The following is a 144,179-nucleotide window of genomic DNA, read 5'->3' on the forward strand; positions in this document are numbered from 1 at the left end:
ATGTGTGTGTGTGTACATATATACACATATATATACACACTGTGTGTGTGTGTGTGTGTGTGTGTGTGTGTGTGTGTGTGTATAGTTAGTTACTCGATCAAATAGAGCACATTTTAGGTGACAATGGTGGTGTTAAAACGACCATGAAGAATTAACTTCACATTAGAAATTCTGGCCCAGTTGGGAATTTGACTTCTTGACGGTAAATATAGATTGTTCATATTCATTGTTTCTTAAGAGTTGGAATATCACAAATGATCGAAAAGCTGGTGTTTCGACTTGTGCTGATGTAAATTAAATCACAGGTGTGGAATCTTGGGGCTTGCGATGAAAATCTGCTAACACAGTCAACTTCAGGCATGTTTTATTTTATAGAATTAATCTGTAAAAAATGAATCCTGGTGCAAAACTATGTGTTCTAATTAATAGTCCCAATTAAGAACCTATAGTCCATTAGTGGACTGAATGCTTAATGACTCTTGAGGTGATTTAAAAATATGGAAAATGTGTCTGCTTTGTGGTTACTCATATAAAATTACTTGGGTAAAGTGGCACCTGGGTGGCTCAGTTAAACGTCCGACTCTTGATTTCTGGTCAGGTCATGATATCACGGTTATGAGATTGAGCCCTGCGCATTCCATGCTAAGCGTGGAGCCTGCTTGGGATTCCCTCTCTCCCTCTCTCTATCCCTCCCTTACTGTCGGTCACGTTCATGCACACTCTCTCACTCTCAAAATAAACAAAATAGAATTACTTGGGTAAGGAATCCAGACATTTAGGTGTCATAAATAATGTAGGCTGATAATCACACATGCTTCTAGGAGGAGGCCTATCCCATCTCCCTACCCTACGTCACTCTGACCCCAAAGCATCATTGGAACTCAATAGAGGATTCCAGAGGGGTTTGCCCTGATTCTCAGTAGGCTGGCCTCGATCCCTACTCTTCACTTACCACATCTTTTCTGCTTTTGTGTCTTCCCTTTAGTTTTCACCCGCCAGCTGGCATGTCCTTTTTTACAGCCGCTTCCATTTTAATTTTCTGCCATTTACCATCAGTCTGAGTGCGCTGGTGGTCTGCAGACTCATTCTGCTCATCTGATAGGTGGGGGGGGGGGGGGTGGGGGGGGAGACTGAGGCTCAGACAGTAACATGCTCAAGATCCCAGAGCCTAGGAAATGACAGACCTAGGTTCAGTTCCCAAACTGAACTGTGATTTTCAAAGCTTCAGCTCTTTCCATAGAAATGAATTGGGAGACACACGGAATGTCTCTATGGAGTTAACAAGCACAGCACGGCAAACGCTTAAGGTCTTAAGCTGTACGGAAAAAGGCCTAAGAGCTTCCAGACTGATTTTGTTTTCAAAACAGTTTTATTGAGTTAGTTCATATACTATAACATCCACCCTTTCGTGGTGTGTAATTCAGTGTCTTTGAGTAAATCCACAGATTGTGCGTCTGTCACCAGTCCAATGTTAGGCCATTTTCATCACCCCAGAGAGAAATCATCAGCGTTTAAGACTGATTTTAAAGCTAAGATTGTTGCAGTAGAAGCCAAAGTCTGGCTCCCAATCATCCTGTACACTGGGTCAAGGGGGAAGCCGAGCTCCTGGACCAGTCCCCTAGTGGGCAACAGAGTTCTTGACTGTGTCCCAGAAACCTTCAGAACAGTCATTTCTGAACCTGGTGGGTTTTTTTTTTTTTTTAACTCATCCACTTTTGATAAACTGTCTGACATTCTTCTGCCCATTGTAATAAGAAAACGACAGGATTTAAGTTTTTTCCAAACACATTTATGTTTTTGATTTTTCTACAATATGTCTGCCACCCCCATTCTTTTGATTGGAGAATCATGTGCATCTCCAGACTTCTAGGTCATCTTCATTGCAGGTTTGCTTGAACATATTAAATGAATCCATACAGTCATGATTTGAAGTGACTCATGCATTAAGCAATTTCATGTGTAAACTTAAAGTGATCCTAGCCAGTGAGCACTACCAACAGCTAAGTGTTTTCCTTGGATCTTCCTTCTCTTTTCCTTAATATTCAGCGTTGGCCATTGCCTCCTTTCTGTTACCTACTTTATGCTTCTTGAATTAAGCTCAGTTACATTACATAGCAATTTATGCATTTGTTCTTTTTTTTCCTGCTATGTGGTATAGAAAGTTTTGGGCTGGGGAAATGGGTAGTGGGATGGGGAAGAACATTAAGAAGATAGCCTTGTCATGGTAAGAGCAATAGCCCCCCCTTTTGCCCACCTTGGCCCTCAGCACCTTTACTGAAGACATCTGGAAGGAGGCCAGGGAGTCAGAGCCTAGCCTTGAGAACCGCATGGGGGCCTGGCTCCAAGTGACCATCTTGGGAATAATTTTGTGGGAAAAAATTAATGTTTTTCTTATAAGATGAAGCATCTTCCTTCTTACATTTTACTGACAACATCTTTGTTTCCAGTAATATTACAGTGTTAGCATGGTATTTAAGTGTTGTTCTCAGGTTACTTTTCTGTATATATAATTTAGAAGAAGATTATGTTCTAAAGTGTTGGACTAGGAAATACTTCCCTGTTTTCATATGTAAGTCAGTCAGCGACTATGGTTTAGTGTATACATTTAGTTTACACATTGTCTTTTTTGTATGAAATAAACACTTTAGTTCTCAGTCTCTATAATTGAGGATTTGGGGATTTTTTTTTTTTTCTTTTTTGCCTTGAATTAAAAGCCATGACAGCACTAAAAGTGGATTCTGGTAGGCCTACCTCTTTTTTTCCATTAGCACAGTTCTCAGTTTTTATTGTTCATATTTCTTTTGGAGCATTCCTCTTATGCTTTGAGTCCATTATCAGGGTTCACCCATTCATTCATCCATCAGTGTTTATTAAGGACCTGTTATTTATAAGACTGCCCCTGGTGTTCCAGAGATGAAAAAATACTACTTATCTTTGAGGAGTCACAGACTCACTAAGCAGTGAAATTAAAAAAAAAAAAAAAAAAGAAAAGTGAAATGTACTTTTTAGGTGCCATGATAATTACGTTTGGGAACAACAGAGGAGGGTGCATGTACCTCAGACAGGGTGTAGGCATGGGGGCTTCAGGGAAGGCTTCCATCCGGAAGTGATTCTTGAACTGATCCTGAAGCATAGGGATTTGACAGGTGGAAAAAGACATTTGGGGGTGGGGGCAAGGGTAAAGGCATGAAGGAAAACAGAAATATGGCATCTTCATAGTGCTGTATGGTGCAGTCAGGGTCAGAGTACCTGAAGGGTGGTGACTGATGAGGGTGGAGAGGTCTCAGGCCAGGTCGTGGAAATTGGGACTCTGTTCATGATGCGGAGAGCCGCTGATGGTTAAGCAGAGGAGAGGCTGCTCAATGGTTAGTGACTGCACTGTTGGCAGGTCCCCAGAGGAGATCACCGAGGAGGCAGTTGGAAGTCTTGCTGGTGGGAGACAACAAGAGCTGGGACAAAGGCACTGGTGGGGTTTGTAAGATGAACCCCTAGTTTCCAACCTTGCCGTCGAGGTTCATTGGTGTGATGCCACTGTGTGAGATAAAACATAAAGGAAAACTGGCACATTTGGGGTGGTGGGTAATGTGGACGTGCTGACTTTAGTTTTATTCATCTAGATTCCTTGTCTTGGGAACTGGGCATATTCTCATGCCCCTACTGTTCTTGATAGACACCCCACTGTGCCACTTCTTTTTGTGTATTTTCTTAATTATCCTTCAGTTGGCAAACAAATTATTGGTAAGCAAATTAAAAGCAAACCTGTATGAGTTAAGAACGAAACTGCTAAATTAAATGAAAAATGTTATTTTTCCTTTTTTTTTTTTTTCCTAATGAGTGGGTTGTGTGCCATCTCAGTACAGGAGTAGATTGGAAAACCATCTTTAATGAAAAGACGTAGCCTTTCTTGTTAGCATAACTCTTGAGGCATCCTGCTAGTGATTGTAAAAGAACTATCTAAACAGAAAATTTGGAGCTGGAGGGAAACTCAGCAGCTTGGACACCCATTCTCAATTTATAATCAGGGAAAATGGATGTCAGAGACGATAAGTGATTTCCCATTGTCACACATGTGTGGTGCAGGGACCTGTCAAGCTCCTTGGCTCAGTGTTTTTTCCTCCATACCTTGAAGACAACCTACAATAATCCCATCAAGATGATGGAGCAGAGTGGAAGGCTATGTAATCTCTGGTAGACCCAGAGTCACCTGGATTCTTGACTTGAATCTTACTTTAATTAATCTCCCTGTTCATCAGTCAGCAAATATTTGCTGAGTCGTATGGAAGGGATGCTGCCCCAATTATTATAAAGCTTAAAGATAAATAAGAGGCTATTTTTCTCTTTAAGAAGTTGCAGGTTAGTTTTTCAGATAACTCATTATGGGGCTGGCAACTACTTATAAAATGCATAGCTTGTCTGACATAATTATGGGCATGTAGTATACACACATGCACAGAAACAGGTACAAGAAGACAAAGCCATATAGAATACTGTTCACTTTTAATTCTTTTAACCTTACTGTTTTTTGTTTTTGTTTTTTATTTTTGCTTGTTTGTTTTTGTTTTTTGTTACCTTGTTCTCTCTGCACAGGGGGCAGGTAGTTTTCTTGCGTCCCCTTGGAAATGCTTATATGCCTGTGAGGAAATACATTAAGCCAAACAATTAGAAAAAGAATGTCGATTGCCTTTTTTTTTTTTTCCAATTTATTCTCAGTGAGTCTCAATTACGGAGAACGATCTGGTAAAAATTTTATTTAGGTTGGTAATTGACATAAATATTTTCAAGAGGGCATTGGAAGAATGGTTTTTAAAAGCTTTAGTCCTCTCTTCATTTGTTTTGGTATTCCTGTTTTGCAGTGGCCCTTCAGTGTTTCTGGACATTTCTGTAGATAACAATTTTGAAAAACTTCACCTTAATTTGGAGTTGTTTAGTTAATGAGTGTACTAAGAAAACTTACTGCTATTCTAAAGTGAAGCCTGCTTTTATGAAATAGTTTTTTCCCACAATTTTTTATATGTTTCTTTGTGCTTTTTGTGTTAACCTGTTCCCCTCAAATAAGAGTATTTAGTATGTTTTGCACTGTTCTGAGTTTAAATGTAGGGTAGAAACTTAGCCACTTAGTGATAGAAAAGCTTCTTTTAACAAGTTTAAGAGCTCGCAGTTGATAATACTTTGGACTTTTCTGTAATTTTAAGCTCCATTTATTCCACAAATAACTTAAATGTCTGGTGATCATAGACCAGGTTTTGGAGATACAGCAGGATATTGTATACACAGAGTCCTCACTTCCAAGAAGCTTCCCTGTTGAAGCTTTGCTAATGTCTATCTAGTGAGGGCATATATACTCTGGAGTGTTTACACCAGAGTACAGCTTAGGAGAAACAGAATGCCAGACGCCCCATTAGAAAACCAGAAAATCTGGTTCTGGCCCACGTGGGAGGCATCCCTGCGAACTCTTGTAAAAGTGCTTTGAGATCATCATCTGATGAAAGTCTCCATAGTTTAATGTGTGAGGGTGATCATCAAGGATTGCCACATTACTTCCAGACAGCAGATAAAACACAGCAATGGAGATTGCTGAAATGCTGCGGGAATTGGATTTACATTTGTTAAAGCTGACCCAACAAACTGAGAAAGGCAAGCTAATTACCAGGGAAGTCTAATTCTGTTTTTTAAGTGTACGGGTTGGGAGGATGGAAGAAATGACATGTTCCTCCTTTTTTTACCTCTAACCTGTTATTCATCCGCTGTACACAAGGTATTTTGAGTCCTCACTTAGCACCTTTTTGAGATTTAGAGATAGCTGGAATAGAGCTACTTGGGTTTGGGCTGGTGAGGGGGCTTGAAATTCAGATCTCATCCAGGAACTGTCATAACGCCCATGGATCAACCACAGACCCATCAGCTGGGTGAGGTCTAGGAGGACTTGAAAAAATTAACACCTACGGTATGAATGGAAGACAGAAAAATAACAGGGAAAATGCAGCGGATCCATTGGATATCTTTATCGAGCTGCCAACTGCACTACGAAGCCTACCGAAAAGCTTGCTGTGCATTCAGTAACGTCAGCTGAGCAGAAGTGCTCTGTCCTTCTCCAGCTGGTTAACAGGACACCATTGGGCTTTGCCTAGGGAAAGAAATAATGAAGGGAAAGGACAGGGCAGCAGTGGAGAAGGAAGGAGAGAGGGAGCGAGGTACGTGGGCTACCTAGGAGTGAGGTGTATGTGTTTGTCTGTCCTTTGTTGAATCTTCTCCTCCCTAAAGTCACACCTCCTCTCTAGTGAGGAGTTGACTAAGGGGTATTCTATTTTAGTCTGCAGCCTTCCCATCTGGTGTCTGGATTCCTTCTAAGCTTCCCCCAGTGGGGGAATGAGGATGGGGTATTAGTCTTTCATGCTGTCTCCTTTCAGGCTTCCCCGCAGAGCCCTTTTATAGTATTTATTTAAAAACTGCTATTTTTGTGAGTCAAAATGGTCAAATGTCAGCATTTTCAAATGATTCAGTGTAATAAGTCAACCCTTTTGATTCTCAGTCTTTATCATGGTCTCCTCCTCTTATTCCTGCTCCTTAAATACTTTGTTTATAATAATAGCTGCCATTTATTAACACCCACCACGTGCTGTGGGCTTCACAAGGAAGTCATGATGTCCATTTTGCCTGCGAGAGACTGAGGCTCAGATGGTTGGCCAGTTGGCCCAAGATCACATGTCTAGTGATTGGCAGGGCTGGGACTCAACCCAGGACTCTTTGATTCAAGCCTAGAACCCTTTTGGTGCTGCTGTATCCCACTGCATTTGTTCCCTTGAGTTTTATCCTTGGTCCTCATGCTTTGTATTTCTGGCACAAATAAATGAAATCTTTGGCCGGACTGATGGATAAAGGGGATTTTGGTGGATCACCCAGCCACTTCAGAAGAGGGTGTTTGAGATTATAAAGTATGAGCAGGTTATTTTCAGAAATAGTGTGGTGTTTAATTACACTTAACTCCTGTCATAACTCACAGCGAATGCCTGTCATGGCAGCCAAATTAGAACTTAAGTTCGGATATTTGGGCCTTAAATCTGTCACTGGGGCCATCGCCTTAGGAAATGTCGTCTTCATCTGAACCTCCACTTAGGTGTCCCTTCTCTCTAGGCTTTGAGACAGACCTTAATCTTTTCCTTAAAACATCCCGGAGACTTTGTTTTTCCTCATCCTCCCTCCTCTCCTCAACGCTTTTTCTTCTATCCCTTAAAAGTCCAGTGAGTGTGATCTAGACTCAGTCTCGCTACACCTGAAGAGAATAGTTTATTTCCATGGCAGAATTCCTTCCAGGGATTTCTTGGGAAATTTATGTCTTTTCAGATCCCCGGAGCAATCAGGTGAACGGGAAAAAGCATGTTGCAATTCTCCTGTGAGAATTAAACAATTAGCAATAGAGACGGTGGTAGACTGAAGGAACCCACTGATGTTGAGTTGAACGTGAACCTGTGGAGCGAAGGATAAGACTGACATTGCCCAGAGCCAGGATAGGGTAGGAGCACAGAGGAAAGAACTGGTCGTGATTGCTTGTAACTGTTGCTATGTTATAAATATGTGTTTGTGGCCCTGTCTGCTGCTACCAGTGAGTCATCGTTGCAAATAAAATAAGTTTATATACATAGCATATTGTATACAAATCCTGTGAGCGGTATTCCAAGAAATATGTTTCTGAAGCAGAATAAGTCTTGGAAATGGCAACTGCAACATGGGATTCGGTGTAGTGTGGTTAACCTTCCTCATAGATCCAAATGCAGGTTATTTCAGAGGTCAACAAACTTTTTCTCCAAAGGGCCAGATAGTAAATATTTTAGGCCCTGCAAGGCATATGGACTCTGTCAGAACTATCAGCTCTGCTGTTTTAGTGTGAAAGCAGCCGTAGACTATACGTAAAATGAACAAGTGGGGCTGTGTTCCAATGAAACGTTTATTTACCAAAACAGACTGCAGGCTGGATTTGGCCAGCTATTGGAATACTACCCAATAATGTTCACTGGCATTTCCTAGCATTTGAATATTTGTTATAGGCTACAACCCTTTGTAAATAACACTATTTCTTACATACGTAACATTTAAAAAACAAAAATATATATACCCATAATAATGAGTAAAGAGTATTTGGAAGTATTTTAAGAAAAGCTATAATTTGGGGAATTCTGGAGAAATTCCTGGAAATTCCCATTTCTCATCCCTAAGTCCCAAAGATTAGTATCTGTTGAGAATTTGGATACGCCTGGAGAAGGGGATCTGCTATATCTCCATGCTCCTCTCTGCTTCTTGGTTCAGTCAGCTTTTATCTTTTCTCAGCTTTGTATGGCTTTCCTTGTGCCCCCCCCCCCCCCCGCTCCATGGTGTCCCCTGAGTTTATCAGTTGTCTAGGGCATGTGACCTAGATTTGTTCCACTGGGAAAGTGGTAATCTTGGAAACCGGCTGATATCTCCATTGCCTTTCTCCAGCATTACTAAGCAATCATACCTGTCTTTCTCATGTATTGAAGTGTCTGGAATAGATTATTCTTCAAGGATACTTGACATTGGTTGTAGTGAGACAAGAGGACATTTGTAGTGTGATTTTGTAGATAACTTGTGTTATTGTTTGGGATTGGTGTGCTTTCTGCTGTTCCTACCACAGTGCTTTAGCACTTTCTATTATTCTAAGGAGTAGAAAACAGGAAAGGGAACTAAGAATATTTACTATGAGCATTCAGCTCAGTTCTTATAAACAGTCACGATGCAATTTTACTTAATGGCAATTAACATAGATTTTGGAGTCTGAAAAACTTGAATTGATTCTTGGTTTTGCCACTTATTAAAAATTGTGATCTTGGGCAGTTTTACTTAACCTCTCTAACATTGTTTTCTTATCTTTCAAGGGGGAATAATAACACCTTCCTCAGTTTTTGTGCTGTTAGGATTAAATCAGATAATGCAAGTGTGCGGTTAGCACGGTTCTAGAACTAAGGGCACGCTAAACGATAGCTGGTGTATATTAGTAACTTTCAAAGGTGGAAGGTATTTACCCTGTGTCATGGGAAAGGAACCTGAAACCCATAGAAGTTAAATGATTTGGGTAAGATCACATTAAATAGGTTGGAAAACTGGGTTTGGCTCTTCCCTAAGTCCATGTTCTTACAACCATATGGTGCTTCTTAAAGTAATTTCAGTTAACGGTAATTTTACAGCAAGATCCACCATGGTTTATTTGGGTTATGGGGCTGGGTAGATAAACAGGGAAGGTATGGGTTGATGTCTTTTTTTTTAATTTTTTTTTTAATGTTTATTTATTTTTGAGACAGGGAGAGACAGAGCATGAACGGGGGAGGGTCAGAGAGAGAGGGAGACACAGAATCTGAAACAGGCTCCAGGCTCTGAGCTGTCAGCCCAGAGCCCGACACGGGGCTTGAACTCACGGACTGCGAGATCATGACCTGAGCCGAAGTCGGCCGCTTAACCGACTGAGCCACCCAGGCGCCCCTTTTTTAATTGAAGTATAATTGGCATAAAACAGTATCTTAGTTTCAGGTAGATAACACAATGATTCGAAATTTATGTATATTGCAAAGTGATCACTACAATGAGTTTCCTTAACATCCATCACCGTACAAGGGATGATGTCTTGAAAGGACAAGACTTTTCAGTATTTGGAAGCTACAATTTCTGGAGGCCAAGGATACAGTTATAATTAAATAGTTGAGGAAACTTGTCCTGAATTTTTTTTTCTTCCTGTTGCTTAGCTGCTATGTTGACTGCCAAGAACTTGTTTGATTTTAAGTGTCTTTTATGCTTGCCTGTTACTCGGGTCCCATCATATTACAATAACTTTTAAGAAACTATGCATGTTCTCTTAAATTGGATTAAAGAAAAATATACTGCTATGTTAAACCCGCATTTGGAGTAAGAACTTTTTTTTTTTTTTTATTTCTCTTTGTCCCCTTTCCTCACTCTCACCCTTCACCACTTCACAGGAATGTGCCTCTAGCTTCTATAAAGGGTCAGATTTTCATATGGCACGATTAGCCACCAATAATTAAACCTCAATAGCCAAACAAATGAGTTGGCTAAGATTTTAGGAAAAAACTCAGCTCAATGGAAGTTTTGGGACAAGATGCTGAAGTTTGCTACATAGATATTTTTATAACACTTCCCCCTCACCCCCTCTCTTCTCTCTCTTTCTTTTGGTTTGTTTTTATTTTTTAATCACTCTTGGGGTTTTGTGCATAACTGCTTTCCACTACCTTTCAGGCTCTGCCAAGCTTGCTTATTGGCATGAAGTATATTTGTGGGGAGATGGGTCCTGAGTAGAACGTTTGAAGACCTAAGTTTCTGGCATTTGCTCTCCACTTAGCTCCCTTTTTGCCAACCTGTTCTTCCTTGTGGTACACCACCGTTTTGACTTCAATCCATGGTTGAGAGCCTGATGAATTCTAAAGCAAATCTTAAATTACGTTTAATTTGAAGAGTTTTATCCGATAACTCCTGAGCACCAACTATGTGTTAGGTATTGGGAAGGAATGATATAGCAGAAGGATAATATGTGAATCTCTTCTAGTTTTAAATTGGCTGTGAGACAAACCCTGTTCAAGGCAGGGGATCAAGTGCCAGGTTGAGTCATATAGAGTAAAAATACTGGAGGAATCGGAATGGAAAGATCTGGACAAAAGAAGAATCCTTAGAGAAGGCTGAACAGAGACAGGAGAAGCTGAGCCTGCTCTTGAAGGAATTCCTTGCGGTGAAGGTAATAGGTAAGACTGGGGAGTTGGAAGGGAAATAGAAGCACCTTTGTAATTAAACAGTCAATCTCTGACCATTCTTCGGATGATTCTTGTTTTGAAAGAATCAGGAAAATATGCACCCGTGTTTCCTTATTTTCCTATTGTCTAAAGCCCCTTCCCAAACAGTACCTATGACTTAAAGACATGGTTAGCGCCAGGCAGGGTAGCTTAACAGCGGCCCTCTTCTAAAACACAGTTCTTTGCCCAAGGGGAAGGCAACGTCAATGTGAGACCCTGACCACCAAATTTCCCTGGCTCCAGCGGCTTGGAAAACACCGGGATTTTAGCAATTGGTTCTGAAACTGAAGGTTGTGGATGCTGCTTCACGAATGAGTCTGTTTTTACAGATGTCCACTCTAGAAATGGGTTTTTACTCTCTGACTTCACTAAATGATTGCTGAAAATGCAAAATTTCTGGTTGACTTTCCTATGGGGGAGATATTGTTGTCTTATTTTTTGTGTGCCTTTTACATAGCTAGGCTGTCTTTTCAAATTGGTTGTGAGCCTTCATTTAAACTGAAGCAAGGAAAGAGTTGGTATTAGTTGTAAAGCATTCCCCTTGAATTTCAAGGTTCATGTGGTTTTCCTTCCCAATAATTATTTAGGAATGCTGTATTTTGGGTTTGTTTTCTGCTTAGATTTATTTACATGAACGTTTTCTTGGCAAAATGTTCCCTGAGGTTAAAAACAAAAAAAAGGTGCTGTTTTTTTTGAAAGGAGTAAGTTCTTCAGTGTTTTGTGTGACTTATTTGGATGGAAAAATTTGGTTCTAATAAAAATTTCCTCTTCCTTTGGCAAATGTTGATGTTTTTAAAGTCTTCCCAAAGGAAAGGGGAACTTGGGTGGCTTTGTGTTTTTTTGTTAGTTATCTAGACCCCTTCCCTTCCGCTTGTTGTTCTTTCCCCACTATTGTTTTATGAGCCTTTGAACTCGTTCTGTCTATGACTGAGAATGGGTTGGAAGTGGACCTAAACCAGATTGCTTCTGGGTGGGATACACAAGGAACTGGTTACTCTGGTGCAATGGGCTATCTAGGAGCAGCTGGGGGTCTGGAGAGAGACTTTCATTCTATACCTGTGTACCGTTTGAGTGGTTTTGTTTTTAACCAAGTACAGATAATAATTAATATGTACAAAGCCTTTGTTGTTTTTTTTTTGTTTTTTTTTGTTTTTTGTTTTTTTTTGTTTTTTTTTTGCTGTTTTTGTAATGGACTGGAGTCCATGGTATATGGGCTTTGAAGGAACTTGATTTTGAAGTTTACCAACATCCTGCATGTCATTGTTTTTCAGCGCCTTCCATATTTGCCTCAGTTGTAAATTGGCCTTAGTTTTGGGGTCCCAACTGAAAGGCTTGTCAGGTGTGCACTTTGAGCCAGCACACTCACAACTGCGGAATTTTCTTCTCTTAGCTGGTGTTCTTTCTTTTTCCCCAACTGCAGCCCGGAGCCACTTGTGAGTGTCACATTGCTGGAGCAGAACTACTGGGAAGCTTTTTCCTCCAGGAGACTCCAGGAGCACCTCTCCCACTCCGCTGGTCTCCGGTGAATGGGGGACGAGAGAGCGGAGCTCTGAACCAGAGCGCCCTGCCCGAGGGACCGTGGCGCGACATGACGGGGCACCAGCCCTAAGGTAGCTGAGTCAGCTTACCCAGGAGCTCTCCGGAGCAGCGTTGCCAGAGCCAGCTCTAGAGCCATTTCAACAGATCACCTCGTTTAATGCTCTTTGGCAGAGATCAAATCTACACGGTAAATTCTTAGCCACAGTGATGATTTCGTTGGTTTGTATGAATCCAGTATAAAAAGGTTAGGACTCTAGCCTCATAGTGCTTAATTCTTGCGTTGCCTCGAAGGTGGGCTTCTCTCTCTCTGTCTCTGTGGCGGAGCTGCTCGGTTATTCTTTAACTTTGGCCAGTTTATTCTAATATTATCAATATTTCCCTACATACGAAATACTTCTCCTGTTCTTTCCCCCTTACGGGGCCACTTTTCTTTTTTTCTCTTTCAGATGGACTATGTTTCATGGCAGTTTTAGAATGACAGCAAGATTGAGCAGAAAGTACAGAGAGTTCTCCTGTACCCCCTGGCCCCATACACAACCTCTCCCACTGCAGCAGGACCCCCTTTTTCGCCCCTTTGCTTTCCATGGTTTGTTGCCCAGTCAGCCGTGGTCAGCAGATGAAGCAGATGATCCTCCTTCTGATATGTGGTCAGCAGGTCAATAGTAGCCTAATGCTAGGTCACAACGCCTACGTCATTCGCCTCACTTCATCCTATCATGTAGGCATTTTATTATCTCACATCACCACACGAAGGGTGAGGTATAGTGCATAGAAAATATTTTGAGAGAGAGAGAGAGAGAGAGAAAACGTTTACATAACTTTTATTATAGTCCTGTATGTTGTCATTGTTTTATTTCACTATTAGTTGTTGTTGATCTCCTCCTGTGCCTAACTTACACATTAAACATTATCTTAGGTATGTATGTGTAAGAAAAAAATGTGGCATATATAGGTTTCGGTACTATCCATGGTTTCAGGCATCCATTGGAGGTCTTGGAACGTATCTCTCGTGGATAAGGAGGGACTACTGTATCAGTGTAGTGGTACATTAATTACAGTTGTTGAGCCTGTGTTGACCCATCATTATCACCCAATGCCCATGGTTTTACATTAGGGTTCACTCTTGGTGTTGTTTGTTCTATAGGTTGGGGACAAATGTATAATGACCCTATCCACCATTTCCAGTATCAAACAGAAAAATTTCACTGCCCTGAAAATCCTCTGTGCTCCATCTATTAATAATTCTTCTCTCCTCCAGTCACTCCCTGGAAACTACTGATCTTTTTATTGTCTCCATACTTTTACCTTTTCCAGAACTACATTTTCATAATATGCTTCCTATGGAGTATTTTGAAATCTATATAAAGCAGTCTTGCTGTCATTGTGTTAAGCTATAGGGGAATACAAATATTTTTATTTTATTTTATTTTAAAGATTTTATTTTGAATAACCTCTACATCCAGTGTGGAACTTGAACTCACAACCCTGTGATCCAGAGTCACATGCTTGGGGTGCCTCAATGGCTCAGTTTGTTAAGTACCTGATTCTTGATTTCAGTTTAGTTCGTGATGTCACAGTTTGTGAGGTTGAGCCCTGCTTGGGATTCTCTCTCTTCCTCTCTCTCTGCCCCTCCCCTGCTCATGCTCGTTCTCTCTCTCTCTCTCTCTCTCTCTGTCTCTCTCTCTCTGTCTCTCAAAATAAATAAATAAACATTAAAAAAAAGAGAAAGAGGGGTGCCTGGGTACCTGGGTGGCTCAGGTGGTTGAGCGTCCGACTTCGGCTCAGGTCATGATCTCGCAGTTCTTGAGTTCGAGCCCCGCATCAGGCTCTGTGCTGACAGCTCAGAGCCTGGACCCTGCTTCAGATTCTGGGTATCCCTCTCTCTCTGCCCCTTCCCCGCTCATACTCTGTCTTTCTCTGTCTCTCAAAAATGAATAAACGTTAAAAAAAAAGTAAGAGTTGCATGCTCTACTGACAAAGCCAGCTGTGCACCCCACAAATACCTACTTTAGAATAGAGTCTATGAGATGTTTCTGTGAGGGAAGGCCTGAAGTGCTAAATATTGGTGGGTGTGTCTCTTGAGCTGAATGTTCAGGTTGCTCAGATATGGTTGGAAACTTGCACATAGACAAAGAAACACGTAACTCAGGATTCAGGCTTGTAGGGGTCGGTCTATGCAGCCTCCTTGGTTCAACACTTTTGGAAAGTCTCCAGTACCTGTCCGACGTTTTTTTTTTTTTTTTTTTTTTTTTTAAAGGAAAGTCTAATTTACTATTTTTAAAAACTTTATTCTTTATATAAATAGTTTATTTTTGATTATTTAATTGCAAGTATTACAAAACAGTATAAAATACAGACATAGGTACAGGTAAAATTTCCTCTCTGTCTTTGCTCTTTTGCCCATAGCTGATAATTTGAAACACATACTTACTCATACACAGATCTTATCGTATTACAAACAGTATGCATATTCATTATGTTGAAAGCTTGATGAACATGACTATACATTTTGTTTTACAAGTTGCTTTTTCCTTCCACTTGATAAGTTGTGGACATTTTCCCTTTCAAGAAGAATTTTTCCTTTTAAGCAGAATGTCAGTCTAAATAATGACTGCTTAGTGTTCCTTATAAGGCTGTAACGTAATAACCGGTCCTCAAGTGAGGGGTTAGCCTATAATTTAAAGGGGGATGCGGGGGGAGACCTTTCGCATTAGGCAGAAAACAAAAGCCACGGCTGTTGACATTGGACTTTTAGTCTTAACGATGTGAGTTTTTATTTTCCAAGGCAGATGATGCACAGCTTTGGAGTGTTGCCCAGGTGACAGTTATGGCAATTTTTCATCTTCTATGTGACTGCAAGGAACTTCTTAGGCACCAGGCTGTGTTAATATATTAGTGGAATTGTTGGTTCTGGCTGCCATCCTTGGAGCATTTTGAAATATTTTCATGCCCATTTAGGGTGGGCATGAGGTTGAATTAGTTTTAAGAGGAAGTAATGAATAACAGGGACGGAACTAAGAGACTGACTTTATTTTGCATATGTATTTGTTTGAACGAGTAGAACGAGGAGATGATGGTGTTTGTTAATTGCTAACCCTGTGATTCTTAATTATGAAACAGGGTTAAGATTGTTCAGCTCACTGGTTTTCCAAGTGTGTTTGACAGTAAGAATCGCCAGAGAAGTGTTCAGATTTCTAGGGGTTAGAGATAAATATTTGTAATGTTTTTACTTGGTAAAATATTTATATTCAGGAGGTGATACAATCAATGTTTATAAGATTAAAAAGGTACAAAAGTGAGAAAAAATAAGCCTCACTCCTCCCCATCTCCCACGTGCCCAATTCTTCTTCCTAGAGGCAATTCCTACCAAAAATTCCTACCAGTTTTTTGTGTTTTCTTTCAGAGATTTCAGGACATATATAATATACAACACATAACCTACAGATTATTGCAATTTCTTTTGTGTGTGTGTGTGTGTGTGTGTGTGTGTGTGTGTGTTTTTAACCCAGATGGTAACAATATATACTATTTTGTACCTTTTTTCACTGAGATAAAATTTCTTGGAAGATCTTCCATATTAATACTGCATTCTTTTCTTTTTAATTTTTTAAATGTTCATTTTTGAGTGAAAGCGAGCATGAGTGAGTGGGGGAGAGGCAGGAAGAGAGGGGGACAGAGGATCCGAGGTGGGCTCCCCACTGACAGCACAGAGCCCAACATGGGGCTCAAACTCACAAAGTGCGAGATCATGACCTGAACAGAAGTCAGACGCCCAACCGACTGAGCCACCCAGGCACCCCAATACTGCATTCTTTTTTAATGGATGCCTAGTATTCCACTGTGGACCAGTGCTGTAATTTATTTAACCCGTGCTATGTTGATGGCCACCTAGATCCCTTCTAGTTTATTTTTTATTGTGAACACAGCTGTAGGGAATAACCTTGTACATATAATATTTCAAACAGGGTCACGAACATATCTGTAGGATCCATTTCTTGCAGTAGAACTGCTATGTAAAAGGGTACACACTTTTTAAATTTTGTATAAATTTATTGCCAAGTTGCTCTGCTCATTGAGCTTGTGGAGTTTTTGATTTCAACAGCAGTGGATGAGAACACTGCTTCCTCATACCCTTGCTGATCACAGTATGATTGTCAAAGGTGTTTTTCTTTGCCAAATAGGTGAGAAATGACAGTTTTAATGTAGCTTTAGTTTGCATTTTTATTTCCGTTGACATCGAGCATCTTTTCATAATTTTAAACACTTTCCAATTGTGTTCCTTGTATGTTGGTGTCCTTTGTCTATTTTCCTATTGGGTTATTGACTTTTTTTTATTATCAGTTCATAGGTGTTCCTATGCATTAACAAAATTAAGTGTGACAAGTGATATTTATGTTTTGTCATTTGCACAGAAATAATTATTGTGCTGTGCATATTATTTAAAATCGTGTATACTTAAATATACCAATTTATTCACTCAGCAAATACTTATCGAATGCCTCTTATATATTAGGCACTTGTTCTGGGCAGCTGTGTATATATAATAGTGAAGAAAACAGATCCCAATTCTTGCTACATGGAGCTTACATTGTAGTGGAAGAGACAGTCAATAAAAGATGTTCAAAAACATTTGTAAAACATTTGTAGCGCTACATAGATAATCAAACTTTCTGTGACTTCAGGAATTCGTATCACAAGAAAAAGACCTTTTCCATTTCTAAACTAAAAATCTATCTCATGGTCCCTTGTATGTCATGTGGCTCGGTGTTTTTTAGGTTTAAATCTTTGATCCATCTGGAATGTTAGGTATGAATCCAACTTAAGTTTTCTCTATTAATTAGGATAAGGCTGAGTTGCTGTAACCAGGGGATATGCTATGGTTCAAAGAACATGGAAGTTGATTTTTGTCCTCACCTAAAGGTACCGGTGTGAGCAAACCAGGTCAGCAGACCAGCCCCTATCCACTGGTCATTGAGACTTATGTTCCTTCTGTCCAGTATGTATCTGCATGGTCATAGATGGGTTGCTCCTGTATCTGGGCTCCCTCCATGCAAAGGACAATGGAGAAAGTCCAGGGCAAGTGATCAGAAGTTGCACATACACCACTTATACTTCCATTGGTGAGAACGTGGTCTTGGGGTGCATCAAGCTGCAAGGGAGAGTGGGGAATGCAGTCTCTGTGGGTCAGCATGTGCCCAAGAAGCAGCCAAGAAGGAATTTTAGTGAGAAATTAGTGGTCTCTGTCACACTGGCTAGTTGTTCCAATTTTACTGAAAGTCCCAACTTTTCTTTGATTTCTTTTGTATTCTATATTCTTCTGTACATCTTGGTCCATTTTTGGGGTATCCATTTAGTTTCACTGATCTATCTGCCCATGGGTGTACCAGGATCACAGCTTTTTAACTCTCAGAGCTTATGGGTGTTACTCCTTGTGATGGGGGCAGTTCCATTTTGCAGAATTTTCATATTTTCTTTAAGTTCCATTTGGTGGAATTTTAAAGTGCCATTTCACAGAATATTCATTTATGTCTATTTTCATGTGTGAGGTTTTAAAAAATATATGGGCACTTGGGGTGCCTGGGTGGCTCAGTTGGTTAAGCGTCTGACTCTTAATTGTGGCTCAGGTCATGATCTCACTGTTGTGAGATCAAGCCCCACATCCGGCTTCGTGCTGAGTGTGGAGCCTGCTTGGGATTCTCTCTCTCCCTCTCTCTCTGCCCCTGTTCTGCTTACTCTTTATCTCTCTCAAAATTAAAAAAAAATAATAAAAATAAATTAAAAATACATGAACTTTAAAATAATCATATCTAGTCGCCACTCTCTCCCCTGTAAGAAGAACACCTGCTGATATCATTATCGGGATTGTTATATGTATATATACGAGGGCTCACATCTTTATGATTTTAATTTTTGTTGCTTGATGATAGCTTTACACTGTGCTTGGGAAACATTGATCTGGACTCTACAATCTTCCTATATCCTTGGCCCGTGAAACTTATATAATTGAAGGAGGAGAGAGGAAGGACTAACCTATCATACGATGTATTAATTTTATTTAATACTTGATTTCTGATTATGACTAGCTAACTGATGCCTATTTCTCTATTAACAGTTAATAAACTTGGAACTTGCAAAAACAGTTTTCATGTTGAAGATAAAAAATAGTTGATATTTCAAAAGTTTATTTACAAAACCTTATTTATGTCACAGAACTGGGGAGATTTTTGTGTATATATACGATACACAGTGCTGTTACTTCCTGAGAGAGAGAGAGAGAGAGAGGGTGAGAGCGAGCATGCGTGTGCGTCTGTGTGTGTGTTTTATCATGAATGTGCCCTTTTGTTTTTGTTTTTGTTTTTGTTTTTTAACAGCACACATTCTGCTTTGGTCTTCTTTTTATCTTTTTATTATAAGATCAAACACAGCTATCCACATAAACCATACATAGTTTAGGTAATTATTATAAAGGGAATATTTTTTGTGACCACCACACAGATCAAGAGAGAGAGTATTAGCAGTTTCCCTTGAGCCTCTGGTGTGTCCCAGGCCAGACATAGCCCCTCTCTCCCTCCAGAAGTCACTGCTTTCTTCACTTCTGTAATAATTGCTCTGTTGCCTTTCTTTATGGTTTTATCACCCATGTGTGCATACCTAGCCCCTGTACTCTAGTCTTGAGCATCCTTTTATGTCTTTTAAGTCTCTCAAACCTCAGGTTCCCCCAGCAACCCTTTCCTTTCCTTCTTTCCTTATAGGTTATCTGTTGAAGAACTCATCCATTTGATCTCTAATTTCCTACTGGCTGGATTTGGTGATGGTAACCATGGTTCAATTCAACTTGTTCTTTTTCTTTTAGTGAGAAGTGGTGTTTTAACTCCACTGTCTGGGCACTAGGAATACATACTGCCTAGGTCATTGTTTCTAGGCCTTTTAGTAGACAAAGGATAACTATATATAGACTACTTCGTAAGTTCATACTGGTGCTTCCAATTCAAATTGAGTTTATATGGTTCTTACTTAACCTTTTCTCTATTACATGTATATTTCCTTTATTTCACACACAGATTTCTGGTTCTCTGAAACAGCGGGAGATGCTAGAATTCGAATATACCATAGTAACTCATTTGCTTTCTGCCACATTATATACAGAGTATTCTCAGTACTGCCACAATCCTAACACTGAACCTCTCGTTATAATAACGGAAAGCAGTGAAAACAACTTATTGGTATGCTATCCCCATTTTCCCTGTAATTTTTTTTTTGTGGTGGGGGGGAATGCAGGGGATGTTTATAGTTGAAAATCAGGCAAATTGAAACACTGATTAGCTTTTAGATGATATTTGGAAGAGGGATACTTTTAATTTTGTTAGGTGAGATGTTGATTTTATAGTTGTATTTAGAAGAAGTCCTTATTTGTGAGAGAATTTGCGGGTGAGATGATATGACATCTGGAATGCTCATTAAAATACCACAGGAAGAAAATGGGCAGAACAGAGGAAATAAGATCACTTATTTTTGAAACTAGATGGTAGGATGGTGCTTATGATTAAACCTGGGGGGTCAAAAATCGGGTATTTTAAATACTTTTCAGTTTTTACGTAATTTGAAATATCTAATACAATTTTTTTTTAACGTTTATTTATTTTTGAGACACAGAGAGACAGAGCATGAACGGGGGAGGGGCAGAGAGAGAGGGAGACACAGAACCGGAAGCAAGCTCCAGGCTCTGAGCCATCAGCCCAGAGCCCGACGCGGGGCTCGAACTCATGGACCGCGAGATCGTGACCTGAGCTGAAGTCGGACACTTAACCGACTGAGCCACCCAGACGCCCCTCTAATACAATTTTTTAAATTAATTTTATAAACAATGAAAAGACAAGGACATATGGTGGGAGAAGAAGGTGATAAGGATAGGAGTATATGAGTAACGAATGGGCGATCCCATTTTCCACCTGGTGGTTCAGTCTCAGCTCAGTGGCCTTGATGCTATGGAATTGAGTACCATCTTGAGTGAGAAGAGGGAGCAGAGATGTGAGGCCCTGTGGGAAACTAAGATTTTAGGGATGAGTGGCAGAAGAGGAAAACCCCATCCAAGGAAACTGAGAAGGTCCAAACCATAAAAGTAAAGATCTAGGGAGAGTGGAGCCTCTGAATCCCAGCCAGGGAGGAACCCAGGGACAGAAGGGGGTCATCAGCACCACCATGTTGCAGAATGGGCAAGTGAGCCCCCCTCTATTCTCAGCACGACCTGAATTGCTGAGGGCTTGGGGGGTTCCTGGGCCTCATGTCTGGTCAATCGAATCAAAATCTCAGATCCCTTACAGATATGAAGGATAAGGTAAGGTCTACAAAGAGACCCTTAACAAGAGGCACTTCAGTGATGGATTGGATAGAGGAGTGGGAGCACATGGAAGGAGCAGATTGCTCTTGCTAGAAAGTTTTCTATGAAGGATGAAGAGGGTCAATGTGGGAGGACTAGGGCCTGAGGTAGGAGGTGGTTGTCCAAATAGCTGTCACTTACAATAATAGAAGAGGTTTGTCTGTTAAAATGGAGAACGTGAATGGTTCCCCAGGCAAGATGGCCAAATGGTCAGGCTCAACATGGGCATCTGCCACCCCTCAACCAGAGAGATTATTTTTTGGCAAGAACTTGATTTTTGATGGTTCAGGGAAAGCTTGGAAATCATCATCATGGAATAGATGTTCCTTTTATTTGTTATTATTTTGAATTACGTATTAAAAGAGGAGAGGCGCCCAGGTCTTCAGTACCTTTGCTTCTCAAGTTCCATCAGGCCTTAGGGCCCATCCCTGAGGAAGAAGGAAGGAATGGGGTCTGCAGGACTGACCAGGCACTTGTTTTTGTCATTCAGGGCTCTCTTCGCTCCTCTTCACAGTCTCTGATTTCTTTTTCTTGGTTTCCTTTCCTTTGTGCTCAGGTGGGCACTGTCATGTGCGTGGAACCTCTAAAAAGTGTTGCCTGGTGTGGGGTGATAGTTTTCAGTTATTTGCTTTGGGACTATTGAAGGGATTCCCACATTTCACGATTTCATAATCACAGTCTTAGAAGGTTGTGGGGAGAGGACTGACAATCCCGTTCCTCCTGTTTTCCTCGGCTGGCCTTTGGGTCTTTGTTTTGTTTTGAATAACAGATTGGATTCCTCATTTCTACCCTGTAGGCTTTCTACCTCACAGTACTTGGGAGCATCAGCTATTTCCTAGATTTCATTTCTTTCTCCCCACGTAGTAGAACTCATTTATTTTTACGTTTAACTTGCCATTAATTTCTTTTTTAGGTCACGGAGTGTTTGGGGTTGGGCAGGTGGTTTTTCAGTTCCTTCGGTTTTCTGGTCTCTCTCTGCCCAGGATGCAGAACCTCTCCCAGCCGTGACTCCCCTTCTCCTCCTTGTTGTCTGTTGTGGTTACTTCAGTGCTAACCCGTTCGACTTGTGCACTGTCCCTGTGTACACAGTTCCATTTTCTTTCTCATGATCGTATTTATACTTTTGATGGATATATTTAAATGAACAGCTGTGCATTTGTTGAGTCATACCACAATTATCTGATTCTGCTTTAGCTGCTCAACTGGCAAAAGCATATTTCAAGCTAAGTTGTGAGAGAATTCCATTAATCACATTCTAGTCCGGGGAGGGGAGAGGAAGAAGACCACTGAGAGAAGTCTTTGTAGAGATTGTTAATTAGTTACTCCATTATTTTAGAGTAGGTTGATTTAGTTGCTCTTTGAGGGGTCACCTGAAGAAACTTGACAAAGATGTAAATGACTATAAAGGTTTAATGATATCAGTCTTGTAAGCAAAATTCCACGGAATCATTGCTGTGTAGATAAAGATAGTAGCTGGTGCTGGTCTGTTTAAACAGATAAGGGGTCCTTTAAAAGTGCTCCTTTCTGTAAAGACCAGTATTTTTGACTGAACATTTCATGAATTCATTGGCAGAGTATTTTGTTGTAAGCCTCCTAGACAGATAACCTATGATACCGAAGATGTTACAACTTTTCTTTTTGTTCAAATATATTAATTGCTAATTGTAACTCTGATTGAGTCTTTGGCTTCCACCAGCCAGATCTGTTTTTCTCTTGACACTTCCTTGGGGTTCTTTCTGGAGGTTATTAATAGGCATGGAAGCATGGCTTTCCAAATAGCATCAATAACTGTTAGAAGACTGGGGGTGGGAGGAGGAGATAATATGTCAATTTCTGACTTGTAGAAGATGTATTTTCAAGCTACAGAAGCTGTCTCAGAGGTCACTGGGGATGGCTCTGGGCAGATCGGCTGGTATCTGCAACTAGAGCTCCATGCGGTCCTTTCCAAATGGGATATTGTCCACCAGGGAGTTGTCTCGTATACCCCGAGTCTGCCAGCCGACTTTTTGTTTGGCTGCTTCTCTTGGATGACACCTTGGAAAACTGAAATCCAAGTTACAAAGGATATCTTTTCATTTATCTCAAATACCTGGTTGCTACTATATTAAATTGAGAATGAGGAGTATTACCCTCCCCCAGTCATTTCCTTGCCAGGCTGTATACAATTCCTTAAACCTCCCCTCCCTCTCTCCACCTGAACCAAAGCATAGCATAGACTAAGAAGTTAAAGTTACCGTGTCTTAATTGATATTGAGTGCCCAGTATGTGCTAGGCATGGCAATGTAGCCATGAGTTAGGTAGAATTTTTACTCTCGTGTTAAATATTAAACATATATATATACATATATATATATATGTATATATATATGTAATGTTTATTTTTTACTCTTGTGTTAAATACATATATATATGTGTAATATATAATATATACATATATGTAATGTTTATTTATTTTTGACAGACAGAGCACAAGCAGGGAGGGGAGGGGTAGAGAGAGAGGGAGACAAAATCTGAAGCAGGCTTCAGGCTCTGAGCTGTCAGCACAGAGCCCAGTGTGGGGCTCGAACTCATGAGCCATGAGATTATGACCTGAGCCAAAGTTGGACGCTCAACCCACTGAGCTACCCAGGTGCCCCACTACTTATATTTTGATAAGTGGGGGAAGGAGGGATGGGAGAGGGGGGAACATAATAACGTGAACTAATAAATCAGCAAAACAGATTTCACAGTGCTAAGTGCTAGGAGAAAATTTGGCAGGGTAATATAATGTAGGGGCAAGGGCGGGAAGGTCTGAGATGGGAATAGGCTTGAGTGTGTAGGTAGTATGGATGGGAAGGAAGGTTCTGGTCAGGCTGGCGTATAAAGGGTGGGTTTATTTGAGGTTTTATTGTTTCTTTTTTGTTTTTGTTTTTTAACCTCCACAGAAATATGCTCTAGTGTCTCCAATGTAAAAAAAAAAAAAAAAAAATGAGAGAGAGATACCTCCTTGGTACTGGTGTCTCTTTTATTTCATCCTAGCCTTCCCTCCAGCCTTCAAATTATTATAGGTTAATCATATTAGCCTTAGAATTGGGACAGTTTTATCATCAGACAGTAGTTGCCTGAAACACCATTTGTCCAGTAATGGGTACAAAAGTCTGCACTATTAGGTGAAAGGGGAAACTTCAGGCATAGTTAGAAATGAGAAGACAGAGGGTCGAGGCAGCATCTGACTGAGGATTTAGGGAGGAAGTGGGATTTTAGATGGACTCCACAGTTGGGCATCCACAAGTTTTGTCTTGGGCCAGTGGTGGGGTTAGGGACTAGGGATAACAGGGTCCTTCCTACCACTGGGTAAAAAAAAGGAAAAATCGTTCCAGTCATAGTATGTGAACTAGAGGGAGAGGCATGAGCCCTGAGCTACCTAGGAGAATATAACAAAACAGCTGGGAGTTGATGGGGTCCTGTAAGTTGAAACAAAGCAGGAGAGCCATGGCTATTTGATACACAGGGAACGAAGTGGAAAATGAGGGACAGTTTCCATGCAGTCAAGCGTGTTGAAATAAAACCTAGTCTTTGGATACCAGTAAGGCATGCAGTGGGTGATCACAACATCAAAATCTCAGAAGCTTTACTTAGTATTATCTGTAAATTGGGTAGGGGTGCAGCAAAGTCAGTTTTGTCCTGTATGCATTTAAAATAAATTTACTGGGGACTCTTTGGTTCTTACATGCTAGCCTAACTTAAACCTTTCACTTTTCATTCAATGAAGGCTCATCTTCCCCACCCCCCAAAGCCCGTTCAGATTATATTGTTCTTTTCCCCTCCTTTCCAAGCCTTATCTTGGGTCCATCTGTCACAGCTGGAATGTTTGTAGTGTAACTCTTTCAGTCAAAACCCTTTCTTTCCTGAAATAATCTGTAATTATTTCCTCTAACTACAGGATGGACTGATCCAGGGGCTGGGTTTCAGTTCTATAGGACTTGTCCAAGAAGCTATTTGTATTCATCTATCGCGGAAGATCAAATTACATGCTAATATTCTGAAAGTAACATCCCACCAGAAACCCTCCAGCAGCAGTGAAGTCTATATAAAACCAAGCCCTGGCAACTTACACATTGCCAGTTCAGACACAGTGTGGTGTTAAATATATTTCACAGGTCATTTGTGAACTGGAGAAAAGTCCCTGACTTATATGGTATGATGGCTTCGGGTTAGCTTTTTTTTTTTTTTCTTTTTCTTCCCAGCGTAGCTGACAGCCCTCTTTTCACCCCTTCCACAGGTCCAGGTAGTTGCGAGCAAGCTGTCCTTGGGTTGTCTCTCTGCCTGTTGAGCATAGAAGAGACAGAATTGTTGGTACATAATGGATGATTTTTGTCCTACTTGGGGGTGGTTGTTTTAAGTATACCCTCCTGCAAAGTTTTATGTCCAGAATTTGTCTTACTACTAACTCTGTCCCAAATGTGCCTGGCTTACACTAATTTCTGCTTTCATATTGAGATGTGAGCTACAGGAGAACCAGAGAGTGGATTGAGAGGTGGGAGATGGAAACAACTTGATGAACAGTATCAGAGTGGCTTGGTTTTCCTTTCACATTTAGATCTTGTTTTCAGGAGTGCAGAGATAATCTGAGTTTGCAGAGCCTATGAAATTAATTTTGAGGTTAGAGCGGCGGAAAGAGGGCATGATTGAAAGATGGTCCAAATAGCCGTGAGTAAAGATTATTTTCTAAGAGGAAAATCAAGATGGTTAAAGCACAGAATGTGTTGAAACTTGGATAAAATGTTAAGGATGACAAACACACATTGCTAAACTGTGGCTGACTGGTTTAATGAAGGTTGTAAGTCATGGTTTAATAACACCTGAACTCTGGTCAGGTGGTCTTGGGTTTAATCTTGTGTCCTTTAGCAAGTTACTTCTACCCACTCATGTTCTTATCTGTAAAATGGGATTAATATGAGTATTATTTTAAGAGTGTTTAGGGGAGAGATTGAATGAGACAGTGCATATGATCTCTAAGCACAGTGTCTGACTAGTTAGTATGTGCCACTACTGTTAGGGTGAGAACTATGTAATGTTAAACGGTAACAAGAGAAAACAGAATTACTCTTGCTCCTTTTCCTGCTCTGCCTGTACCTTTTATATTAAAGAGACTGAATTTGTTTTCCTAATGGAAGGCATGGCAGAGACCAATAAAGAAATACAAAGAAAAAAACTGGAAAAGTAGTGACAACCCTCACCAGTGATGAGAGAACAACCGCATGTAGATGGTGTAAAAGTTATTCAAAATTGGGAGAGGTGGGTGTACAACCTCGGCTTTTAAGATTCTTTCTAACTTGGAGATTGTTAGAAGATGAATTGAGGAGAGTATCAAGAAAGTCCCTATTAAGTAAGTACTCAGTAAATTATGTGTTGAACAAATGGACAGACCAAATGAGTTTAGACTGGTCCAGACAATGAACATTTTGTAGACCTTTCTGATGGGAAAGTATCTTAATTCACCTTACAATTTTCCTTCGTCTCCAACATCGCAGATAACAAGCTGTTTGCTGTCCTTAAGTCTAGGTTTTAGGAATATCCTTTGTTCTAATAGTGGATTAGCAACTAGATTGCTTAATATGAGTTCCAAAAATTGAATATAGAAGTGTATTATCCTCTTGTTTATTCTGTGATCAATATCAAAGCGTTTTGTGATTTTGGGGGGAGAGGAGTTAATGTATTACAATGTGTCTCTGGCTCCTGTCCAGCTGTAAAATTGTGATGCGTAAAACAAGTGCCATACTTGGTCTCAAGCCCACACGTGTTCGAAATTGAGCTCTTTGACTGGATATGTCTGATCTATAAATGGAGTTTAAAAAGTACCAGGGGATTTTGGAAGCGGATCTGTTCTGCCGTGGTGATATACCTGTTTGTAGTAGAAAATCATGGGGCTGTTCCTTTTCCTAACTAAGAGTAGTCCTGAGACATTGTAAGAGATGGTGCTGATTTAAAGAGGGTACCTTAGTTAACATGGGTGGGTCCTTAAACTTTTTCTGAATAGCTCTTTCCCTTGTGTCTAAAGGAAAGACAGATCAATTACTAGGGATAGAAGACCTTATCCAAGAAAAGAAAGGAGATGACATATACTGGAGGCAAAAATTTATACTCTGTACCCTTCAGATAATAAACTGGAATCCCCAGTAGTCTATGATTTTTCAGTTAGCTAACCGTAGAACATTGCATATGGATTTTGGTTCAACCAAAGTAGATGAACAGTTGAGTACCTTCTTATCACAGGTTTTATGTCACATGTAAAAAATATTTAGTTGTGTACATAAAGTATTCTTCCTACATTCCAAACAAAAGTCTAATGCCTTCTTCCTTGACCATTAGACTTGTTGACTTCTTTGATGATAGAGAAGTTAATGAGATTTCTAAAGCTATAGAACAGTAACATTTTTGTCATGTATTGGGTAAATGCTTATCCTAAAATATCAGGTACCATCTGGTTGTCTGGTATGGTAGAAAGAATGAACATTTAAAAGAGTAGGGCAATGATTCTCAGTGTCCAGAATTTCGTGGAGTCTCTGTGATGTTCTCAGTGGTTCCAAGAGGTCCTTCCAAGAATGTTTATATATCAATCATCTCTCTGATTCCTCTGATACATATGTGCAAGGTTGTATTTTCTATATGTACTTCAACAAGTACAACATGGCATAGCAGATCGAATGCAGAATTATATAAGAGAATCCAGTTGTTTTCTACTAAGCCAAACATAGAGATTTGCAAAAATGGAAAATAATGCCACTTTTCTTACTACCTTTTTTTGGACAGGGTAGTATGTTTATTGTTATTTTATTTCTATTTTTTAAACAATTATTTGATTATTTATTTTGAGAGAGAGGGACAGAGAGAGAGAGAAGGTGTGCGCACGAATGGGGGAGGGGCATAGAGAGAGAAAGAGAGAGGATCTCACCTGGGCTGTGCATGGTCAGCCTAGAGACCAACACAGGACTCAGTCTCACAAACTGTGAGATCATGACCTGAACCGAAATCAAGAGTTGGACCCTTAACTGACTGAATCACCTTTGCACTCCAGCATGTTTAATGTTATTTTAAAACAAATACAGTATTAAAAAATTCTTCAGTTTAAATTTCTAATAGAGTAAATATTGATAGATAAAGCTCACATTGGCAAGCTCCTTAAGGGGCTCAATACTTTTCAAGACTGTAAAGTTATTTTGAGACCAAAAAGTGTGAAAGCCAGTGGAGTGAGGCATCCCCAAACTATTGAATTATTGTTCCTCTCTTTTTCCACTACCAGTCCCTCTTTTTTGCCAACCTACATCTGAAACTTCATACGCCGAAATACTTGAGAGCAGGATAATTGAAAATTTACCTTTAAAAACAGTATTTTCTTTTCAGTGTATTTTAAAGTTGGGAATAGGTCCTTGAGGCCTCAAGTTGGGACTTTGGGATACTGATTTTTTTTTTATAATTAAAATATGACCAGGGAATATATTCCAGAACATTCTCCTTTCTACATTCTTTTCCCCTTTCCTTTTAGATGTACTGTTTTTAATAGCTGAATTAACTGGTTAGCAGACACTCCAGACACTGAACAAAATGGCAACCAGTAGCGATGCTCATATTTTTTTCCAAAGATTTTTTTTTTTTTATTATGGCAGGTTTGAGTTATCTATCCTATAAACAGACTAGATTGGGAGATTAACTTTATAATTCTTTTTTTTCCTGTTTTCCATTTATGAGCCTAATATCAATGTATTAATTTTGCTTGCATGATCATAATATGTTAAAATGTATTTTGGGGCATGGGCTTTTGTTGGCTTTGTGACAGGAAAAATTGCCAATGGTGATAGTCTTTTAATTTTAGTCTTTTAGGGTTTTTTTTTAATAGTAGAAAGATTCTTGATTTTGAAGTTTATTAACTGCTGACTTCTATTAGTACCCAAACTAAATGGTAGAGATTAAAGTCACAGAGATGATAAATATCTTAATCCTGTCATTTCTTTGCAGTGTGTATGTGCTTGTGTGTTGGGACTTGGGAGTGATAGCTAACTCTTTAGAATTTAAACTTAAATTGAGCTGATTATTTCAGGGAAATTTTGAATTTAGTGATATTTAATGTTCATCTACTTGGTAGTGGTTAATAAAATTGACTGTAGAATTTGCTACCACAGAATCTAGAGTCTAGTGAGGAGACAGATGTTCAAAAGCACACACGGGTATGAACACATAATTATTAATTATGATAAGTGCTGTGAATGAAAATTAACAAAGTGGTATATGAAAGTGTAATGAGGGCTGTGAGGGTTGAGGCAAGGACAGTCTAGAAGGAGGTGATAGTTGAGACTTGAAGGCTGAATAGGAATTAGCCAGGTTGGACTCTAAAAAAAAGGGCCTGCTCTTGAAGAGCATCATGTATACAAAGCTAGGAAGCCGGCTGGTCAGAGTGCCTGGGAAAATGGATGGTTAGTTAGGGACCAGATGTGAGAAGGGAGAGGAGCATGGTTGGCAAGAATGTCCAGAGGTGAGTGAGTGGAGGGCATCCCTGGGCTTTTTGTGCCTTATCGAAGTTCCTCCTCTGCCTACCTTCAGCCTTCTTGGGTTTCTCCACCCTCTTTAACTCTTCTTTCTAGGCTGGCTGTGACCCAGCCTGGCTTTTTTCTTCACTTCTGAAATATGCGTAAATTTGTAGGACTTCATGCTTGTCCTGGCTGTAGGGCCTCTGCGTAAGCTGAGAAGCTGCGCCTTTCTCCTTAAATGCAACCCTCCACCTCAAGGTGCTACCCACCCCAACACATGCATACACACACACACACACACACACACACACACACACACACACGCATGCTTACACACTCATCCTTGTTCTGGTATCTTCTACTCATCTTCCTGATTCCTATTTAGATATAACCTTCCTGGGGAAGCTCTTCTACCCAGAAAATCTCAAGTTATTTTGTTAGCAGTCCTATTTAACCCATTTGTTTTTTTATAACTGGCACTTCATTTAGTTTTTAATTATAAAATCATTTGGATGACTATTTGATTATCACCATAGATGAAAGCTCCATGATAGTAAGGGCTATGTTTATATATCTTTATCATTTTAAGTTTCTAATGTCTAATACATGAGTAGACCCTTAATAGGTATTAAAAGAAGGAAGGAAGGAAAGGAGAATTGGGAATTCACAGATAAGAACAAGATAGTCCAGTGGTTTTCAAAGGCTTTTGAGGACTTATCCCATCCATTAAAAATATTTTTAAGCATGCACCCTCACTGTGTGTGTTGCTTGTAAGTTTCATATAAAATAAAAACTATGTATGATATAATATACATAAAATAGAAATTTTAAAAAGATTGACAGTGAAATATTTAAGGTATTGTTAATGGTGATAACATTGTATTATTCAGGATAATGTTTACTGTTTATGATACTGGAAGCAAATCCATTTTCAAGTAGTTTTTAATTTTGAATTTGGGGAGCCTGCTTCTTGTCAGATTGAACTGAATATTAACTGCTTTTTTTCTAGTAAAGTGATTAACAAACAACCACTAGGAATAGAGATATCAACTCCACCATTTTCTTATTCTTTCTGGTGCTTTCATTAATAATATATTCAATCTGTAGTTTTAGAACACTTGTAATCTGGGGAGGGCTTGTTTCATAACATACTTAAATTGACCCTCAGAAGTATAGTACATAGCTATACTCTAAGCAAATCATGTCCACATTTCTTTCTGGAAGACATCTTTTGAACTAGACTGTCAAAGGAACTGAGAGAGACACCAAATAAAGCCTCAAGTTATTTATCGCTCTATTAGATTTTGCATAGGATACAAATTCTAGTATATACAGTCCCTGACTTCTCATGGTTTGACTAAAAGATTTTTTTGACTTTACCATGATGTGAAAGTGATAAACATTCAGTAGAAACTGTACTTCGAATTTTGATCTTCGGGTTTGACTTAGAGATTTTTTTGACTTTGCCATGATGTGAAAGTGATAAACATTCAATAGAAACTGTACTTCGAATTTTGATCTTTGGATCCTTGGGTCTTTTCCTGGGCTACCAATATGTGGTATGACCCTCTCTCGTGACACCGGGCAGCAGCAGTGAGCTGCAGCTCCCAGCCACGCTGTCACAAGGGTGAACAACTGACACACCTACCACCATTCTGTTCCTCGAGAACCATTCTGTGTTTCACTTTCAGTACTGTATTCAATACATTACATGAGGTTTTCAATACCTTATTGTAAAACAAGCTTTGATAGGCTTTGCATTAGATAATTTTGCCCAACAGTAGGCTAATGTTAAGTGTTCTAAACACATTTAAGGTGGAGTAGGTTGAACTCTGATGTTTGGTAGACCAAGTGTATTAAATGCATTTTCCACTTCTGATATTTTCAACTTAGGATGGATTTATCAGGATGTAACCCCATCGTAATAAGAGTAAGATCTGTATTTTCATCCTGTAATTCAGTAAATGTTCTTGCATGACCCTAGGATCCATGTACCTCTTTTAGGGACAGGAAGGTTAGCATTGGAGACTGACTTAGACAAGTAATTGATTTCAAGTGGTGTTAGCCCAGTGCTGGGTGCTAGAAGTGACTGCTGATGGAGAGGTGTTTCACCAAATGTTTGCCTTTTGAGCTAGGTCATGAATGACAGGAGGAGGGGAGTAAGTAGAAGAAGGGTAGAAGAGGACGCTTAGGGCCGTTGAGGCAGAGGGAACCAGCAGTGCGCTCCCCGTTCAAAGGCGTGGAGACAAGATGGTGATGGAGGAGTCTGTATCTGGTTGTGACGACACTGGCAGCCACATGAGCCACTTATATGCCACAAATCAGGGGCTTGTCATAGAAAAGATCTTTGTGAACATGGACATAATAATAACAGTAAAAGAGGACACTAAAGTTTCGTGTGCTTTAAAAAGTGTAAAAAGAAGGTACATTGCTTCTTCCTTACGTTGCTATTCCTTACATTGCTATTAGAGAAGGGGTGGACTGAAATATAATTATGGACCAATTGAGATGAGGGTGGTAAGATAAGATGGGGACGTGGAGAATGAACAGTCTGACCACCAACCAAAATTTTTGATTTTAATATGAACCAGAAGGTGTCCACTCCAGACAGCTTAGATAGCAATAGGCTTTTGCTCTTTGCTTTGAGCTCTAAGTGTAAGATAGCACACTAACGTGTGCATTAAAGAACTTGACCAGTTTTCTTGTTTATTTACCATCCAGAAAATCACAACTAATCAAAGGTTTAATTTTTAAAAATTATTTTTTGTACTAAAGAATTAGTATAACCAGACTCTTCATCATATTCCCAAAATTTTGCAGGAATTATTTAAGTTATTATTAAAAAGTTCTTTGTTGTAGTCCTTTGGCTTAGAAAATTGAGCTTTTGCCAATTTAGGGCAATGTCAACTTGAAACTCATATCTGGTATCTTACTTTCTCTTGATTATATAGTTTGATGTATTTCACATTTACATGATTTCTTCCTATCCTGGTTGTGTCTATCCTGCATTGCTTTGTCATAGATGAGGGATACGTTGTAGGTTTTTTTGTGTTGTTTTTGTTGTTGTTGTTGTTCCCCTTTTGGGCTGTGTGATGATGCTCTACCTCTAATTCTTTTAAAGTAGAAGTAAGGTTCAAAAATTATGCTTGAATTATTCAGTCACTTAATCTTTAACATCATGTTACAACAGTCTATTCATATTTCTCAGAGGTTTTAAATTTAGTGCCAATTTTGCATTTCATAGGATAAGATAAAATTCTAGCTTAAAATTCTTTGGGAATGCTTAGCCTTCTAGCTGGGAATTTTTTATGTCCTTATTGAGTTGCCTCTAAGAGGGTAGACCCTCTGGACTCAGAGAAAGTCGCAGCTGCCTTAGAGTGGCCACCAGTGGGAGGTAAATCTGATTAAGTCCTTAAGATGATTTGTTTAGAAATACGTAAAGGGTATATGTTTAAATTTACCAAGAAATAAGGCGACATATGTGAGGGGGATTTGTAAGAAAGGCCTTGAATGGCAGTTTGAAGATAGTATGCTTAATTTAATTTGTCATCCTACGGTTAAATTTTTTGTTTTACTTATATGTCTTATTTTTCCTCCACAGTTGTACAATGGTAGATGGAGTGATGATTCTTCCTGTGCTAATGATGATTGCTTTCCCTTCCCCTAGTATGGAAGGTAAGTGTCTCACAGCTATTTGGAGTAGGGTAAGTTTCTGTGTAGTGTTTGGCTCTCTGTGAACTAGGTTGTTCTTAATCCTGTCACACTTCACACTCCTCCATTCTCCCCCTTTGTTAAGACTTTATTTTTTTAAAGTCATGTTTTTGGTTCACAGCAAAATTGAGAGGAAGGTATAGAGAGTGCTCATATACCCTTTGCCCCCACACATTCGGACCCTTCCCCATCACCAACATCCCCCCACCAAAGTGGTACACTTGTTATAATTGATGGACCTACACTGACATGTCATAGTTATCCAAGTCCGTAGTTTACGTTAGGGTTCACTCTTGGTGTTGTGCATTCTGTGGGTTTGGACAGATGTATAATGACATGTATCCACCATTATAGTACCATACAAAGTACTTCATTGTCCTAAAAACCCCCTGTGCTCCACCTGTTCATTCCTTCCCCCCACCCTCCTTACCACTGGCAACCACTGATCTTTTTACTGCCTTCATAGTTTTATCTTTTCCAGAATGTCATATAGTTGGAATCGTATGATATGTAGTCTTTTTCGGATTGGCTTCTTTCACTTGTGAGTAGGCATTTAAGGTTCCTCTGTGTCTTTTCAGGGCTCATTTCTTTTAGCAGTGAATAATATTCCATTGTCTGGATGTACCACAGTTTTATTTATCCATTGACCTACTGAAGGGACACATCGGATGCTTCTGGGTTTTGGCAGTTAGGAATAAAGTTGCTCTAAACATCCGTGTGCAGGTTGTGTGTGGACAGAAGTTTCCAGCTCCTTTGGGTAAATACCAAGGTTTGTGATTACTGGATTTTATGGTAGAGTATGTTCAGTTTTATAAGAAGCCTCTAAATTGTCTTTCAAAGTGACTCTACCATTTGCATTCCCACCAACAATGAATAAGAGAGAGTTCCTGTTGCTCCAATTCCTCAGCAGCATTTGGTGTTGTCATTGATTCTGGATTTTGGCCACTCTAATAGGCGTGTAGCGGTATCTCATTGTTGTTTTAATTTGCATTTTCCTGATGACATCTGACGTGGAGCATATGCCTTTATATGCTTATTTGCCATCTTTCTATCTTCTTTGGTGAGGTAGCAGTTAAGATCTTTGGCCCAATTTTTAATCAGGTTGTTCGTTTGCTTATTTTTGAGTTGTAAGAGTTCTTTGCACATTTTGAATAACAGTCTTTTTTTTTTTTTTAATTTTTTTTTTCAACGTTTATTTATTTTTGGGACAGAGAGAGACAGAGCATGAACGGGCGAGGGGCAGAGAGAGAGGGAGACACAGAATCGGAAACAGGCTCCAGGCTCTGAGCCATCAGCCCAGAGCCCGACGCGGGGCTCGAACTCACAGACCACGAGATCGTGACCTGGCTGAAGTCGGACGCTTAACCGACTGCGCCACCCAGGCGCCCCTTGAATAACAGTCTTTTATCACGTGTGTCTTTTGCGCATATTTTCTCCCATTCTGTCACTTGCTTTTTCATTCTTTTGATGTTGTCTTTCACAGAGCAGAAGTTTTAAATTTTAATGAAGTCCAGTTTATTATTTCTTTCATAGATTGTGCCTCTAAAAAATTATTGCCGTACCCAAGGTCATCTGGATTTTCTCCTATGTTTATCCAATAATATTACATTATGTAATACTACGTAATGGGCTTTACATTAAGTTTCTGTTGGACAGTGCCGTTGTAACCAATTTAGGTATCTATAGTCTAGATTCTGTTCTAAGCAGTGTTAAAAACATTTCAATAATGCTACAGTACCGAGAAATTATAAATTAAGATATAAATATATAAGATAAGATATAAATTAAGGATCCCCTGTGGTAAGTTGAAAAGAATTGGAGGTGTTTAAATCAGAGGAAAGGTTGGGTCCTAAGTTGTAAGAATTAGTAAGAATTGGGTTGGAAAAATTTGATGGTAGTTCATATTTTTAACAGTCAAATTTTACCAGTCGTTCTCACCTGGGAGTTATTTTACTCTCCAAGGAACATTTGACAATATCTGGAGACCCAACAGGAAAACAGGAATTTTCCTCCTCTGTGTAATTGCTAAACTATGGCAACTAGGAAAAAAAAAATCTACAGAATATTGTGGCACAAAGTCCCTCCAAATTCCATTCCCTTCCCTAGATATAGTATCAGTTTCGTATGGTATTAAGCAGTTCTTACTGGTTTCATTTGATATCATGGGTGGGCCTGTGGTTGTGGGTATGTAGTATGAAGAGAGAAGAAGTGGAGAAAGAATGGAGAAGAAAGGAGAAAAGGGTGTTTATGAGTCAATATTAACAACCATGTCATTGGTTGTGTTTTTCCTGCTTTTAGCTCTTGAACTGCCCAAAGAATCCGGCAGATGACCCCCTAAAGCCCCAGTGCAGATATGTCATGAAACAAGTCAGTCTGGCTGAAATGGAAACGGATTGCCCCTGAAGTCCTGCTCTTTAACATATCACCACCACTAGGATGTTTACAAGGAAGGAAAAGGACTCTTTATTCTTTAGTTGCAATAGCTTTTTTTTTTTTAAACCAGAATATCCAGTGCCTGCTACAGCCTAGAGTACTCTAATCCTAATAACAGTTGCCTTAGTCCTGTCTTCCCTTCATGACTCAACTCCTTGTTAACTGTCAATAGCATATTCTGTGAAAAGACTCTTTGTTTTTGTATATTTACTAGGAATTAAAAAAAAACCCACACTGAGAACCCTTGATTGTAATGTACTCTAATATATTCAACATTAGTCATAAAGCAAATGTTAAGTACAAAATATTTCACCAAAAGAGGTAAATAATAGGGCAGATAACTAAAATCTTTATACTAGCTCCAAAGATTGTTGAGTGCAGACCTTTAGACTACCAAGTTTAAAAGGAAATAGAACCATGTTTGATGTTTGCAAAGTAGCTATGGCACCTGATTGATTGTGCTTCAGTGGAGCTAGATGGCATTACTGGGGCATAAATAAGAAAGTCATAGGGATTTTATTCCAATATATTTTGTTGGGTAGTGTACTCTTTTTAGTTCATTGAAAACAACAACAACAACAACAACAACAACAACAACAACAACAACTTTCCCTTTGTCTCCCAAATTACTCCCACATGTTTCTTAAATATTGATTGGAAATAGTGTGCACTTCAAATAATAGGTCCCCAATAGTGATTTTGGTAGAGTTTGGTTAGTATGAGTGTACTTTAGAATATTTCTCAAGTTGTATGGAATCCTAAATACTCCATGTCAAAAAAGACTAAATAGGTCTGGAAAATACTGCTTACTATAACTATCTTCTTGATGATCATAGGCAATACTTATTGAGTGGTGGCTAATATATGCCAAATGTTTTATATGAGTTATTTCCCATAATTCTCATGATTACCCTGATGAGATAGGTTTTTGGGGATGTGCCTTTGAATTGGTTAAAACTCTCGCTCAGGATTACACAGCCAACAAAAAGGTATAATATACTTTAAGGAATGGTATTCAAGAGCTTCAATCATTATCAACCTTCTTCAGAATATTGCTTTTTTTTTTCTGTACCTTAAATTAGCTACGTCCACACTGACATTATATCTGATGCATGCTAGACTCCCCCTCAGTCCAGTCTGTTTGAGAGCTGAGATGAGAGCAAATGATCAGGCTCCTTTACCTGGGTTTATGTTTTTTTATTTCTCATCTCTCATACCAATATTCATTTTTCATGTTCATTATATACACAACTCTAGCTGCAGGAAGAGTTTTATTTGCTCTCACCGAGAAGAGCACTTGAGTCCTAATTATCCGTATATCCTTCCTATCCCTTCCCATTAATAAGACTAATCATGCTCTAATACTGCTATTATGCCACTGGGGAGAAGTCCATTTTTGTTCCAGAACCTCCATGTTTGGCTTTCCCTTTGTCCCTGAGAGCATTTGCAGGTGACGTCCATGACACAAATACTTAAAATGGAATATTGCTTCAGAAATATTTCTAAGCTAAGATGACCCACATTTTATCAAATTTGCAAGCCATAGTTAGATTTTATTATAGCGGGGAGCACTGGACTTTTGCAGAGGTTTGTTGCAAGAGGTTTTGGCCTGTTCTAGAGAAGAGTGCTAAGTTCTAAATTAGTTTGTGGGCTGACTTGATTTTATTATTTCCAAAGCCATCACCACTCAAGACTTCCCAGCCCAATTACCCAATGAGGGAAGGAAAGGGATAACTTCAATGGACTTTTTGTTAGGGTCCACAAAGGTGCCCCTCTTTGCGACTGTAGAAGAAGAATAGAATAAGCCTTTCTTTGAATTTCTCATTATTGAAGATTCAGGAAGTTCTTGAAGGGGCGAGTGAATGTAAGAGAAATGTCTTTATTAAATTTGTTGCTCTCATTTCTCATTACTATAATTTATCCCTGTTCAGAATAAAATCTTTTTCACTGACACATCATCAAATGAGAGACTTTTTGGGGAGAGAGATGAGAAATATTGAGCTATTGTTTGCCACTCATTACTAGGACCTAAAGTGTAAATATCTGATCGAAGCGCACACTTTTAAGATACTGTTTCTTTATTGTCAGATTTTCTTCTCTAACAGACTGGTGGTGTGTTAGTTGATGTCAGGTGAACTACGACAAAGTTTCCTTTTAGTTTTTTCTTCTTAGGAGATGTTTGTTTTGGCTGTGGGTAAACTGAAGCCACATCCATTTTTTTTCCCCAGTGGACATTATAAAATGTTCATATTTAGTGCATTTATATGAGAGGAGGGTAGTAGCAGTAGGAGGTGGAGAAGACTCTAAAAATTCGATCTAAGTCAAATACTGAACAGATGTGAAAACAAATCGAAGACCCACGCTCATGAAACGATTTCCTTGTGGTCAGCAGTGAGAGGGCAGCGCAATAGCTTCTCGGCTTCTCTTTTTATGAAGATAGGTCTCAAGAATGAGAAGATGGTTGCCATCTCCTCTTTATGGAAAAACTTGCGAAGCAGGAAATTTGTAGATGTGTCATATATGCAACTTTCGCTCTTGGAAAGAAGCAAACACCAAGGAAAATAAGACATAATAAAAAATTGCTTTGTAACTCCCAAAACGCTATTAGCCCGTCCTCAGGAAGTTCCTTCTGCAGCCCAGCATGACCTCAGGCAAGCTTCCACAGATAATGATTATATGGAATAGTCATAATTACTCAGAACTCATGTCAAGTCCAAGATCATGTAAGACACAGGGCGGAGTGACTTTCAAACTTTTCACTGTGACTCACAGTAAGAAACATTTTAGCGTTGGACCCAGCGCATCTACATTTAGAAACGTTTTAGAGTAGGACCCACACACATCTGAAACACAAAATTCGTGCAAAAACAGCAGCTACTCTTACTATGTTTAACGTACTCCCATTTCTTCTCTTTTTTATTCCATTCGGCTTTATTTTAATTTAAAAAGAAAAAAAAAGAGGCCTTGTTTTCAACCACAAAATCGATTTCCCTACCCACGAATGGTTCATGCCCCATGGTTTAAAAAGGTGACTCCAGTCTGCTCCTAGGAGCTCCCTGCCCGGAAGTGCCTGCTGCCCTCAGGTGAAAGCTCTGACCACCGACCTGTGCGTTCTCCAGCAGAGCTGGCCTGGGACCTTTTATTTTTTTCACGAGTTCATGAAGCCCCGACCATCCTCTCTGTCCGAGCCAGTAGTTTGACAGGAAGAGGGAAGTTTACATTTGTGCCTCCTCAGCCTTGGTCGTTAACACTGGAACAGCTGCTGCCTGATTTTAATCAGCTGAATCTGAGCTCTGCAGAGCAGGGTGTTTTCCTAGATCCACGGTAATGCTTCATCTAATTCTTTGTTATGGGTTAGAGCGGAGCACCGACCTTCCGAGGATATGAAATTTGGGGGATGTGGCCAGGAGGGAAGAAATAAGAGGAAGAATGAAATTTCTTTTGAGCAGGAGGTGGTGAAAATCACCTTAAGGAAACAAAAACAACCACCTCTGCCTGTAATCGAATGGTGATTTGGAGTGGGAGTGGCCTTACTTATTTAGTTAGTTAGTTGTATTTATTTCCCCTTCTACATTCTGGTACCTACACCAAGCTAGTTTGTATGAAAAAAAGAATCGGATCCATTCAGAAAGGTTGTAAAGAATAGATAGGAAAAAAAAAAAAAACCCATAGTCCAGTTTAGAATTGGACTCATCTGGTGTGTTTATAATACTACACACTGCCATGGTGAATTACATTGTCATGGCTTCTCTTTATCTTCAACATCGTGTCCTAATTCATCTGCTTCACAATGTCAGTTTTGCAAAGTGTTAGGGTAATTTTTGGTAGGTAAAAATGATGTGGTTAGTCAGAGTCTTCTGAAGGGAAGGCTCTTGGCCATGCAGAGGAAGCAGGCCTTTCTCAGGAGAGAGACAGAGTGAGACAGAGTGAGACTGTGTCATGAGCCATGTTCTTCGTCTTCACTGCGTCTGTGTGTGTGTGTGTGTGTGTGTGTGTGTGTGTGTGTGCGCGCGCGCGCATGCGCACGTTATTTCACTTCTCAGGGTCTATTCCTGCAGCGGCGCGATGGAAACAGTGACAGGGTGGTTGTGAGGAGTTTATGGGGAGTACAAGCAAAGTGAGCCCTGGAGCGTAGGAAGCCAAGACTTAGTGGTGTTCACCATCTTATCCCCAGTGTCAAAGACAGTGCCTGGCATATAACTGGTGCTCAGTGAATATTTGACAAATGAATGAATAAATAATGTTGGCTACAATACTAATTATTATAATATAAGAAAAAAAAAGAGGAGACAGGGACTGGTCTGGGCTGAGGTGATGAGAAGAGCACATCTTTCGAAGAATTTATTCTGAGTTTGGGAAAAAAGAATCAGTTGTAGCACAGTCTTACAATCTCCGACTGATTAATTAGCACGAGTATGCTGGTAGGCGCTGGTGATGTCAGCATAACTAGAAGTGGTTCCTTCTGTCAAGGAGTCACAGTCTGGTTGGATAAGGCAAAGGTTAAAGCACAGCACCGGGGATATCAACAGGAAGGACCTTCATATCACACTGGGCTGGGACTGGGGACAGCAGTCCAGGGAGCAGGAGTTTGGCAGGATGAACGGGCATTAGACCAGCAAAGGAAGGGCCGAGAAGGACTTCTGATGCAGAGACGGGCCCCACCCAGAGAAGTCGTGGAGGTGGGGGAAATGTGAGGACACCACCTGCACGGTCCAGCATGGCCAGCGCAGTCTTGAGAAGGGAGCGGGGTTGAGAGTTCAGGTCCTACTGGCCTGGCAGGGTCTGGGGTACTGAGGTGGTTGCTTCCTATCCTGAGGGGAGTGAGAGCCATTGAAAGATTAAGTAGGGGTGGTTTGCATTCGCAAAGATTTGTGCAGCGGAAGTGGATCACGGGGTACGGCAAGGCGAGAGGTACACGGGTGAGGAAAACTGGTTCTCCTGTGGTGGTGGACAGGCCCACATGCCGTAGTTTGGGAGGCCTCCCAACTGTGGCAACTTAATGGTGGCAAACAACAAAAACAAAACCTGAGTTCAAAGAGTAGACCTCTGTTACAGACCTTTGTTATTATTATTCATGAATAACAACTGCAGTGGCAACTGAGAATAACCTAATAATAATTCCACTGCTACTTTTATTATGCAAACAGAAGCCTGAGCTGCTGACTTTTCTAGCAACTTTTGCAGGACATTTAAATCCCTCTAGCTGGCCCTTTGTTCCTGTGTTGCCATGGAGTGTCAATAAGCCCAGCTCAGAATAACCCAGGCGGTGAAATGCGAGGTACAGCTTGCTCGCTGGCATGTTGGCTGGCCAGGTTATACTGTTTTCATCGCTCCCGTCTTGGGAGGAGCACTGGGCAGCTGGTTGCCCTGGCAGCTGTGAAAGGTGTACGTCTCTTGGCTGCCCGGAGTTTGAAATGCAACCCAGGCTTGCCTGCCTACTGAGCATGTGCGGCTCCCGATTGAGCTGATAGCAACTGAAAATAGCCCACTGAGCACCTGTCCCTTGTACACCAGCCCCTGGCCGACTGCCATTTAGGACAGTGGGGACTCAACTTGGTGGATAGGTGAGGGGCTGCGTGGATTTTAATGGTTCTTAGGAAGATCTTAGAAACTTTGGCCCTGGCTGAAAAGGAAGAAGAAAAAAAAAAAAAGCAGCCTCTTCTGAGCGGTACTCTTTGGCACGTCTGGGGTTAGTGGGTGGTCACGGTGGCTGCATGATATACAGTATGTGCTGAAGACACCATACAGTTAGTTCTCTTTGCTCAGCCACAGTGTGGTCCAGTAGACTGAGAGAGAGGTATATGTTCTCTCTTGGAGATAATAGCTTTCCTGAAAAACTCCTGGAAGGTAGCCATCCAGGGTTTATGCTGTTTCAGTCTTAGAACGGGGAGGCATGGCGTTAAACTATTTTGTTTGATTTTCTACCTGTTCTTTAATCCCCAGTGATTGTCAGTAGACCACTTCTGCATGGTGTCTCTTTGCTAGATTATTCTTTCTCAGCAGTCCAAATGCGGCCATAGAATAGAATCACAGCATGTTATGGGGCTGCCTGTGCCCCTTTGGGAATCCTTCCCTTTCCTTCTGGGCTTTCATGTCTTCAGCGGGCTTGCCATTGTTGGGCACAGTTGGCATGTCAGTGTGGATGGAAGCGGGCTCTGGAAAGAAATACTTCTGAAATGACTGGGGGTATTAAAGCTACTATTTAAAAGTGACCCTTCGGAGATACTTGGGTTACCTTCAGGCTGTCAGTGCCCTGAAGCTACAGGAGCCGATGGGAATCTGTGGAAAGTCTGGCCTGCTGCTTTCGCCTTAGTTTGTGTTTAGATATTCTTGCTCCCTAGCCAGTGGCCTCGTGACACATCTCAGATTTAGCTGCCTTTCTTCTGCCAAGGTTCAAGATGATTGTGGAAGCTGGGAATGGTATGCAGTGCCACAGAGATTGGGGGCAGAGGGGGAAGAGAGGGTTTGAAAAGCCAATTATGGTCTACAGCACTCTCAAAAAATGCTTTCGGTGTCTACCTTGAGCGTAGGCACCTGGAGCCTTTCTGCGGGCTCAGGGCTGAAAAAAGAATAAGCTCAAAATGACCCCCACTCAACCATGGCCTGGTGACTGCAGGATCCTTTAGTCTATTGACTACTACGCCAATCTTCTTCTTAAGCATTGAATTTGGGAGTTAGCGGCTTCTTGTGGACCATATTAGTTAGACTGATAGGGAAAAGAAGATATGCAAAGCAAAGATGAAGCTAAAGGCTGGAGTACAGATGCACAAGACATGTATTCATGGGATTGAAGGCATGGGATTCCTCTCGTAATTAACCTTGCCCTGGAGTTCTGGACCCGATAGGGCCTTAGGACGTGAGTTGGGAAATTGGGGGATAGGGTGGTAGCGGTATCGGAGGCTTGAGCAGTGCCCCCACTTTTTACCCTCGGATAGCTTAATCTCTTGTGCTTCATGCAGGCTGTAGAGAATGTAGTCTAGAAATCCCCTGTTCTCTCCGTGCATTTTTCTGGGGGTGGGGTAGAGTAGGGAGCTAGAGAGGAGGAATTTAACTAATTGTGGACATTTTTACCTTTGACTCCAGGTACTGCATTGCCTAGGGGCTGGCATTCTAAGACTATTGTTCAACAAATTGGAGCCCTGCCCATCTTCTGAGGGATTTATCTCTGTGGTTTGAAAGCTTCCAGAAAGGTTGTTGGGGATGTGGTGGTGGTTTGTTGATTGTGAGTAAAACCTTGAAGGCCAAGTCACCGCTAGGGCACAGAAGGGCAAATAGAGGTGGGAGCCTTGTGCTGAGTCCACACTGTAGTTCCTTTCCCATCATCCTATACCACGCAGAGCCCTTGGTTAAGGTTTCCTGTAACGGCAAAATTTTCAATACAGCGCTTGGCTAGGAAACCCTTACTAGAGCAGCCGTGTACTCCCTAGTTAGCCTGTGGAACCCACATGAGTCAAGCACACCTCTTCCCACACTGTGAACAGGGCTTCTAGCCTCAACATTTGATAGATGGTTACCACATCGCTGGTTCTCTTCAAATCCAAATGACAAAGGGATCGCTTCTCTGAAATGTTTATAATCAACCAGGTCTTTTTCTCTCCACCCTCAGGCTGTGGTACTCTCTGTTACTCTTCCAATAAGTGGAGATTCACTCAGGGCCAGGCGTTGTCAATATATGGGGGTGGGGTGGGGATACTTTCTGGTCTCCAAGAGAATTCCTTAGTAGGTAATTTCCGTTAGGTTTTGTAATCATTTGTTTTTCTGAAGGGAAGATTGAAGAAGTGTGAAGACATGATGAAGAAAAGGGTCATTATTTTCCCCCTATTAAAGAGTTGCTTCATTGACATGGTACAAGTATTAAAACGATGTCTTTGCTACATTCTGGGAATCGTAAAACGCATGGAAAAGACAGACCAATATTGTCTTAGGTCAATACCCCACAATGTGCTTTAACTTGTTAGTCACTTAAACACAGACCAAGTTTTTGGCTTTGAAATAGAAGGTGTGGCTGCTGCAATAGGGCTTCATTTACAGGGATTATTTCAGAGACAAGGAGTCAGCTCAGACACAAAATAAACAGATGGCACTTTTTTTTTTTTTCCCCCCTCTCAGCTTCAGCAGTTCAAATGCAGGATGACTTAGGAATCCTTATCACCTTCAGCAAAGCAAGAAGGGGAAAATGATGTAATTCACTCTTTCCCTACTCCCTGCTGAAAACGCCATTACTTTCACTGATAGGAGAAAAATGGCAGCAAATACCAGGGGCGTCTTTTTCACTGCTGAGCAGACAAGTCCTGCATGACTCCCCTAATGTGGCCGGAGGCCAGGCACTTACTATGTTTTGATCATTCTGGTCACCTTAGCATCAGAGTAGCCAAACGTCCTCATGTCACCCATCCAAGGAAGGACCATCCATACAAGCCCTGCTGTTCTATTAATGTGTTAAATAAGTCCTTGTTTTAGGGGCTTTTGTATTTTACCTCTTTCTTCTAACAACCAGGCAGACAGAACACCTACTGTACCACACCGCAAGTATTAATTTTCTACACTTGTAAGCCAGAGTAGGTGAACAGATGTGACGCTATGGCGAACTCCTCTAGGAAGAAATGGCTTGCACAGACATGCTGGCTCGGTGACTAAGCCTTGCCTTAAGATCTCTGCTGACATTTAAAGACTTTATAGGCTCAGTCTGCTCTGAAAACCAGCATCATGTCTCTTCCCACCTCTAAATCCTTTCCGTGAAGAGAAAATTCATCCGGAAGCAAATATCCATCAGGCTTGTACTCCTGTCAATCACTGAAGCAGGCGGGGGCTCTGTAACAGTGAGCAGAGTAGGGTCAGTCCCTCCCCTCATGGCGCTCCTAGTCCGGAGGAGAGACTTGGACATTCAGTAGCCAGACAGACACATGCGTGTGAGTGTATACAGGTGGTTCTTACTTTAAATTTGAGTGTGTGAACAAAGGCTTCTTTAAGAGAGGGTAGATGCTAACTAGGTAAATGGAGTGTAGGCAGGGAGGGAGGTAAGCACTCCACATGGAGGAAATTCCCTACCTAAAGGACCTGATATCTTGGAACAGGAGAGGCCTCCCAAGAATGGAGGGGATAAGAGGGGAGCCTAAGGACGTGGGGATCAGCTCCACCAGGAAGGACTTCTGGCCACATTAACCCTCCTGTCTCTCTTTGGAGAGTCACAGAAGACAGAGAGGATTACATCTGAATGGGGATGTGATTTGCTCGGTTCCAGAACGCTGGAGGCAGGGTACATTTGTAGCTATCATCAGTTCAAAATCTTGGGAATCCTGAAATCATTTTATGTCATTGTTATTCTAATTTATATGTGATCCTATTCAATCTTTCTTAACTCCTGGAATATGTTTTCTTCTTCGCTTTACAACTTTGCCAAATATCTGTTTCTCTGATCAGGGGTAAAAAACAAACAAACAAACAAACAAAAACAAATGGAATTTGGGTTCCTTAGATGGGGGTTTTATAATGAGAGCATTTAATGGTGTTTGGGGTACCGTATTCCCGAGCATATAGCTTGCCTTCTCACCAGACCATCAAATGCCCTTCACTAGGCATTGCAGACTGACCTTTGTGTTTCTGTCTTAGAAGCAGGCTTCTGGCAGTGATACCTGGCATTGCAAAATCCATCACTGAGCCTTTGTTTAATGCCAGAGATCTCAAATGCTTTCCGATTCTGGAGAAGTGCCAAGCTGCACTTTCAGATTAGGAGGCCATGGAAGGACTCCCATATCTATAAGCCTAATATAGGCTGTCATTTCAAATGAATGAATCGTTTATACTGTTGGAAGGAGTCCAGATATGTTTGGGGTTCCTTTTTTAGCCTATATAGTTCTGAGCTATCTGACTTTTATAATAATAGTCTAATAACCATATTGTCATCTGTGCCACTTGGAGGTGAACCTCTAAGAAATTCAGCCTGTTCCTTTTGCTGACCTCTGGGGTGATAGTTGCAGGCTGGTTTACTTGTAGCAGTTTCTCATTTGTCTTTTGTGTCAAACTTTAGTGGGAGATGTGAGGTTTTGTGCACCATTTAGAATGGTAATCAGTTTAAATGCTTTAAAGCGTTATGGAGTGCATGACTGAGAATGTGGGGGATAAGCCCATGGTGGTGTGCTTAGATTTCTCAAGTCCCACTTAAAACATAAATGTGAAGATTTTTACTCCGAGGTACAAGAGCATTCCAAACTGTGGACAGACGTAAAAAGTCCACGATGCTCTCTGCTCTGCTTCTTCCTGTGACGACAGTCTGTCGTGAGGCTACGAGAGTAGGTGTGCACAGAGGCTGAGCCCAGAACGAGATCTTTTAAGAGGTTTGGGCTTCTGAGCCTGCACCTCTGGTTGTGGAGCCAGCCCCCAGTCCTCCCAGGTGGCGTCAAGAACTCCCTGCGGCTCCCAGCCAGACCTGTGAGTGTGTTTGCACAGACCTGGTCCTGGTGATACAAAGGGCGCACAGTGCCAGCCATAACACTGAGTAATGCTGGGAGGTGCCTTTTAGAACAAACAATGTGGGTGAGCTTCGCAGAGAGGGAATACCTCTGGCTTGACATTTAAATTACTGAATTATTTAAATGAATGTCAATTAGGTGGAGTAGACTTGCTGCCTTCTGCCAGGGCACTTCCTAGTTGTTTGCAGAGGCAAGTGCAAAGGGCTTCATATCAGATACGGCGTTTCCTGTCTGTACTGTTGGAAATCAGTCACGGAAGGTGATTATCCATTCCTTGGTGTGCCTCGATGTGTACTATGTGTATGTCACTGTTGGAGAAATTCGAGGTCCACAGACCCTTACCCGTGGCCCTAAAAGGGATTTTGTAATAGTTCTGTCACCCTGCGTGCCCCCTACCCCCAACCCACCCCAAATAAAAAATCACAGGCCCACACATGTTATGGTTATTCCTAAAATTGGACAAGACTGAAACAGTGAGACATGGGCATTCTGGGGCCTGCTCTGTGCCTTAGAATTGTGGATGTTGAGATATGAAAATGCTGCTGTCTTGCTTTTAACCTTCTTTGTTGAATTAGTAATCCTAGCTCAGAAATCTCTTTGGCATCTCTTCGACTAATCCACTCTGTCAGATGAAACTGGCAAAGTGGCATTTGACTAATGTGTGTGTGCATGCAGGCATGTGTGTGGTATATGTGGTCATTCTTATATTCTTATGAATTTAGGGTCTGCGTTTATATCTGGCAGTATATAAAAAATAGATTCATGATGGGCTCTTCTAAGTAGTTATACGGAAATACCCAACTTAAGAAGATTAAATGCTGGTGAGAAGCAAAATTGGACGTGAATCTGGTAAAGCTTGTGTACTTTCCCATTAGCTAACAGCTGGACTGAGCTCATGGTTCCTCATATCAGAGATTAAATTAATTATCACATAGCACTGACAACCGTCCTTCTTCCCCTTTTTTCTTTTTCTGGACTGTGGAGGTGAGGATATGAAAACTCTAGTTTTTGACACCTTAAAAAGAATTACCTGTTTAAAGGTAGTCAGCCCTCGGCCATCTGCATACATACAACTAGTAGAGGGATGTAAAGATTCAAGGAGAGTGTTTACTAAATGAATGAATCCCTTTGACTCCGTTTATGACCCCCACAGGATAAGGTCTGATTACAGTTTATAACCTGTCATGCCTCATAGTTGGGTATAGTGAATTGACCTTTACTGAAGTTGGTATTTACTCAGGGCTGCTCAATTCTGGCAAAATTCTGTAGGTTACATTCCAAACATCTGTCAGGCCATCCCCACATCCTGTCAAAAGCTAGAGACCTTGGAAGGGGGGGTCCGCATCTTAATGTCTGTGAGCTAGAGTTCAGTTTCAGCTCTAATTTTATTATCTATCTATCTATCTATCTATCTATTTTTAAGTAGGCTCCACACCCAACTTGGGGCTTGAACTCTTGACCCTGAGATCGAGAGTCATATGCTCCACCGACGGACCCAGCCAGGCACCCCAGGGCTCTAATTTTAAGAGCAGAGCTCACTCTGAGAGCACATTAAAGAAATCATTGTTGTTGTTATTTTATTTTTTTAAAAAATTTGACCTTTTTTATTAGAACCACAAGATGTCGTTAATTCTTCTTACCAGGACTGTCCGTTTCCATAGGATCAGTGAGTGAGGCCTCTGTTGCCTACGGTTACTCGTTTCTGGGTGTTCCTACTGCACCATGGGCACCGTGAGTTGAGGGGCGCATACTCCTCAGTCCATTATCAATCCCTGAACAGCTACTCTCTTAACGTTATTTTCATTTACCCTTTCATCCTCACATGAATCCTTCAGCCCCAACCCAGTGTCAGTAGACGCAACCTCTCTAAGGATGTATATCCTGGGATATCTTTGACCTTTGAAAATATTTAGGATTTTAAAATACATGTTTGTGTTTCAGATTTTCATACATTGTGTTATGGCACAGTTTTCAAACATAGTATTTTAAATTCCCTGCTGTAGATCACAAACAAATCAACATGATACCGTTAACCACCCTCCCCTTATCCTGCCCATCCGTTTCCCTCCAAAGAATCATCACCTGTTGGGCAGCATAGTTGGCAATGCTCAGCCGAGCTTTGTGCCATTCAAGAGTGGCAAGCATGTCTAGACTCCCTGGAAATATTATCTTTCAACTCACTTTTGGCAAGTGTAAACTTTTGCTGGGTTATGTCAACAGATATATATGTTTCTCATCCTCATAGAAATAGATTGGTGCTGGAATTTCTCTAGGCAGGGAAAATAAAGACTATCTTTTGGCTCATTAAAATTTTTGCTCATTAAAAATGTCTGAGGCTCTTGATTCTCGGGGGTGAGACTGGTGACATACATACACTGTCAGCGGCTATTTTGGATCTCCTGCTTTCAGGCATGTCTTTGCTCTTGGATGAGCCCCTTGTGGTTTTCAAAAGAACTAGCAAGTCAATTATAAATAGAAGGCTTGTGTCTGTGTGTCTGCATGCACTTACTCTGTGGGATGAGGCACCCACATTACAGTGGGTAGTGAACTATTTTTCACTTCTTTGAAGAGGGAAGAAGAAAGATTAAGAACACTTTTCTCTTTTTGAGATAACCCACGTCTCTACAAACACCCACACAAATCTGTGTAAATGAACTTGACATTTCAAAGACCTTACCTTAAGGTCTCCTCTTGAAAGCGCAGCTACCCGACCTGTTATTTTAAGAAAGAAGTAGTTATCTCACAGACCTGCTGCAGAGGGTTCAAGAATCAGAAGGCAGTCACTCTGTGCCATAGACCTTTGGAGGGAGCTCTGAAAGCTGAATTTCTTTATAGGAAAACTGCTTTGGAACCTCTAGGACTTGGCTGTTTACATTCTTTCTTCACTTTTCTTCCCTCCTAGTGCAAACTGTTGGGACCAGCAAGTCTGAACTAATCATTCTCACAAGGGAGGGGAAAAGAAAGAGTGATTTGAAAAATTAGGTTGCAAAAATTAGATTGCAGATGTTTCCAGAAGGAGACAATTAGGAAGTCTGATTAGGTGTGCTTCACTGATGGACAAGGCACATCTTTCCATCACACCTTGGACCTAGCAGGTGTTGACTGCTCCTGTGGTCTCACCTCTTACCTTACTTTTAAAACATTGCTCTATTCCCTTTGTCTCCTTGTACCCTCATCTTCAATAATCAGTGCCATTTTTTTTTTTCCTGCCAGGCAAACATGTGTAAGCAGTGATGAATTTCCATTGTAATCAACATGAAAACTTCAGTGTTGTCACTATTGAAACATTAATCTAAGGCATCTAGCTGGAAATATTGGTAATAGACATTTGTAATTATAGACTGCATCCTTGTAAACTCTCGATTATACTGGGCCATTACAGATAGTGGCGGGAACACCAGCATTCCTTGTATTACTAGTTGATGGATTAGTATGGAGTTAGCAGGAACTGGCATTAACAATTGCCCTATATTTAGGAGCCTTTTAAAAAAAAAAAACATAAAATAAAGGTGATGAGCATTATGTCCTGGAAAAACATTTTATTTTGATGTAAGAATTGGGATGTGAGAGCCCATCAGGCTGAAGAGAATGTGAAAACCACAGTGAGGGGAAGTTCATTTTCAGAAGCCTCTGGGTACATGATAACTGTTCTTTGGCCTGGTATGATCTAAAAGAGCACACAGTTTGTATAAATGTGTTCCTGTACTGAGAGGCGATTATCATTTGGTAGTTGGTCAAGTGAGAAATACAAGATAACAAAATGTGGACATCATGGCCAGTGATGACACTTGGCCTGACTTGCTGTTTGGCGAATGTGATGTAATGGTCTTGGAGAAACCATCTTATTGCCCTAATGGGGGTAAAACCCATGTAGTGATTTTTTTTCCCTTCTTCTTGCTTCTTTGCAGATGAGAAGCCCAAGGTAAACCCCAAACTTTACATGTGTGTGTGTGAAGGCCTCTCCTGTGGGAACGAAGACCACTGTGAAGGCCAGCAGTGCTTTTCCTCACTGAGCATAAATGATGGCTTCCATGTCTACCAGAAAGGCTGTTTCCAGGTCTACGAGCAAGGGAAGATGACCTGTAAGACCCCGCCGTCACCTGGCCAAGCTGTGGAGTGTTGCCAAGGCGACTGGTGTAACAGGAACATCACGGCCCAGCTGCCCACCAAAGGTTCCCCTGGACTTTTCTATTTCTAGATCAAGGGTTTCTGTTAATGTTGTTCTGTGTGGGTTAAAGATGGAAGTAGCCACAAGCTTTTCCTCCTACTCCTTGAACTAGAGGTCATGGGTGACAAGGAGGGTAGCTATAGATGAAGAAGGGAAAGGCATGGCCTTTTGGAGTGTGAAGGGGGATAAATATCTTTGGGCAAGTGAGCAAGATGTGTCCATCTTGGGGAACAGCTTGGGTGACCAGATCTCTCTTGGTAGTCATGAGCAGGTGAAGAGCTCCAGATACCCTTTTCTGTTGAGGAGCCATGGTGTCATAATTTATGAAACAGTTTGGCTTGGTAAATATTCATCTCTTTGTTGAGTGTGTAGGAAGTAAAATGGAACATAAGAATCCAGTGACTGAGTAGAATATGTTTCCTTCTTTTTGAGGAAAGAGACAAAGCCTCACTAACCTTTGCTCCCATATCTGATTTCCCAGTGAACCATTACTGAAGCTTGAAGCTGGGTAAGATTTCACATGAACCTTGTAGTTTCTGTGGAATCTTTTTCCATGTTGTGTTCAAATGGATTCCATTTTCAGTGGAAATCAGTGTTTCTCTGAAACTGTTTCCCCATAAAATGAGCCCTACATTGCTATCAAAAACTAATGTTCCTTAGTCTTTGTAGACTCACTCTAAGACAAAGTTAATTCTCTTAATCTACAGTACATTTTTAATAGGCATAATTATTTAATTTTGCACTCACAAAAAGAAGAAACAAACCAGGAAGTGGAGTAGGAGAGGCTACTAGCAATGCCCACTGTCAGAAATGTCAGCTAACAGGGGGAGAGGCCGAAAAATGAAAACAAAACAAAACAAGACAAAAAAACTGATGCAAGATTATGTTGTGCAGTGTTTCAGTTACGGTGGTGATGTTAAGACAGATAGAAAATGTTAATTTTGGTAAGCAAAAGTTAATTCTGTTAATTCATTGAATAATGAAAGAAGATTTTTAAAAGAGAGATTAAGTATTCAAATGGTTAAAACAAAAAGGGTACTTGATGGAATAAACTTTACTCTTAACCTTTGTGAGTTAAATTGTTATTAATAGAGTGGACGGACGCAATCAAGTATCTGCACTCACACAAAAGTTATACCTACAATATGGAAAGTTCCTAATCTGCAGAACACTGCAAGACTCTGAGTTGTAATAGAAAATTTATTTTCTTTACTTAAGGAATCTCTAATTCAATTAGGGAGGCTCAATATTTATAATTTAATGTTGTATATAATTAGTTTGACACTTTATCGTACAAGTGACATGTACCATGGAGTGTAATGTGCCAAGTTGGAAGTTAAATCTCCAAGATTTGGAAAGTTAAAAGAAATGTATAAAGGACATCAGGCTTGCACTTGGATTGTGGAAGGAGGCAGGGATGTAGAAAAGAGGCATATGTGGGGAAGAACAGGGCTCGGTGACACCATGTCATAAGGGGTCTGACATTCAGAGATAATTATTGTTTGGGGACTTTTTTAGTGTTTATTCATTTATTCAGAGAGTGAGAGAGAGAGAGAGGAAGAGAAGCAGAGAGGGAGGGAGAGAGAAGGTCCCAAGCAAGCTCTGCACTGTCAGCGTGGAGCCTGATGTGGGGCTCGATCCCATAAACCGCGAGATCATGACCTGAGCCAATACCAAGAGTCGGTCACTCAATCAACTGAGCCACACAGGCACCCCTGTTTGGGGGCCTCTTAATTATGGGGCTTCACTATCCAATCAAGAAATTTTTCATTTACCTCACTAGGCAAGTAGAAAGTCTTTGTGTGTATCTGCCTGAGTGGTATGTGAGTGTTGGAGTGAATGCACGGATGTTTGAATGGGTAATGTAATAATGCCAAGCTAGGGGGTGAATGAGTGATTAGGCGAGTGAGTGAATCAGTGAATGAATGTTTTGAGTGAGTGAATGAATATTGGATAAGTGAGTAAAAGAACAGATGAATGAATAGGTTCCTAGGCAGAAATCCTAGGCAGAAATCGTGATGTGAAAAGATCAATGAGAATTCTGCGGTAAACATCCAAGATACATTGAGGAGAACCACAGATTGGGTGATTTGGATTTAACTCAGATAGTGCTTTCTCATAGGAATATTACGTCATAATTTCTGTAAGGGCTGAGGATAAAGCATTTGTACAGAGATTTGTGTAGTACTCCATATTTGAAAAGTACTTTCACGTACATGCATTAATACAGTTGGTTCTCTGTGGAATCTTTTCAATCTCTGGCTCTGTCTAAATGAATAATGGTTCAAATGACTGGGCCATTGGCCAGGTGTTAGGAAGTATTTTAGTTTTCACGGTTTGTGACTTGCAAGACTATGTGGTCAGCATCAGGACCTACTTGTTAGGTGTTGGTTATGCTGAATAGTAAGTAAACACTGATCCTTACAGCCAATTGCCCTTTTCTCCCCCATCTCCAGGGAAATCCTTTCCTGGAACACAGAATTTCCACTTGGAGGTCGGCCTCATTATTCTGTCTGTAGTGTTTGCAGTATGCCTTCTAGCTTGCCTACTGGGAGTCGCTCTCCGAAAATTTAAAAGGCGCAATCAAGAACGCCTCAATCCCAGAGATGTGGAGTACGGCACCATCGAAGGGCTCATCACCACCAATGTTGGAGACAGCACTTTAGCAGTGAGTTTGTGACCCCAGGGAATCCCAAGCATAACAAAGATGGCTAAAGATGCTTTCCCATTCCCACCATGAAATGCTAACCAGTAGCTGGTGACTGGACAACGTGCACACTTACCACTGGTCACTTGTGTCCTAGGCAAGCATATGTTGGCACCTGTTTAGTCTCCCCTATAGGAGAACATTTATTTTAGGCATTTATATTAAATAAGGGGGGGGATTTATTTTAGTAGATTCTTGGTAGTTACTTTTCTTTTGGGAGTAAGGGAAAAGGTACAGAGAATGGTTGCCTATAATTTCGGGGTGGGGGGGGCTTGAAGTAATTCAGTTACTCTATTTTTAGCAATAAAAGTACTTTCAAAAAAGCACCTTTGCTTAATATTAAAATCACTTTCCTTTCTAGATTATTTTAACACCCTGTAATTTAAGACTTTAAAATTTGACATCCAAAAAAGCAGCAATTAAACTTTTCATGCTCCTGTGCTGCCCCCTTGTGGAGTGTGGCCATTTGGTTAAACAGTGGTATCCAATAAAATGTGTGCCATATATTTAATTTTAAGTTTTCTAGTGGCTGCTTAAAAAAAAAAAAAAAAAAAAAAAAAGTTTAAAAAAGCCCCACCATAGGTGATATTAATTTTAATAATATGTTTAACCAAATGAATAGAATTATCATTTTGACATATAATCATTAACCATAAAGAATGATGAGTGAGATATTTTACATTCTTTTCTTTCCTTCCCTGTTTTTTTTTTTTTTTTTTTTGGAACTAAGTTTTTTTTTTTTTTTTTTTTTTTTTTCAACGTTTATTTATTTTTGGGACAGAGAGAGACAGAGCATGAACGGGGGAGGGGCAGAGAGAGAGGGAGACACAGAATCGGAAACAGGCTCCAGGCTCTGAGCCATCAGCCCAGAGCCCGACGCGGGGCTCGAACTCACGGACCGCGAGATCGTGACCTGGCTGAAGTCGGACGCTCAACCGACTGCGCCACCCAGGCGCCCCTGGAACTAAGTTTTTAAAATCTGATGTATACTTTACAGTCACAGCATGTATATCAGTTCAGGCTAGCCACATTTCCCTTGCTAAAAGCCGACATGTGGCTGATAGCTGCATTTATGGACAACTCAGTGTCAGACACCATTGTATTTATATGTTTTAAAGTTATTCTTTGCATACTTTTAAATGAAATCCCATTAAAATGTGTCTTCCTTTCTTTTAAAATTGTGGAGTGTTAATATTACAGAAACTTTAAACTTCAAGCGAGACAAGGGAACCACTCGCTATAAATAGGTTACCATAAAATGCAAAAGAGAGAAGTAATAGCCTTCTAAAGTGATGCTATGCTGAGTCTGATGCATCCTTTGAAAAAGGTGAAGATGAGTGAGTGTTAGGTGTTAAAGACATGCTAATACGAAATCGAGACTCTCCTTGTCATAATTTGATGGAAGACCGTCAAGGTCATAGCTTTCTAATGTGATTCAATGTTATTTAATGCCATGGCCATGCATCACCTAAGATCATCTCATATTAAGTCTTGTGCTGCTAGGGGACAAGCTTAATAGTGTCTGGTCCTTCTCCACCTAAGCCTGCCCTGCAACTACCTTTTTGCTGGAGAAGACTCACCCTCACGTGTCTTTGTAGCTCTGGCGCTATTCTTGGACCAACTGGGCTAGTTGTTAAAACATTTGGTGGTAGCTGATACAGGCTAGGAAATATCCCATCCTCCTCTGCCTTCCCTGCTATTGGGCCACCGGTCAGGTGTACTTTTTTGTATGGAAAGGGGGAAGGAACCTCGTTTTCTTCCGTTCACCTATCTATTTAGATTGTAGTACAGCAGAACTGGGAAAACAGGAGAAGAGGGCGTTCTGTTTCCCAAAGAAGAGAATCACGGTTTTTTTGTTAGAAATGTATTTTGGAGTTTATTTCAAATATTAAGGAAAATTAAACGAGTTTATTGAGTCAGTAGCAAGAAGATATGAGGCTGAATCCTGAGAAAGCTTTAGTGAAGCAGGATTCTCAAGCAGATTAGTCAGAACTCTGTTCCCCAGAGCTTGCCAACCACAATGGACAATGATAGGAATATCTAGTGTAAAATGCTGTTAAGTAGCTTCTGTAAGTCTGGAAGAGGAATGGGAGTGTGTGCTAAAATAGTCTTCTCAACACAGCCATGTTGGATGACAGTATATAACGATATGATAGCACAGTAAAGAACACTGTTTAAAACAAGTTATCATTATTCATCTATATACTTGCTTATTTAAGTGATGTGCTCATATATGTGGTTCAACAAACTCTATCTTACTGAACAGCTTCCTACATTGAAAAAGAAGCCTTGGGATCCAGGAGTTGAAGTAGATGTTTGTTAGTCTGGTTGATTCTCCTCCCCCGCCTTAAGTCTATGAACCAGATTTAAAACCACGATTATACATGATGAAAAAACAACACGTTTGTTTAATTTTCAGAGTTATTCTCTCAAAAAAATTGAATGAATAATGAGAAAACAGAACAGCAAAAGAGATGGTTAGGGAGATATGGAACTGCTTGATCTACATTCAATTTCTTGTTGATTATCCATTTTGTGGTTTTTAAGGATTCTAAATATCTTCCTTTGGATGTTCAGATTTTGGTAATTTTGCTGATCAACAGTACTTCCCAGTGGTGCTCAGAGCAAGGAAAAGAAGATGAAATGCAGACAAATCAATGTATTGCTCTAACAGGCTAGCTAAAACGTCTGGGAAAGGATGAGCTTTGGGGAATGTCAGCTCAACATTACTGCAACCACAACACCTATCACCGTGGGCACAATACTGTGTATTACAAATTATTAAGTCCTGATACAAAAAGGCATCTACTCTTTGACTTGCACTGACAATAAGAAAGAAAAACTTATGAATGAACTAATTGGGAGTTTTTCCCACAGTATGTTCCAGTAGGTTTGGGGCACGGTTTTATGTTTTAAATGAAAGTTTATTTTTCCTCTCTGCTTTGTGTAGAATTCGCACCGGGAAATGACACCGAGGGTTAACTTTTGTGATGCTTTTGTTCCTCACCTACCTAAAGGGTAACCTCCATCCAGGTGGCCCTTCTCTGCTTGTGTGTACCAGGGAGATGACCCACGTGGCCACTGGAGTCTTTCCAATATAAGCAACATTGGAATTGTTTGTTCCTTATTCCTAATTCGTTTATTCCTTTTTAGAGTTCCTTAGTTGGCATGCCAACTATAGTGAATCCTTTCATAGATAGTTATGAACAGAGCAGAACGTGGTTAGTTATGCCCAGCCTTGGACTTGAAGGCCCCTCTTTTTGCTCCACTCGCTGCTCTTTCTCTTGCTTCCCTTTGCGCTCAGCTTTGCTCCTGGGACTTTGTAATTTGCATCTTTGACTTTGTGCCCTCAGCGTTTTGTTTTGTTTTGTTTTGTTTTAAATACATATATATTTATTCTAAAACTCTGGATGCACAAAGAGACTACTTATCCCTCAGCAAAACCTGTCTTCTATCGGGGAAAGGGCTAGCTTTTGGTTTTCCTAAGAAAACCAGTTCTTCCTCCAGTGGGACGTTCTGTGCACGCTTACAGGCCACATGTCCAGGATTGCTGTGTCCGTGAGTGTTGCCGTGATACGCGTGCTCCTACTCTGAACCGGGACCTGTTTCTCAGTAGTTTCTTTTTTTCTCCTTGTCTTGAACCACAGGATTTATTGGATCATTCATGTACATCAGGAAGCGGCTCTGGCCTCCCTTTTCTGGTACAAAGAACGGTGGCTCGTCAGATCACACTGTTGGAGTGTGTCGGTAATTCTTTTTTCTATTCCTTTGTGGGTTATATGCAGTGTTCACTGTGGCTCTAGAGGCAGGGTGGGACTTGAAAAATCTGCCCCTTGCTGCCCGTTGCTCATGAAATCACAGGAGACGGTGTGGCTATGTATCTGTTCGCTCTGACCTGCGTCAGAGCACCTCAACTTGTTGAAGTTCTTGTCAAAGGAATCTGTTGCTAGTTAGTATGCAGAATGGCTAATCAAAAGCCTTTAGTTGTAGGTAGACCCTTTGGGGTGATGGGAAGGAATGAGGAAAGAATTTGTATAGTATGGCTGCTCCTGACTACAGGCATTGAGTGATCTGAGGTGAGTAGGCGTTTGGACAATACACTTGCTTATGGCAGTTCTCCAATCCCACTCACTCTCCCACTGACTTTAAAAATAATGAGATAAATTTACTAAGGCTACCTTTAAAATTGTTGTATTTAAACAAGAGTGATATCCATTTCTCTGTGGCCTGTTCTATTTTCCCCGTCTAGGAACAGGTTTATATATAGATGTAACATAGTGTGTACACGATTTGTGTTCCTCCTGTCAGTTTTAAGCTCATGTACATTTCCATCTATCTGTACACATCACAAGTATTTTAAAAGATTATGTAATCATGATCTTTTGAATGATCGTTGAATTTTCATGGTACTGCTCGGAAAGGCTTTTTTTGCATGCCTTGCGTCTTTCTTTTGAGTGCTCAGAATAAATTCCCAGGAATTGGGGTTCCTGGGTCAAAATTTGTGACATTTTTATGGGCTGTTTATCAATTGCTGGTCGCCCTCCGGGAAGATGGTACAAAATGCCCTTTTTTTGGGAAGTCCTGAGTTTTAGTAGTTTTACTTTTATTTGGCGGGTATTTCCGATCACCTGGTAGTTGTCATGAATTTCTCTTTTGGACGGTGTGCAGGAATGGCCATGGGGTGGGTAGGTAGGCAGCGCCCCTACATGCTCTTTCTATTTCTCCAGCTTTCTTTTCTTTGCAGCTCCAGTCATCCCATCTTTTGCTTTTGGGAGGTGGCTGGCTGCCATTAGCTGCCTTCACCACTTGGCTGCTACCCTCTGACTTTTCTTTCTGTTTTCATGGAAATCAGGACCCCCTCAGGCCGGATAATGGGAAGGGGGCTAGGCAGCGTGGTAGGAGCAGCAGGCGCTGCCTTCAGGCACACAGGGGGCCAGCAGGAGTCCTTTGCCTCTGCTGTAGGTCTGCAGCCCCTGGGGCTGTCTCTGAACCACACTTCACGTTTCTCTTCTACAGTGGACCGTGGTGGGCAAAGAAAAATGGAAAAGCCCCAAATGTGCCCATTGCATACAAGCAGGCTTGTCCTCTTGTACTACCTGACATCCCATTTGATTATGAACAGGGACAGGTATTTGAGTAGGAGTGAGAAGGCAGTGACAGGGATGTTTTCCTGTCTCACTTCCCCCTACCCTCCTGTCCCATGGCCGGTGACCATTCACAGGGCAGCCGATCTCAATAGCAGTTTTTAGAGACTGAGCCCAGAGTCCAAAGGGCAAAATATTACTGTGCCTTTAAAAAGACATGCTGTTTGGGATAGTGTGGATATTCTTGAGCATTCTTTGAAATAGTGTAAATTCAATTATAGCATTTTGTTGCTTCGGTGCTAAAGACTTTCATAAAAGCAATGCCATTTCAGTAGCTTATAGTTAGTGTTCATGTGGTACAGTCTTGAATAAAAATGTATGGGATGAACTGCTTGGATAGCACGTTACCATTTCGGGTTCAAAAGCATGGGAAGTTGGACTAGATCAGTTGTTACCAGATAGTGATTAGTGAACCCCCCAAATTTCAGATACCTTAGGGATTTCCATGGGGGCTCCATGGCCAGTACTTTTGGGCAGTCCTGCTTCTGTTTTTAGCGACTTCCCCATAAGGTTGCATTTCTAAAAAGCATTTGACAACTTAAAAGCGTTTGAAAACCATTGAAGTTGAAGTACGTTTCTATTTTAAATCTGTCTACTTATCCTGACATCCATCTCTGTTTTCTTACAAAAAAAAAAAAAGGGATTTAAGGCAACTTTATAGTAATGTATACAATTCTCCGGCATGTTTTTTCTCTCCTTCCTAATGAGAATATGAGGACAAAGGGCAAATAAAGATACAGAATTTTACCAAAGGCAAGAAAAGATCAGCATACTATTTTGTAGCAGCCTATTTTATACTGTCTTAGCACTAGCCTTCATCTCGCACTACAAATGCTGGGCAATTGCTATGACTGTATTAAAATTAGTCCTGCTCTAAATACTATTTTTGTGACCTGACAGCAGCCCACAATGATGACTTCCTGGCCCCATTTAACATCCTTTTGGAAGTAGTCATTGGTATTTAATAGGGACATTGTTTATCATGAGGGATTCTAGATTGAGTGGTTTGGATTTTGTGTCAGGACATAATCACCTGGATAGGCGAGCTTGCTTCCTTCATGTTTGGGTTTCTTCCTCCATGTTTGGCTTAGTTTTTTTTAGCAAAGAGCTATGTTCCTGTGTGTGCAGGTGGTGCTGCAGCTGCTTATTACAAGCTGTGACTCCCAGCAGCCACTGGCCCGGTGGAAAGCCCCACTGCCCCGCAAGGTGTATCTCCTGCCTTTGTTGTATCTAGGTGCCGCGTGTGTCTTTACCCTGATTATACCCTGTGTTGATCCCCGTAGTCTCGTGGTAATTACCTCCTCCTCCCAGCCTCTCCCATCACCCCTACCTATAATTAAGGAGAAGAATGGAAGAGGGAACAAGTGGTGGACAGGCTGACGGACGTGTTGCTGCTGTAGGAGGGGGCGTGCCCCCCACAGAGCAGATCACAAACTAGAGACACCATGTTTTGGGAAATGCCTTCTCCAAGGGGCCTTTGCAACGTGGCCCACTTCTGGTACCACAGGGGCTGTCTAACAAGCAAATACCCATGACCAATGTCGGGAATCAGAACTGTTCTGGGATTATGTCTTTAAGACTCTGCAAATCCTCTTTTGAAATATATCCTCTGCCAAGAAATCCTTTAGGGAAGGTACTGGCTGCTTGTCGGTCTCCTACACAGCACTGTTTTTTTTGTGTGTGTTTACGTGTGATTTTTTTTTGGGGGGGGATCCTTCAGAACGCATATCTCAAACTTAATAGCCTCTCCCTTATGAAAAATATAAATGCATATGTAAATTCACAGATTTGGACTCCCAAGAAAATATCTACATTGATCTTGTTTGAAGGGAAGGAGTCCAGAAAGGTATTCAATTTGGACACGTGCAGGTTTTTTATTTGTTTATATTTTTGGCTTTCAGCACAACAGTGAAATCTAATACTCTGTACCATTTTCTTAATTTCACTAACTTTCAGGTGCTTTTAAAAACCATATATGTTTCATAGGTTTTAATAGAGGAATTTAACTGTAAACTTCGTAATTAGCAGCCAGTTGTACTGTGCAGACACTGAGGGTGTTGAATTTGTTATGACAGTGGGTGGCCAGGAGGGGCAGGTTCCGGCTTACTTTTGAATGTCTTCACGGGAGAAAGGTGGTGCTGTTTATAGCCCCAGATTCAGTTCTTGCAAGTAAACAGTGGAAGGGGGTAATAGTTGCAGGCAAGAGATGTCCTGGCTACCTCTCCTGTTCACCAGTCCCACATCACCTCTGTGTTGCTTTCTCCAGGGAAGGGCCGGTATGGTGAGGTGTGGAGGGGCAGCTGGCAGGGGGAGAACGTCGCTGTGAAGATCTTCTCCTCCCGGGATGAGAAGTCATGGTTCAGGGAAACAGAATTGTACAACACTGTGATGCTGAGGCATGAAAATATTTTAGGTGAGTACAAAGATAATCCCCTCGTTAATTTTATCCAGAAACAAAGAGTTGCCTCCCTTTGCCCTCTCAGAGTTGGTGGATGTGAATTTGCAAGTCTCCCTCAAAAAGGGATAATAGGGATCGTCAGCATTTATATAAAGTTTAATTTTCTTTTAATGCTAATTTCTTGTTTAAATCTGCAAAGAAGCGAAGTTTGAAGATTCTCTGGATGATGAAAATGAAATCATTATTGCTAATTCTTATTCTGTAGGTTGTTATTTAAGCAACAAAAATTTACCCCATATTGTTCACTTCAAGGCTTCATCCGTTGTTCTACTTACCGCACCCTTTTTGAATATTTATTGAATCAAACTAAGAAAGCTCTTTGGACGATTTCCTAGAGATTCACAGCTCCCAGGGACATCATAATTAAATGCACGTTCCCTCAAACTAGGCATGGTTTTTAAAGCCCAGATTTACAGAGGGATTTAGCATCCATTTTAATTTGGAAACGAAGGCTTAGAACCATTTGTGAAATATGTGAGGAGCCCATTGAAATACTGCTTTGGAAGTATAAGGGGTGAGAATATTCCTTGTTCCCATTGACTTCTGTGTCTTTGGAAAGTTTCTCTAAATGTGTTTATACTAATACATGTATGGGGAATGCTTCTCAGAGTGCTTTATTGGTGGGTATAAAGTTTATATAGAAATATAGTTTATATAGAAACACTATCTATAGGATAGTGTTGGACACCTCGTGGCTATTGGGTGAGATGTGGCTTATAGGAAGGCCATTACTAGAATTTATTTCTATTCCATCGCTGCCAATTTCGTATTAAACCCGAGTCAGGTTGTCTGCAAATAACGGTTTGACAGTTGTCTACAGTTTTGCTTTGACAGGATGGTTGTGTGTTCCATCTTAGAATTGTGTATTTCTGCTGCTGTCTTCCCCCCTTACCTTACCTGCTGGGCTCTCACTGTCACCCAGTCGTGCTCACTTGCATCATTGCTATTGGTCTCTGGTTTCCAGTCCATCTTGCTCCCCTGCTATACTTCTCATGGAGTCTTTGATGACTCCTGCATGGCCTGCCACATTTGTGCCTTCTGGGCTTGCCAATCCAGACTCCTTATTTGTTGGGGTCCCAAGGAGTCTCAGCCTTCCTCTACAAATATCCCCAGAGGGCAGCCACTTCTGATATTTGCCATTACTTGGTATTGCCACGAACATTCAAGTGTCCGTACCTTCGTTCGGTGGTCTTGATCACCCATGAGCCCACCCCACACTCCGCCGACTCCTCCTTCCATCAGAATCGCCCAATTCCCTTTCAGTTTATCCCAGAGGACTTACTTGTGCTTTTCTGCACGCCCTCGCTTTGTAACTGCGCTGTGGTCCTGCTCACATACTACCTTGTGTCATAGTTCGACGCATGTGTGTAACAGCAATGACTAGTCATCACCAGTTACACTAGTTACTACTTACACTGCTGTACACGCTTAATGTGCATTTTCTCGAGTAATCTTCACCACAGTCATAAGAGGGTGGATACTCTTGTTTCGCTAGTTTTAACGGATGAGCTAACCAAGGTATAGAGGTTCCCGGCACCCATCAGGTTAGAGAGTAGAGCTGAGAGTCATGCTGGGCAGTCTGTCTCTAAATCACAGTTCTGTACTCTATGTGGTAGCGAGCTCGGGGAACTGCTTCTGTGATTCTACAGTGAAGAGTATGAGGTGAAAATTCATCCACAGTCAAAACTATCCTTAAATGTCCCAATTGTTCCTCTGACACTGGGACAGACAGGTTGAGTAACAGATAAAGCGTCAGTTATGTTAGAAGCCGTGATGTATAAGGAGTACTCGTCTTTCAAGGGTGGAATTCTGTTAATGGGCAGGTGCACATACTCTTAATAAGTACGTATGTGGGCTCTGAGATTCATTAGCGGAAGGGCATGTTTAGGCACCCCTTCTTATTCTCATGGGCTCACAGGTTCATCGAGCAAAACGATCTAGATATTGCGGGGCTATGCAAATCATCACTTTATCAGTGCTTTTGAGTTAAATGAACTGTGATACCATTCCATTGTATACCAAGAACAAGAATCATCTCCATTGTTTTTACTTTCATACTCAGAACCAAGGACAGTACCCAGCACATGGTAGGTGCTCAGTAAATGTTTGTTGTAAATTAGATTTAATCATAAGAGAAATCTGAAAGTCACTTTTGCAATAATGATTCACATGAGAGAAGTGACCACATAGTTGCAAAACACTGTTCATTTCTTATTACCAAATGATCCAAGGAAATTCTGTGTTCATGAGATCCTTCTAATAACATCATCATAATTGCAGCTGTATGAACTGATTTTACTGTGTAGTTCTTTTAGTTGAGAAAGCTCATTTAAAAATGCATCACTTTTTCTTTTTTTTTTTCTTTTTTCTTTTTTTTCTTTTTTGGCTAAACTTGGTTCAACTTCTTTCCCTTGCTGTACCAGTTTTCTGGATATAGAGACTTTAAGGTTTTCTGTGATCATTTCCTTTTCTATCAAAGGAGCATGTTGTATTGGGTATCGGATCATGATTTCTGTCCACCCTTGAGTATTGCTAACTCTAGCCCCTCAGAGTAAAAAAATTACAAACATTTACACATATATGCATACATATAAAACTCCGCACCCTCATTGTTTATCCCCCTCCAACAATATCTTTCAAATGACTCGTGTGGCTTTCAGCTCTTCCTTCTGCTCTGTCTGGTGTAGAAGTCAACAGACAAGTGGGTAATGGGAGGCTGTGCTATGTGGTGGCAGGAACGGTGGTCAGGAACTTGAGAAGCTGGTTTCTACTCTCAGCACCACTAACAACCCCACTGTGTGACTTTTGGCCAAAGTTATTTGTTGCTGAGCGTTCTTTTCCTCATTACTAAGACCAAGGGAGTTGAGTTAATGTGAGAATTTTACTCCAAAGTCTCATCTTACACTCTTTAAAAAAAAAAAAATAGTAAAATGTGAAGTTTACTTTTTTAATCCTATTAAGCAGGAAGTTCAGTGACATTAAGTACATTCTTCGTGTACAACCGTTGCCACCCTCCATCTCTAGAACTGCCTCATACTCCTAAGTGGTACTGCCTAACCACTTAATCAGAATGTCTTGAGACCAAAGTGGAAGTAAAGGAAGCCACCCGCAAAAGATAGTACATTACAGAATTGTTGTGGCTTTAATTGAATACTGAGCTATTCTAAAATGTAGTACTAACCAGCTATTCTCGATACTTCCTGTGTTGGGCATCATATGAAGCACTGTACCTATAATTACTCTTCTATTCTCACAGTACCCCTTTGAGATTGATGATGACGTTATCCTTATCTTACAAATGAGGAAACCAAGGTGGAGATCTTACATGACTTGTGTGAGATCACCCAGCTCGGGAATGGTGGAGCCGGTTGGTACCCAGCCATCCAGCTCTGGGGCCCAACACTCTGCAGCACGTGCCCCACAGTGTAGTGGCCTCACTCCTCAGCTGTCATAGCTACCCAGCTCCTGGTTCCTGGGCGGGTCACCAAGGAGAGGCTCACAGGGGCCACTGGTGACCTAACATGATATTTTGGGTTTTATTTTCATTTTTGAGGAGGCTGGGAGGATGACTTTAGCTGTTAAATAAGAGGTTTTTGTTCTTTTTAAAAAAAATTTTTTTTAAATATTTGTTTATTTTTGAGAGAGAGAGAGAGAGAAAGTGTGAGCAGGAGAGGGGTGGAGAGAGAGGGAGACACAAGAATCTGAAGCAGGCTCCAGGCTCTGAGCTCTCAGCACAGAGCCCAGTGCAGGGCTCCAGCTCACGGACCGCAAGATCATCACCTGAGCTGAAGTCAGACGCTTAACTGACTGAGCCACCCAGGCACCCCTAAGAGGCTTTTGTTCTAATCACTTTTTCTCCCTGTTAATGAACACATCCAATGGCTGTTCCTGCGTTCCACCCAGGTACCTATTCAATCTTCCCTAACAGTAGAGAGCTTTGACTGAAATTGCAAAAGTTCCATAAAAATGCTCTAGCACTCTCAAACAAATGTAGTTCTATAATTCACACTTGGGAGATAAACAGTTAAAAAGAAATCCTGCCTATTTAAAAGTCATTTTCCTGGAAGGTCTAGAGCATAATTAACGGGACAAACAAAATCCTTCTCTAAAACCTAAGGGGCTTAGGGGAAGGTAAGTGAATAAATAAACTTTCTTTCTTTCTTTCTTTCTTTCTTTCTTTCTTTCTTTCTTTCTTTCTCTCTCTCTCTCTCTCTCTCTCTCTTTCATCAATCAGTCAGTGAGAGACTGTTCTTTCTCCCTTAAGCAGAGAAATCAGTAGAGGCTATATAAATACACAAACAGTAATTTAATTTCTTTACAGTGGTGCTTATAGTTTAGGATATTTATTTTTGAACATGATCAACAATATCATTTGGTTTAAAAGGATAAAGCAGAAACATTTTCTTTAGTAAGAATGACTAATAGGTAAGTACACATATTATGGCCTGTGAAGGGCTCCAGGAGAAATGGCTATGGGGTGACACAGACTGGAGAGGGGAAAGTGTGCAGGAGTGAGGCTGCCTGGGGGAACCAGCTCAGAGGGAAGTGGAGAAGGAGGTAGGGTATCACGGTGTGGAAACATTACTTCCTTTACTTTGCAGATGTCCAATGGATACAAGTGTCAAATTGTCTTTCTCTGAGTAGAAAGGAGCTTGTTTGGGGGCAGTATGGCATCATGGGTAAGAGTAGGGGTTCTAGAGCCAGGCTACTGGGACCATTACTGGCCTTAACGTCAATGATGTCCTCTGCCTCCTTTCTGTCGTTTTTGGAGGATTATGTGCAGACCGTGTAGAACTGCACCTGGCACCTTGTTAGTCCCAGTATTTACTAGCTGCTTCTGTTGCTGATGATGACGATCAAATAGGGGACATTTCTTTGTTCCCAGAGTTTTCTGTGTAAGCAACGGTGTACCCAGATGGCTAGCACCAAACTTGGGGTCGGCAGCTACTTAATGGATGTGTAATTTGGCATCTCCTAGCAGCAGTTTCATTACTTATAAACTGACTGTAATGATATCTGTGTTACTAGTGTATTGAGAAAAATCCCATGAGAAAATACATGTGAAAGTGACACGAATTTTATATCAAGCACTATGCAAGTGTGAGGCATGTTCCACGTATTTGTGTTTTTCTACATCCTTTCACAAGTCATTTAATCCTTCCTGAAGCCACATCTTTTGTTTTTAATATTCTTTTATTTATAAGTTCCAAATGTCACTGCCTGTAGTGGACATTAGCGGGGTATTGTGTGTGTGTGTGTGTGTGTATAAATATTTACATGTGCATATATAAAATATGTATATGTGTGTATATAAAAAGATATGTGTGTGTGTGTGTATATATATATGTGTGTGTGTATATATATATATATACACACACACACACATATATATGGAGAGAGAGAGCATGTGAGAGTGAGTGCATGGAAAACACCTCTAGCAGAAAAGGCAAGCATGCACATCACAATTTATTCCATAGGTTAGAAAGTTCTAGAGGTCATTCACTTTGCTCAAGGGTCCCCTCAGAATGTCTAGAAAAATCTCTTCCTACCACTTTATCGACCTCTGTCAAATCTCACTTCTTGAAAAGAAGTCTTGAAAAGTGGTCTTGAAAAGACCACTTCAGTTATCACTTCTTGGTGGAAGCCTGTTGTAACATCTGGTCTGAATTATTAGCAGTCCCTATTTGGGACTCATGTTGCCCTTTACAGATGTAACAGTACTTTTCATTATATTCATTACATTATATTGTAATTTTTCCTTTTTATATCTGTCTTCTTCTCTAGCCAACAGACACTATTATCTTAGTTTTCTTGTGTGATTGACAAAGAGCATCATAGGTGCTTATTATATTTGGTTTCTTTTTTATTTGATGAGTAGTCAGTCATTTAATATAAATGTATCCCTTTATCTTTCATCTGAGTAGAGATAATCCAGAGAACCTAAACGAGTGGCCCAGTATTACACATCAAATCACAGGCAGAGTCAATATGAGAACATAGGTGTCTAGATACTATATGTTTTTTTTTTAATGTTTAAATGTTTTTTAAGGTTACTTATTTTGAGAGCAAGCAAGAGTGTGAATGGGGGAAGGGCAGAGAGAGAGGGGAGAGAGAATCCCAAGCAGTTGCCACACTGTCGGCGCAGAGCGCTGACACAAATTGTGAGAGCATGACCTGAGCCGAGATCAAGAGTCTGTCGCTTAACTGATGGAGCTACCCAGGTGCCCCTAGATACTATGTTTTTTTATTCTTTTTGGGTGGTCGATGAATAATCTGTGCTTGGAATATGAGCATGATAAAGAGTTTGATGCTATCATTATGGGTAAACACGAAGATATTATTCCTATCTTAATGCAATGTATAATATTTTAAAGGATTATTTGTCATGGAAATGAATATGGAAATTTCCTATTCATTAGCAGTACCTTGTTATGGAATAAATAGTATTGCATTTTTCTGTTGATGCCTCTGTAAACCTCCTTTCATGGAAGTTTAATGATTTTTTGTTGTAGGTGGTATCTATCTTATAGGTTTCTATTTCTGTGTACCGAAAGTTATAATGTGAAATTCTTACATGTCTGCTAATTTTGTTCTTGCTCTTTCCAGGTTTTATTGCTTCAGACATGACATCAAGACACTCCAGTACCCAGTTATGGTTAATTACACATTATCACGAAATGGGATCGTTGTATGACTATCTTCAGCTTACTACTCTGGATACAGTTAGCTGCCTGCGAATAGTGCTGTCTATAGCTAGTGGTCTCGCACATTTGCACATAGAGATATTTGGGACCCAAGGGAAACCAGCCATAGCTCATCGAGATTTAAAGAGCAAAAACATCCTGGTTAAGAAGAATGGACAGTGTTGCATAGCAGATTTGGGTAAATTTTTAAAAATATTTCTTAATTACCATTTTTACTTCTGTTGCAGTCCATCCTTTAGCTAGGTTGCATCCACCACCACCACCGCCCCCCGCAACCTTTCGTTATGAAACATGTCAAGCATGCAGACAAATCAAAAGAACTTCATAGTGAATAGCTGTATACCCACCGCCTAGATTCTGCCATCAACATTTTACTGTTCTTAAGCTTTGCCACACATCATCCATCCCCTCTCATCAATCCATCTTAATCTTTGATGCTTTAAGTAAACTGCACACAAAAGAGCCCTTTCTTGTAAAGACTCGAGCATGTATACCACTGTGTCATTCACCAGAGTGACTACTGTGTGTTTACTTTTTTCTTTCCAGGTGAAATTTCAATTTCATGTGAAATGAACAAACGTTAAGTAATACATTCTCAGAGTTTTGACAAGTGCTGTAAAATCCAAATGTCTATCGAAAGTTAGACCTTCGCATTACTTTGGAAAGTCACTTCATGCTCATGCAGTGCGTCGCTGCCCCAGCCCACCCTCAGAGGCAACCAATAGTGTGTAGCATTCTCATTTCCCAAACCTTAACACAAAGTAGGTACACAATTAAATAACCTAGGGAATGAGTTCATCTTGAAAATGTTTCTAAAGTTGTTTTTTTCTGTAACCATGGCAAAATTATCAATGAAGAAAGAGAAAACCTAACCCGGTTCGCAATTTGCCCTGCTGGGATACCTCATTCCTGTGGTGTTAGGATACTGCTCAGTGTGAGCTTTAATTGCATTATAAATAAGACTGTTTTCATTTATAGCGACATTGTATATAAAACTATCTTCAACTTAGACTCCTTGGATATTGGCTGAGTAATTATGCTAATGGGAACTGAATTGTAATATTGGTTATTCATGTCAGTGGACTATTGAGAGTCCTCACTCTATTTGATTAAAAAATGGTTTATATTATTTTCTTCCATATACCTGTAGTTATTGTTCCTAGTATTCCCATACTTGTAGGCTGATAAAGGTTTAGACAGTATTAGCTCTATGATATAAATGATAGAATTTATTCTTGTTTTTAAACACAAAAGACTCAACATGTCAGGAAAATTCATTTCTTTTGTATTTCTTTACAGTCTTTGCATTCAGGCTGAGAATTATTTTACAATGTTTTGCAAGTGTGAGAAGACAGCTACTAAGGATAGCATTGAAAGGGCATGGCTCTAAAGCTTTTTGTGGGCAGTTGTAGTTGTGGTGTACTGGACTTTCATGGCAATGCCATGGCTTTTGGAGCAGGGTGATCTGGGCTGGAATCCTGATTTTCCCAGTTATTCACCCCGTATATCTGTGCGGGTGTTTTAATCTATTTACCTGCCCGAAGTACACGACCACTTATTTTCGATGTTAGGGTAAAGGCTTAGCAAGGAACACTTTAGCGTTTGACACTGTGCACTGTACTTCTGTACTGTTTCAAATGTTCATAACGCTGCGTTCAACTATTACTCATGTTACTAAAAATCACTTATGCCTACCTCACATGATTCTTACAAGATTCAGAAGTTACAATACTTGCGTTGCAAATGATAAGCATTCAGAGGGTGGTTGCTGTTATAGTCCAGTGGTCTAGGGGAGATGGAAAATTGAGGAGGCTGTTGGCTTTGGTTATGGGACTTGATAGGGAGTCAGAGGTGTTTTTCCGTAAGTCCAAGTAATTCGTGATTCATCTGTCTTTCTTTTGGCCTGTAGCCTTCCAGTTAGATACACGGATTTGTAGAAAAATCTGTGTTAAGGTGTTTATTATTCAGGGAGTAGATCCTTTGAACAGAAGACAGCTCGTCCTGTAAGATCATCATTTGTTTAATTTTTCACTTTATACCCAGAAATTAAGGATCACTCATTAGAAATCATGTTCTATTATTGAAACTGCAAAAATTTCAGTATTGTATTTATTTTTCTAACTTTTTATTATAAAAAATTCAAACATACAGAAAGGCTGAGGGAATAGTAAGTATAAAGATCATTCATACCCACAGCACTGAGATTCAGCAGTTGTTAAAATTTTGCCATATTTGCTTTATCTATATGTAGCTGAACGTGTATCTTTGCTGATACATTTGAAAATAAGTTGCAGACATCACAACACTTCTAAATATTTCAAAATGCATCTCTTTTTTTTAATTTTTTTAAATTTTTTTTTCAAAATGCATCTCTTAAAAATACCAAAATATATCTGCATGATCATTTTATCAAACCTAAAATTATTGATAATTCAATAATATCATTTAATGTCCATTTTCAGATTTTTCTGTTTTTTTCAAACAAGAAATCAGGCAAGGTTCACACATTGCATTCGGATATTTTGTCTCTTTAAGTAGTGTGATAATTATCTATTACTGGGTAACAAACTATCTCTAAAACTTAGCAGCATAAAATAACAAATTTGTTATCTCACATAGTCATCTGAGGGTCAGCAATCTTGGAATGACTTAGCTCTATGGTTCTGGCTCAGGATCTGGTGGGGGTTCCAGTCAAGCTGTCGATTGGAGCTCCAGGCACCTGAAGGCTTGATGAGGGCTGGAGGAACTTCCAGGATGGCTCCACTCACATGACTATTGGTGGGAGGCCTCAGTTCCTTGTCACGGGGACCTCTCCACAGGGTTGTGTGAGTGGCCTCATAACACAAGAGAACTGATAGCGAGCAGAGAGGAAGCCATGATGCCTTATATGTCCTAACTTTGAAGATATACACTCATTTCTGCCAGGTTCTGTTTGATAGCACAGCCTACCCTCAAGGCAGAGGGAGTTGAACTTCACCTCTTGAAAGGAGAAGTCTCAAAGAACTTGAGGACATATTTTTAAACCACCACAGTTAGTACTGCCATGATCTATTTAAACTGCTCCTTTTTATATTCTGTTATTTTGACTCCTTGGTTCTGGAAACAGTAAAGAGGTATATATGTTTTGGGAGACAGTGGCCACAGAATCTTGGGGTTGATTATAAAAGGCAGGGAAAGAGGAACTGGTCTGATTTAGTGAATGCAATCGCTGATGTCTCTAGTAATTTTTCAGGGTGAGATAACAGGTGCCATCCCTGTGGCATGATAAGGAGTCATCATCCCACACACTCAGAGCCACAGAGCAGGAGCAGAAGTGTTCCTAGATGGCCTGAGGGATCCCCAAAGGATCCTTGGGTTGCAAAGGTTTACACAGGCTGCTTGTTCCAATGTGGCACTTTTCATTGTGTGTTAAAGGAATTATTTTCAGTTGGTCAGCATGGATATCAAAAAGTAATTCTATCCTCACAATGAATCATGCATGTATCTGCCTAACCCTCCTGGTCTGTGTGGAATGCCAGGTCACTCTGATTGAGGAATTCTGAAATGAGGGATGGTTTAAGAAAGGGCTTCAAACCCATTTAACAGGAGAGCTGTGCTTTGAATTGAGGGCAGTTTAATGCTGTCTGTACGCATGACTTTAGAGAAAAGCCTGTGGGCTTGGTCAGCGTTGCTAAGTCTCAAATGAGCATCCCTTCCTCAAGGGATGGAGTCTGCCCTTTAAGTAGTGACACGTTACCGCAGATTCGCTGCCTCACACTGTTGGAAATTTGTGTTTGCACACAATTGGGAGCTGTGGCGGAGCAGGAGAACTTAATTTCCTTCTGGTAAGACACTTGGAGATTCCCACTTAACATGTGAGCCTGTTTTCCTGTGGACTTCAAACACTGGCCTCACAGTGCTTCGGTGCTTCAGTTTATTATTCCCCCAAGTCTTTTTGTCTCAGGGGCTCATGTGTTAACTTAATAGCGTCAGAATGTTTCTGGCATTAGTTCTTTTTTCTGTTGGTGACAGGTGTCATCACAACAGTATTCCAGATTGCTCTGGATATAGTGCAGCAGTGACCACGATTACCATGAGAGGGCGCTTCTGATTGGGGTTGGTTTGAAAGGCCTTCAGCAACCCTCTGTGAGAAAGGTAGTGAACTGACCTGCCCTGTTGTCTTCTTCCCTTTAGGCCTGGCAGTCATGCATTCCCAGAGTACCAATCAGCTCGATGTGGGGAACAACCCCCGTGTGGGCACCAAACGCTACATGGCCCCTGAAGTTCTAGATGAAACCATTCAGGTGGATTGTTTTGATTCTTACAAGAGAGTTGATATTTGGGCCTTTGGACTTGTCTTGTGGGAGGTGGCCAGACGTATGGTGAGCAATGGTAAGTATCTGATCTCATGTAGTAATGTCCTTTTCCAAGTCGTCTTGATTCTACAATCTTTAAAAGGGCAAAGGAAATATTTAAGTCCACAATGCACCATGAATCATACTTATTCCTTGAATCATACATCAGGCTATCAGCATCTATATTTGATTTATGGCTAGTAGGTGGAATGTAATGGCATTATATTTTAGCTACACAAGAGGAAATGATGGTTGAAAAAGAAGAATATTTTGGGCTGGGACATCTGCTCCTAGTGCTGCCTCCCCAGTGCCTCAAGTATAAGCCCCCAATAAATGCTTCCTGTCTCTTAAAAAAAAAAAGAATATTTCTGGAAAAGACTGTTCTTCAGCTTTTCTTTTGATTGGTCCATATTTCATTCTTTCCTTTCTCCATCTTCCTATTCTCCCTTTCTTTCCACCCTCCCTCCTCCTCTTCTCTTCTCACAAGTGAGGTTTAACATGAAAGAATGCTTGAGTAAATCGAAGTGTGAATCCTGCTATATTAGATATTTTTACTTCCTAAAGTTGGATTATTGAGAAAATAACGCTCAGGTTGCACACTCAGAATTCACTTCTTTGTGAGAAGCAGTCTATACCTTCTTAATTAATGAGGTTTGAATTCAGGAAGTCCTGAACAGGTGGTTAATGCTGGGCCTCTTAGAAGTACGTTTTCTGAAATGGTGTTGTCGTAGCAGTGAGAGAAGCATAGGTCAATCATTTTTAACCTGTGACTCATACAATGAAGTCTTACTTACGCTTGTCTTTCGCGTGTCCCCATTAGCCACAAGTACGTTGTTGAACTTTACTAGAAGTACACTGTATTCTGAAAGAACTAAGTATACTGTTCCAAATTGCACACGCCCCAGCTACCCACAAAGTGGTTATTATAGCAAGCTCTCTTGACTCACCTAAATAAACTTCTTCTTCTGAACTGGAAGTCTTATTTCAGAGGACATGTCTGAAATTGTTGCAGAAAAACAGGAAAATGGCATATATTTAGATTAATACTCATTTTCAAAAGATACTTTCCCCTCCTAGCACTTGCTGGAATCCTGGATTTGCAGTATTAAATAATGTGCGAACTCTCAAGGATTGAGATTCTTGGGGCAATCATAATTTTCCTGAACAACATAACCAGAGAATAGGAAGTTCTTTGAGGAAAGTTGAATTGGGGTAATTTAACATAGCTTTCGTGTGCAATAATTAAAACTGGCATGCCTTCACGGTAGCTGCTGAAGCTGCCGCTTTTCCTTTTTTCTTTTTTCTTTTTTTTCTCTAACAGCAAAGGCTGTCTGGCTTTGATACCCTTAGGGAATTTGTTAAAAGCAATGTTTCAGATTAAACATAAACATACATGCATCGTAACTGGACAGTTCTTTTTCTTTTTCTTTTCTTTGTTCTGATGGAGCCATGAACATTTTCTTGGTAATTGTTTCTCAATCATTGGGAGCTTACTGACTTGCATTTTGTGCCATTCAAGTGCCTTGAGAATTATCTGCAACAGGGAGATTGTTTTGCTGATTTATGAAGTTCTGAACTTTGCCTGGAATTGCACATCGGCTTCATTTGCCTACCCCTTCACCAATAATCTTTGAGCATCTTGGAACTGAAAATCTAATTGTAATTAGTTTATTTTATCAAACAACTTAGAGACGGATTGGCATCATAATGAACCATGCAACAGGGAACCTGCCCCAAATTAAGCAGAAACGAATATCCCAAGGCTAGGACAGTGGCAGTCCGGCGGTGGGTGTGCTGGAGCAGCACCAAGCAAGCCTGCATGACGAAAGCCGAACTTGGCAGAGATGTGGGGTTTGGGCTTTGTAAGAATTCTTGTTGCAAACGTGTTCCCTGTGTCACAGGCATAAACCCAAGTGGCTCTTAGAAGCTTAATAGGAGTCCATTTGAAATTAGAATCATCAGTTTAAAATTTAGCTCAACAAATGGTAGTTTGCATCATCTGTTTAACATTATTTTGGGGAAAAAAATCATGAGGAGAGAAAGACTATTTTGGTGGGTTTTTTTGATTGATTTCCTCTTACGTCATCATTTAGGTGGTTCTCAAGTTCCTAAAATTCTGATGAGTCGAGCTTCTCTTCTGTGTTGTGGTTTGAGTTTTTGGAGGAGGTAAGGGTATGTTGTGTCTCATTTTAAGTCAGTTAATGTCCCTTGGCAGTGACTAATTTGATATTTTCCCGTCTCTTTTTAGTCCCCCTTTTCCCATGAGTGTTCACATGTGCACGCACTCATGCACACATGGAAATCACCTTATCTGAACTCAGAGTAGGTTTGCATGTGGGATTGAACACTTTCAGGTTTATTATTAATATTTTAGTTATTACTACACCAAAACAGAAAAATGAGAGAAAATCTGCCCTTATTTCAAACATCTATATGCCTTTCCACTTCTCTGTGCACCCACGTGTATGTTGCTGACTCCATTGTAATCATAGTATATATACAGTTCTGTATCATCTTTTTTCATTTGAGTGTGCCTTTAACGTTAGTCTGGTTTTAAGTGGTCACGTGATATTTTAGTGGCCACTTTTATATTTTAGACATCCCGTCTCCTCCACCTGGGGCATACTAGTTCATACAACTTTTTCACTTGGGGAATTAATTCTTAATCCGAAAACAAGTAGACCTAATAGGTCAGAGTATGGAGGTTTTTATGGCTTGATACATATGCCAAATTGCTTTTCATAAGAGTTGTACTAATTTACAATATCTCACTCACCCCAGGGTGTGATGTACCTATTTCACGTTCTTGCCAGCTTTAGGAGCTGTCATTAAAAGAATATATATTTTTGAAATTATTGCATATAAAACGTACCTCATTTAAATATATGAATATCTTATCTTAGGAAGGTCATTATAATTATGCATCCTTTGAGTTTCCGAGCCCATGATAAAAATTGATGACCAGATAGTTCTCCTGGAGCAGTATGATCCTCAAGTGAACCATGAGTATAAAAATATGTTGCATTTTGTATTTTCATTGGAATGTTACATTTATTTGCTGCTAATAATAAGCTTCATGCTGTTTCTGTACAGGAAATGAGAATTAAGTCTATTTGCACATCTGAAAACTTCTCAGTAGTGTCTTTTGGAATTTACTTCTTATGTTTAGATTGACACTGAATTTGGAATTGGTAGGAAGGAAAATGGTTTTCTCATCTGTCCTGTGTGAATTTTCTGTATCAGTGTAAGGCAGGGGTTGGCCTGGATCAGTAGTTCTTTAAAATGAGTGTGTGTCAGATTTGTCTACAAACACAGAATGCTGAGCCCTCCCTGCCCCGCCCCAGAGTTTCTGATTTAGGAGGTCTAGGGTTGGACAGAGAGCTTCCCTTTCCAACAGGGCTGCAGGTGATCCCCACATTACTGTTGGGTCAGGGGCCATAGTCTTGAGATCTCATGTGAACATGGAATCAGTCAGTCTTCCCGGGCCGGGAAATAGACTGCCTCCAGAATGTGGACAGTCTGTCCCAGCAGGATACCCATGACTTGTTTCTGATGCCTTAGGTGTAGATACTTGCTCTCTCTTGCATGCTTAAGAGGGGTTCATTTCTTTAAGAGTCTTGTATATAGACCCTGGCCTTTCTAGATTTTTTGCTACTTCTCTGAGAGTGTTCTGGCAGTATTCTTCTTTTCTTCTTTTGATGGTTCTGCAGATACATTTGTGTCTGGTTACCTGAGTTCAGTGTGGTGTGAGGACAGCACCTTACAGGGGGGGTTGCATAGGTAAATGGGTACATCATCACTGTCAACTTGTGCCATTTAGCTTTGGTCTGATAGAAGACCTTTCTATCTAGGGTCTGATAGTAGCCCCTTCCAAGCATCCCCCAGTAGCGTGTTACCTCTCCAGGATAGAAGCCCTTTCCCTGGAGCATCAGCTTTCAGTGTTCTGCCTTGTTCATATCTCTGTATGCAGAAACCCCATAGTTGTGTTGTTCTCATACTGTGATCACCTGCTCATGGATTTCAAAACCAAATAAGATCATCTCCATCACCCATTCTCCAGCATATTTTTGTAGTGTCATCTGGGCAGAATGAGCCTCTGTCACCTCGATCCAGCTCACAGTCTACTGTTACATATTTTAACAGTTTTCATTGAGACTTAATGTCATATAAGTTTGTCATTTAGGTGACAGGCACACTTCACTATCGTCAATACACTAGCAATTTTGAAAAGGCACTATACCCAGATTGGAGAGGCAGACACATTCCGAAGATAGGATAGATACTGTTCCTTTATTGTGTTTGGGTGCTGAACATCTTGTTGTGACACGTTTCTGTCTTCCCTTGCTGTGGCTTTCCTTGGGGCCAGAGCACTGCTCCTGGAAGCTATCGAGTGGTGCCCTTTGTGTGCCACTGCCCTTGGGCCCTCCCAAGGCGGTGCGACATCATCCTTAACATTTCAGGCTGTGAAATCATACTCTCCGACTTGATCACTTACATCAGTTTCATCATCCAAAAAATATTGGTGGTGATAATATTCACTTTAAAAAGCTCTGATGATGAACTGAGACAATGTATGTAAAGCATCTCATGTGTCTCTGGCATGTAGTGAGTGTTCGGTGATGGGGCCATGGGTATGTACTGTTCCATTGAAAATGAGTGTCAGGGGGCGCCTGGGTGGCTCAGTCGGTTAAGCGGCCGACTTCAGCTCAGGTCATGATCTCGCAGTCTGTGAGTTCGAGTCCCATGTCGGGCTCTGTGCTGACAGCTCAGAGCCTGGAGCCTGTTTCAGATTCTGTGTCTCCCTCTCTCTGACCCTCCCCCGTTCATGCTCTGTCTCAAAAATAAACGTTAAAAAAAAATTAAAAAAAAAAAAAAGAAAATGAGTGTCAGAGGACAATGGTGTGCTTGTGGACCTCAGTTGGCCTTCCCTCACCTCTCTGTATGTTAATCCTTCACTCAGATATTACATTTGTTTTTCTCTTCACTTCCCATGGGAGTGCTGGGTGGACACACTCTTGTTTCACCATTACTGGCTTTATTTTGCGATGGACTCCAGTGTTAAAATGTATCTCATAAAAAAATCCTTGCTGGCCCGGCTGCATCTTTTAATGGGGTGAAGACTAGGAAATATTTGTTAGAATGGGTTTTACAAAGTACGTGTGTCAAACACAAATTTATTCTAAATAATCCTTGGGCTTCTGTTCCTAAGCACAGTGCACTTGTATATGAAAGCCATGACAACTTATATTTTCTTTAGCAACTTAATATCCACTATATTTCATGATTTCATCTCACTAGGGTATATTAAGTTTTGAACAAAGGGAAGAATAATCATATTAGGAAATTTTTTGAATATTCATTAATTTCTTTCAGGTGTTTTGTTTGGTTGAGCCTTTAATTATAAGTGGCTGGGGACAGGCATATGGAGGTGGAGTGGGAAGGAAGGGTATTTTCCCACTGATTCCTAGAATTTCACATCCCTGGTTTAGAGATCCAGAGGACGGCAATCATGCCCTCATGACAAAATAACCTGAGTCAGGCAGAACTTCATTGGTTCAAGTAACAGTGCGTTAAATCTTATAACAGCCCGGCATTCGGTGAACAATACATTCTTCACCTCATAGGAGACCCCTGTAGTGCCAACTATTTGGACCTTCTGTGGAACTGCTCTCTTTAGGTTTTAACACTGTGCCAGATCTAAGCCCTCTAAGCTCTAGCTTAGAGCAGGGCTCTGTAGCTCACCTACACTTTTGTCCCCCTCCTCTGACAACTAACTGTGACATTAATGTATATTGCTAGTAGGGCCTCACTACACAGTAACCTACAAACCATTTGCTATGTTACATTGATAAGAATCCCCAAGATAGCAGTTACTTTTATAATTCTAACACAGATCTCTGAGAACAGAGTCAGTCTTGACTTGAGTGACGTGCATGGTCCCATATGCCTGTGGATTGCAGTACGGGAGGAGGCATGGAACTGCCACATGTATACTCTACCTAGCAGGGAACAGAGCTGTTCTTCCAACCCGCTTCCTGTTTCAGAAAGGAGTACTTGGCTGTGAGGTAAGGCAGGGCTTCCCAGTGAGTATGCGGTGTTAGGTTACAGAAATGCCTGAGGTACTGATTCTCTCTTAAGCCTCCGGCAGGGAGACTGGGCCCACGGGGACCAGAACCCCCTACACTGTCGGCACCTCTAATTCAGCAGCCTCATCCATTTATCTGCTAGTAATGTTTGATGGGGGCCATGGCACAAAAAATGTTTGAAGTCCTCCCGTTAGGAATAAGTGAGACGACACACATCTTAGAAATACCTTTTTGAATCTTGGAAAACAGGGTTCACGGAAAGGCATTCTTTCCGGTGACACTAATTTATACATGTATTACTTCATGCTCTTTTCCATACCAAAATGGTACTTTTACCATTATTTTAATCTTTTTCTTTTCATTGGAGTTTTTCAAACTTAGTCTTTTGAGGTCTAGCTGATACACAATGGTACATTAGGTGCAGGTATACAACATAGTGAGTCGAGTCTGTATGTTGTGCTCACGTAATTGTAGCAACTCTCTGTCACCATACAGCACCATAACAATACCACTGACTGTATTCCCAATGCTGTACTTTCCATTCCTGTGACTTATTCTGTAACTAGAAACTGTTAGCACCTTTTCACCCATTTTGCCTCACCCCCTTCCCCTACAGTACCCATCAATTTGTTCCCTGCATTTATGGGTCTGTTTCTGCTTTTTGTTTGTTCATTCGTTTGGGGTTTTTTAGATTCCATAGTAGATAAATTCATCTGGTATTTGTCTCTTTCTGACTCACTTCATAGCGTAGTACCCTCTAAGGCATCCATTTTGTTGCAAATGGTGAAATCTCATTCTTTTATAGCCGAGTAATATTTCCTTGTGTACCTATGTATGTGCACAGAATGCCTTTCTGTGAACTCTGTTTTCCAAGCATCAAAAAGGTATTTCCACTATGTGTGTTGTCCCACTTATCGTTCCTAACAGGAATACTTCAAACACATAGAGTCTTTACCCATCCCTCTGTCAGCGGACATGTGGATTGCTTGCATATCTTGACTATTGTAAATAATGCTGCAATAGGTATAGGTGTGTATAGATTGTTTTGAATTAGTATTTTCATTTCCTTGGGGTAAGTACAGTAGTGGGATTACTCAATTGGATGGTATTTCTCTTTCAAATTTTTTTGAGGAACATCCATACTGGTTTCCACAGTGGTTGCACCAATTTAGATTTCTACCAACTGTGCACAAGAGTTTTGCTCTACGTCCTTCACAGCACCTGTTTATTTCATGTGTTTCTGACACTAGCCCTTCTGACACGTGTCAGGAGATACCTCATCGTGGTTTTGATTTGTATTTCCCTGATGATGAGGGATGTTGAGCATTTTTTCATGTGTCTGTTAGCCATCCGGATGTCCTTGGAAAAAGATCTATTCAGGTCTTCTGCCCATTTTTATTCAATTTTTTTTTTTGGTATTGTCTAAGTTCTTTATATTTTGGATATTAACCCTTTATTGGATGTATCATGTGAAATATCTTCTCCCATTCACTGAATTCCCTTTTCATTTTGTTGGTTTCCTTCACCGTGCAAAGCTTTTAATTTTGGAATCATCTCAGTGGTTTATTTTTCCTTTTGTTTTTGTTGCCTGAGGAGACATATCTAGAAAAATGTTGTTATGGCCGATACCCAAGAGATTACTGCTGATGGTACTTCTAGGAGTTTTATGGTTTCCGGTCTCACTTTTAGATCTTTAATCCATTTTGTTTATTTTTATGTATGGTGTGAGAAAGTGGACCAGTTTTCCCAGCACCATTCATTGAAGAGAATGTCTTTTTCCCATGGTATATTCCTGCCTGCTTTGTCATTGATCAATTGACCATATAAGTATGTGGGTTTTTTCTGGCTGTCTATTCTCTTTCATTTATCACTGTGTCTGTTCTTTACTGGTGTCATACCGTTTTCATTATTATAGCTTTGTAGTGGGTCTTGAAATCTGGGAATGTGATACCTCCATTTTTCACGCTCACGATTGCTTTGGCTCTTTGGAGTGTTTTGTGGTTCCACACAGAACTTGGGATTATTCTAGTTTTATGAAAAATGCCATTGTTATTTTGCTGGGGATTGTATTGAATCTCTAGATTGCTTTGGGTAGTACAGACATGTTAACGGTATTAATTATTCCAGTCTGTGGTATACCTTTCCATTTGTGTCATCTTCAATTCCTTTGGTTAGTGTATAAAACAGAGTTTTCAGAGTACTAGTCTTTCATCTCCTTGGGGAAGTTTATTCCTAGGTATTTTATTCTTTTTGATGCAATGGTAAATGGGATTGTTTATATTAGTGTATAGAAATGCAGATTTCTGTGTATTAATTCTGTATCCAACTTTACTGAATTCATTTATTCTGATGGCTTTTTTTGGTGGAGTCTAGGGCTTTCTATATATAGTGGTATGTCATCTAAAATTAGTGACAACGTTACTACTTTCTCACCATTTTGGATGCCTTTTATTTTCTCTTTTTCTTGTTGTGGTTAGGACTTTTCAGTAGTATGCTGAGTAAAAGAGGCAAGAGTGCATATCCTTGTCTTATTTCAGATCTTAGAGGGAAAGCACTTATTGGCTGTGAAGATCAGTTTTGTCCATGAACCACTTCCCATTTTCTCAAGTGCCACTCTTGAAGGAAATGCTGTATTATTAGCTTATAGTTCTCTCAGAAGCCAAAGGCCAACCATTCTAATTCTTATTAAAATGGCTTCAGTTTTAAAGTTCTAGTCTTTGAAAGATTTCAGAATTTTTGTAGGAGTTAACAGGAGCTGTCCATGTGGATGCAGGTGCAAGGGACTAGGTTCTCTTCACCTGTTATCTGGATTTCAGTTGTGACTACACAAGTTGGAGGACAGTGAAGAGAGTGAACATACTGTGACAGGAGATTAATGCAGAGAAGCATATTTTATTATGTCATTGTTGGCTTGTTAGGAGGAATTCTAGAATATAGACAGGGCATTGGATGCTAGTTTAGTTTTGCCATTAATTACCTGTGAACTTGGACAAATAGTTTTCCTGTGTGGTCCTCAGTGTTTTCTTCTAAAGGAAAGGAGGACTGTGACGTAATCTACATGATTCTAATATCCCACGGTGTCTCTTCACCTTACCTTCAGATTTTTCAGAGTACAGCCAGATCCATTAGGGATTATGGGGTGAATTCATTTAGCAGACTTGACCTTAATTGACAGGAGTCTATTTATAGCCTTTATTTATCCCATTAAATGGGACTACTTATATATTTCACTACAGAAATGTGTTTGGTGTGGGGTATCCCTCCGACTCTGCTAGTGTGTCACATAAATATGGTGTGTGCCTCTTATCTTTAAAATGTAAAAAATTCCAAATTCTGCAAACACAACTAACCTCAAAGGTTTTGGATAAGGGACCGCGGATATATAATCAACATTCACTCAAGTAATATGTATGCAGTGTGTATAATACACGAGGTATTTTTTTAGGCTCTGGGAAGCAGTGGAGCAAAAAAAGATATGATTTTAATATTTCTTTAATAGATTAAGCCACTATGGTTGAGGTGTACATGGAGGTGATTGAGTATAGGGAGGACGCTGAATTTTTCCAGGGTTCTGGGATTGTGGTAGCAAGGTGGGAAGGTCTTCTTGGAAGATAGAAAGCATGAACTGAGTCATAAGTGAGATGAATAGGAGCTAGTCAGTTGTACTAGTCTGGGCAGACGTGTAGGTGGGAATGAGAAAATTCGATGGTGATAACAATCGGTATCCTGGGCAAAAGGAAGCACCGTGGGGAACCTAAAGGTGCCCTGGTGCTAAAGCTGCAAGCCACTGCGGTGTGGCTGACACCCAGATGGGTGAAGGAGCACTGTGGTGGCCCATGAGCAGGATCCCATGGAGACATAATGAGCTTTTCCCACAGTTTTTCTCCCAAGGCTTTTGCAGGGGCTGATGGGATATGGTGGATGGCTAGCAGGGGAGGCTTCCAAGCACAGATACCTGTAGGTCCCAGAGACAGCTGTCAAAGGGGGAACAAAATGGTACACTAAGGCTTTGGTGGGGAGGATCACAAAGGCGGCTTTCTTTCCAGAGGGTGGTTTAAATGCAACTGTGGCATTTCATGCTTTTTGGAGCACTGTCTAGGACATTCTTCTTGGTCTGTGTATCAGCTTTGTGATGTGTGAAGGTGTTGGAACCAAGGCATGGCAATTAAGGGGTTTACTCAGAACCGTGCAACAAATGAATGGTAGGGATATTGGTTGGTAAAGATAGATTTGCCCCACAGAATAGAAAAGTTCCAAATAGGCATATGCTCAGGGGAAAAAAAAATTAGCGTATAAATCAGATACATATGCCAAGGGTTGTGGGGGAGTAGGTTATGAATAATTTCTGATTTCTTTCTTGCCCTTTGAGTCACGCCAGCCACCTTTCATAGGAAAGCAGGGCCTGGCTCAGTTAATTCTTCCTCGACTACTGTTTCCCATGCTCCTGTTCTCCTGCATTCCTGTGCCCTTTGTTGTGCACACCACTCGTGTGCCACTCAAAGTACTTTGCATTTTTAGTCACTTTTCTTGCTGTCTTCTGCTGGCTCATAATTTGGCACTTGTTCATCGAGTGCTATCTATAAAGGGACTTACGAGTTCACTTTTTTGCCCAACTCCCCAGATTTCTGCCAGAAATGAGGAGCACTTGTAAATAACTTCCCACCTTGACAACACATCATTTTAGTCTGCCCTTGACCTCTTGCTCTCCCTACCACTATGTGCACCTGACTTCAGCCACAGGGAATTCTCCATCTTTGCAATGGGTAGGATCCTTTGTAACCCTTTGTCTTCATCGCCACCACCACCCCCCACCATGAGTGTCCCCTGTTAGGCCATGTTTCTCATCCCCATCCTCTTCCCTGCCTTGCAAACTGCTGATATTTCTGATATTTCTAGGTCTGCCCGAGCCCTAGCTCTTGGAAAGCCTACTGATGGCACTCAGTTACATTTGGTACTGAAGCCACACAGCTGTTTTTTTTCCTCTAAGACTGGTTGAGTACCATTTCCCTGCATCTTCTCCATGCTCTTACTGCTAACGCTAGTTTGTAATTTCTCGTATTTCCCTTTCCCCTTATTCTGGGCCTCATTGCCAGCACTGCATCTTTTTTATTTTTGTATCCCCAGTGCCAAGCACAACCTCTGACTCAATAACCATTTTGATCCCTTAAACTATGCGTGCCAATTTAGGAACTAGCATGTACAAATATATTCTGAAAGGCAAAGATAGTGGGTGAAAAACATCTTTGAGCTTTTACAAGATTTCCATTATCCAAGGAAAGAAGGGCTTGTCCCCATCTTACACTAGATTTTGAGTTCCTCGACAGTCAAGAGCATGTCTTGCACTTTTATCATCCTCAACATTTAATATGGTGTTCTACACATGGTAGGTACATAATGTACTTTCTATTCATTGAAATGGTTGCTTTCTTTGACCAGAGGAGTTCCACGTGACTGCCAGAGTTTAATCCCGGATTTATTTGGCACTGGTCATGCTTCTCCACAATGAGATGGAGAAACCATCCACAGTTGACCAGTGGTTGAAGAAAGAGAGGTGTGACTAAATCCCAGGCATAATCAATTAAATGATCTTTTTAAATTTGATTCTTTTTGTTAAAACATGGGACAGTTAATGAGATTAAAGTATGGGGAATATAAACAGGAGGGAACACTTCAGCTTTGCATAGTGAAGTTTGTTGTTTGGGATCAGTAGATCCCGTGTTTAAAAAATTCACCTATGCTTTTTTCTTCTGCCTTTATAGAAAAGGTCCACTTAGCCCTTCCCAAGCTAACCAGGCAAATTATCCCAAATAGCTGGCTAAGCAAATGCAAACAGTTATACTATTATGCTAGATAAAAAAAAAAAAAAAAAAAAAATAGAATGAGCCTGCTTTGGATTGTTTGTTTGTCTCCCTGTCTGGCCCTCCCCCACTCAGTCTCAGTCTTTTGAAAATAAATAAATGTTAAAAAAAAAAATAATGAAGTAGGCTAACTGTATTCTCCTTCAGAGAAGTGGACAGACCAGTAAAGGACCCATCTCTTACTATGGCCTATAAATTCATGTGGCCCCTAAAAAAAGTATAAATGACCTTACATGTCCAGTTGTATGATATGTCTTAGTACTAGAAGAAAATAGTTTTGTTTGAAAGCTTCATGGGATCTTCCCAAGAGGGGGAGGTAAGGCCTTTGAGATGGGCTGTCACAAATCCTCTGAAAGTGGTGGTTTATGTTTTGCCTTGAAAAGCTTTAATCCATTGAATAATATAGTTTACAAATGCAATTGTGCAATGTGGATAACTTACCTAGATTTAAGCGATCTCACCCAGAAATTTATTTTTACATTACTGAAAACATGGAATATGGTATAAATTAACTTAGTCAAATCTGTGAAGTTTAAGAAAATCCATATGATTTCTTTAACATATTCCTATTATCATGGCTAACCTTGTTCATCAACAGTGTATATTTTTATAGGGTTTGTGAAATGGATTCTTGCACTTAATTTCTCTGAGCAGTGAAAAGGAGATTGAAGATTTTCAGGTGGCTTGTAGGAATTAGAACACTGTGAGCAAAGTTATAATTCAGTTTTTCTTTTTCTCAAACAACCTGTTAGGTATTTAGGAACAGAAGAAAGTGACATGGAGAGAGGAGGAGGGCAATAGACCAAGTAGTCCCCTGTCCTCATTGTCAAAGCCTTTGATGGTGCAAGAAAAATGATTTCCTTGGTTTCTTCTCTTTAAAGGGAAGAATCCATTTTCTAATTCTAAGTGATGAAGTTTTAAATTTCTCTATTTGTAAAATTACATCAATTTCTTTCACAAAGAAGAGTAGTTTTTCTGGGAAAAAGGGCTTCTAAGGCATTGGAAGCCATGCCGGGGTAGAAGGTAAGCTGAAATGAACCACTTCCATACTGGTTTAGGGAAGGGGAGAGTTCATCTTTTTGTCATTCTTCTGTCTTTCCAAATGACTGAGAGTAAATAATAGAGCCATCAAGCACCCAACTGTGTCTGGCAGTTTGAGGTTGCTCATTGACCATAGAGTGAATGAGGAAATGAATATTTCATATTGTTTGCATTCTTCCAATGGGGGGAATTATTTCATAGCAGTGATTTCCCCCCTAAGCATCTCATAACCAACAGGAATATCTTGATGGTCGTGGATTAGCTACGTATTTCTATTTGTGGTCTGAAACCACTAGATTCATGTACCTTTTTTCAGAGGCCTTGTCTCTCTTTTTTTTTTTTTAATTCAAGTATAGTGGACAATGTTACTTTAGTTTTAGGGTTACACCATAGTGGGTTTCACAACTTTCTTCATTATTTCATGCTCACCACAGTGTAGCTACCTTCTGTCACCATACAGCACCACTCATCCTCCCTGACATTCATTCCATTAACTAGAAGCTTGTGCCTCCCACTCGCCTTCATCCCTTTATGTCCACTTTCCCAACTATTTTCCTGCTACAGCCACCAGTTCTGTGTTTACAGGTCTGTTTCTGCTTTTTGTTCGTTCTCTTTTTCCACATAGCAAGATCTCATTCTTTTTTTTATGGCTTAGTAGTCTTCCAGAGAGAAGGGCTGGGAGAGGTGTGTATAATACATCTTTATCCATTCATCTATTGAGGGGCACAGGTTGCTTCTGTATCTTGGCTATTCTAGATAATGCTGCAATAAACATAGGGGTGCGTATATCTTTTTGAATTAGTGTTTTCATTTTCTTGGGGTAAATACCCAATTGTGGAATTACTGGATCATATGACATCTTTTTCATTTTGGGGGTAACCTCCCTACTGTTTTCCACAGTGGTTGCACCAACAAATTCCCAGCAACAGTGCACAAGGGTTCCTTTTTCTCCACATCCTTGCCAATATTTGTTATTGATCCTAGCCCTTCTGACACGTGTCAGGTGCTATCTAACTGTAGTTTTGATTTTCATTTCACTGATGATTAGTGATGTTGTGCATCGTTTCATGTGTGTTAGGTATCTGGATGTCTTTGGAAACATGTCAGTTGAAGTCCTCTGCCCATTTTTAATTGGGTTGTTGTTAGTTTTGGTGTTGGCTAAGTTCTTTATATATTTTAGACATTAACCCCTACTATATATATCATTTGTAAATGTCTTCTCCCATTCACTGGGTTGTCTTTTGTTGATGGTCTCCTTCTCTGTGCAAAATATTTTATGTAGTCCCAATAATTTTTCCTTTCATTTTTATAGCCTGAGGAAACCTATCCAGGAAAATGTTGCTAAGGCTGATGTCCAAGAGATTAGGGAGTTTTATGGTTTCAGGTCTTACAGTCAGGTCTTTAATTCATTTTACTTTTGTGTATAGTGAAAGAAAGTGGTCCAGTTTTCCCAACAACTGAGGAGAATGTCTTTTTCCCATGATATATTCTTGTCTGCTTGGTCTCTGGGCTGTCTGGTTCTATCCATCTATATGTTTATTTTTGTGCCAGTACCATTCTATTTTGATTACTATAACTTTGTAATAGGTCTTGACAGTTAAGATTGTGATACCTCCAGCCTTGTTCTTCTTAAGATTGCTGTGGCTATTCCTGGTCTTTTTTGGTTCCATACATATTTTAGGACTATTTGTTCCAGTTCTGTGATAAATGCTATTGTTATTTTGATGGGGATTGTATTGAATCTGTACGTTGCTTTGGGTAGTATGGACATTTTAATAATATTCTTACAATCCACGAGAATGATAGGTTTCTTTATGTCATCGTCAATCTTGTAGCTTTTAGAGTACAGGTCTTTCACCTTCTTGGTTAAGTTTATTCTTGGTATTTTATTCTTTTTGGTGGAACTGGAAATGGAATTGTTTTCTTTTTCTGCCTCTTTGTTATTAGTGTATAGAAGTGCAACAGATTTCTGTAAATGAGTTTTGTATCTTGCAACTTTACTGAATTCATTTGTCCATTCTAATAGCTTTTTTGAAGGAGTCTTTAGGGTTTTCTATGGAGTCCTTGGGATTTTCTGTGTGTAGTAGGTCAACAGCAAATAGTGAGTTTTATTTTTTTTTCTTACCAATTTGTTTGCCTTTTTTTTTTTTTTTGGTACTTCTAGTATTTTGAATAAAGGTGGTAAGAGTGAACATCTTTGTCTCATTCCTGATCTTAAAAAAAAGCTTTTCCCTTAATTCTGAGTTTGTAATATGTAGCCTATATTATGTTGTGGTACAATCCCTCTAAACCTAAAAAACAAACAAAAAAAATCTAAAAAAACCTTTTTGAGAGTTTTTATAATGAACAGATGTTGAATTTTGTCAAGTGCTTTTTCTGCATCTATTGAGATGATTATTTGATTTTCATCTTTTGCTATTGTGGTGTATGACTTTGGTTATGAATATTTAACCATCATTGCATCCCTGAAATAAGTTCAACTTGATTGTGGTGAATGATCCTTTTAATGTATCTTTGAAAGCAGTTAATATTTTCAGGATTTTTCATCTATTTTTATCAGGGATGTTGGCCTATAGTTTTTTTTGTTTTTGTTTGACTGGTTTTGGTATCAAGGTAATGCTGGCTTCGTAGAATGTATTTAGAAGCTTCCCTCCTCTTATTTATTTTTGGGGTGAATAGCTTGAGGAGAAGATATTAACTCTTTGAATGAATGGTAGCATTCACTGGTGAATCTGTCTGGTCTTGGACTTTTGTTTTTTGGGAATCTGTAGTGATTCAGTTTCAATACTAGTAATTGGTCTGTTTGGTTCCTATTTGTTTCAGTCTTGGAAGATTGTAGGTTTCTAGGACTTAAATTTCTTCTAAGTTGTCCAGTTTGTTGGCACATAATTTTTCACAGTAATCTCTTTGATCCTTTGTATTTCTGTGATCTGTTTTTATTTCTTTCACTTATTTATTTTGGTCCTCTCTTTTGCTTGATGAGTCTGGGTAAAGGGTTATTAATTTCCTTGATATTTCATAGAAACAGCTCTTGGTTTCATTGATCTTTTATTTTCTAGGTCTTCTCTAATTGTCACTGTTTCCTTCCTTTTACTAACTTTGGGTTAATTCTTTTCTGGTTTCTTGAGTTAGGCCTGTATTGCCATATACTTCCTTCTTATAACTGCTTTTGCAGTGTCCCAAAGATTTGGGACCATTGTGCTTTCATTTTTATTTGCCTCCACGTGTTTTTGTATTTCCTTTTGATTTCTTTGTTGGTCTGTTCATTCATTAGTAGTATGTTCAGGCTCCACCTGTTTTGTTTTTCCACAGTTTTTGTTTTTTTGTGATTTTGTGTTTCTATTCAGAAAAGAATCTTGGTATGATTTCAATCTACCTAAATGTATTGAGACTTTTGGGCTGAAATGTGATCTTCCCTAGAGAATGTTCCATGTGTGCTTGAAAAGAATGTGTACTCTGTTGTGTTTGGATGGAATATTCTATACCTGTTAAGTAAATTTTGTCTAATACATCATTCAGAACCACTGTTTCCTTGTTGATTTTCTGCCTGGAATATCTATCCATCCATTGATGTAAGTGGGGTATTAAATCCTGTACTATTAGGGTATTACTGTCAATTTCTCCCTTATGTCTGTTAATATTTGCATTAGATGCTCCAGTATTGGGTACATCTACATTTACAATTGTTACTTTTTTTTTTTTTTTCCACATTGAGAGAGATTGAGATACAGAGTGTGAGTGGGGCAGAGAGAGAGGGAGACAGAATCCAGAGCAGTTTCCAGGCTCCGAGCTGTTAGCACAGAGCCTGACCGGGGGCTCAAACTCACAAACCAGGGGGGCTCACGACCTAAGCTGAAGTCAGATGCTCAACCAAGCCCCACCAGGCCACCCAAGTGCCCCAACAATTGTTAACTCTTGTTGGATTGATCCTTCTGTCATTATACAATGCTCTTCTTTGTTGTTACAGTCTTTGTTTTAAAATCTATTTTGTCTGATAGAAGTATTACTTCCCAGGCACTTTTTAAAAAAATTTTTTGGCTTTCGTTTGCATGGAATCTCTCTTTCCAGCCCAGCCCTTCACATTTGGTCTGTGTCTTTAGGTCAAAAGTGAGTCTCTTGTAGGCAGCATATAGATCGGACTTGCTTTTTTGATCCATATCTTTTGATTGGGATAGTTAGACCATTTACATTTGAAGTAATTGCTGAGAGGGGATGAGTTAAGATGGCAGAAAAGTAGGGGGACCTGGGCTTTCCTCATTCCTCAAACACAGCTATATTGAGGTCAGATCCTTGGAGCACCCAGGAAATTGATCTGTAGAGTGGCAGAAGGATCTCCACAGTGGGAGAGAGATAGCGTGGCAGGTGTGAGGTACATGGAAGTGAATTGAGAGAAAAACAGCAGTGCTGCAGAGGGGGAGAGAAAGAGGAGTTGATAAAGTGTAGCAGAGTTTGCACAAGAGGAAAACATCTCTGGATCATAGACTGGGGAGCAAGAAGTACTGAGTAACACAGGTTTTTTGTTTTTGTTTTGTTTTCATTTTTTTTTTTTTGCTAGCAGCATTTGGAGCTCAAACTCTGAGGTTCTGGTGGTGCATGACTTTCTCCAGAATGGAGCTGTGGCACGTGCTCCTGGGGATAAGGGAATTGGCCCCTCAGTGCATAGCATGGTGTAGGGATCTCCTGGGTTCATTGGGAGAGAACATTACCCTTCCTGGAGTACTTTTGGAAGAGGGTATATTGCCTCCCCAAGGACAAAAGACACTGCAGGCACCAGCCAAAAGCCTTTCATCAGCAGGAGACAGAGGTGCACCCAGAGGGAATATAAACTTTGCTGCGTTTAGTTGTGCTACACCACAGATTCCATGCACTGTGCTGGTGTGGGATGGTTTTTCAGGGACAGGCCTTCAGACACTGTGGAGAGGCTCTACTTCAGAGGAGAGGGTTGGATCCGTGAGGTGCTGGGTCCTTTAAGGCTTTGGGTTTTGATCCTAGCAGTGAACTTATGGCACAGGGTGAGCTGACTGGCCTACCTATTCTGTGAGGGCTGCCTGAACAGTCTGGGAACATGAGATTGGGGTGACTCCATTTTTCCCCGCAACACAGTGGGACTTAAGAGAGCAACACCGTATGGCTCCTAATGGAGGCAGGACCTGCTTACACCAAACCCCACCCCCTGTGTCTGGCAACTGCTTATTTACTGGGCCAAGACTGAGCCAAAACAGAAGGCCTCTCCTCCAGAAGATCAGGACAGCCAGCACCCTGCATGCACCAAGTGTACTGAAAATCGAGCACTTCAAAACAAAACAATACCTGTAGTTCTGGTGGAAATAGAAAAAAGAAAAATTAAGCCTGGCCCTATTTTTTCTTTCAGAATCAGGCTCATAGTTTGTTTTTTTTTTGTTTTTTTTTTTGTTTTTTTTTTTTTCATTTCCTTTTCTCTCTTTTGGATTCTCTTTTTAATTCTTTCTCTTTTTTTCTTTCCTTCTTTTTCCTTTCTTTTTGGAATTAGCCCTATAACTTTTCGATTCTCTGGTTGGTTTTTTTTGTTCCCTTTTTCTTTTTTGGGGGGGATCAGGCTTCCCCCAGCCTTTTTCCAGGCTTATTTCAACAACAACAAAATCAAAGCACACCTAGTTAAAAGGCCAAACACTCCCCACTGCAAGCAAGGAGGAGCTCTGCGGAGGACTGATCAGTGGGAATGAGCAGCCAAAATACAGTAATAGAGTATACACCACACACACCAGAAACACTTCAAGTGCCAGGCCCAGGACAGTGTATGATCCCTTTTAATGCAGTACTCTCAGGTGCAGGAAACATATAACAAGTTTTTAAAACATGCAAAAGACAGAAACTTAGCCAAAATGACAAGATGAAGAAGGTTTCCCCAAAAGAAAGGTCAAGAAGCAATCGCAACCAGGGACTTGCTCAAAACAGATATAAGCAACATATCTGGACAAGAGTTTAGAACAACAGTCATTAGACTACTAGCTAAGCTTGAAAAAAGCACAGAAGACACCAGAGAAACCCTAACTGCACAGGTCAAAGACCTAAAATCTAGTCAGATTGAGATTTTAAAAAATGCTATAACTGAGATGCAATACTGACTAGATACAGTCCTAATGAAGATTGAAGAAGTAGAAGAGAAAATAGGTGATACAGAAGAAAAAATTATGGAAAATAATGAAGCTGTAAAAAAGAGGGAAAGGAAATTATTAGATTACAAGGAGAGACTTAGTGATTCCATAAAATGAAACAATATCAACATAATAGGAGTCCCAGAAGAAAAGCAGGAAGAAGGGGAAAAAGGGTTATTTGAACAAATGATAGCTGAGAACTTTCCTAATCTGAGGAAGCAAACAGGTATCCAAGTCCAAGAGGCATAGAGTACTCCCTTCAAGATTAACAAAAACAGGTCAACACCATGACATATAGTGAAAAATTGCAAAATACAAAGAGAATTCTGAAAGCAGCTAGGGACAAATGGGCCTTAACCTACAAGGGTAAACACATAAGGGTAGTAACAGACCAGTCCACTGAAACTTGGCAGGCCAGAAGGGAGTGGCAGGAAATACTTAATGTACCAAATGCGAAAAATACGCAGCCAAGAATTCTTTATCCAGCAAGGCTGTTATTCAGAATAGAAGGAGAGATAGAATTTCCCCAAATAAAAACTAAAGGAATCTGTGACCACTAAACCAGCACTGCAAGAAATTTAAGAGGGACTTGGAGTGGAGGGGAAAAGAAAGACCATAGCAACAAAGACTAGAAAGGACCAGAGAACATCACTAGAAACACCAACTCTACAAGTAACAAAATGGCATTAAATCCATATCTTTCAGTAATCACTCTGAATGTAGATGGACTAAATGCTTCAATGAAAAGACATACGTATCAGAATGGATTTTAAAAAATTCATCTATATGCTATATACAAGAGACTCATTTTACACCTAAAGACACCTGCAGATCGAAAGTGAGGTGATGGAGAACCATCTATCCTGCTACTAGATTTTAAAAGAAAGCTGGAGTAGCCATACTTTTATCAGACAAACTGGACTTTAAAACAAAGACTAACAAGAGATGAAGAAGGGCATTATATCATCATTAAGTGTATATCCATCAAGAAGATCTAACAATTATAAATATGCCCTCAATTTGAAAGCACTCAAATATATAAATCAATAACAAACTCATTTAATACAATAGTGGGAGACTTTAATATCCCACTTACAACAATGGACACATCATCTAAGCAGAAAATTAACAAGGAAGCAATTGGCTTTGAAGGGTACTGAACCAGATAACAGATACATTCATAACATTTCATCCTAAAGCAGAATACACATTCTTCTCAAGTGCACATAGACTATTCTTCAGAATACATTACAAACGGGGTCACAAATCAGCCTTCAACAGGGGGTTGAGGTATGATTGAGATCAGACCATGCATATTTTCAGAACATGATGCATATTTCAGAACACAATGCTATAAAACTTGAAATCAGCCACAAGAAAAAATTTGGAAAGCCCTAAAATACATCGAAGTTAAAGAACATCCTACTAAAGAATGAATTCAAAAACCAGGAAATTAAAGAAATTAAAAATATATGGAAGTAAGTCAAAAAGAAAACATGACAGTCCAAACCCGTTGGGATGCAGTAAAGGCAGCCCTAATAGGAAAGCAATTTCAGGCCTATCTCAAGAAGCAAAAAGGGTCCCAGATACACAAGCTAGCCTTACACGTAAAGGAGCTAGAAAAGGAGTAGCAAATAAAGCTGAAAGCCAGCAGAAGAAGGGAAATTATAAAGATTACAGAAGTAAATGATATAGAATCAAACAAAAACCCAGTAGAGCACATCAGTGAAACTAAATGGTGGTTCTTTGAAAGAATAAACAAAATTGATAAAGCTCTCACCAGACTTCTCAAAAAAGCAAAAGAGGTTCCAAATAGATATGAATGGAAGAGGACAGATCACAACCAACACTACAGAAATACAAACAATTATAAAAGAATACTATGAAAAATTATATGCCAACAAACTGGGCAATCTGGAAGAAATGGGCAAATTCCTAGAAATTCGCACACTACCAAAATTCAAACAGGAAGAAATAGAAATTTGAACAGACCCATAAGCAGCAAAGAAACTGAATCAGTTATCAAAAATCTCCCAACAAACAAGAGTCTTGGGCCAGATGGCTTCCCAGGGGGAATTCTACCAGACATTTAAAGCAGAGTTAATACCTATTCTTCTCAAGCTGTTCCAAAAAAATAGAAATGGAAGAAAAGCCTCCAAACTCATTCTGTGAAGCATTACCTTGATTCCAAAACCAAAGACCTCACTAAAATGCAGAATTACAGGCCAATATCCCTGATGAAACTAGATGAAAAAGTTCTCAACAGGATCCTAGCACATCAAATTCAACAGTACATTAAAAGAATTATTCACTATGATCAAATGAAATTTATTCCTGAGCTGCAGGGCTGGTTCAGTATTCGCAAATCAATCAACGTGATACACCACATTAATAAAAGAATGCATAAGACTCTTATGATCATTTCAATAGATGCAGAAAAAGCATTTGACAAAGTATGGCTTCCATTTATGATAAAAATCCTCAACAAAGTAGATTTAGAAGAAACATACATCAACACCATAAAGGCCATATACTAAAGACCCACAGGTAATATCATCCTCAATGGGGAAAAACAGAGCTTTCCCCCTAATGTCAGGAACATGACAAGGATATCCACTCTCACCACTGTTGTTCAACATAGTACTAGAAGTCCTAGCCTCAGCAATCAGACAACAACAACAACAAAAGGGCATCCAAATTGGCAAACAAGTCAAACTTTCACTCTTTGCAAATGACACAATACTCTGTATGGAAAACCTGAAAGACTCCACCCAAAAACTGCTAGAATGGATATGAATTCTCCAAAGTTGTAGGATATAAAATCAATATACAGAAATTGGTTGCATTTCTATACACCAATAATGAAGCAGCAGAAAGAGAAATCAAGGAATGAATCCCATTTACAAATGCACCAAGAACCATAAGATACCTAGGAATAAACCTAACCAAAGAGGTAAAAGACCTATATGCTGAAAACTGTAAAAAGCTTATGAAATAAATTGGAGAAGACACAAAGAAATGGAAAAACATTCCATACTCATGGGTTGGAAGAACAAATATTGCTAAAAATGTTGATACTGCCCAAAGCAGTTTGCACATTCAATGCAATCCCTATTAAATAACAATAGTGTTTCTTCACAGAGCTAGAACCAACAATTCTAACATTTGTATGGAACCAGAAAAGACCATGTAATTTTGAAAAAGGCCAAAGTAATTTTGAAAAAGAAAACCAAAGCTGGAGGCATCACAATTCCAGACTTCAAGCTATATTGCAAAGCTGTACTCATAAAGACAGTATGGTACCGGCACAAAAACACACACATAGATCAATTGAACAGAATGGAGAACCCAGAAAAGGACCCACAAATGTATGGCCAAGTAATCTTTGACAAAGCAGGAAAGAATATACAATGAAAAAAAAGACAGTCTCTTCATCAAATGGTCATGGGAAATCTGGACAGTGACATGCAGAATGAAACTGGAATTTCTTATACCATACACATAAAAAAATTCAAAATGGATCAAAGACCTAAATAGGAGACAGGAAACCATCAAAATCCCGTAGGAGAAAACAGGCAGCAACCTCTTTGACCTCGGCTATAGCAGCTTCTTACTAGACATGTCTCTGGAGGCTAGGGAATCAAAAGCAAAATGAATAATTGGGATCTCATTAAGATAAAAATCTTCTTCACAGCAAAGGAAATAATCAACAAAACTAAAAGACAACCAAGGTAATAGGAGCAGACAATTGCAAATGACATATTGGATAAAGCATTAGTATCCAAAATCTATAAAGAACAAACTCAACACCCAATAAACAAATAATCCAGTGACAAAATGGGCAGAAGACATGAATAGACATTTTTCCAAAGAAGACATCCAGATGGCTAACAAAAATGAAAATACGCAGCATTACTCATCATCAGAGAAATACAAATCAAAACCACAATGAGACACCACCTCATACCTGTCGGTATGGCTAAAATTAACAACTCAGGAGACAAGAGAGTTTGGCGAGGATGTGGAGAAAAAAACTCTTTTGCACCGTTGGTGGGAATGCAAACTGGTGCAGCCACTCTGGAGAATGGTGTGGAGGTTCCTCAAAGTAATTAAAAATAGAACTGTCGTATAATCCAGCAATTGTACTATTAGGAACTTATCCTAAGGATACAAAAATGCTGATTCAAAGGGGCACATGCACCCCAATGTTTATAGCAGTGCTATCAACAATAACCAAATTATGGAAAGAGCCCAAATGTCCATCAGCTGATGAATAAAGAGGTCATCTGTACACACACACACACACACACACACACAATATTACTCAGCAATAAAAAAAAAAAAATGAAATCTTGCCCTTACCAACAATGTGGATGGAATCAGAGGATATTATGCTAAGTAAAATAAGTCAGAGGAAGACAAATATATGACTTCACTCATGTGGAATTTAAGAAACATAACAGATGAACATAGGGGAAGTGAAGGAAAAATAAGATAAAAACAGAGTAAGGCAAACCGTAAGAGACTCTTAAATAACAGGGAATAAACTGAAGGTTGCTGTAGAGGAGGTGGGTGGGAGAATGGGCTAAATGGGTGGTGGACATTAAGGAGGGCACTTGTTGGGATAAGCATTGGGTGTTCTGTGGACATGATGAATCACTGGGTTATACTCCTGAAACCTTTACTACCCTGTATGCTAACTAACTTGAATTTAAATAAAAATAAAATAAAAGTATTTGCTGATAGGTGTGTACCCATGTCATTTTGTTCATTGCTTTCTGGTTGTTTTTGTTATTCGTCTTTTCTTGATCTCTTTCTTTAGCAATGCTTGGCTTTGTATTTCTTGTGTACTATTATAGGTTTATGTTTTGTATTTACCATGAGATTTATATATGGCATGTTTATAATAATCATCTAGTTTCATAATTTTCTTCTATTTTTTTTTTCTTTTCCACCTAAAGAAGTCCTGTTACAATTTCTTATAAAGTCTGTTTAGTAGTGATGAGCTTTACTTTTGTCTGGGAACTCTTTCCCAGCAAGGTTATTTAGAATTTAAGGAGAGCCATTCTTGACTTTAGACGTTTTTTCCTTTTAGCACTTTGAGTATATCTTGCCACTCCTTTCTGGTCTGCAAAATTTCTGAATAGTCAGCTGATAGCCTTATGGCATTTCCCTTTTTATGTAACTATTTGCTTCTGTCCTTATCTTTATTCTTTGACATTTTACTTATCATGTGTCATGGTATGGAATTCCTTGGTTTCCATCTTGTTCAGGACTTTTGGTGCTTCTGGACCTAGAAATCTGTTTTCCCCAGATTAGGAAAGTTTTCAGCTATTATTTCTTCAAATAAGTTTTCTGCCCCATTTTTGTTTTCCTTCTGGGACCCATATAATGCAGATGTTTTGTGATATTAAGAGATCTCTTAACTTATCCTTATTTTTTTTTCCTTTTTCCTTTTCAGCTTGGCTGCTTTCCAAAAGATAATTGACCATTCTGCATTCTCCAATTTACTGTTGATTCCCTCTAGTATAGATTTCATTTCAGGTATTGTGTCTTCAACTCTGACTGGTTGTTTCTTTGTTGAAATTCTTCTTGAGTTTATCCATTTTTCTCTCCAGTTCAGTAGCAACTTTATGGCCATCCCTTTGAACACGTTACGAGGTAGATCGCTTAATTCCATTCCGTTTACTTCTTTCTCTGAGGTATATTCTTGTACTTTCTTTTGGAGCATCTTCCTCTGTCTCTTCATTTTGCTTGGCTTTCAGTGTTTCTATGAATTAGGGAGAACAGCTAAACTTGAAGGGATGGTCTATTTTATGGTCCTCCCCTGTGAGACTGTCTCTAGTTACTTTGGTTGGCTGTCCAGAGCTGTGTCTGATCTGTGCTGGGGCTGCCTTGATGGGATGACCAGAGCTGAATTGGTCAGAAGTCTTGGGGCTCTCCTGTCAGAGGATGCCAGCTGTGGGTTCCTAGGGTTCTCTGCATGGAGGGCATCCTTGCAGGACAGCTGAAGTGGCTGCAAGCCAGGTTATTCCAGGGTACTCCTACAGAGGGAATCCTGGCAAGGTAAGTGGAGTTAAAGTGTTGTGCTACATGAAGAGGGCACCCTGTTAGGTTAGCTTGCGCTTAAACAGGTATAGAGGCTTGGGGCTCCAGGGTCTTGTGTACTGGTGGTACTCGTAAGTTGTCTGGAGCCTAAGTGGTGTGGATTTGGAGTGTACCTGGGTAATTTAGCCAGAGGGCTGGAGCCATAGTAAGCGCTGACCAGGGGTGTCTCAGTGTGTGGTTGCCTTGGTTGGGATGGCTGGGACTGGTGTAGGCTATGAGCCTGGGGCTCACTGAGGCTGTAGCCTGACAATGGTGCCAAGACCCCACTCCTGTCTGCACTATCAAGGTTGGGGGGCACTTAAGGAGTGGTGTTCACACCAGCCCCTGACTGAGAGAGAGTTCCAGCAGATCCCCTGGCATTTGTTGGAGTTGTAGGGCTAGATCTTTTATATTCTAGTTGATCTTTTAAACTTTGGCATTTTTTTTCTGTACCCCGAGGAGACCAACCTGTTCGTGGTCCCTCGGTACTATCTCTACCCACAGTAGTTCAACAGTGTTGGGGGTGGGGTTCCTTTCATTGCCTTGTCTCCATCTCTTTGGCCATACTCTGTGGTCTTTTGTTGTACAGAAGCTTTTCATTCAGCACTCAGTTCTTCAGGAGGAATTGCTTTATAAATAGGTGTATTTGGGGTGTCCATGGAGATGAGGCAGGGTCTTCCTATATCGCCATCTTGTACCAGAATGTTGTCTCTTTTTGATCACCAGAGGAATTTTGTCCTCTGTTACATTTTGCGTATCTTAGAGTTGTTTATATACACTCTTGGAGCATTTTATCAACATTGTAATTACATGAGTAGTAGCCACATTTTCTTCCAACAGAATTCCTAGACAGATTTGGAGGAAGAATAATTACTTATTACCTTGTTCTCCACTTGTTCTGTAGCTTTCAGAATCACCATGAAGAGAAGATGTCCAGTACTTTTTCCTATCACATTATAATCTGTGGCACCGATCAGTAAAATCCTAGGGGAAACTTCTGCTCTCTTGCTAACCAACACAATTCTTGTCCATGTGTGCAGGTATTGTGGAGGATTACAAGCCACCATTTTATGATGTGGTTCCCAATGACCCAAGTTTTGAAGATATGAGAAAGGTGGTCTGTGTGGATCAACAGAGGCCAAACATACCCAATAGATGGTTCTCAGACCCGGTAAGAGTGTCAGTTTCTTAGTTCTAAAACTATCTTCACCTTTTTACTAGGTGAAAGTCCAGAGCAAGCAAATAACATAACTCCTGAATGATTTGCCTTATCTATTGCTTTCTCTATTTTATGTAGAAGGGCCTTAGACCTAACTGAGTAGGTTCACAAAACGGTCTCGTTGCTGAAAGAGCATTCTGATTGATCTTGCTAATAAATGATAATATTCACAAGAATTTCAACTATTGACTAACTCCAGTAGTTAGGAGACTCATTACTATGCCACTAGCCCTAGAACTGCAGTTTCACAAGTAAAACAAGAGATGAACCTCTTTTCCATCACTGCATATCTGAAACTCCAAACAGAAGCTGTTTGGCTCAAGATTCTTACTGCTTCCCGTTGGGAGCAGCAAATCTGAAACATGGAGAGATGACTCCATCTGCAGATTTCATTATTAACTCAGGGGTAGCATGATCTCTTTTAGCAAACATAAAACATCAGGGGGTGCAGCCCATCCCATGTAATTTACCTCAAAATCAGCTGGTTGAAAGGAGGAGTCCAGAGGCCAGGGTTCATGAAACTGAAGAGGGGCTCCTTATCCAGCAGTCACGGCCTTGATTATTTGTTTAAAGAAGGTGGGGGGAACATCGCTTAACATCCACCCGGTTTCTGGGGCCACCGAAGAGCCACTGTTTTAACTGTGGTGTTTGTTTCTTTCTCCTCAGACATTAACCTCTCTGGCCAAGCTGATGAAGGAATGCTGGTATCAGAACCCATCCGCGAGACTCACAGCTCTGCGGATCAAAAAGACTTTGACCAAAATTGATAATTCCCTAGACAAATTGAAAACGGACTGTTGACATTTTCACGGTGTCAAAAAGGAAGATTTGTCGTTGTCATTGTCCAGCTGGGACCTAATGCTGGCCTGACCGGCCGTCAGAACAGAATCCATCTGTCTCCCTCCGCAAGTGGCTGCTTTGACAAGGCAGACATTCTACCCAGCCGCGTGCGGGGGAGACACCAAAACCACCCTAACCTCGCTCAATGACCGTGAACTGGGCATTTCACAAACTGTTCACACTACAGAGACTAATGTGGGACAGACGCTGTTGCAAAGGTAGGGGAACTGGAGGAACACAGAGAAATCCTAAAAGAGATCTGGGCATTAAGACAGTGGCTTTGCAGATCCTTCACAAGTCTCCTAGACTCTCCCCATGGGAAACTCACGGAGGTGGTGAATTTTTATCAGCAATATTGCCTGTGCTTCTCTTCTTTATTGCACTAGGAATTCTTTGCATTCCTTACTTGCACTGTTACTCTTAATTTTAAAGACCCAACTTGCCAAAACGTTGGCTGCGTACTCCACTGGTCTGTCTTTGGATAATAGGAATTCAATTTGGCAAAACAAAATGTAATGTCAGACTTTGCTGCATTTTACACATGTGCGGATGTTTACAATGATGCTGAACATTAGGAATTGTTTATACACAACTTTGCAAATTATTTATTACTTGTGCACTCAGCAGTTTTTACAAAACTGCTCCGTGCATATGTTAAAGCTTATTTTTATGTGGTCTTATGATTTTATTACTGAAATGTTTTTAACACTATACTCTGAAATGGACATTTTCTTTTATTATCAGTTAAATTCACATTTTAAGTGCTTCACATTTGTATGTGTGTAGACTGTAACTTTTTTCAGTTCATATGCAGAAATGTATTTAGCCATTACCCATGTGACACCACCGAATATATTACTGATTTAGAAGCAAAGATTTCAGTAGAATTTTAGTCCTGAACGCTGTGGGGAAAATGCATTTTCTTCGGAATTATCCATTATGTGCATTTAAACTCTGCCAGAAAAAAATAACTATTTTGTTTTAATCTACTTTTTGTATTTAGTAGTTATTTGTATAAATTAAATAAAAGGTTTTCAAGTCAAAAAGTGAATTTTTTTTACCATATAAAAAATATCTGCATTCTAGAAAGCATTTTATTATGGGAACAATAGAAGCAAAAAAATGAATTTGTAAACTGAATTTGCTTTTCAAGTCTAGTAACAATTTTGAGGGTCCTAGGAGTATGATTTCCAGCTTGAATTTGGTATCAGAAAATTTGAATCTTGTTTCTTTGTGATTGTTTTTTCTTGGTCTGTGTTCCTAACTGTGAAATGAGAGTAACGGACCTAACCTGCTTTCTTCACATGGGGGTTGTGAGTATAAATGGGATGAATGATGTCCAAGCATGTCCATTTGTAGTCATGGGGGTTGCCAGTATAAATGGAATGAATGAGGTCCCACATGAGTGGAAAGCAGTGTTCTACATCTCACCCTACTGCTTGGGGAGGGTCCATTGTTGGCTTTTTCCACTTTTTGTGTTCACCAGGATTGAAAAGGTAAGGTTTAAAATAGCCCGATTAAGAGGTGTGAATTTTTGGAATGTTTACCAGAGGTAAGTTGATAACATCATTAAGATACCTTTATTTATGGGTTATTACATTGACTTAAGTTGTGATCAAATACACATAAAAGTTTACCATCTTAATACCACTGGACTGTCCATTTAAAGGTAGTTAAGTATGGGGTACCTGGGCAGCTCAGTCGGTTGAGTGTCTGACTCTTGATTTTGGCGCAGGTCACAATCTCACAGTTGGTGAGTTTGAGCCCTGTGTCAGGCTTTGCACTGGTGGTGCAGAGCCCACTTAGGATTCTTTCTTTCTTTCTTTCTCTCTCTCTCTCTCAAAACAAACTTAAAAGTGGTTAGGTGCATTCACATTGTTTTGCTGCTGTCTCCACTATCCATCCACAGAACTCCTTTCATCTTGCAAAATTGAAACTCTCTGCCTATTAAGCAATAGCTCCCCATTCCTAACTCCTTATAGTCCTTGGTAACCATCATTCTACTTTCTTTCATTACAATTTGACTACTCTACCTGCCTCATATAAGTGGAATTATACAGTATTTGTGAGACTGGCTTATTTCACTTAGCATAATGTCCTTAAGATTCATCCTCATTATAGCATGTATCAGAATTTTTCTTCTTATGGCTGATAATATTCCAGTGTTACATATATAGAGCATTTTGTTTATCTGTTCATCTGCTGATGGAGAACTGGGTTGCTTCCATCTTTTGCCTATTGTGAATAATGCTGCCATGAACATAGGTATGTAAATCTCTATGAATCCTTGCTTTCATTTTTTTTTTTTGGCTACATAAAGAATAATGGAATCACATTTAACTTTTATTGAAGTATTGCATACATGTATAAAAGTATACCTATGTCCAACTATACAGCTTGATGCATGTTTATAAATTTTTGTGAATTGGTTACTGTCATGAAAACAGCACCCAGATCAAGAAGCACAATATGGACTTCTCTAGAGTGAAGTCAGCATCACAGTGGCATGAATTCCTTTTCTTCTTACCTTTGATTTACAACTAATTGTACGTCAATAACCAAATAAATGTGCCTCTGCATAGCACACCATGACACCTGGGCAACTTCTACCCACCTATGCATCTGAGAGTGTGTGGATAGGACCTCGGGGAGGAGACTGTGGATCCAAAGGAGTGAGTGAACATGCCTCAATTCCCTTTGCTATGATCAGGAAAGGGGGAACCTGGAGAGCACAAAACTGGGTGAACACTCAAAGGAGATAGAGAATTTATAGAAGTTTAGCCAACCTGACAGAAGATCCCAGCAGGATAGGAGTTTGGAGGCAAAGGAGAGAGAGGAACTGTGTGGTATACACTAGATGGCTGGTTTGTACAGGCACATCCTGAATGCTTTTGTTAATCACTATCCTGAAAATATATAGAACCCATCCTACCTCTGTATCTCATCAAGCAGAAGATATAGAAGAATGTGTCATTCAGCATTCAAGGTCAGGGGCTCTGGGGATGGCCAACCTGGAGCATCTTCTTTGTAACAAAGAATATGTGGATGGCAGACCTTGATCTCCTTAGAACGCTGGCCATGCAAGGAGGGGAAAGGCTACAGATAGTTGATAGTTTAGTTGCTACACTATAAAAACTTACCTCATGCAGATTCCAGCCATGGATGCTTTGTCCAGTCTGCCTTAGACTCCTTTGGTCTCACAGGACCACCTCCCACCCTTGGCCTAGAGTCTCCTGGGTTACAGTTACATTGGAGCCCACCAACACTTTCTCCAAGGGTGTCGTGGCAATATACTAGGTTTTTGTTGGCAGCAGTGAGTAGCTACCTCTCTGCTAGAGGGAATGGAAAGCAAAAGTGGTTGCCTGCCTGCAGGGTTGAAGCTGAAGTGACCCATCTCTCTCCAATAGGACCCTGGATTTCTGAGAGGGATCTCCATCACTAGGAGGAAAGAAAGGAAAGGAAGAGGCCAAAAAAGAAAACCAACCAACCAAAAGAGACAAAGAATTCCAACCAAAGGAATGTCTTTCCGGCTGTCTGCAGAAGGTCCACCTATGGACCTCTTGGAGTCCCACGCTGGAGAATCCCCCTATCAGCCATGTGCACCCGCCCTAAGCCCCACATTGTAAGTCCATGCACCCCTTCTGTCAGCTCGTTTTGTATGCTGAGTGCAGTCCCCAGCCCCCATAGAAGAAACTAAAAACTTGAGCTATAGCACCACCTCTGGGACATGAAAAGTTTCTAATCATCAGCCACTTGAACTGTAACAGCAAAAGCGAACAGATTCTTCACTAAAGAAAGGATATGCACCTCTGCTTTTGCATTTAAAGTAATAAACACTACAAAAAAAAACCAAGGAAATATGGTATTACGAAAAATAAATGATAATTCTTCAGGAATGAAACTCCAAGGCACAGAATATTGTGAACTGATAAAGAATTCAAAATAGTCATTATGAGGAAATTCAAAAAGCTACAAGAAAACTAAAAAGGCAATTCAGTGAACTCAGGAAAAAAGTTCTTTACCAAAGAAATTTGTTCTTTTTTAAAATTTCAGACAAATTCTGGAGCTGAAGAATTCTATGAGTGAGATAAAGATGGCATTAGAGAGCACAGGTACAGGATAGAGCAGATGAAATTGAGAACAAGTGATGTGGAAAGAGAACTAAGATTTTTTTTTTTAAAGCAGAAATCCCATGAGAGCTACCAGATTCAATCAGCAAAAGCAAATGGACTTAACAGCTATAGTTAGAACATTTCATCCTAAAACAGAATACATATTCTTTTCAAGTGCAAATGGAATATTCTCCAGAACAGATCACATATTAGGTCACAAAACAGGCCTTAACAAATACAAAATGATTGAAATCAGACCATGAACTTTTTCTCACTACAATGCTATGAAACTAGAAGTCAACCACAAGAAAAAAAAAATTGGAAAGACCACAAATACATGGAGTTTAAACAACATGCTACTAAACCAATAGGTCAACCAGGAAATCAAAGTAATTACAAAAATGCATGGAAACCAATGAAAATGAAAATGCAATGGTCGAAAACCTTTGAGATGCAGCAAAAGTGGTCCTAAGAAGGAAGCATATAGCAATACAGGCCTACCTCAAGAGGCAAGAAAAATCTCAAATTAACAAAGCCTAAAGCCAACAGAGGGAAGGAAATAATATAGATGAGAGGAGAAATGAATGATACAGAAACTAAAAATCCAATAGAATGGATCAGTGAAAATAAGGGCTATTTCTTTGAAAAAAAATAATAAAATTCATAAACCTCTAGCCAGATTTATAAAAAAGAGAAAGGACCCAGATAAATAAAATCACAAATGAGAGAGGAGAAACCACCAGCATCACAGAAATACAAATAATTAGAATATAATGAAAAACCATATGCTAACATTTGGACAACCTTGAAGAAATGGATAAGTTCCTAGAAACATACAAACTGCCAAAAATGAAACAGGAAGAAATAGAAAACTTTAATTGACTTATATAACCAGCAAAGAAATTGAATCAGTAATTAAAAAAAATTTCCAACAAACAAGAGTCCTGGTCCCCATAGCTTCCTAGGCAAATTCTACCAAACATTTAAAGAGTTAATACCTATTCTTCTCAAACTATTCCAACAAATAAAAAAAGAAAGTTTTCCAATTCAATCTATGAAGCCAGCATTACAAAACCAGATAAAGACTCCACTAAAAAGGAACTACAGGCCAATATCCCTTATGAACATGGATGCAAAAATTCTCAGTAAAATAACTAGCAAATTGAATCCAAGAATACATTAAAAGAATCTTTCACCACGATCAAGTGGGATTTATTCTTGGGTTGCAAGAGTGGTTCAATACATAATCATAATCATAATCAATACATAAATCAATCAACATGATACATCACATTAATAAAAGAAAGGATAAGAACCATATGATTATTCCAATAGATGCAGAAAAAGTATTTGACAAAATATAGCATCCACTTATGATAAAAACCCTCAACAAAGTAGATTAAGGCATATATGGCCATAATAAAGGCCACGTATGAAAAACCCATGGCTTTTTGTCATCCTCAATGGAGAAAAATGGAGAACTTTTCCCCTAAAGTCAGCAATAAGACAATGCTGAGAGTGGACATCCTGGTTATTTAACATAGCACTAGAAGTCCTAACCATTGCAATCAGACAACAAAAGGAAATTAAAGGCATCCAAATCAGTAAGGAGGAAGCCAAACTTCCACTATTTGCAGATGACCTGATATCTATATAGAAAACCCAAAAGATTCCACTGAAAAACTAGAACTGATACAAATTCCATAAAGGATAAAAAAATCAACATACAGAAATCTGTTACATTTCTATACACCAATAATGAAGCAGCAGAGAGTTATTAAGCAATCAATCACATTTATAATTGCACCAAAAACAAGATACCTAGGAATAAACCTAACCAAAGAGGTGAAAAACCTGAACTCTGAAAACTATAAAACATTGATGAAAGACACTGAAGAAGACACAAGGAAATGGAAAAACATTCCATGCTTATAGAATGGAAGAACAAATGTTGTTAAACTATACTACCCAAAGCAATCTACACATTTCATGCAATCCCTATCAAAATATCAACAGCATTTTTCACAGAGCTAGAACAAAAATCGTAAAATTATATGGAACCATAAAAGGTCCCTAATAGCCAAAGCAACCTTGAAAAGAAAAAGCAAAGCTGGAGACTTCACAATTCCAGACTTCAAATTATATTACATAGTTGTAGTGATCAAAACAGTATGGTACTGGCGCAAAAATAGACACACAGATCAATCAAGCAGAATAGGAAATCCAAAAATGAATCTACAACTATATGGTCAATTAATCTGTGACAAAAAAAAATTTTTTTCTGTGGGAAAAAAATATACAATGGGAAAAAGGCGGTCTCTTCAACAAATTGTCTTGCGGAAGCTGGAGAGCAACCTGCAAAAGAATGAAACTGGACCACTTTCTTATGCCAAATACAAAAATAAATTCAAAATGGATGAAAGACCTAAATGTGAGACCTGAAACCATAAAAATTCTAGAGAAGAACACAGACAGTAAACTCTTTAACATTGGCCATAGCAACTTCTTTCTCGATAGGTTTCCTAAGGCAAGGGAACAAAAGCAAAAATAAACTATTGGGACTTCATCAAAATAAATATTTCTGCACAGTGAAGGAAACAAACTAAAAGGCAACCTATGGAATGGGAGAAGATATTTGCAAATGACATAGCTGATAAAAGGTTAGTATCCAAAATATATAAAGAATTTATAAAACTCAACACCCCAAAACTGAATAATCCAATTAAAAAATAGGCAGAAGACATGAACACTTTTCCAAAGACATACAGAAGGACAACAGACACATGAAAAGATGTTCAACATCACTCATCATCAAGTCAAAACTATAATGAGCTATCTCCTCACACCTTTCAGAATGGCTAGAATCAACAACACAGGAAACAACAGGTGTTGATGAGGATGTAGGGAAAGGGAAACCCTCTTGCACTGTTAGTGGGAATGCAAACTGGTGCAGCTACTCTGAAAAACAGTATGGAGTTTCCTCAAAAAGTTAAAAATAGAACTACCCTACAACCTAGCAACTGCACTACTAAGTATGTACCCAAAGAATATAAAAATATTAATTGAAAGGAGTACATGCACCCCAATGTTTATAGCAACGTTATTGACAATAGCCAAACTATGGAAACAGCCCAAGTGTTCATCAACTGATGAAAGGATAAAGAAGATGTAGTGTGTGTATGTGTGTGTATACGCACACTACACAATGGAATATTACTCATAAAAAATGAAATCTCACCATCTGCAACAACATGGATAGAGCAAAAGAGCATTATGCTAAGTGAAATAAGTCAGGGAAAGAAATACCATATAATTTTACTCATATGTAGAATTTAAGAAATCAAATAAAGGAGTAAAGGGGGAAAGGAGGAAAGGGGGAAAGGAGGAAAGGGGGGGCGGCAAACAAGAAACAGACTCTTAGCTATGGAGACAAACTGATGGTTATCAGAGGGGAGATTGGTGGAAGGAATGGGTTAAATAGGTGATGGTGATTAATGAGTACACTTCTTGTAATGGGCACAGGGTGATGTATGAAAGTGTTAAATTATTGTACTGTACACCTAAAGTCAATATAACACTGTGTTAACTAACTAGAATTAAAATAAAAACTTAAAAAATATTTAAAAAATAAATTATAATACTAAAGAACCTATTGTAATCAACCATGTTAAAATAAAACTGAATTATCTTTCTCTACATTCTATAGGGAAAATCTTGTAATATTGTTATCATGTGAAAAGATGGTCACAGAATATAGCCAAAAAGTAGAGGAAAATAAAACTGTTGTAGAAGTTCAGATTCTTGATTAAACTAAATAAAGTTGTAATTTTAAAAAGATGCTATTGGAGGAGGAGGAGGAGACAACGATGGCTTGCTGTACCAGAAGAAGGGGACAGTTTATTTTAGGAAATAGCTGAAAACTTCCTAAACCTGGGGAAGGAATTGGACATACAGGTTCACAATGTTAATAGAACACCTATTATCGCAATCAAAAATACTTCAAGGGGGACAGAAAAAAAGTAGACTAATGAGGTTTTTTTGCAGGTTATCAGGTTTTTCAGCATAAACTCTACAAGTCAGAAGAGAGTGGGATGAAATATTCAGTTTTGAAAGATAAACTGCCAGCAAAGAACAGTCTGGGAAAGTCTCTTTCATATCAAGGGTATGGATATGAAATTTTGCTGGATAAATAAAAGCTGAGGGAATTCACCTGTACTAGACTTGCCCTGTAAAGAAAAACAAAGAGATACTAATTAGTGATACAAAAACTATGAAATACGTCATGTTCTGGTAAAGGTAAAAATGAGAATTACATGTTTTATGTAAGCTTCATGGTAACCACAAAGCAAAAATCTAAAAGAGAATCACAAATTCTAAGGAAGAAGTTATGAATTGGTGATTTTCCCTTGATGATGTGCTCAAAGGCAGGCTGAAATGGAAAGAAAAGAAATAGAACTACAGAACAAAACAACACAAACAATAAAATGGCAGTAATAACTACTTAGGGATTGTTAATCACTCCAAATGTAAATGGGTTGAATTCACCAATCAAAAGGCACAGAGTGGCTGGATTTTTTATTTTAAAGGCCCAACTATATGCTGCCTACAGAGACTTCATCTCTAAAGACACATATAGGCTCAAAGTGAAGAGACAGAAGGGAATATTCCATGCAAGTGAAAAACACCAAAAAGAAAGCAGTAAGAGCCATACTTCTATCAGACAAAATAGACTTCAAACCCCCCAAAAAAACAGTTACAAGAGACAAAGAAGGTTGTTATATAATGATAAGAGTGTCAATGTATACATCATAAATATATACACACCCAACATTGGAGTACCAAAATATATTAAGCAAATACAGACCTAAATGGAGAAGTAAACAATACAATAATGTAGGGGACTTAAGTCTATTTTTTGTAAAGTATGGTACAATACCCCACTTTCAGCAATCGATAGGTCACCCAGACAGAACATCAGTAATGTTAGAACTTAAAAGATATTTATAGAACATTCTGTCCACCAGCAGCCATATATACTTTCTTTTAAATATTTATAGAATCTTCTCCATGGTAGATCATTTGATAAAACACAAAACAAATCTTAGCAAATTTAAGAAGACTGTGCTCAGAAAAGATAGTTGGTATGATTTCAGTGGTATAAACTAGTAATCCTCAATAGGAATACTGGAAAATGTACAAATATGTTGGCACGGAACAAAACTCTACTGAACAACCAATGGGTCAAAGATGAAATCAAAAAGGAAATAAATTATTCAAATAAAAATGGAAATACATGTCAAAATTTATGCAGCAAAAGCAGTTCTAAGCAGAAAGTGCATGTATGAAGAAATTAGAAATATCTCAAACAATGTAACTTTAATATTTTTTAAATTTTTGTAAATGTTTATTTTTGAGAGAAATAGCATGAGAGAAAGAGGGAAACAAAGAATCTGAAGCAGGCTCTAGGCTCTGAGCTGTCAGCACAGAGTCTGACGCCAGACTTGAACTCATAAACTATGAGATTATGATCTGAGCTGAAGTCAGATGCTCAACTGACTGAGCAACACAGGCACCCCTCAAACAACCTAACTTTGTACCTCAAGCAACTAGAAAAAGAACAAATTAAGCCCAAAGTTAGAAGGAATGAAACAATAAGGATCAGAGCAGCAATAAATGAAATAGAGTCCAGAAAAACAATAAAGATGAATGAAACTAAGAACTGGTACTTCAAAAGGATAAAATTGACTAAGAAAAAAAATACAAATAAAATTATAAATAAAAGAGGAGACAGTACAACAGATACCACAGAAATACATAGGATCACAGGACACATTTGAAAAATTATATGCCAGCAAATAAAGTAACCTAAAATAATTGGATAAATGTCTAGAAACACACAACTTAAGACTGAGCCATGAAGAACTAGAAAATCTGAAAAGATCATTAACAAGAGATTGAATCAGTAATCCAAAAAGCTCCCAACGTAGGGGCATCTGAAGTAACCTAAAAGAATTGGATAAATGTCTAGAAACACACAACCTAACAAGACTGAACCATGAAGAACTAGAAAATCTGAACAGATCATTAACAAGAGATTGAATCAGTAATCAAAAAAGCTCCCAACATAGGGGTGCCTGGATGGCTCAGTCTGTTACACATCTGACTTTGGTTCAGGTCACAGTCTCGGGTGAGTTTGAGCCCTGTGTCAGGCTCTGTGCTCAGAGCCTGGAGCCTGCTTCGCATTCTGTGTTTCCCTCACCCTCTGCCCCTGCCCTGCTCATGCTGTGTCTCTCTCTCATAAGTAAACACAACACACACACATGCACGCACGCAACAAACAAACAAACCTCCCAACATAGAAAAGCTCAGACCTGAGCTTTCTACCAGTGATTTGCCAGTGATTTCTACCAGACATTTAGAATAATTAATACCAATCCTCTTCAAACTCCTCCAAAAACTTGAGGAGAAGGGAATACTTCCAAACTCATTCTACAAGGCCAGTGTTACCCTGATAAAATAAAACAAAGCCAAATAAAAACACCCTAAGAAAACTATAGACCAACATCCCTGATGAATATAGATGCAAAATTCTCAACAAAATATTAGCAAACCAAATTCAAGAACACATGAAAAGGATTATACATGATGACCAAGTGGGATTTATCCTTCAGACACAAGGATGGTTCAGCAAATGCCATCAATAAATGTAATGCATCATCACATTGATTGAGAGGTAAAAATTACATTATCACTGATAGGAACAGAAAAAGCATACAGCAAAATACAAACATACTGTCACAATAAAAATTTTCAAAAGAATGGAACATATCTCACCATAATAAAGTCCTCATATAACAAACCTACAGCAAACATTATACTCAATGGAGAAAAATTGAAAGTTTTTCTTCCACGATCAGGGACAAGAGTGCCCACTCTCACATTTTAATTCAATATAGCACTGGAAATCTTTGCTAAACAATTAGGCAAGACCAGGAAATAAAAGGTATTCAAATAAAAAAAAAAACTAAAACTGATGCTATTTCCAGACGATGCAATTTTAACTACAGAAAATCTGAAGACTCAACTAAAAGACCATTGGAACTAATTAACAATTTCAGTAAAGCTGCGGGAAACAAAATCAACATTCAGAAATTAGTTGCATTTCTATACACTATTTTTCATTAAATAGTTTCCTCATTAAAGAAAATAATCCCTTTTACAATAACATCCAAAACAAGTGCTTAGGAATAGATTCAACCAAGAAAGTAAAAGGTACATATAATAAAAGCTATAAGACTTTGCTGAAAGGAATCAAAGGGGACACCAATGGAAAGCCATCCCATGTGTATGGACTGGAAGATTATTGTTAAAATGTCCATACTACGAAAAGCCATCTATAGATTGAACACAGTCCGCACTGAATATCAATGGCATTCTTCACAGAAAAAAAAAAAATCCTAAAATATGTAAGGAAACAAAAAAGACCCTGATAGCCAAAGCAGTTCTGAGGAAAAAGTGTGAAGGTGGAAGTATCACAATCACTTCAAAATATACTACAAAATTATAATAATAAAAACATACGATACTGGCACAAAAAAAGACACACTGATTGATGGAACTGAGTAGAGAGCTCAGAATTAAACCCCTGCATTTCTGGTCAACTCCTATTAGGAAGAATGGAACCAAGAGTATTCAAGGGGAATGGATAGTCTTTTCAACAAAGGATGTTGGGAAAACCTGCAGAACGATGCTATTGGACCCCTATATTACAATACTCACAAAAATTAACTCAAAATGGATCAAAGGCTTAATTCTAAGACCTGCTACTCTACAACTCCTTAAAGAAAAAGTAGGAGAAAAACTCTTTAACATTGGTCTTGGCAATGAGTTTTTTTGATAAGACACAAAAAGCAGAAACAACAAAAGCACAAACCAACAAGTGGGAGTACATCAAGCTTACGAAGGTTCTGCACAGCAGGATGAATAGTTACCAAAATAAAAAGGCTATATACAGAACGGGAGAAAACTTTTGCAAGTCATATATTGGACAAGGGATTAATAGTGATCTAAACTGTATTTTAAAAATTATACAAATCACTATCAACAAAAAGTCCGATTTTAAATGGGCAAAACTAAATGAGTTTTCCCAAAGAATACAGTCAAATGGCCAACAGGCACATGAAAAGATGATTAGAGATATTGAGCATCAGGAAATGCAAATCAGAACCACAGTGAGCTATCTCACACCTGGTAGAATGGCTAGCATCAAGAAGACAAGCAACGACGAGTGCTGGCCAGGATACGAAGGGAACCCTGTAACGCTGTTGATGGGCATGCAAATTGATTGAACAACTATGGGGCTTCCTTAAAAATTTAAAGATAGGTCTACCATGTGATCTAGGCTTTTCATTTCCAGGTAATATTTAAAACAAGTGAGAACAAGGTTTTGAAGAGATACTCCCATGTTTATTGCCGCATTTTTCACAACAGCCAAGGTATGGAAACAACCTAAGTGCCCATCAATAGATGAACAGATAAAGATGCATATTTTATTTACTCCTGGATACATATGTGGCGATCATTCAGCCATGAGAAAGGAGGACATTTTGCCATTCGCAACATCCTTGAGCAAAATATGTGAAGTGAGATATGTCAGAGAAAAACAAGTAGTGTGTGGCATCACTTATAGTGGAATGTAAAAAAACCAAACTTGTAAAAGCAGGAGTAAAATGGCAGTTGGGCCCAGGGGATGGGGAGTGGAGGGATAAGACAGATGTTTAAGGGTACAAACTTAGTAGTAAGTAAACCCTAGAGATATATTGCACAGTATAATGAATATAAACAATACTGCATTATAAGCAACAAACTTGCTAAGAGATTAGTATTCCAGCCACTAAAAAAAGATAGTTATGTAATGTGATCGAGGTGGCAATATTACAGTGTGCAAATGTAATCACATGTTGTACACATTAAGTTTATGAAATGTATATGTCAAATATATTTCAGTTTAAAAAAGAACATTCAAAGCACCCTAGAAGCCTTCCTTCTCCTGTCTCCCTTGTCAACCCCCAGAGTAACTACTATCCTGATTCCTAACAGCATAGATTATACTCATTTATTATTGAACTTCTTAATAATTATACAGTATGAATGCTGGTAGGTGGCATATAAGAGTAGAATCACTGGATTATAGGGTTTGGAATAGGTGTGGCTTTAGTAAACATTACCAAACCATTTTCCAAAAGGGATTCAATTTATATTCCTAACAGCCATGCATGAGAATTCTGGTTGTCTTGCAACTTCAATAGTACTTAATTTTTTTTTTCATTTTAGTTATTCTGGTGGATGTTGTATACGTGTTTCAACAAAACAAAGAAGGGATGGAGTAAATGATACTGTTTACATAGGTCTTGCCATTCTCAGTAACTGTAGAACCCATGTGAGAACAAGTCCTATGATGTATGTATAGATTTCAGTTGCCAGGTGCTGGCTGAGTCCAGCATTTTGTGATACATGTTATTATTGACACAACATAAGCCTTCAACAGTCTAACAGCTTCATCTAGTAACTCATCCTTTGAAAGAGAAGTTCCAACTCTAGAGGACGATCTGGCTGTGCAGACTCATGGGTTACCTCTAAGTTTCAAAATGGCATATTTCTAAGCAAGTCTGACCACATATGATCTCTGCCTCATTTGCTGATCTTGAAACCTCACCACAATTTAAGATTTATGTACGTGAAGAGGTCAGGGACAACAAAACACACCAGTCCCTCTAAAAAGCCAGGTTTAGGGGCGCCTGGGTGGCACAGTCGGTTAAGCGTCCGACTTCAGCCAGGTCACGATCTCGCGGTCCGTGAGTTCGAGCCCCGCGTCGGGCTCTGGGCTGATGGCTCAGAGCCTGGAGCCTGTTTCCAATTCTGTGTCTCCCTCTCTCTCTGCCCCTCCCCCGTTCATGCTCTGTCTCTCTCTGTCCCAAAAATAAATAAACGTTGAAAAAAAAAATTAAAAAAAAAAAAAAAGCCAGGTTTACAGAGAATCATACTATCTTGGTGCCCAGTAAGGAAATTGAGGTCCAAAGAGTTTTGCTGGTGAGTCGGGACTAGACCTTATGATCTAAGACCACTGCAAGCTTTCTCAGGCTACATTGCAGTTTTCAAAAGTAAACTCTTCCACCTTCATTTGCATGGAGTCACATTATCCAAGCTGCATAGCCACTACTGAAAGCTCTGGGTGAGGACTTATTTTGTCTGCTCACTTTCTTAAGCATATCTGCCCCCCGCCCCAGCTGTCTTTTAAGATAGCGGAAATGTCCTGTTTCAAAGGACCTGTAAGAAGAGACAAGCAGGCTGTTATTCTCTTATGGGCACTGTACCAAATGTGAAGCTGTTATCTCCCAGCTGAAAACCTACCCTTTTATAATGCACATTGTGATGGTTGGCCTAGGGGCACACCAGCTTGGCTCTGCCCTCAGGGCAAGAGGCATTCGAGGGAGACGAAAGGCAAGAAGACAAAGAGGGGACTTGCCCCTTATACCAAGCTTTCTGTTTGGTCAGCAGCATTCCAGCAGGGGCAGTGCCTTCTAGTAGTAGCAGGCAAATCCAGTTTGTTCTAATATTTGCAGAAGTAGCTTTGTTATACCCCGCCTCAAAATTGAGCACCAACTTTCAAGCATTCACTTCTTAGAGGGCAAAGTACCAGCTGCCTGGGAGCCCACCTCTAAACTCAGGGCCATTGGTGTCAGCCCATTAGCACACCCCGAGATATGGCAGTTCTGTGGTCCTCCCCCTTAAACTTCTAAGTTCCAATAATTCCACCCTCCTCCCTTTGTTGCTCTACCTTTAGGGGTGTAAGCTGCTCTTGTAGTTGCTTTCTTTGCCTCACTTTAATGTGTCTGGTTGGCCTTTTTGGTTACCCTATTAATAATTTGTTACACCTAGTTAACTATTCTAATAAACAGAAATGTGGTGTGGTCTCCTGACTATTGGTGATAGAGGCAATATCCCATTGCCTCTTTCCTGACACTTTTTGAGGCAGAGATGTTCCAACCCCAATTTAATAGATCAGAAAACTGAGGCAATAGTAAAGTGTGAGTGTTCAGCTAATTAGAGGCAGGTCTAAAATTGGATTCTTAAGTTTTTAGGTAAGAGCTCATTTACCTTGTGCCTCCTTCATGCCTATCTCAACACTTGCCCCCAGTTTATAGATATCCCTAGGATAAAGACTAAGAAAAGGAAGGCCATTTGGCCTGGTGTTTGTGGTTTTATTTCTGACTGTGTTTGTATTCCACAGGAAGATCAAGTGACACATGGCTTGAACTAATGGCTTTTCCCCTAGAATGTTCACTTCTGTACAGAAAAGCCGGTCTAGCTTCCTTCCCTCCCTATTCCTAAATAAATGACAATATGTCAACTTAAATTGGAATGCCTTTAAGGATTCTCTCAGCTATTGGAGGTCTCTGTTATCATTGAACACTTCTTTAACTCCCAAGTTTTCTTTCCAAAGCTTCCTGCCTCATCTTCTCCCTCTGCCAGACACCCAATACAGTTTTTCAAAGCCCAGTTAATTCACATATTTCAGGAGGTGTCCAGCCATGCATGACTTACACTCTGAGTTTACTCCCGCAGTCTGTTTTGATAGTTTCCACCAGCTCCAGCTAAACCACCCTCAATAGCTATTCCCCTCCGCATACAATCTTCTCTTAATCAATCCCAAAGTTATCAAGTCTCCAAGTCACTCCACAAATGCTAAGGTTTTCCACTAAAGTGTGTCTATGATTCACTTATTTAACAAATAAACATGGGAGTATCTACTAAACCTCTCCAGAGAGCAGAGACTTTTTTCCTGTCCTTCCTGTCACACTGGTAACACTTTTTGTGTGGTTTCGTGACAGTCCTTTGCTTATCCTGCCCTGTGTATATTTTTTCAGTGTGAGTTTCAACCTCTACATGGTTATTAAGCATAATAACTTCAGTAATAATGGTTAATATTTACTGAGCATTTACTACTGGGTGCTTGGTACTGTGCTGTTTTATAGGTACTCATTGCAAGAGGAGCAGGTAGGTATTATCATCATTTTATTTGACAGAGAAACTGAGGCTCAGGGCAATTGTGACTGTATCTATCCCACAACCAGAAAGCAGTAAAGCAAGATTTGAACCCAGGCCGACTGATTCCAGCACCTGTGCTCTCCATATACTATGTACTGCGGCTTGTTAAAAGAAACTACTCATTTTTTCTGCTTTCTTTTTCGCTTGGAAATAAAATCACTGACTTTCTTTTCAGTTGAACATACATACTAATTTTCTAGATTATGAGTTGTGAGAGGTTGGCATTTATTTTCTCCCCAGGTGATTTTTTTTCCTCTTGTTTAGTTCCAATGATTTTAGAAATGAATATAGGACACAAATTTGCATGCCAGGTATGAATTCAGTTGAAAAAATACCTAGAAAAAACTCAGATTATACAAAACTAACAGTATTAGCTTTTAGTAGTGCTAATCCAAGTTGTTTCTTCGTATTTTTATATTTTCCATCTTTCTTGAATGAGAATGGGGGTGCCTGAGTGGCTTAGTCGGTAAGCATCCAACTTTGGCTCAGGTCAGGATGTCACAGTTTGTGAGTTCAAGCCCCATGTCAAGCTCTGTGCTGACAGTGGGGAGCCTGGAGCCTGCTTCAGATTCTGTGTCTCCTTCTTTCTCTGTCCTTCTCCTGCTCATTCTCTCTCTCTCAAAAAAAAAAAAAAAATAGAATGAGAACGTATTATAAAATGTTGAAGGAATGGCCATTTTGTACTAGTTTGAGAAATCTGGTTTTTCTAGTTAATGAGAAACTTGATGACTAAAAATTATTTTAGTGAATTTATAATTTTATTTTTTCTTAAGCTATGCACGCCATTATATAAAAAGATGGATAGTTCTAAAAGGTTTATAATAGCAAGTGACAATCTGAAGTCACATCACCATGATGGCAACATAGATATTCCTGATGTTGCTCTACTTCATAAAAACAACCAAAAGCTATTTCATGGATAAGACATCACACAAAGTTCTAGAACACAAGGGTGAGGCTGCAGTACTTCCTGAACCACAGATACCAAGACAGAGTGCATTAGAAGGGTATGAGGAGTGGCTACATGATGACCTCATTGCCCCACCTCCAGGGTGACACAACACAACACAGAAAGGTCTTCCCTGGGCCTATGGTTCCTTTGGGGCAGTAAAGAGGGCTCAAGATGGGCATCAAGCTCCCTCAGCATTGTGGATAACTTTTCTGGGAGTCCCCACTTTAGTCTCATCCCATGGGGATTGCAGGAGGATCTATCTGAATGTGACAGAGAAGTGGGGAAGGTCTTGTAACAATCAGTGCTCAGATCTTGGCAGACTGAGTTCCTATATGCAATACCCAAGTAATGGTACCTACCAGTGGTTTTGCTCATCTGTAGAATGAAGCTGACCAGAGAACTAACCAGAGAAATTGGTGGTGTACAGGTCTGCCTGATTCAGGTACTCAAACAAAGAGGCTAGCCAGCCCTGGAGACCAGTCTGACAGTCAGGCAGGGATGTGGAGTCATATTCCAGTCCATTGCTGAATGTAGCTTTTGGTCCTGCTTGACCAGAAAGGCTGGCTAGAATATCTGGAAGTTGCATAGCCCATATTATCAAGCAGAAAGAATGGAGGCAGAGAAAATAGTCTAATGAGCAATGACAGGGGGCATGTTTGGCCAGGAGGTCGGTGGGAGAGTTGCCTTGAGTCAAGACCATAAATAAAGAGCCTTAATGGCCTTGAAGCTGGTTCTCCCACTATGCCCAAGTATGAAAACTTATTTCTAGACCTGCCATTGCTGAATACAGCTTTTAGCTTACCCAAGCAGGGAACCTAAACAAGCCACAGAAAGCTGATAGCCCATCCAACAGTCCCGCTTACAGTGATACTTCAACAGAACACAGCCTGTGGCTTTCCCTATATGTACAGCAAATTAGTGGCCTTGTCTGGCCAGGGAATTTAATTCACAGTCTTGCCTAATTTAAGTCCCCAAACAATGAGCTGTGAAGACACTTGGGTGCATCCTGCTGCCCTGCCAGGACAGAGCAGCTTATTTATAGCCCTCTTACTACAGAGGATAGTCCTATCTAGTAAGCCTGACCAGATAACCCAGGAAAACCCAGAGCCCAACCTATAGTCCCCCTTATGCACTGAACCAAGCCAGCAGTCATCCAAACGTTCATAGCCAGTGGCACGCTGTACCCTCAGCCTAGAGCAAGGGCAGTGGCCTCATCCAAAAAATTGGACATAATAGCAGATCCCACTGCCCAAAGAAATTACCAGCAGACATATATAGAAACCCCAAACTGAGCTGAGTGGTCAGGAACCATCTCTGCCAAAATGAACCTCTAAGGTGTGGAAGAGGAGACAACTTTTTAAAATGCACAGGTACCAATGTAAGGAATTAAGGATCCTGAAAAATTAGGCAAACATGACACCATTAACAAAAACTAATAAAGTTCCAGTAACTGAACCTAAAATAAATAGAGGCATATGAGTAAATAATTCAGAATTATTTTAAATTTAGTAACCTGTAAGAACACACAGACAGCTAAACAAACTTAAGAAAACCATGCATGAACAAAATGAGAAGTTCAATAAAGAACTAGAAAAAATAAAAAGAAACAAATCTTAGAGCTGAAAAGTACAATGCCTGAAGTGAAGAATTTAATAGAGCTTCAAAAGCAGACTAAGCAGACCTGAAGAACGAATCAGTAGCCCAGGATACAAGGCATTTGAAATTGTATACAGGAGAAAAAACAAACAAAACCCTAAATCAACCAACCAAAAAACAGTAAAGAAGGTCCAAAGGACTAAAATGAAACAATATCTACATTTTGGAAATTCCAGAAAGAGAAGGGAGAAGGTGATTGGAAAGTATATTTAATGCAATAATGGCTAAAAACTTGACAAACCTGAGAAGAGAAATGAACATCTAGATATATGAGGCACAAAGGATACCAAATAGGTTGAACCTGAATATGGCTACACAGAGACATCTTACAATTAAATTATAAAAAGTCAAAGAAAGAATTTTGAAAGCAGCAAGAGAAAGGCAATAAGTTACATAAAAGGGACCACTCATAACACTCAGATTTCTTAATGGAAACTTTTCAGGCTATGAGAGAATAAGATGACATATTCATAATGTTGAAGGGGGGGGAGGGGGACAGAATCCTGCCAACTGAGAATCATATACCCAGCAAAGCTGTCCTTCAGAAATGGATAGTTTTCTGAATCAACAAAAGCAGAGAAAGTCCATCATCACTAGACTTGCCTTATAAGAAATGCTAAAGGAAATTCTGGGAATAAAGGTAAAATGATGCTAATTAACATAATTAAAAACATAAGATAGCATAGCACTCACTGGTAATGGTAAATATATAGTCAAAGTTAGATTTTATAATGTGGTAATTTGTTACATAATTCACGTACAACTCTTAGTTTTAAAGTTAAAGAACAAACGTGGTAAAGGTGACCATAATTACAATATTTGTTATTAGATGCACAATATAAAACATGTAAACTATAACAATAAACTAAAATGTGAGGAAGGAGGAGAAGTGAAAGTGAAAAGTTTTGGAATCCTATTGAATTTGAATTGTTACCAGTTTAAAATAGAATGTTATAATTTTAAGATACTTTATTTAAGCCTCATAACCACACACACACACACACACACACACACACACACAAAACCTGTAGAAATTATACAAAAGACAAGGATAAAGAACTCCAAGTGTAATGATATGAAAAAATACGTAAACAAAAACACAGCAAAATTAGAAACAAGGAACAATGGATGTACAAAACAGCCAGAAAACAATAATCAAAATGGCAGTATTAAGTCCTTACCTACCAATAATTGCTTTAACCATATATTAATTTCTCCAAGCAAAAGACATGGAGTTAATGAATTTTAAAAAATCTAACAAGAGGTTGCCTATCAGAGATTATTTTAGCTTTCAAAGCACAAATAGACTGAAAATAAAGGAAGGAAAAAAATACTTCAAGCTAAAGGTAAAAAAAGGCAGGGGTACCTATACTTGTATCAGACAAAATAAAATTAGAATATGGTAAGGAGACAAAATAGGTCATTAATTTAATAAGGGATCAATCCATCAAAAATATTTCTATTTTAAATATTTATATACCCAACATCAGAGCACCCAAATACCCATAGCAAAACTAACAAAGATAAAAATAGTAATAAACAGCAACACAATAATAGTGCGGATGTTAAATCCTACTCTCAACGATGAATATAACAGAGGAGGCGCCTGGGTGGCTCAATCAGTTGGGCATCCAAGCCTTGATTTTGGCTCAGGTCATAATCTCACAGTCTTGGAATGGAGCCCCACATTGGGCTCTGCACTGAGCATGGGGCCTGTTTGGGATTCTCTTTCCCTCTCTCTGCCCTTCCCCTGTTCACACACTCTCTCTCTCAAAATAATATTTTAAAAAATGCATGTAACAGAAAATCAAAAAGTAAATAGCAGATTTAATCAACACTACAGACCAAATAGACTTACCAGACCTATAAAGAACATAAATCTAATAATATCCAACAACAGTATTTCCGTACAATCCAACAATAGCAAAATACACATTCTTCTTAGGTGCACATATGGAACATATTCTAGGATAGGTCACATGTTAGGCCACAAAACAAGTCAAATACAAACAGGTCAAAATCATACCAGTTATCTTCACTAACCACATGGGATGAAACCAGAAATCAACAGCAGCAGTTAAACTAAAAAAAAAAAATCACGGAAATTAACATTCTCCTATATAACTGACTTTCAAAATACTTAAAAACAAATGCAAAGAGTTAGACATATGGAGAAACAAGGAAATATTTCCAAAGAACAAGAAAAAATCAGAGCAAAAGAGCTGAATGAAAAAGAGATAAATATGATTGATAAAGAATTCAAAGTAATGATCGTAAAGATTATATTATACTTTAGAAAAGAATAGATAACTCAGTAAGAACTTAAAAAAAGAAAAAATATGGAAAGCAAGTGGTGAGATGATACATGTAATAAATGAAATAATAGAGTATAGAAAAAAACCCAGCATATTAGAAGATTCAGGAAGAAAAAAAGAAGCAGTGACCTAGACTACAGGGTAATGGAAAGCAACCAAGCTGAGAAGCATAATGAAAAAATAATTAAAAAATAAAAGTAAGTTAAAAGAACTCAGCAACATCAACAGCCATAACAATATTTGCATTATAGGGATCCCAAAAAAAAAGAAGAGAAAGAGAAAAAGGGCAGAAAACTTATATGTAGACATATGTAAACTTAAAAAATTGTATGTAAAAATAAAGATGTAAAATATGACAACATACACAGAAAAATGTGGAGGAGGAGAGTAAAAATGAAGTTCCTTTAGAATGTGTTTGAACTTAAGTGACCATCCAGTTAATATAGACTGCTGTATACTTAGGATGTTGTGTATGAGCCTTATGGTAACCACAAACTAAAAACCTGTAATAGACATATACAAAATAAAAAGGAAGCCAAATAGAATACTAAAGAAAGTCATCATTCATAAGGAAAGAGACCAAGAGAAGAAGAAAGGAATAGAGAAGAACTACAAAAACAACCAGAAAGCAAAGGAAAAAATGGCAAGGGAGTACACACCTATCAATGATCACTTTAAATGTAAATGGTGTGTATGCTCCAATAAAAAAGCATAGGGTGACCAAATGGATGAAAAAGCAAGTCCCATCTATATGCTGCCTACAAGAGACTCACTTCCAACCTAAAGACATATACAGACAAAGTGAAGGGGTGGAAAAAGATATCCCATGCAAATAGAAGTGGAAAATGAGCTGGGTAGCAATACTTATTATATCAGAAAAGAGAGACTTTAAAACAAAGATAGTGGCAGGAGATAAAGAAGGGTGCTATAGAACATAATGAGAAAGGGATCAATCCAACAAGAGGATGTAATAATTGTAAATATCTATGCACCCAACATTGTAGCATCTAAATACATAAAACAAATATTAACAGACTTAAGGGAAGAAACTGACCATGACACAATAATGTCAGGGGACTTCAACACCCCACTTACATTGATGGATGGATCATCCAGGCAGAAAATCAGCATGGAAATAGTGGCTTTGAATAGTGCATTAGACCAGATGAACCTAACCTATATGCAGAACATTCTGTCCCATAACAACAGAGTACACATTCTTTTTCAAGTGTACCTAGAACATTCTCCAGGATAGGTCACATGTTAGGCCATAGAATAAGTCTCATCAAATTTAAGAAGACTGAAATTGTATCAAGAATCTTGTTCAAGCACAATAGTATGAAACTAGAAATCAATTGCAAGAATCTATCTGGAAAGAACACAAGTACATGGAGGCTGAACAACATGCTACCAAAGAACTGATGAGCCAATGAAGAAATTAGAGAGGAAATACAAAAAAACATATGGAGACAAGTGAAAATGAAAACACAATGGCCCCCAATCTTTGGGAAGCAGCAAAAGCAGTTATTAGAGGGAAGTTTAGAACAATACAGGCATACCTCAATAAATAAGAAAATCTCAAATATACAACCTAACCTTATACCTAAAGGAGCTAGAAAAAGAACAAGCAAAGCCCATGCCAGAAGAAGGAAGAAAATAATAAAGATTAGAGCAGAAACAAATGAAATAGAGACTAAAAATACAAAAGAATAGAATGATGAAACCAAGATCTGGTTCTTTGAAATGATAACCAAAATTGATAAACCTTTAGCCAGACACATCAAGGAAAAAAGAAAAAGGAAGTAAAAATGGGGCAGGGAGGGAGGGAGAGGGAGAGAGATGTTGAAGATAACCAAAACCAAATATAAAGGTATGCCATGCTCACGGATTGGAAGAATTAAATATTTGTCTATACTACCCAAAGCAATCTACAGAATCTATACAATCCCTATTAAAATACCAATATTCCTGGAAACATGCAATCTTCTAAAACCAAATCAGGAAGAAACAGAAAATCTGAACAGAGCAATTATTAGCAATAAAACTGAATCAGTAATAAAAAAAAATCCCAACAAAAAATCCAGGACCAGATGGACTCACAGGTGAATTCTACCAATCATTTAAAGGCTTAATATCTATTCTTCTCAAACTACTCCAAAAAGCTGAAGAGGAAGAAAAACTTCCAAATTCATTCTATGAAGATAGCATTACCCAGATAATAAAACCAGATAAGGACACCACAAAAAAGAGAACTCTAGGCCAATTTGCTGATGAACATAGATGCAAAAAATTCTCAACAAAATATTAGCAAACCTAATTCAACAATACATTTAAAAAAATCATTCACAGTAATCAAGTGGGCTTTATTCCCAGCATGTGGCTGGGAATAAATGTGGCTTGATATTTTCATATCAACATGATATATCACATCAAAGAGGGGAAAGAAAAAAACCAACATATGATCATTTCAATAGATGCAGAAAAAGCATTTAACAAAGTACAACATCATTCACGATAAAAATTCTCAACAAAGTGGATTTAGAGGGAACATACCTGAAGATAAGGAAGGCCATATATTAAAAACCCACAGCTACCATAATATTTACTGATGAAAAACTAACAACTATTTCTCTATGATCAGGAAGAAGACAGGATTTAACTGTCACCACTGTCACTATTTGCAGATAGCATGATTATCTAGGAAATCCTAAAGACACTACAGAAAATGATTAGAGCCAACAAATGAATTCAGTAAAGTCACAGAGTACAAAATTAATATGCAGAAACCAGTTGCATTTTGATACACGAATAACGAAGTAGCAGAAAGAGAAGTTAAGAAAACAACTCCATTTACTGGGGCATCTAGGTGGCTCATTCCATCAAGTGTCTGACTTGATTTTGGCTCAGGTCATGATCTCACAGTTTGTGAGTTTGAGTCCTGTATTGGGCTTTGCACGTGACAGCGCAGAGCCTTCTTGGGATTCTCTCTCTCTCTCTCTCTCTCTCTCTCTCTGCCTTTCCACTGCTTGTGCGTGTTCTCTCTCTCAAAAAAAGAGAAAAAACCAACAACTTCATTTACAGTAGTACCAAAAATAATAAAATATCTAAGAATGAACTTAACAAGGAAGTGAAAGACGTATGCTCTGAAAACTATAAGACATCGATGAAAGATGTTGGGGGCAACTGGGTGGCTCAGTGGGTTGAGAGTCCAAGTTTGGCTCATGTCATGATCTCACGGTTTGTGAGTTCGAGCTCTGCATCAGGCTCCATGCTGACAGCTTGGAGCCTGGAGCCTGCTTCAGATTCTGTGTCTCCCTCTCTCTCTCTGGCCCTCCCCAACTCATGCTCTGTCTCTGTCTCTCTCCCTCCCAATAACTAAATAAACATTAAAATTTTTTTAAAAAAGAAAGAGGTAGAAGATAACCAAAAGCAAATGGAAATGTATGCCATGTTCATGGATTGGAAGAATTAAATATTTGTCTGTACTACCCAAAGCAATCTACAGAGTCAATGCAATCCCTGTTAAAATACCAGTACCATTTTTCACAGAAGTGGGTAGATCACCCCCAAATTCATACAGAATCACAAAAGATCACAAATAGCCAAAATAATCTTAAAAAGAACAAATCTGGAGGTATCACAATCCCAAATTTCATGATATACTACATAGCTGTAGTAATCAATATGCTATTGGCACAAAAATAGACATAGATAGTGGAACAGAATAAAGAGCCCAGAAATCAACCTACTCCTACATTCTCAATTAATCTGTGACAAAGAGGCAAGAATATACAATGACAAAAAGCCCATTCCCTCCAATAAATGATGCTCAGAAAACTGGTCAGCTACATGCAAAAGAAACAAAACTGAACCCCTTTTTTATACCATACCCAAAAAGAAACTCAAGGTGGATCAAAGATGTTAATGTGACACCTGAAACCAAAAACTTCTAAAAGAAATAGAGGCAGTAATCTCTGGACCATCATCCTTAGAAGCATATTTATGGATATGCCCCCTCAGGCAAGAGAATCAGAAGCAAAAATAAACTCTTGAGCCTACATCAAAGCGAAGAGCTTTTGCATGATAAAGGAAGCTATCGACCAAACACAACACCAACCCAGTGAATGGGAGAAGATATTTGAAAATGAAATACCTGATAAAGGGTTAATATCTAAAACACATAAAGAACTTGTACAATTCAATGCTAAAAGAACAATCTGATTAAAAAATGGTCAGAGGACCTGAATATTTTTCCAAAGAAGACATACAGATGGCTATCAGACACATGAAAAGATGCTCACTAATCATCAGGGAAATGAAAATCAAAACCACAATGAGATGTCACCTCACCCCTGTCAGAATGGCTAGCATCAAAAAGACAAATAGCAAGTCTTGGCAAGGATGTGGAGAAAAGGGAACTGCCCTGCACTGTTGGTGGGAATGTAAATTGGTACAACCACAGCAGAAAACAATATGGAGGTTCTTCAAAAAATTAAAAACAGTAATACCGTATGACCCAGTAATTCCACTACTGGGTAATACCCCCCAAAATTTCAAATACACTAATTCCAAAAAATATATAAATGCCATCTCATGCTTATTGCAGTACTTAAAAGAGCCAAAGTATGGAAGGAAACCAAGTGTACATAAACAGAAAGATCGGAATATGTGATACACGAATGGATTATTTCTCAGCCATTAAAAAAATGAAATATTGGCATTTTCAAGAAAATGGATAGACGGATATTATGTGAAGTGAAAATGTTAGAAGGAAAAAGTCCAATATCATAGGATTTCATTTATATGTAGAATTTCACCATCAAATGAATAAACTAAGAAATAAAAAGCTGAACAGATCCATAAATACAGAGAACAAGTTGATATTTGCCAACATCGAGGGTTTAGGGAATGGGCATGAGTGACAGAGTGAGAAATAGAGGCTTTCATTTATGGAATATGTCATGGGGATCAAAAGTACAACATAGGTAATATAGTCAATGGTATTTAAATAGTGTTTGTCATGCTAGATGGTAGCTGTACTTTAGGTAACCATAACTTGTAGTTTTAAATCACTATGCACCATATCTAAAACTATTTATCTGTATACACTTTAATATACATATACATAAGTATATATAATGTATACTAGTGTAGGTATATATATGTAGTATGTGTATACTCACACAAGCACTATGAGTATATAGGTGTGTATTTATATATACATATGTTTACATATGATATATATATATGTACGTGTGTATATATATATATACACATATATATATGTATTTATACATATATATATATATATATATATATATATATATATATATATATATTTACACAATTTTAAAATTGTGCTTAGGACCTAAACATATACTCTTATAAAGGAGATATAGGACTGGCAAATAGGTACATGAAATGATGCTCAACATTACTAATCACTAGGGGTATGCAAATAAAAACCACAATGAAATATAACCTTATACCTGTTATAATCTCTGGTATTAGAGAGAGAAGAGATAACAAATAAACTGCGGCTGTGGAAAAAAAGGGATTCTTTCTGCACTGGTGGTGGAAACGTAAAGCTGTACAGCTAGTTTAAAACCAATATTGAGGTTTTCCCCCAAATTAAAAATGCTGCACTGGCATTTTCATAGCAATATTATTTAAAATAGCTAAGGGATAGAAGCCACCTACAGTTGAAGCCCTTAAAAGATGAATGGATCAAGTTGCTATACGTACATTTATATCTATGTATACTTCTACATACATATGTATAGATGTCCACATACATACATATACTCACAATGGAATATTATGAAGTCACTAAAAGGAAATCGTTCCACTTGTGACAACCTAGATGGACCTTAATGGCATTATGCTTGGTAAAACACGTAGACGGAGAAAACCAAAGTATTCTATCACATATATGTGCGATCTTACACATGTACAAAGCGAACTCAAAAATCTAAGATTTGTGATTACCACAGGCTAGGTTTTGGGGAGGGAAAAGTAGATGAAGGTGGTTAAAAGGTACAAACTTCCAGTTATAAGTACTGGGAACATAACAAAGATCATGATAACACTTCTGCATGGTATATATAAAAGTGGTTAAGAGACTAAATGCTAGGAGTGCTCATCACCAGGTTCTTTTTTCCCCTTTTGCTGTTTTTTTTTTTTATATGAAGTTTATTGACAAATTGGTTTCCATACAACACCCAGTGCTCATCCCAAAAGGTGCCCTCCTCAATACCCATCACCCACCCGCCCCTCCCTCCCACCCCCCATCAACCCTCAGTTTGTTCCCAGTTTTTAACAGTCTCTTATGCTTTGGCTCTCTCCCACTCTAACGTCTTTTTTTTTTTTTTTTTTTTCTCCTTCCCCTCCCCCATGGGTTCCTGTTAAGTTTCTCAGGATCCACATAAGAGTGAAACCATATGGTATCTGTCTTTCTCTGTATGGCTTATTTCACTTAGCATCACACTCTCCAGTTCCATCCACGTTGCTACAAAAGGCCATATTTCATTTTTTCTCATTGCCACGTAGTATTCCATTGTGTATATAAACCACAATTTCTTTATCCATTCATCAGTTGATGGACATTTAGGCTCTTTCCATAATTTGGCTATTGTTGAGAGTGCTGCTATGAACATTGGGGTACAAGTGCCCCTATGCATCAGTACTCCTGTATCCCTTGGGTAGATTCCTAGCAGTGCTATTGCTGGGTCATAGGGTAGGTCTATTTTTAATTTTCTGAGGAACCTCCACACTGCTTTCCAGAGCGGCTGCACCAATTTGCATTCCCACCAACAGTGCAAGAGGGTTCCCGTTTCTCCACATCCTCTCCAGCATCTATAGTCTCCTGATTTGTTCATTTTGGCCACTCTGACTGGCGTGAGGTGATACCTGAGTGTGGTTTTGATTTGTATTTCCCTGATAAGGAGCGATGCTGAACATCTTTTCATGTGCCTGTTGGCCATCTGGATGTCTTCTTTAGAGAAGTGTCTATTCATGTTTTCTGCCCATTTCTTCACTGGGTTATTTGTTTTTCGTGTGTGGAGTTTGGTGAGCTCTTTATAGATTTTAGATACTAGCCCTTTGTCCGATATGTCATTTGCAAATATCTTTTCCCATTCCGTTGGTTGCCTTTTAGTTTTGTTGGTTGTTTCCTTTGCTGTGCAGAAGCTTTTTATCTTCATAAGGTCCCAGTAATTCACTTTTGCTTTTAATTCCCTTGCCTTTGGGGATGTGTCGAGTAAGAGATTGCTACGGCTGAGGTCAGAGAGGTCTTTTCCTGCTTTCTCCTCTAAGGTTCTGATGGTTTCCTGTCTCACATTTAGGTCCTTTATCCATTTTGAGTTTATTTTTGTAAATGGTGTGAGAAAGTGGTCTAGTTTCAACCTTCTGCATGTTGCTGTCCAGTTCTCCCAGCACCATTTGTTAAAGAGGCTGTCTTTTTTCCATTGGATGTTCTTTCCTGCTTTGTCAAAGATGAGTTGGCCATATGTTTGTGGGTCTAGTTCTGGGGTTTCTATTCTATTCCATTGGTCTGTGTGTCTGTTTTTGTGCCAATACCATGCTGTCTTGATGATGACAGCTTTGTAGTAGAGGCTGAAGTCTGGGATTGTGATGCCTCCTGCTTTGGTCTTCTTCTTCAAAATTCCTTTGGCTATTCGGGGCCTTTTGTGGTTCCATATGAATTTTAGGATTGCTTGTTCTAGTTTCGAGAAGAATGCTGGTGCAATTTTGATTGGGATTGCACTGAATGTGTAGATAGCTTTGGGTAGTATTGACATTTTGACAATATTTATTTTTCCAATCCATGAGCAGGGAATGTCTTTCCATTTCTTTAAATCTTCTTCAATTACCTTCATAAGCTTTCTATAGTTTTCAGCATACAGATCCTTTACATCTTTGGTTAGATTTATTCCTAGGTATTTTATGCTTCTTGGTGCAATTGTGAATGGGATCAGTTTCTTTATTTGTCTTTCTGTTGCTTCATTGTTAGTGTATAAGAATGCAACTGATTTCTGTACATTGATTTTGTATCCTGCAACTTTGCTGAATTCATGTATCAGTTCTAGCAGACTTTTGGTGGAGTCTATCGGATTTTCCATGTATAATATCATGTCATCTGCAAAAAGCGAAAGCTTGACTTCATCTTTGCCAATTTTGATGCCTTTGATTTCCTTTTGTTGTCTGATTGCTGATGCTAGAACTTCCAGCACTATGTTAAACAACAACGGTGAGAGTGGGCATCCCTGTCGTGTTCCTGATCTCAGGGAAAAAGCTCTCAGTTTTTCCCCCTTGAGGATGATGTTAGCTGTGGGCTTTTCATAAATGGCTTTTATGATCTTTAAGTATGTTCCTTCTATCCCGACTTTCTCAAGGGTTTTTATTAAGAAAGGGTGCTGGATTTTGTCAAAGGCCTTTTCTGCATCGATTGACAGGATCATATGGTTCTTCTCTTTTTTTTTGTTAATGTGATGTATCACGTTGATTGATTTGCGAATGTTGAACCAGCCCTGCATCCCAGGAATGAATCCCACTTGATCATGGTGAATAATTCTTTTTATATGCTGTTGAATTCGATTTGCTAGTATCTTATTGAGAATTTTGGCATCCATATTCATCAGGGATATTGGCCTGTAGTTCTCTTTTTTTACTGGGTCTCTGTCTGGTTTAGGAATCAAAGTAATACTGGCTTCATAGAATGAGTCTGGAAGTTTTCCTTCCCTTTCTATTTCTTGGAATAGCTTGAGAAGGATAGGTATTATCTCTGCTTTAAACGTCTGGTAGAACTCCCCTGGGAAGCCATCTGGTCCTGGACTCTTATTTGTTGGGAGATTTTTGATAACCGATTCAATTTCTTCGCTGGTTATGGGTCTGTTCAAGCTTTCTATTTCCTCCTGATTGAGTTTTGGAAGAGTGTGGGTGTTCAGGAATTTGTCCATTTCTTCCAGGTTGTCCAATTTGTTGGCATATAATTTTTCATAGTATTCCCTGATAATTGTTTGTATCTCTGAGGGATTGGTTGTAATAATTCCATTTTCATTCATGATTTTATCTATTTGGGTCATCTCCCTTTTCTTTTTGAGAAGCCTGGCTAGAGGTTTGTCAATTTTGTTTATTTTTTCAAAAAACCAACTCTTGGTTTCGTTGATCTGCTCTACAGTTTTTTTAGATTCTATATTGTTTATTTCTGCTCTGATCTTTATTATTTCTCTTCTTCTGCTGGGTTTAGGCTGCCTTTGCTGTTCTGCTTCTATTTCCTTTAGGTGTGCTGTTAGATTTTGTATTTGGGATTTTTCTTGTTTCTGGAGATAGGCCTGGATTGCAATGTATTTTCCTCTCAGGACTGCCTTCGCTGCGTCCCAAAGCGTTTGGATTGTTGTATTTTCATTTTCGTTTGTTTCCATATATTTTTTGATTTCTTCTCTAATTGCCTGGTTGACCCACTCATTCGTTAGTAGGGTGTTCTTTAACCTCCATGCTTTTGGAGGTTTTCCAGACTTTTTCCTGTGGTTGATTTCAAGCTTCATAGCATTGTGGTCTGAAAGTATGCATGGTATAATTTCAATTCTTGTAAACTTATGAAGGGCTGTTTTGTGACCCAGTATATGATCTATCTTGGAGAATGTTCCATGTGCACTCGAGAAGAAAGTATATTCTGTTGCTTTGGGATGCAGAGTTCTAAATATATCTGTCAAGTCCATCTGATCCAGTGTCTCATTCAGGGCCCTTGTTTCTTTATTGACCGTGTGTCTAGATGATCTATCCATTTCTGTAAGTGGGGTGTTAAAGTCCCCAGCAATTACCACATTCTTATCAATAAGGTTGCTTCTGTTTATGAGTAATTGTTTTATATATTTGGGGGCTCCAGTATTCGGCGCATAGACATTTATAATTGTTAGCTCTTCCTGATGGATAGACCCTGTAACTATTATATAATGTCCTTCTTCATCTCTTGTTACAGCCTTTAATTTAAAGTCTAGTTTGTCTGATATAAGTATGGCTACTCCAGCTTTCTTCTGGCTTCCAGTAGCATGATAAATAGTTCTCCATCCCCTCACTCTGAATCTAAAGGTGTCCTCAGGTCTAAAATGAGTCTCTTGTAGACAGCAAATAGATGGGTCTTGTTTTTTTATCCATTCTGATACCCTATGTCTTTTGGTTGGCGCATTTAATCCATTTACATTCAGTGTTATTATAGAAAGATACGGGTTTAGAGTCATTGTGATGTCTGTATGTTTTATGCTTGTAGTGATGTCTCTGGTACTTTGTCTCACAGGGTCCCCCTTAGGATCTCTTGTAGGGCTGGTTTAGTGGTGACAAATTCCTTCAGTTTTTGTTTGTTTGGGAAGACCTTTATCTCTCCTTCTATTCTAAATGACAGACTTGCTGGATAAAGGATTCTTGGCTGCATATTTTTGCTGTCTAGTACCCTGAAAATCTCGTGCCAATTCTTTCTGGCCTGCCAAGTTTCAAAAGAGAGATCAGTCACGAGTCTTATAGGTCTCCCTTTATATGTGAGGGCACGTTTACCCCTTGCTGCTTTCAGAATTTTCTCTTTATCCTTGTATTTTGCCAGTTTCACTATGATATGTCGTGCAGAAGATGGATTCAAGTTACGTCTGAAGGGAGTTCTCTGTGCCTCTTGGATTTCAATGCCTTTTTCCTTCCCCAGTTCAGGGAAGTTCTCAGCTATGATTTCTTCAAGTACCCCTTCAGCACCTTTCCCTCTCTCTTCCTCCTCTGGGATACCAATTATGCGTATATTATTTCTTTTTAGTGTATCACTTAGTTCTCTAATTTTCCCCTCATACTCCTGGATTTTTTTATCTCTCTTTTTCTCAGCTTCCTCTTTTTCCATAACTTTATCTTCTAGTTCACCTATTCTCTCCTCTGCCTCTTCCATCCGAGCCGTGGTGGTTTGCATTTTGTTTTCCATTTCCTTTAAAGCGTTTTTCAGCTCCTCGTGACTGTTCCTTAGTCCCCTGATGTCTGTAGCAAGAGATTCTCTGCTGTCCTGTATGCTGTTTTCCAGCCCAGCGATTAATTTTATGACTATTATTCTAAATTCACTTTCTGTTATATTATTTAAATCCTTTTTGATCAGCTCATTAGCTGTTGTTATTTCCTGGAGATTCTTCTGAGGGGAATTCTTCCGCTTGGTCATTTTGGATAGTCCCTGGTGTGGTGAGGGCCTGCAGGGCACTTCCCCTGTGCTGTGGTGTATAACTGGAGTTGGTGGGTGGGGCCGCAGTCCGACCTGATGTCTGCCCCCAGCCCACCGCTGGGGCCACAGTCAGACTGGTGTGTGCCTTCTCTTCCCCTCTCCTAGGGGCGGGATTCACTGTGGGGTGGCGTGGCCCGTCTGGGCTACTTGCACACTGCCAGGCTTGTGATGCTGGGGATCTGGCGTATTAGCTGGGGTGGGACGGCAAGGTGCATGGCGGCAGGGGGGGCAGGCTTAGCTCGCTTCTCCTTAGGTGATCCACTTCAGGAGGGGCCCTGTGGCAGCCGGAGGGAGTCAGATCGCTGCCGGAGGTTTGGCTCCGCAGAAGCACAGAGTTGGGTGTTCGCGCGGAGCGAGCAATTTCCCTGGCCGGAGCCGGTTCCCTTTGGGATTTTGGCTGGGGGATGGGCGGGGGAGATGGCGCTGGCGAGCGCCTTTGTTCCCCGCCAAACTGAGCTCTGTCGTCCGGGGGCTCCGCAGCTCACCCTCCTTTTGTCCTCCAGCCTTCCCGCTTTCCGAGCAGAGCTGTTAACTTATGACCTCCCAGACGCTAAGTCGCGCTTGCTGTCGGAACACAGTCCGTCAGGCCCCTCCGCTTTTGCAAGCCGGACTCGGGGGCTCTGCTTGGCCGGCGAGCCGCCCCTCCGCCCCGGCTCCCTCCCGCCAGTCCGTGGAGCGCGCACCGCCTCGCCGCCCTTCCTACCCTCTTCCGTGGGCCTCTCGTCTGCACTTGGGTCCGGTGACTCCGTTCTGCTAATCCTCTGGCGGTTTTCTGGGTTATTTAGGCAGGTGTAGGTGGAATCTAAGTGATCAGCAGGACGCGCGGTGAGCCCAGCGTCCTCCTACGCCGCCATCTTCCCCTTTTGCTGTCTTTTGCATCAATTTGAGATGATGTAGGTTAACTTATGTGGTAAACATTGTTCAATATACATAATTTAAATCAATTTGCATTACAACTTAAACTTCTGCAATGATGCTTTCTGTCTCACTACAACTGCAATAGTAGCTATCATTTGTGATTTTCCACATCCATTTCCTCATTCCACAAAAGCAACCATTACTTCTAAAACTGTCTATTCTGGCTTCTGCCTTTGTTTTTCTTTCTTTTTTTTTAATTTTTAAAAATATTTTACTTTTTGAGAGAGACAGACAGACAGACACTGTGAGCAGGGAAGGGGCAGAGAGAAAGGGAGACACAGAATCTGAAGCAGGCTCCAGGCTCTGAGCTGTCAGTACAGACCCTGATGTGGGGCTCAAACCCATGAACCATGAGATCAGACCTGAATCAAAGTCAGACACTTAACCGAATGAGCCACCCAGGCACCCCAAGTTTATTTTTGAAAGAGAGAGAGAGAGAATGAGAATGCAGGTGTGAGAGGGAGAGGGGCAGAGAGAGAGAGAGGGAGAGAGTATCGCAAGCAGGCTCTGCACTAACCGTGCAGAGCCCGATGTGGGGCTAGAACTCACGGACCAGGAGATCATGACCTGAGCTGAAGTAGGACACTCAACCAACGGAGCCACCTAGGCGCCCTTTGCCTTTGTTTTTCTAAATAGAATTATGCTTTAAGTTGTATAGATTATCACGTTTCATGGAAGATGACCATTTATCTCTTACCAGATTTTCCCACATCCCCATTCTACCCCCGACTGATAAGAAAAAAGGCAGTGATGAACAAAACAGACAAAAATCCTTTCCTCAGATTTTTACAGCATGTAATTTTGGGTTGAGTCAATGTCCACCGTTTATTTTGTCATCAAGTAAATATTATTCACCAACGATTGTATTTCCTTTCCTATAAGTTTTGGTATCTTTGAGGTGATTTTCTTTTTGCATTTGCTTAGTTTCCCACTCACTAGAATTATTGACCAAGCATGCTGCCAGTGTGTTAATGTCCTCTCTGTTCATTCATATAAGATAATCAATATTTTCCCCCAAGGATATCCCTTCTGGAGTCCTCTGTCCCTCTGTGCCAACCTGAGCTGGTTGCTGTCTAAACCTGCTATAGCTGTGCTCCTGAGATATTCCATCACAATTATCTTATGAATTTCCTCTGGCTCACTGGTGTGTAGGAATCTTGATTCTTAGTATCTTTAGCACTTACTCCTTTGTTCTGTTGAAGTGCATTGCTTTCAATACATTTTTGATAGTGTGTTTAGTAAATGTTTTGGGTGCTTTCAGGTCTGAAAGCATCTTTATTCTATTGTATCCCCTAATTAAGAGTTTGCCTGGGTATAGAATTTAACCTTATAAATCTTTCTGAAAATTTTGAGGGTATTATGACATGACCTAGCCTTTTCTGTTGATGTTGAAAGTCTCATGTATTCTGATTACCAATGTTTGTGATAATCAGTCTTGTTTCTCAGAATTTTTAGAATCTTATCATTGTCCCCACATTTCTATCTGAAGCTCCTATTTGGATGTTGGACCTTCTTAGTTAATCTTCTCATTTAAAAAACTTACTATCCAGATTGTTGTACTTGCCTTAGCATGAAGGTATGAAAACTCCTACACCTGGTAGCTGTGTAATTGTGACGTCACTTTATTTTTGGGAAATTTAGTTTCTTCCTCTATAAATGGAGCTAGTAGTACCCATCTCACAGGTTTGCTAGGATTAATACCTATAAAAGACTTAGAACAGTGCCTGGTACGTAATAAACTGTCAATAACTATTAGCTACTGATATTTCTTCGGTTTTACCTTTTAATAGTTGTTTTTCCTTTCTCAATGTTTTTATTATAGATTCCATAAGGTAGGTTTCATATTTCATTTGTTAACAATTTCCAAAAGTTGCAAAAGCACCTTGTTAAAGACTCTTCTTAAGTAAAATTCTACCCTTCTGAGAGTGTTATAGGTAAGTGTTCTTTAACACCTTCATTTGTTTCTTCTTGATTCTTATTCAAGTTTGTGTTCCCCATGAGACAAATCCCTTAACTGTCAGAAGATACTTGGTTGTCTATTCATATTTAAGAGTAAGACACTGGAAAGCCCACTAAAAGTTTATTATTTCAACAATATTAGTATTTTTCATAATGTTTGAGAGAGCGAGCATGAATGACCTGGGGAGGGACAGAGAAAGCAGGAGAGAGAGAATCCCAAGCAGGCTCTGCACTGTCAGCACAAAGCCTGACGTAGGGCTCGATTTCATGAACTGAAAGATCATGACTTGAGCCGAAATCAAGAGTTGGAAGCTTAACCGATTGAACCACCCAGGCACCCCTATATTAATTTTTATAATTGTTTTATTACTGTTCATTATTAAAATTATGTGTGAATCTATATTTAAGTCTCTTAATCAAGTTAGCCAAAATATTTGATAATCATGCTTTTACCTAATGGTAGGAGTTCTGCATCAGCTACATTAAGAACAGTATAAGAGTGAGGACATCCAACATGGAGAAGTAGGGGGACCCAAAGTTCCCTTGTCCCTCAAACCACAGCAGTGTTGAGACCAAAGGACATTGAATTCTAAGAGTCCAGACTTCAGGATGACAAAGACCTCTCCAGGGACCCACAGGGACAACCTGGCAGGCCATAGGTGTGTGATTGCAAACTAGGAGAAATAAAGTGGGGCACATAGGCATGGATGGAAGGGATCCCCTTCTGCGGAGAGACAAAGGGAAGAGAAGGACGCTGAAGAAGCACAGAGGCTGAGAAGTGTAGGACTGACTGTATGTGGACAAGAGAAAAACCATGGACAGAGACAAAAAGATCCAGTCTCTAACTATGGGGCTTTTCTCCAATCTGGGGCTGGAAGCCCTGTTTGCATGCCTGGGGTGGAGGGGAGCCAGCCCAGCCAGCCCATGTCTTGGTACTTAGTTCAGAGGCACAGTCCACAGTGGGAGAAAGCAATCCTCTCCCTGGAGTGCTGTGGGAAGAAGGTATCTAACCATTCAAAGGGTAAAGACTGCCTGCACCCACCAGCCAGAGACCATATATCAGCGGTGCCCCAAAACTGGGGCACATGGAGTGGGACCCTTTAAGACATTGGGGTTTAAGTCCCAGCCAAGTGCCAGGGAGGCACGGGAGTCGGCAGAGCAGGACAAACCACCTCGTTTTGTGCCTGTAGCACCATGACGGTGGCTTGAACTAAGTGGTTTGGGACACCCTGTCCATGGAGGGGAGACTGGGGTGCTGCTCTGCTTCTCCCCATCACCTACAAGGTGGGGCTTCAGGGAACAGTCAGTGGCTGGCCCCCACAGTGGAGGTGGGACTCTCCTACATAACTGATAACTGTATCTACAGGAGTGGGATTGATGCTGACCAACCAGACAGCCCCTCCTCTAGACCAGCGCTGCCTCCGGTTCCAAGGCACCCAGAAGTTTTGCACTTCCTGACTTAATTCCTGGGCGATTCTTTTAAGTATATTTATATTCTTTTATACACACACACATATATATTATATTTCCTCTTCATTTTCTCATTTCTTCCCTCTCTAGCCTGGTTATTCTGATTGTTCGTTTGTTTAAGCAGACATATTTAATCTATTCTCTTTACAGCTTAATCCAAGGAGGGGGAAATAAAGGATATATAGAACAGGTATAGAGCCTCTCTGCCTGGTAAATTTTCTTTTTCTTTTCCCCCACCCCTGTCATGTCTCTCTTTGTATGGGATAAGGCCTCTTCATTCAACACCACCACCACCCTGTTGTTTTGATGTAGCTGGTTTTTGTTTTTTTGTTTTCCTTTCCAGGGCTACTTCATCAAACAAATCAAAGCACACCTGGTGGAGGGTCCAAAACATCCCTACGAGTAGGGAGATAAAGCAACCAGAGTCACAACAGCAGATAGAAGTAACACACTCCAAAAAATACCTCCTGAAGGGCCAGGCCCTGGACAGTGTATGACCCCTCTTTGATATAGCAGTGCTTGCAGGTGCAGGACGCATAACAAGCTTTAAACCACATAAGGGACAGAAAACTAGCCAAGATGATGAAACGGAAGATTTCTCCTCAAAAGAAGTTCCAGGAATAAATGAAAGCTAAAGAATTAATCAAAACAGATACAAACAATGTAACTGAACAAGAACTTAGAATGATAGTCATAAATTAATCACTGGGCTTGAGAAAAGCATAGAAGACAGCAGAGAATCTATTGCTGCAGAGATCAAGGAACTGAAAAATAGTCATGATGAATTAAAAAATCCTGTAAATGAGGTGCAAAATAGACTAGAGGCACTCACAGCAAGGATTGGAGAGGCAGAGGGGAGAATAAGTGAAATAGAAGATAAAATTACAAAAGGATGAAGCCAAGATAAAAAAATTCTGGTCCACTAGGGGAGAATTTTAAAATTAAGTGATTCAATGAAACAGAATAATGGCTCAGGGGGCCAACATGGCAGACAAGTAGTGGGATCCATACTTCCTGCCTCTCCTAAACAAAGAAGAGCTGAAGTCAAAGGACTTTGAACCCCAAGAATGTGGGAGGCAAAGAGACTATGTCTACCAGGGAGAAACCGGGACAACTTGAGAGACCATAGGTGGATAATTGTGAACTGGGGGAGATAGAATGAGCCACAAAGGCATGGAGGGGAATGATCCCCTTCTGCTGAAAAACAAAGGGAAGAGAAAGAGCCACTGGGGAAGTGTAGGACTATATCTGGACAAGAGAAAATAAACCTCAGACTGGGACGGAGAGAGATCCCATCTCTAACTGCAGGTTAGAGGATCTCTAAATGCAGATCTCTTCAGACTGGGGCCCACTGCCCTGTTCACATACGTGGTGAGGAGGGGAGCCTCCCCTGGGTTCAGTGGTAGATCAGGGGTGCAGTCAGCAACAGGAGAAACTGGTCCCCTCCCCTGAAAGGATGTGGCACAGGAAAAAACCATTAAGAACCTCATATTAGGAGATGCTTCCCCAGTACCAAGACGCATAGAGTGGGAGTTTAAATCCCCAGCCAAGTGCCTAGGACAAAGGAGTCGGCAGAGCAAGACAGCCTCCTTTGCACCCACGGCACAGTGAGGACGGCTCCAAAGGAGTGATTTGGGACACCAGGTTGTGGAGAAGAGACTGGGGGGGGGTGTCGCCATTTTTCTCCCCACCACCACCAAGATGGGACTTCAGGGACCGGTCCACAGGGCCCACAGTGGAGACGGGACCAGCCTGCACCAAACCACGCCCCTCCATGCCTGGTAACTGTGTTCTCTACCGGAGCCAGATAGATGCTGTAAACTAGACGGATCCCTCCTCCAGACCAGTGCTTGCGCATTGCCTGGAGTAATTCTAGGACAATTCTTGATATATATTCTCCCCCTCCATTTCTCCCACTTACCTCTTCTCTCCGCTAGGCTGGTTACTCTGGTTACTCTGGTTATTGGTTTGTTTAAACAGACCTATTTAATCCATTCTCTTGATATAGGTTATACATCTCCTTCTTTACATTCTTTTCTCTATGGAATAATCAAGCCATATAGTTTCTCTGTCTGGGTAACTTTATCTTCATTTCTTTTTCCCCTGCTTCCTTATTTTCCTTTCTCTCTCTGGGTTAAGTCAGTTTCTCTGCCTGGTCAATGTATATTCCTGCCGCCGCCGCCGGCCCCCCCCCCCCACTATAATTTTCTCTTGGCATGTGCTCTTCCATCAGCACTGCCTCCACCCTGTTCTTTATTTGTAGCTGGTGTTTCTGGTGTTTGCTTTTGTATTGTTTTTAGTTTTTGTGTGTTTATGTGTTTTGTTTTCTGTTTTCCTTTACAGGGCTACTTCAAGGAAAAAATCAAAGCACACCTGGAAGAGGGTCCAAAACATCACTAACAGTAGGGATATAAAAAAACCAAAGAAGTCACAACAGAGTAAGAAACACAGTCCAAAAAACATCTTCTGAAGGGTGAGGCCCTGGACAGTGTATGACCCCCTTTAAAATATCAGCACTCCCAGGTACAGAGCACAATACAAGTTTTAAAACTCATAAGGGACAGAAAACTAGCCAAAATGATGAAACAGAAGAATTCTCCTCAAAAAAAATTCCAGGAAGAAGTGACAGCTAAAGATATGATCAAAAGAGATTTAAGCAACATAAATGAACAAGAATTATAATAATCATAAAATTAATTGCTGGGCTTGAAAAATGCACAAAGGACAGCAGAGAATCTATGGCTACAAAGATCAAGGAAATAAAGAGTCATGATGAGATAAAAAGTGATATAAATGAGGTGCAAGATAAAATGGAGGCAACCACAGCAGGGATTGCAGAGGCAGAGTGGAGAAATGGGGAAATAGAAGATAAAATTGTGGGAAAAGCTGAGAAAAATAGATTAAAAAAACTCATGATTACTTGTGGAGAATTAGGAAACTAGTGGATTCAATCAAATGAAACAATATCCTTGTCATAGGAATTCCATAATAAAAAGAGAAAGGGGAGAAAAGTGTACTTGAATAAATCATATCTGAGAACTTCCCCAATCTGGGGAAGGAAACAGACATTGAAATCCAAGAGGCACAGAGCACTCCCTTCAGACATAACTAAAATCGATCTTCTGTGCAATATATCATAGTGGAAAACTGGAAAAATACAAGGATAAAGAGAGAATTCTGGAAGGAAATACAGAAAAATGGCCTTAATCTACAAGGGTAGACACATAAGGGTAGGAGCAGACCAATCTACTGAAACATAGGAGGCCAGAAAAGAGTGACAGGAGATTTTCAATACGCTGAACAGGAAAAACATGCAGTCAAGGATCCTTTCTCCAGCAAGCCTGTCATTCAGAATAGAAGGAGAGAAAAACGTTTTCCCAGGCAAACAACAACTGAGCACAGGGTGTTGTATGGAAACCAATTTATCAATTATATTAAAAAAATAATTTTAGTAAGAAAGAAAGAAAGAAAGAAAGAAAGAAAGAAAGAAAGAAAGAAAGAAAATAATATCCTTATCACAGGAGTTCAAGAAGAAGAAGAAGGAGAGAGAGAAAGGGGCAGAAGGTGTACTTGAACAAATCATAGCTGAGAATTTCCCTGTCTGGGGAAGGAAACAGACATTGACATCCAGGAGGCACAGAGAACTTGCTTCAGATGTAACTTGAGTCGATCTTCTACATGACATCTCATAGGGAAACTGGCAAAATACAAAGATAAAGACAATTCTGAAAGCAGCTAGGGACAAACAGGCCTTAACCTACAAGGGTAGACACTTCAGGGTAGTGGCAGACCTATCTACTGCAGGCTAGAAAGGAGTGGCAGGAGATTTTCAATGTGCTGAATAGGATAGACATGCAGTCAAGCATCCTTTCTCCAGCAAGCCTGTCATTCAGAATAGAAGGAGAGATAAAGGTTTTCCCAGGAAACCAACCACTGCAGAAGTTCATCACCACTAAACCAGCCCTACCAGCGATGCTAAGGGGGACTCTGCGTGAAATGTTGCAGAAACTACAAAGGACCAGAGGCATCATTACAAGCATGACACCTACAGATAACACAGTGACTTTTTAAACCCATAGCTTTCAATAACACTGAATGTAAATGGACTAATGCTCCAATCAAAAGACATAGGGTATCCGAATGGATCAAATAAACAAGAAACCAAAAACAAGACCCATCTATTTGCTGTCTACAAGAGACCTATTTTAGACCTGAGGACACCTTCAGACTGAAAGTGAGGGGATGGAGAACCATCTATCATGCTACTGGCAGTCAAAAGCAAGCTGGAGTAGCCATCCTTATATCAGACAAACTGGACTTTAACCTAAAGACTGTAACCAGAGATGAAGAGGGGCATTACATAATACTTACAGGGTCTCTCCATCAGGAAGAGCTAACACTTGTACATGTCTATACACTGAATTCCGGACCACCCAAATATATAAAAGAATCACAAACATAAGCAATCTTATTGCTAAGAATGTGGGAATTGCAGGGGACTTTAATACTCACAACAATGGATAGATCATCTCGACAGATCTCTGTCGAGATAGACATCTAGACAGAGACTGTGTAAGGAAACCATGACCCTGAATGATACACTGGACCAGATGAACTGGACATATTCAGAACTGTGCACCCCAAAGTGGCCAAATTCACATTCCTTTCAAGTGCACATGGAACATTCTCCAAGATAGATCACATACTGGGTCATGAAAGAGCCCTCAGTAAATACAAAAGAATTGAGATCATACCATGCACATTTTCAGATCACAATGCCATGAAACTTGAAATCAACCACAGGAAAAGGCTTGGAAAACCTCCAAAAGCATGGAGGTTAAAGCACATCCTACTAAATAATGAATGGGCCAACCAGGCAATTAAAGAAGAAATTAAAAAATATGTGAAAACAAATGAAAATGAGAACACAGCAATCCAAACCGTTTGGGATGCAGCAAGGGCAGTCCTAAGAGGAAAATACATTGCAATCCAGGCCTATCTCAAGAAAGCAGGAAAATCCTAAATACAAAATCTATCAACACATCTAAAGGAAATAGAGGCAGAACAGCAATCACATTCCAAACCCAGCAGAAGAGAAATATTAAAAGAGCAGAAACAATATAGAATCCAAAAAAAGCCCCCCAAAAAACAAACAAAAAACCAGAACAGATGGATGAAACCAAGAAAAAGTTGTTTTTTGAACAAAATTGATAAACCTCTAGCCAGCATTCTCAAAAAGAAGAGAGACAGAGAGGACCCAAACAGATAAAATCATGCAGGAAAATGGATTTATCACAACCAATACAAGCAATTATCAGGGAATACTACGAAAAATTATATGCCAATAAACTGGACAATGTGGAAGAAATGAACAAATTCCTAAACACCCACACATGACCAAAACTCAAATGGGAAGAAATCGACACTTTGAACACACCTGTAACTAGTGAAGAGATTGAATTAGTTATCAAACATCTCCCCACAAGTAAGCGTCCTGGACCAGACATCTTCCCTGGGGAATTCTACCAGATATGTACAGCAGAGTTAGTACCTATCCTTCGCAAGCTGTTCTAAAAATAGAAATGGAAGGAAACCTCCCAGACTCATTCCATGAAGTCAGCATTACTTGGATTCCCAAATCAGAGACCCAGCAAAAAATGAGAACTACAGGCCAATACCCCTGGTGAACATGGATGTAAAACTTCTCAACCAGATACTAGCAAATCAAATGCAGCAGCATGTAGAAAGAGTTATTCACCACGATCCAGCGGGATTCATTCCTGGGCTGCAGGGCTGGTTCAATATTCGCACATCAAGCAACGTGACACCTCACGTTAAGAAAAAAAGAGAGGAGCCATACAATCCTGTCAATAGATACAGAACAAGCATTTGACAAAATACAGCACCCTTTCTTAATAAAGACCCTCACATTGGGATAGAATGAACATACTTCAACATCACAAAAGCCATTTATGACAAGCCCACAGCTAATATCCTCAATGGGGAAAAACAGAGCTTTCCCCCTGATATCAGGAACATGACAGGGATGTCCGCTCTCACCCCTGTTGTTTATTGTAGTGTTGGAAGTCCTAGCCTCAGCCATCAGACAACAAAGTGAAATCAAAGGCATCCAAATTGGCAAGGATGAAGTCAAACCTTCACTTTTCTCAGACAACCTGATACTCCATGTGCAAAACCCGACAGACTCCACCAAAAGTCTGCTAGAACCGATACAGGAATTCAACAACATCTCAGGGTACAAAAACCAACGTACATAAAACAGATGTATAGTTTTATTTACAAATAATGAAGCAACAGAAAGAGAAATGAAGAAGCTGATCCCATTCACCACTGCACCAAGAACCATAGAACACCTAGGGATAAACCTAACCAAAGATGTAAAAGATCTGTATGCTGAAAACTATAGAAAGCTTTTGAAGGAAACTGAAGAAGACACAAAGATGTGGGAAAACATTCCATGCTCCTGGACTGGAAGAATAACTATCGTCACAATGACAGTACAACCCAAAGCAATCTACATATTCAATGCAATCCCAGTCAAAACTGCACCAGGATTCTTCTCAAAGCTGGAACAATCCATCCTAAAATTTGAATGCAACCACAAAAGACCCCGAATAGCCCAAGTAACATTGAGGGAGAAAACCAAAGCAGGAGGCATCACAATCCCAGACTGTAGCCTCTACTACAAAGCTGTAATCATCAAGACAGTGTGGCATTGGTACAAAGACACCTAGACCAATGGAACAGGATAGAGGACCCAGAACTGGACCCACCAAGGCATGGCCAACTCATCTTTGACAAAGCAGGAAAGGGTATCCAGTGGAAAAAAAAGACAGTCTCTTTAACAAATGGTGCTGGGAGAACTGGACAGCAACATTCAGAAGAATGGAACTAGACCACTTTCATACACCATTCACAAAAATAAACTCAAAATGGATAAAGGACCCGAATGTGAGACAGGAAACCATCAAAACCCTAGAGGAGAAAGCAGGCAACAACCTCTTTGACCTCCGTCCCAGCAACATCGCACTTGACACATCCCCATAGGCAAGGGGATTAGAAGCAAAAATGTGCTATTGGGACCCTCATCAAGATAGAAAGCTTCTGCACTGCAAAGGAAACAATCAACAAAACTAAAAGGCAACCGGCAGAATGGGAAAAGATATTTGCAACTGACATATTGGATAAAGGGCTAGTATCCAAAACCTATGAAGAACTCACCAAACTCCACACCCAAAAAAAACATAATCCAGTGAAGAAATGGGCAGAAGGCATGAACAGACACTTTTCCAAAGAAGACACCCAGATGGCCAACAGACACATGCAGCGATGCTCAACGTCAAGCCTCATCAGGGACATAGAAGTCAAAACCACACTGAGATACCCCCTCACGCCAGTCAGAGTGGCTACAATGAACAAATCAGGAGACCACAGATGCTGGCAAGGACATGGAGAGACGGGGACCCTCTTGCACTGTTGGTGGGAATGCAAACTGGTGCAGCCACTCTGGAAAACAGTGTGGAGGTTCCTCAAAAAGTTAAAACTACAACTACCCTAGGACCCAGCAATAGCACTGCTAGGAATTTACCCAAGGGATACAGGAGTGCTGATGCATAGGGGCACATGTACTCCAATGTTTATAGCAGCACTTTCAACAACAGCCAAGTTACGGAAAGAGCCTAAATGTCCATCAACTGATGAATGGATAAAGATGTGGTTTATATATACAATGGAATACTACTTGGCATTGAGAAAGAATGAAACCATTTCATTTGCAGTAGTTCAGATGGAACTGGAATGTATTATGCTGAATGAAATAAATCTTAGAAAGCCTGTTATCATATTTTCACCAATACATAGATTTTAAGAAACTGAAGCCATGGGGGAGGAAAGGTAGAATAGAGAGAGAGGGAGAGAGGCAAACCATAAGAGACTCTTAAATACAGAAAACAATGTGAGGGTTAATGGGGGGGTGGGGGAGAGGGGGAAATGGGTGATGGGGATTGAGGAGGGTACTTGGGATGAGCACTGGGTGTCACATGTAACGATGAACAACGGGAATCTACCTTAAAAGCCATGAGCACACATTACACACTGTATGTTAGCCAATTTGACAATAAATTTTATTAATAGGATAAGATTTATATTTGTAATTTTTTGGTTGCACTATAACATTTAACCTGGAGTTTCCTTGTATGTTTCCCTTTAAATTGTCATTTTCTAGGAGTTGGTTTGACTTGAAGTAGATACAGATTTCACAAATTCACTTAACCTTAAGAACAATTCGTTGTAATACCTTGAAAGCAAACAAATGCTTGGGGGAGGGGTGCTCTGTTAGCTCATCTTCATTGGGCTTTTCTCCACTCTTCTGATTTGCAACATAAGTAATGTTGCCAGTGTCCACCCTCATAATGCTTAAAATCTTTAGATGTCATTTGAATATATACACCCATAGAAATTTCTTCATGCACCCCCACCAGATCATGTTAGACACCTATGATGTATGGAGCCTGGAGTCCCTTCTGGAGATTCATTTTCTTATTATCATCACTGGGCTAACTCAGATCTCAGGCAGCTGGGAAGAGGCAGTAATTAGAAACCTGGCTTCATAGCAGGGTTCTTTGGTGGTAAGGAGCTAAAAAAAAAAAAATATATATGGATTCTCTGATTTTAAGACTAGATAGGTCATTCTGAATAAAGCCCAGGAGTTTATCATTTTTCACATCACCTTAGTGATTCAGAGACCCTTGTTACCATTCATAATAATTTTGGAATGAGAAAATAACAGTGGACATTGAGTCAGGAGAT

At 39.8% G+C, this 144,179-nt stretch overlaps 1 protein-coding gene across 1 annotated transcript; it reads left to right on the forward strand.

The window, feature by feature from the left end:
• The first annotated feature begins 12,306 nt into the window (after window positions 1–12,306).
• ACVR1 (activin A receptor type 1) lies at window positions 12,307–99,649 on the forward strand. The gene is made up of 10 exons (XM_047084121.1): window positions 12,307–12,531; window positions 32,827–32,900; window positions 49,747–50,010; window positions 52,463–52,674; window positions 56,361–56,460; window positions 60,124–60,270; window positions 66,922–67,197; window positions 71,193–71,390; window positions 97,600–97,730; window positions 98,445–99,649. Exons 2-10 carry the CDS (start codon window positions 32,834–32,836, stop codon window positions 98,577–98,579), a joined length of 1,530 nt encoding a protein of 509 aa, XP_046940077.1. The 5' UTR covers window positions 12,307–12,531; window positions 32,827–32,833; the 3' UTR covers window positions 98,580–99,649.
• Window positions 99,650–144,179: the final 44,530 nt, after the last annotated feature.

The sequence above is a fragment of the Lynx rufus genome, unplaced genomic scaffold, assembly GCF_022079265.1.
Source record: "Lynx rufus isolate CCGP_SWC_20201006 ecotype Redwood Valley unplaced genomic scaffold, mLynRuf1.p SCAF_2, whole genome shotgun sequence".
NCBI lineage: Eukaryota > Metazoa > Chordata > Mammalia > Carnivora > Felidae > Lynx > Lynx rufus.

Bases quoted from the DNA above. Each gene is read 5' to 3' on its own strand.
- ACVR1 (XM_047084121.1), top strand. From the start codon at position 32,834: ATGGTAGATGGAGTGATGATTCTTCCTGTGCTAATGATGATTGCTTTC. The intron at 52,675-56,360 runs GTGAGTTTGTGA...CTTGAACCACAG, and splicing joins TTGGAGACAGCACTTTAGCA to GATTTATTGGATCATTCATG. The intron at 67,198-71,192 runs GTAAATTTTTAA...TCTTCCCTTTAG, and splicing joins GTGTTGCATAGCAGATTTGG to GCCTGGCAGTCATGCATTCC.